Here is a 140758-nt window from a genome sequence, read left to right on the forward strand (position 1 = left end):
AATCCTGCCTGCTGCCTTTGGCTGGGTCTGCCTCTACAGCCGGAACAGTTTCTCAGTCACTAGGAGGGTGGGGCTGGCTGCTGGCACAGCCATCAGTCCTGGCAAGTGAAGCTGTCTCCAGGTGAGAGGTCCCTCAGGCAGGCTTGGGGTGAGGTGATCTGTGTTGGAGTTGGCCAGACCCATGTAGGGGCTGAGGGTGGGAGTTGCAGTGGTGAGGAGAGGTGGAAAGCTGGGGAATGAGCAGGAGTGAGTTGGTGGTGGTTGCTGGAGGGAAGAAGCCATGTTGATTGATCCTAAGCACCTGTGAACTAAGTGCCTGGGAGAGACTAGCGGCAGAACTTCCTTTCTAGGTGGGTGGCCTTGGGCCATGATCTCAATTTTGGGTCAGGTTGTCTCTAGCACCTATCTTTGACCGAGGCATGAGTCTTCCACCCACGGTTTCTTTTTTTCTTTTCTTTTCTTTTCTTTTTTTTTTTTTGAGACAGTCTGGCTTTGTCACCCAGGCTGGAGTGCAGTAGCATGATCGCTCTTGTTCTCCAGGCTGGAGTGCAGTGGCGCGATCTCAGCTCACTGCGACCTCCGCCTCCCAGGTTCAAGCGATTCTCCTGCCTCAGCCTCCCGAGTAGCTGGGATTACAGGCACGTGCCACCACGCCTGGCTAATTTTTTTGTATTTTTAGTAGAGACGGGGTTTCTCCATGTTGGTCAGGCTGGTCTTGAACTCCCGACCTCGGGTGATCTGCCTGCCTCGGCCTCCCAAAGTGCTGGGGTTACAGGTGTGAGCCACCGTGCCTGGCTATTTTTTGTATTTTTAATAGAGATGGGGTTTCACCATGTTGGCCAGGCTGGTCTCGAACCCCTGGGCTCAAGTGATCTGCCTGACCTCATGGCTCTGCCTTTTCTTGCCATCTCCCAACACCCCAGCCTCGGCCTCCCAAAGTGCTGGGAGCCCCACCCACGTCTAACCACTAGGTATTACCTTTACCCCAAGGCTTCCCAATCAGACTCTGTGTCTACCCAGGGGGAATTTGAGGGACCCTGGGCCAGTCTGACATTAGGGTCCAGCCCCATCAGCTTCACCCGGGGCCTGGCCTTCCTTGCCCCTTTCCCCTTTTCTACTTGAGGTATCTCTGTCTCCTAGGAGGAGAAAGCCACAACACTGTGCCTGAGGGAAACAGGTTTGTAACCAGAGCTTTTGTTCTCTCCCCTTTTGTTTCCCTGCTTCTCTGAGGCTCCCTCTTCCAAGAAGCACCCACTAGGGGCCAGGCCCCCCACGCCAGTTCTTCATAGCCATGGCAGTCAGCCTTATCCCCACACCACGCTTAGCCTTGCCACACCACACCTCGGGAGAGACTGTATTTGCCTGCTTGCTGCACTCCCACAGGCTGTGGCACAGATAAGATAGGCTGCAGCCTATGGGCAAATTCCCAGGGGATTAGATCCTTTATCTCTCATTCAGGAAGGCTTTGTGGAATGCTAGTGAGGGAGAGTGATGTCATTGCAGAGAAAACATTGAATTCGCTATTTATACTAAAACAACAAGCTATTTGCCACCTTCCCTGGTTTAACTATTTATAGCTATAAATTATTGGCCACAAGCCTCGCAACTCCGAGAAATACCATTTGTCACAGTGCCAGCACTGAGAACCACTGCCTTCTCCCAGAAGATTCTCACAAATCGCCCAGGAGGTGGGTATTACTGTAATGTGTTCCCCATTTTGTCTTTAGATGAGGATACTGGTCTCAGAAGGGCCAAGGAACGTGCCCAGGGCCACAAAGCAATTAAGGGAGAAGCAGGGATTTGCATCCAATCAACCTGGCTCTGAACCCGGCTGAGCCTGTGCAGTTCTAGGCTCAGCAAGAAGTGAAGCTGTCAAGGGACTAGGGGACAGAGGTGATGGTGGGTGGCAGGGCGATGCTCCTCATCTGTAAGCTGAAGATGATAATTCCTTCCTCATGAAGTTGCCGTGAGGATTAGATGAGCCCTGGAAAGCACTTTGCATGGGGAATGCTAGCACATAGTGCTCAGGAAATGGAAGTGTGGGGAATAAAAGGTAGAACATTTGTGTATGGACCCTGGGCTGAGAGGGAGCTAATGCCCAGCAGTTTCATGCCCTTCACCACTGTCCTGTTGAACACGGGCAAAGATGCTTTCAGTGGCCCTATCCCCACTACCTGGCATAGCTTATTTTCAAGGGAGACACCAGCTGTATTTGAGAAGTGCTCAGCCATTGGGCTCACCTTTCTTCTGGCTGCACCCACCACCACCCAAGCATTGTGAGGAATCTCAATGTCCCCTTAATCCATCTAACTGCAGACTCAGCTGCTTCCTTCTGGAGCTGGCCTCCACTGGCATCTCAACATTTTCCAGCTTTCTGTTTGTCTGCTTTTTAGCATTTTTTCTCACCTGAGGTTACAATTGCATCCTTAACTTGGCTTCTCTCATCTCTGACCCCACTTCAGGCCCTGGAGCCCAGACTAGGCACCAGCCTGTGTATGGTTCTGCCTTTTCTTGCCATCTCCCAACACCTTATTCTGTGTGGCTCTCTACAGTGGTGTCTCTCTCTTTTTTTTCCTTACATTTTTCTTTATTATTATTATTATACTTTAAGTTCTAGGGTGCATGTGCATAACGTGCAGGTTTGTTACATAGGTGTATATGGGCCATGTTGGTTTGCTGCACCCATCAGGTCGTCATTTACATTAGGTATTTCTCCTAACGCTATCTCTCCCCCAGCCTCCCAGCCCCACAACAGGCCCCCATATGTGATGTTTCCCTCCCTGTGTCCATGTGTTCTCATTGTTCAACTCTTTTTTTCTTTCTTTTTTTTTTTAACTTTAAGTTCTGGGATACAGGTGCTGAACATGCAGGTTTGTTGCGAAGGTATACGTGTGCCCTGGTGGTTTGCTCCACCTATCAACCCATCACCTAGGTTTTAAGCCCCGCATACATTAACTATTTGTCCTGATGCTCTCCCTCCCCTCGCCGCACCCCTTCCCCGACCACAGACCCTGGTGTGTGTTGTTCCCCTCTCTGTCTATGTGTTCTCATTGTTCAACTGGCTACAGAGGTGTCTCCTAACACTCTGCCCTTGCAGGGCTTCTCCTGCCGCCTGGAACAATCTCCTTCCAGGTCCCACCCTCGCTTGCTCCTTTATCTCCTTCAGGTTTTTGTTCAGACATCATCTTCCCTGATCACCTCGTTTAAAACTGCACACTTCACCCTGAGCCTGGACCCTATGCTCCATTCCTGCTTTCTTTTATCACCACCTGACACCTAATATATTTTACTTATTTATTTTCTGTCCCCACCCATAGAATGTACACTACACAAAGGCAGGCTTTTGTTGGTTTTGCCCACATAGAGTAGTGGTTGGTATGTTGTAGGTGCTGGATAAATATTTGTTGAATGAATGAGTGAGCATGACACCACCCTCATGCTCCTCAGCCTCCTGGCTTGGCAACACAGTGCCCAGCCAGCCCAAGGGCCTAGCAAACCAGCCTGTCATCAGATCTAAGATACAGCCCAGCTCATCTCTCCGCTTCCAATGCTTCCAGATTATTCATTTCCAAAAAATAAAAACCCAAGAAGCTGCATTTCCTATGGACAGAGGAGAGGAGGTTGGAGGGTGGATTGCATGCTCTGGAAAAATGGAAGGTGATTTGAGGATTTTGGGAAAAAAGAACAGGAGGAGGGCAGGAGGAAGAGGTAGGAGACCGCTTGGGTTCATTTGCTCCTTGCCTTCAGTCTGGAAGTGGAAAATCACTGTGGAGGCGGAGGGAAAGTAGGCTTGGCCCATTGTGGCCAATGGAAAGGAGAGTTGGGGAAGGGAGGCGGAGAGAAGGAGGAAGACGCGGGTGAAGGAAGAAGGTTTCAGATGCTCCACCCAGTTTGGCTCACCTGTGGGTAACAAGAGTAGCCCTCTGCAGCCTATTCATATGCTTGTGAGTGTGCATCCAGGTGTGTGAGAATTCTCAGGGCTAGGGCTGGGGGCGAGGGGGTGGGGTGTGGTGCAGGTGGGAGGAGATGAATCTGTGACTGTGTGTGGAGGCTGCCTATGAGTATGTGTTTACCAAGGATTGGGGATAATGGGTGCAGAGAGGTGTTTGTCCTACGTGCGTAGGCATCTGTGTGTTTGTACATGGCTCCGTGGAGAACAATATGTCCCATTCCTGCCTCCACAGCTGAAGGAAGCCTTTGAGAGCTTGGCAGAAGGCCCAACGAGCAGTGGAACGGGGAAAGTGCTGGATGATAGGACCCCAGAGAGGGAACAATAAAGGGCCTGGGATTAAATTTGTTGAAGAAAAGGCTAAAAGGGTGAATTAATAACTGTCTTCTTGCAAAGAAATGGATTTTAGTCCTAGTGGCCAGGGAGGTAGATTAGAAGAAAATGCACCAAAGTTGCATCTAGAGAAATTTAGATTAGACAAGGAAAAATGATCCTCTTGACTCTGGAGGTTATTAGCCTTTGGAATCTCTTAAGGGTCAGGAAGAATATCTTCAATAATAGGACAAAATGCATCTTCTTGCAGAGGAAAATGGGCAGTTCTGCCTGGGAATGGTCATATACACACTCATTTTTTTCATTCATATAACAATTATTGAGATCCTACTTTATGTCAGGCTTTATGGAGGATGTGGATGATTAATACATGATCTCTTTGCTCAAAGAGTGCATAGTTCTGTAGGGGAGATACAACACAGAAGCCATAATATTTATTTTTTGAGACAGAGTCTCTCTCTGTTGGCCAGGCTGGAGTACAGTGGTACGATCTCGGCTCACTGCAACCTCTGTCTCCCGGGCTCTAGCAATTCTTCTGCTTCAGCCTCCCCAGTGGCTGGGATTACAGGCGTGTGCCATCACGCCCGGCTAATTTTTGTATTTTTAGTAGAGAGAGATTTCACTGTGTTGGCCAGGCTAGTCTCAAACTCCTGACCTCAGGTGATCCGCCCAACTCGGCCTCTCAAAGTGCTGGGATTACAGGTGTGAGCCACCACACAGGCCAGAAGCCACAATAATTCAGGAAACTTGTGACATGTGCCTTTGGAGAAATGCAAATAGGGCTTTGTGGGAGGACTACTGCCTACCTCTCAGTGCTCTGGATAAATTCCTGGATGGTGACTGGTGGTGATGTCATGGGGAGCTGAGGCCACATACCTCAGGGATCATCTCCCCTGATCAACCCAGGGGAGTGGGAGAGCCAGCTGGGGGGACTGCTCTGGAAAAAGGAGCAGTCCCTGGCTTTGTGGTCAGAAGTCAAGTTTCAGTGTGGGGTGAGGGGCTATTTCTTTCCTGCCTGGTGGGGGGGTGGAAGACAAAAAGGCCTGAGTCAGGGTGAGAACCAGGGATCAGGTAAGGACAGATCAACATCACTGGAGCTGGGGGTAGGTCTGAAGTGGTTATATAAACACCTCCTCAGATACTGGGACTGTCAACTGTTTCACATCACTGTTGGCAGGACCTGAATTTTTTTTTCTTTTTCTTGAGACGGAGTCTTGCTCTGTTGCCCAGGCTGGAGTTCAGTGGTACGATCTCGGCTCACTGCAACCTCTGCCTCCCAGGTTCGAGCAATTATCCCTGCCTCAGCCTCCTGAGTAGCTGGGAGTATAGGTGCCTGCCACCACGCCTGGCTAATTTTTGTATTTTTAGTAGAGATGGGGTTTCACCATGTTGGCCAGGCTGGTCTCGAGCTCCTGACCTCAGGTGATCCACCCGCCTCAGCCTCCCAAAGTGCTGGGATTACAGGCATGAGCCACCACCCGTGGCCTCTCTCCCATTTTATAGATGAGGAAACTGAAGCTAAGAGAATAAAAGTAACTTGCTGAACCCAGGTAGTGGAAAAACAGATTTAAACTTCTGACCACTGAAGCCCAACCTATTGCTCACCCTGTCATGGGGCTCCCCTGTGAGGTGGCTGACCCTGGGGAAGGGTTCAGCCTGCAACGGACTTGAGCTGCGGTTTCTCTGTGAGTGGAGGCCCAGGGCCACAGTGGAGGAAGGAAGAGGTCAGGTTTGGGAAGAGGTGCAGGAAGTTCAGTTCTGCAGCTGCCACTCCTCTGAGGCAAGTGAGGATCTGGCAGCTTTAGATGGGAACTAATGGAGAGTACCTGAGATCCAGCCCCTGGATCCTACAACTTGAGGTTTCCGTCCCCAAGTCTCCCTGATCTCTCTGGACCCTCCTCTGACAGCCAACTTTTATCTCCAGCAATAAAAGCTATCACAACTCTCAGGACGATACCTGAGAGTCGCACTTCCAAGGCATTAGCATATCTGTTAATTCCAGAGAGGCTTGTCTCCTCCTGGTAGGGCTTTAGCAGTTTTGTACCCTTTAGAGAGAAGAGAAGAGCTAAGCCTAGAGACTGTAAGTGATTTGCCCAGGGTCCCAGTGTTCTTGGGAGTAGAAAGCATGCCTTATGTATCTTTGTGTGGCTCACAAGTCTCAGAACAGACAGTGTCAGGCCCAGAAGGAGCTCAGTCCAAGTTCATTGTATTGAATTGGTTCTGTATGCACTAGAATCCGGGTCTCTGGACTCCTGGTCACCCACGTGATGTTGAAAATACCCAAAATCAAGTGTACCCCTAGAGATGAGTTTGGCTGTAGACTACAGTGGACACAGGGTGGTGGGATACCCCAGTTCCTATCCCATATTTTCTCCTAACCCTGCTACAAGGAGTCTCAACTTCTTAAAACTTGTTCTGTTCTCTAAGTGAGTCCTCAGACTGACAGCATTGGACTCTCCTGGCGTGCTGGTTGGAAATGCAGATTCCATGATGTGGTCTGGTCATAGAGACACAAGGCCCAGTGGTCACTGAGGGATGTGGTCTCTGCATGGGCAAGACTGTGACTATCTTAATACCCTGCTGGGCCTCCCCATGCTGCCTGGTAGAGTAGGCTTTCCACAGATAAACGTGTTAAATGAATGGAAAAAGAAAAAAAAAAAAAGAAATGCAGATTCCAGTTAGACCTATGAGGCCTATGGACTGAGAATTTGTGGCAGAGGTAGTGGAGGTGGTATCTTGAATTTGCATTTAAACACACTTCCCCCATAATCCTTAGGCAGCCGTGACCTAGGAGATTCGGGGGAGAAGTTTCTCCTGCCAGCAAGAAAATTGAGGTCTGAGAGGCCCTGGCCTTGAGGCCTTGAACAAGAGTTGGCCCTACCCCCTACCCTGCACTGTTTGGTGACTGTGGCTGGGTTGCCAGGGGAACCAGGCTGTGTAACTTCCTGGCTTTGGCGGTTTCCCCCTCCTTGGCCTTATCTCAGCATCCGCCACCCAGTCCAGGGCCTGTGCTGGTCACGTAGGAGGGGAAGCCGGTGCCAGGCGTGCAGAGGCGTGTCTAGGATACCAGGGCAAGGCTGGCCCAAGGACCTGGGGCGGGCAAGAGGGTGGAGATGTGGTTTTCAAGAAGGCAGGGAGGCTGCAGATTTGTTAATGTCTTTCTCTTTGGTCTGGGAGATATCGCACTATGGGAATGTGGGGAAGGGGTTTGGTCAGAGCCTGGGGCTCTGTCTGTCATTACTCTGGTATTTCAACTCCTCATTCATGGCCTAATTCCCCCTCCCTGGGAGTAGGGGCACCAATAATACTGTGGCCTGGCCTGTGTCACCTTTTCTCCTCCTTCCTCCCTCTGCTCTCTAGACTTAGGGCCTCTAGCTGCAAGTGCCCCTCAGTACTCCTCACTACCACCCTCACCCTAACATCTCCGCCCCAGCTTTATTCACCCCTACTCATTCTCCTTGGTTCCACATTTCTTCCTGTTCTGCAGACTCTCTCCCCTCTCCGTGCCGCATGCACAGGTCTCTCAGAAGGTAGCAGGAAGCCCTGACAGTCTTTAAGAATGGAAAAGAGAAAAAGTTTTGAAGAAAGAGGGAAGGCAGGAAATAGTTGAATAAAATAATTCATGCATTTAAGTATTTGTTTATGTTCTAAGCCATACTTTGAAGCAGTTTTGAGAATTCAAGTGTTCCAGGAAGAAGGAGAATAATGAAAATAGTGAAATAGCCTCTCAGGCCTCTATGCAACTTGGAGGATTTATGATCTGATTCCTAATGGTGTTTATATTACATTAAGAACAAATGCCCCTCACCCACCCCCTGCCCCACCATATTTCCTTGCTCTGGGGGAAAGAAGTGCAAAGAAAACAGCCAGACACTGTGCAAATTGATTTTTCCAGCCTGGTCTTATCTTCATGGTATCTCTCTTTGGGGCTATTACCCTATCTCACAGATTAAGAAACAAGGCCCAGGTGGTTCAGCAAGTTACCCAAGTCTCTCAGCTCTAAGTGGCTGAGCCAGGGTTCAAAACCTGCTAATCTGTCTCCAAAATTAGTCACCACTTCTCTTCTTCACTTTGCTCCCCCAGGGAACACAAATCAGGGAGACTTCTTCTAGGATATCCTAGACGGAATTATTGACTAGGAACCAGGCCTAGAAGAAATGATGCTGTACTGAGCACCGAATGGGCATTGCAGAATTCCTTTATTGCTGGGGGTGGGCACCCCTAGTATGGGAGCAGAGGCTATATAGGGCAATGCGGACAGTTCCAAAGGAAGGGGGGACCCCTATCCTGGAGAATTCCCAGTAGTTAGCAAAGGAGTTTAGAGGAAACATGAGAGAAATAGACCAACATTAACACAAGTTATATGCACTTGCAAAGACTTTTCCACAGGAATGTGGAAACCCTATGTCTCATTCCAAATCTATGGTCCTGCTATCCCCATCCCAGTTTCCTCGCCTTCTTCTTTCACATCCAGCCTCAACATCTCTGATCCCTGCACTGAGAGGTGCAGTTTCCTAAATGCGGTTCAGAGAAAGGGGACAGGGAAGAGAGGAGGAGAAGGCAACGGACAGGAGGGGAGGGAAGGGGACGGGAAGGACAGAGCAAGAATCAGAGAACCAGTCGCCTTTCTCATTGTTCTTAGACAGGAGACATGCTGGAGTAACAGGCTAGACTTTTCATTGTAACTATACGGCTGTGCTGGACCTTGTCTCCCAGACTCCTCTCATTTAAATATGCTTATTCATCAGAGAGTCAAAATTCCTATCCCTCCCACCTCTGCTGTGCGGGGAGCATCTCAGGGCCAGTGGGGTGACCAGCACCCAGGTCCAGTGGCTGTGAGGTAGAGGTGCCAGGACCAAGTCCAGCCCAAGATTGCTGGGCTCTGCTCCTGGCTCCTCTGCACCCAGCTCCTCTCTTGGATCTGAGCTCCTGGCCCCTGGCTGACAATCAGGCTTTATTCTGAGACTTCTCTGGGAGTAGGAAGGGTCAGGGAGGCCAAGGAGGGGTTAGGGTTGGGCAGAGAATCTGGACCTGCTTTGTTTCTCAGGTATCTTTAGTCTAAGCATTCCCCCTTGTTCTCAGTCCTTGGCTTGCTGGGCAGTGAGAACGGGTTGAAAATGGGATCAAGAACAAGGAGGAGAGTGAAATGAGAGCTTGGGGGAAGGAAAGGGACTCTAAAGATGCACAAGTAGAAAAGGGGGAAAGAAAAGCTGGAAAACAACAGTGAGGAGAAGAGTAAGTGGAGCTTAGCCTAGGTTGGGAGGTGAGAGTGAGGACACCCGCGCTCCCCACCCCTAGCAGCACCAGATATGGCTGTAGTTTTGAGCCAAGTTTTGCTGAGAAGGGGAAGGTTGCCTCCCTACTTATCAGGGTGGACCTTGGTTTTGTGAGGTATGAAGCTTATACAATTTCGAAAGCTCCATTTGTGAAAAACAAGAAAAAATTATTAAGATTAATTACAGAAGTAAACATTTGTTTTAAATAATAAATTCACAACAAATTGCAAATTAAAAAAACCTGGCAAATACTATAAACATCATAAGATTTAGAAAAGTAACACAGGATTTGTGTGAATTAATTGCTTGAAGCAACTCTAAAATACAGTAGTTTTATCCTTACATTTTTGCCTGCATATTCTTTGTCTCTTCATATGACAACAATGTTATCATACTATTTTCTGCAGAGAGCATAGAAAGACAATTCAGTCTTTTCTCTGGCATTGTGTGAGAAAAACACTCAAAGTGCTTTTCCTTATTTTCTCACTCAACAAGAACAACCAAGGCAGACAGAAGACTTCTGTGATCAAATGTGGGGGTTTTCTCCCCACCAACAAACAAGCAGTTGATTCTGCAGCAGATACCAGCCCGAATGCAATTCATGCCATCTACCTGGAGATAGTGTGAGATCCCAAAGGTTGGGGACTCAGCCTCCAAAACTGCTCCTTGCTTCAGACAGCAGTCACAAGTCTGGGTATCCGGAACTTCTGACTGAATGGCTTCAAGTTGGAGTTCCCACAACCCCCTCTTTGGGTTCGATTCGTTTGCTGGAGCAGCTCAGAGAACTCAGGGTGACATTTACGTTCACTGGTTTATTATAAAGGATATTGTGAAGGATACAGATAAAGAGATGTGTAGGATGAGATATGGAGGAAGGAGTGTGGAGTTTCCATGCCCTCTCCACCCTTCTCCAATCAGGTGTTCAGCTATCTGGAAGCTCCTGAACCCTGTCCTCTTGGGCCTTTTATGGAGACTTCGTTGGATAGGTATGATTGAAGCATGGACATTGTGTAGAAATGTGATTGGAACAAAAGGGAATAATCTAATACTAACAGACTGGGGAAAACCTGGCAGGACCTGTCTGTTCAGATTTTTCTTGGCCTCTCTGTGCAGCATTCCTTCATTTAGGTATGGGGCAGGACTCTCTGGAATGAGGGTCTTGTGGCCCACAACCAGATTAGAGTCTTATCTTGGGCAGATGAAAGGAGAGCAGAAGATCAAACAGAGAGAGATTCTGTTTCCTGAGGCCTGTTTCTGAGGCCTAGAGCACCCCAACATTATAACAAAAGACTATCCCAGCTACTCGGAGAGGCTGAGGCAGGAGAATGGCGTGAACCCGGGAGGCGGAGCTTGCAGTGAGCCGAGATTGAGCCACCGCACTTCAGCCTGGGTGACAGAGCGAGACTCCGTCTCAAAAAAAAAAAAAAAAAAAAAGACTATCTATGGGAGTTATGAGCCAGGAATGGTGGATAAAAAAATTATATATATAGATCGTTGATTAGATAAACGATAGATAAATATCACAGGCATGGATTGATCAACACTTCTATTACAGATTAGAATGTTTCACTTCACAGTTCTTTGTAAATCATGTCAATTTTTTTGATAGCTGTCAATTTGGGAAAATCTGTATTAAATTTTTTATATGAGTTGTATGACTTCAGGCCATTGTTCAGTAATTAATCCTAAATGTTCTCTTTTTTTTTGAAATAGGGTCACACTTGGTCACCCAGGCTCGAGTGCAGTGGCGTGACCTCGGCTCACTGCAGCCCTGACCTCGTGGGTTCAAGGGATCCTCCTGCCTCAGCTCCCAAGTAGCTGGGTCTGTAGCCATGCGCCACCATGCCCGGCTCCTAAATGTTCTTTGAATTGATGGCACTCATTAACCAGTTCGTCATAGGCCCTCACTTTAGTGTGCTAATGTGAATTTTACACAATCTCCACCAACGTCAATGTTTTATGTCAAATCAACAAGACATTTAGTATTTTCCCAATGTATTCATGGAATTTCCTTCTTCTTATTAGATTACAAACAATCCAAATGCCTATGTGTTCTATTAAAAATTTGTCTATGCTTTCTTTTTTTTTTTTTTGAGACAGAGTCTTGCTCTGTTGTCTAGGCTGGAGTGCATTGGCGCCATCTTGGCTCACTGCAAGCTCCGCCTCCTGGGTTCACGCCATTCTCCTGCCTCAGCCTCCCATCCTCTATTTTTTCTTTTTTTAAATAGGGGTGGATAGGCTTCAATTTCATCTAATAATATAAAGAAAAAAAAGTAAAAGAAAAAATAGAGATGGAGTCTCGCTATGTTGCCCAGGCTGTTCTTGAGCCTCTGTGCTCAAGCCATTCCCCCACCTCAGCTTCCCAAAGTGCTGGGATTACAGGCGTGAGCCACTGTGCCTGGCCTGCCTACTCCTGTTATTGAATGATAGGCACATCTCATTTTATTGCACTGTGCTTTATTGCGCTTTACAGATATTGTGGTTTTTACAAAATAAAAGTTTGTGACAACACTGTTTGAGCAAGTCTATCGGCACCATTTTTCCAACAGCATGTGCTCACTTCATGTCTCTGTGTCACATTTTGGTAATTCTTGAAATATTCCAAATTTTTTCATTATTATTATATCTGTTACGGTGATCTATGATCAGTGATTTTTGATACTACTATTGTAATTGTCCTGGGGCACCACAAACAGCAACTGTATAAAATGCCAAACTGAATCAATAAATGTTGTGTGTATTCAACCCAACAAAATTGAAATTAGTCTAGTTAATAACCCTACAATGTCTTCTAAGCGTTTAAATGAAAGGAAGAGTTACAATCTCTCACTTTAAATCCAAGGCTGATCCAGGTGAGGAGGCATGCCTATAATACCAGCTCCTCGAGAGCTGAGGAAGGAGGATAGCTTGAGCCGAGGAGTTGGAGTCCAGCCTGGGCTATGCAGCAAGACTCTGTCTCTCTCTGAAAAAAGAAAAAAATCAAAAGCTGGAAATGATTAAGCTCAGCAAGGAAGGCACATCAAAAGCCAAGATAATCTGAAAGTTAGGCCTCTCGTGCCAGTCAGCCAAGTTGCAAATACAAAAGAAATGTTCTTGAAGGATATTAAAAGTGCTATTCCAGTGAACACATGAATGATAAGCAAAAGAAACAGCCTTATTTCTGATATGGAGAAAGTTTTAGTGTTCTGGATAGAAGACCACACCAGCCACAAAATTCCCTTAAGTCAACCTAGTTGGGCCGGCGGTGGCTCATGCCTGTAATCCCAGCACTTTGGGAGGCTGAGGCGGGCAGATCACGAGATCAGGAGATTGAGACCATCCTGGCTAACACGGTGAAACCCCGTCTCTACTAAAAATACAAAAAAATTAGCCAGTGTGGTGGCGGACGCCTGTAGTCCCCTGTACTTGGGGGGCTGAGGCAGGAGAATGGCATGAACCCAGGAGGCGGAGCTTGCAGTGAGCTGAGACTGCGCCACTGCACTCCAGCCTGGGTGACAGATGAGACTCCGACTCAAAAAAAAAAAAAAAAAAAGACAAAGTCCACCTGGTCAAGAGCAAGGCCCTAACTCTCTTCAGTTCTATGAAGGGTGAGAGAGGTGAGGAAGAAAAAAGTTTGAATTGAGCCGAGGTTGGTTCCGGAAAGAGGTTATCTCCATAACATAAAAGTACAAGGTGAAGCAGCAAGTGCTGATGCAGAACCTGAAGCAAGTTATCCAGAAGATCTAGCTAAGACAATTGATGAAGGTGGCTACACTAACAGATTTTGAATGTAGATGAAACAGCCTTCTACAGAAGAATATACCATCTAGGACTTTCATGGCTAGAGAGAAGTCAATGCTTCAAAACTTCAAAGGGATGGCTGACTTTCTTGTTAGGGGTTAACACAGCTGGTTCCTTTATTTTTTTATTTTTTATTTTTTTGAGATAGGGTCTCACTCTGTCACGCAGGCTGGAGTGCAGCGGCACAATCTCAGCTCACTGCAACTTCCACCTCCTGGGTTCAAGTGATTCTCGTGCCTCGAGTAGCTGGGATTACAGGCACATGTCACCACGCCCAGCTCATTTTTTTTGTATTTTTAGTAGAGACAGGGTTTCACCATGTTGGCCAGGCTGGTCTCAAGCTCCTGACTTCAAATGATCTGCCCGCCTAGGCCTCCCAAAGTGCTGGGATTACAGGCGTGAGTCACCGCACCCAGCCAGCTGGTTCCTTTAAGTTGAAAGCAATGCTTACTTATCATTCCAAAAATGCTAAGGCCCTTCATAATTATACTAAATTGGTTCTGCCTGTGCTCCATCAATGGACCAACAAAGCAGGGGTGACAGCACATTTGTTTACAGCATGGTTTACTGAATATTTTAAGCCCACTGTTGAGACCTACTGCCCAGAAGAAAAGATTCCTTTCAGAAATTACTGCTCATTGACAATGCATCTAGTCACCCAAGGACTCTGATGGAGATGTAGTAGAAGAGCAATATTGTTTTCATTTCTGCTAACACAATATCCATTTTGTAGCCCACGGATCAAGATGTAATTCCAATTTCAAGTCTTATTATTTAAGAAATACATTTTGTAAGGCTATAACTGCCATAGATAATGATTTTTCTGATGAATCTGGGCAAAGTAAATTGAAAACCTTCTGAAAAAGATTTGCTATTCCAGATGCCATTAAGAACATTCATGATTCATGAGAAAAGATCAAAACATTGAGATTAACAGGAGTCTGGAGGAAGGTGATTCCAACTCTCATGGATGACTTTTAGGGGTTCAGGACTTCAGTGCAAGAAGTAACTGCAGACATGGTGGAAATAGCAAGAGAGCTAGAATCAGAAATGGAACCTGAAGATGTGATCAAATTGCTGCAATCTCATGATAAAACTGGAATGGTGAGGAGTTGTTTCTTAGGGGGTAGAATCTACTCCTATTCCATTGACGATGGAGCCTTAAAACAACAAACAAACAAACAGAAAAGAGTTTACTCATGGTGAAGACACTGTAATCATTATTGAAATGACAAAAAAGAATTTAGAATATTCCATCAACTTAAGAGGATACAGTAGTGGCAGGGCTTGAGAGGACTGATGCCAAGTTTGAAAGAAGTTCTACTGTGGGTAAAATGCTATGAAACAGCATTACATCCTACAGAGAAATCTTTCATGAAAGAAAGAGTCAGCCGGGCGTGGTGGCTCACGCTTGTAATCCCAGCACTTTGGGAGGCGGAGGCGGGCAGATCACCTGAGGTGGGGAGTTTGAGACCAGCCTGACCAACATGGAGAAACCCCGTCTCTACTAAAAACACAAAATTAGCCGGGCGTGGTGCTGCATGCCTGTAATCCCAGCTACTTGGGAGGCTGAGGCAGGAGAATCACTTGAACCCGGGAGGCAGAGGCTGTAGTGAGCGGAGATCACGCCATTGCACCCCAGCCTGGGCAACAAGAGCAAAACTCCGTCTCAAAAACAAACAAACAAACAAATACAAAACTAACTCGGTGTGGTGGTGCACGTAATCCTAGCTACTCTGGAGGCTGAGGCAGAAGAATATCTTGAACCCGACAGGCAGAGTTTGCGGTAAGCCGAGATCACATCATTGCACTTCAGCTTGGGCAACAAGAGTGAAACTCCAACTGAAAAAAAAAAAAAAAAAAAAAGAAAGGAAGAGTCAACTGATGCGGCAAACTTCACTGTTGTCGTATTGTAAGAAACTGCTGCAGCCACCTCTGCCTTCAGCAAGTGCTGCCCTCATCAGTTAGCAGCCATTAACACTGAGGCAAGATGGCAGGATCCTCCACCAGCAAAAAGATGGTGACTCTCTCTGAAGACTCAGATGTTGGCACTTTTTAGCAATAAAGTATATTTAAATTAAGGGATGCACATTTTTTTAGACATAATGCTATTGCACACCTGATAGACTACAGTATAGTGCAAATGTAACTTTCATATGCACTGGGAAACCAAATAATTTGTGTTGCTCACACTGTATTGTGGTATTAGTTTTACTGCAGTGCTCTGAAGCCTAATCTGCAGTATCTCCAAGGTATGCCTGTAGACACATTGCCAAGGGTTCTTCTCTGAGCCTTGACATGTGCTTATGTAAATGAGAGGCCTGAAGCTTAAGCATTATTAGCTTTGAGATAAATTTTTTATTGTATTTTATTTATTTTATTTTTCAAGACAGGGTCTCACTCTGTCACCCAGGCTGGGTGCATTGGCACGATCATGGCTCAGAGCAGCCTCAACCTCCGAGGCTCAAGTGATCCTCCTAGTGCAGCCTCCCAAGTAGCTGGGACCACCAGCGTGTACCACTATGCCTGGCTAATTTTTGATTTTTTGTAGAGATGGGATCTCCCTGTGTTGCCCAGGCTGGTCTCTAACTCCTGGATGTAAGCAATCCTCCTGCCTTGGGCTCCCAAAGTATTGGGATTACAGGCATGTAATTGCCTGCTGGGAGGCAAGTCCCTTAGGCTGCACTCTGTCATTTCCTCCTTCCTGCCTCAACTTTTTTTTTTTTTTTTCTTGAGACAGAGTCTTGCATTGTTGCTTGGGTTGGAGTGATCTTGGTTCACTGCAATCTCCCTCTCCTGGCTTCAGGTGATTCTCCTGCCTGAGCCTCCTGAGTAGCTGGGATTACAGGTGCCTGCCACCACCCCCGGCTACTTTTTGTATTTTTAGTAGAGATGGGGTTTCACTATGTGGGCCAGGCTGGTCTCGAACTCCTGACCTCATGATCTGCCTGCCTCGGCCTCCCAAAGTGCTGGGATTACAGGGATGAGCCACCGCGCCCAGCCCTTTTGGCCTCAACTTTGCACCTTTTCTTCAGAGAGTCACCCTGGGCTGAGAAAAGAATAGATTTTCAATTTGGACAGTTATTTTTCTTGGCCTCAGTTTCCTCTTTGGTTACAGGGATAGTAACTACGTCATGCAGATGTGCCTGGGAGAATGGGGTGAATACAGGAAGCACCTTATCCACAGGTGGGCCGGTTACTTGTCTTCCCTTCTTTCTGAGCTGCAGGGAAGGGGGTTCTAATACCAAGGCTTAGTAAGGAAGGTTCCCAGGAACAGAACAGCCCCCTCTCTCAGTCCCAAGCCTCCCAAGGACTGTGCTCCTCCTCTTCAGGCCTTCCCTTCTCCCTCTGATTAAGCCTTCAACACTTGGTGGGACTCTGGGCAGGGGACACAATTTCGTACTCTCGATCCCAAAGGAGATAAAGGCTGGGAAATCTAGGGAAGGAATGTGAAGCCTGTTGGAGTAAGTCCTTTTAAAAGCAGCAAGAAGTGACCTTGTCTCCCTCCTTCCATTCCCCCGGGGCTTGTCAACAGCCTTCAGTGCCCAAGTTGGAGTAAGAGCTTCAGAAAGACTGGCTGTGAGGGTTTGGAGAGAGGTTTGAGAAAGCAGCTCAGAGACTCACAGAGTCACACCAAGAGCTTAGCTAATCAGCACCGGAAGAAGACAAATGTCCTTGGTCTGGTGGGACAGCTTCGTGAGGCTTGGAGCATGTAGCCTACCGAAGTGAGTTCAATGCCAGCCCTGCAAGTTGGGAGGTAGAGAGGCCAAACCAAATTGGAAAAAATGACAAAACCCCTATGTACTTTCTAGAACAGTACATACCAGCTAGGAAGTGTTAAAAGACAAGTTCCCCAAAGTCAGTTCCTTAGCTTTTGACTTATTCTAATGTAGGGCTTCCATTTTTAATAAACTCTCCCAGGTGATTCTTAGCTGCAGACTGGAGGCCCGCAATTTAAGAAACTGCTCTTGAGACTGCATAGACATCCTCAGGGCTGGAAGTTCTTTGTTGACCCGACCAGACTCTCTCCTGCTGTGAAACTGGTTTGTCCTGATCCTGCTGGCTTCTCTGCAGACTACACTCATCAGGGGTTGGCTTGGCGCCTCCTGGGCAGTGGGGCAAGAGTAATCATAGCAACCTAGGTGAAGTCCCAGGGGAAAACTGTGACCCTGGGCGAGGCTCTTGGGGCCGCTGACAGTTAAAACCCCCTCGGCCCATAGTAAGCTCTTTAGGTTCTGGTTCTGACCCAAAAGTTTGGCCAAAGCCAAAGTGGAGAGCAGGGCACGCCAGGGCGGGTCAATCTTTCAGAGCCGCGGTTGGGCTGGAGCGTGGAGCTGCAACTGTTGGAGCGACGGGCTCCGGGTCCTAAGCCACCAGCACAAGGCAACCACCCACTGGAGGTGGGAGGGGCGGGGCCGGGGGCGGGGTCTGAGCCGAAGAACGCGGGCTAGTGGTTGCCAAGGTAACGCGTCAACACCAGGGCCTTGGCGGCGCCGAGGCGGCGGCAGAGGTCCGAAGTCAGGGCGTGTGGCTGAGGAGATGGTGAGGGAGAACCTCAGATGGGCCTCTTGTGTCCTGAATTGGGTGGGGGCTCTGTGTGGGGAAAGTGGGGGCCTAGGGGAGGGCACGGTTGGGTCTAGGGGTCAGGAGGGCCCAGGAGTAAGGAGAACACCTCTAGAAGAAGCAAAGGAGATCCTGAGGTGGGTTCAGAAGAGGAATTAGGGATAGCATCGACAGTGATTGGAAATGTGGAGCGCGCTGAGCGGAGGAGTTGGGGAGAAAGGGATGCCCCAACCCTCTCCCCATTGCCATCAGAGCGGGGCCTCCGTGGACCAAAGATTGTGGATGTGGTGTGGGAAAAAACACTGGTGAGGAGGTCAGATAATGGGTCGTGGTACCTGTTTTGCCACTAACCAGCAAGGTGACTGTGGGTAAGTCACCTAATGTGCCCGAGCCTCCGGTTTTTCTTCTGTTAGCAGGGCTTCGTATCCCTCAGTAGATAGTCAATAAATATTTGGCAGTGAATGAATGAATGAATGAATGAATAAATAAATGAGTGAGTGAGTGAGGAGGGTCTCAGGTTTGCAAGGCCCGGGAGAGAGATTGGGACAGGCCTGGCAGCCTGGGGTTTTCTGGGATGGGGAGGACTGTCAGGGTCCTGAAGGTTGAGAAGGCCAGCAAGGCCTGGGAGGAACCACGAAGGGGATGCCTGGGCTTGAGTGTGTTGGTCCCAGAGGGGAGGGGAAGGGCAAAGGATAAGTGTTGGAGTCTTGGGTTATTGGAACTGACCTAGAATGTCTGGGCACAACAGGTGGCAAAGGTTGCTACTTGGATGTACTTGTGGACAAACTTCAGGCCCAGGTGCTGCATTGCTTTTCTGGGGCTCAGTGGACTTCAGAGGAGTTTTGTTAATTATTAAATAAGTCTCCAACAAAGAGCAGTTCCTGACTTTCGAGGACTCCCTGCAGTGTTGTAATTGAGGTGGGGGGAGGGGTGTCCCCTTTCACTTATGTATTCTATTTGATTCAGTGTCCCATCGTCTCTTAGCATCTTACAAACACAGTGGCGTATGTATGTATGTGAGCACCTACTGTCATGCCTGGTGTCTAAGGGCATATGATAAGTGTTAGTTCCCCTTTTGTCCTCTTTTAAAAATTTCCTATTTCCAAGCTCTCATAGGGCATAAGTTGCACCTGGGGAAGACCTGTGGGCTTCAGAGCACCCAGATCAGGGATTCCTCATCCAGGAGCCACTCAGGGCAGGGGTTTGACTCACTGACTGAGCCCCTCTGAAATTCCTGGGACAGGACTGGGCATATAGACACCTTTGAGAAGCAGTGGGTCTAAGTTAGTGATCTCTGGCAGGCCAGGTGTGTGTGTTTGTGTACGTATGGTGCTACTCACTAGGTTTGGAGAATATTTAAAGGCGTGAGAAGAGATAGTAGTGGTGGTGAGGCTCACAATTAGGCAGACTTCCAGAACTCTTACAAAAATAATGATTAAAATCCTCCAGAAGGAGAGATGGAGACCTCAGTACTGACTAGGATGTTATCTTCTGGTGCCATCCTACAGATGGCCAACTTGGTTCCATTTGAAGAAAGAGGATAATTGCGTGGATCACTCAGAGTAAAAGGCAAGGGGTTTGGTTCATGGGAATCTCCCTTTCTTGGTAACCAAAGTCTACAGAAAGGGAAGTAGAACCAGGCCAAGAGTTTGAAGCCTGAATTTGCCAGCCTGCGGTGACTGTGCAAAAGAAGAACTAGATCTCAGAATGGGTAAGACATCTAGGAAAAGACATATCTTTCCTGAACATGTCAACCCATTTAGTTGACAGGTGTTGGAGTTACATCAGGGAAACTTCACACTGACCTGTTCTAGCCCCATTCCAGCTTTGTCTTGCTGAATTTGAGTGAAACATCCGGGATCCCAGAATATATAATGCTATGGTGTTTTTGTTTGTTTGTTTGTTTGCTTTTTTTCTTTCTTAGGTCTGTATTCTCTTGCTTTCAGAGTTCGGGCACCAGGCCCATTGCTATGTTTTGTTTTCAAATAAAAATTATTTTATTGCTTTTTTTTTCTGGTCATAAAAATAGTTATCTACTCATTGCAGGAAATTATTCAATAAAGAAACATCTTAAGATGGTAAAGTTTACCTGACATACTGTTAAACATTTTTTTGAACATGCTTTCAGTAATACATTCTGGGCACATACCTGCCATACGAACATCTTTACAAGGGTACTTCTACATTTCTTTTTTGTTTTTGAGATAGAGTCTTGCTCTGTCGCCTAGGCTGGAGTGCAGTGGCACGATCTTGGCTCACTGCAACCTCCGCCTCCCGGGTTCAAGCGATTCTCCTGCCTCAGCCTCCTGAGTAGCTGGGACTACAGGCGTGTGCCACCATGCCTGGCTGATTTTTGTATTTTTGACGGGTTTCACCATGTTGGACAGGCTGGTCTCGAACTCCTGACCTCAGGTGATCCACTCACTTTGGCCTCCCAAAGTGCTGGGATTACAGGCATGAGCCACCATGCCTGGCCAAGAATACTTATGTATTTCTTTATTATTATTATTTTTTGAGACAGTGTCTTGCTCTGTCGCCCAGGCTGGAGTGCAGTGGCTCAACCTTGGCTCACTGCAACCTCTGCCTCCCAGGATCAAGCAATCCTTCTGCCTCAGCCTCCCAAGTAGCTGAGACTATAGGTGTATGCCACTGTGCCTGGCTAATTTTCATATTTTTTGTAGAGATGGGGTTTTGCCATGTTGTCCAGGCTGGTCTTGAACTCCTGAGTTCTATCGATCCACCCACCTTGGCCTCCCAAAGTGCTGAGATTACAGGCATGAGCTACTGCACCCAGCCTTATGTGTTTCTTACAGTCTGTTTTCTTTACAACTTAACACGTTATGGAGATCATCCTATATCAATGACTGTAAGTCAAAATTATCATTTGTTTGATCAGCAAATCTTTCTGCATCAGAGTCTCTCATAGAGCTCCTAGCTGTGGCTGAATTCTTGTGCTCCAGGAGTTGGATGGCTTATGAAGAGAGGGGGAGTCAGCTGAGTCACCAAGACGAAAATACCAAAGCAGGGCTGGCATCTTTATCTGTCCCCAGTCCTCATCTTCCCCAGACCCCCTGCCTTCTCAGCTGTCTTCCCTTCAAGAGTTATCTCCCTGCAAGCAGGACTGGATGTGCTTCTCCTTAGGCACTGTTCAGCTTCTTGGCAATATTTATTTGGTCATGCAAAGAAGAAAACCAGCCTGTCACCTCCTTAAAGAACTTCTTCGCTATTGCCTCTGGCCAAGAGGGATCCAGCTTTACATTTGTGCTTGGTTCTTCATTTTTTTCTAGTATGTTTACACAGTGACCTCTCTAATCCTTGTTACTCTTGGCAAAACTGTTTATTCTAACCCTGGTGTAAGGCTGCGGCTTCAAAGTCAGCATTTCCCAAATGAGGTTTTCTCAACCACCCAACCCTAGAGTTCAGAGCTTCCCTCTGTCCTGCTCAGTGGTCACTTTTCTGTGGTCATCTGTTTTTCTTCCTCTGTTCTGGCTCAGGCAGTCCTTGCTGTGACTTCCTCTTGACCTGGGTACCAAGGGCATAGGAAACAGAAGATGCAGGCTCAGCCCTGGAGGAACCTGCAGTCTGGCGGACACTTTAGCACAAGGGAAAACCTGTTGGAGTCATTGAAAACAGACAGGAAAACAAATGGAAAACAATAATACCTTCCATCTGTATTCCAGAGCCCTTTCACATATGTTATTATCCACAGTGGAGACCACATATATGATCTGGAAAACATGGAATGGTGGAGTGACTTGGAGTCACGCAGTTGTATTCTGGAAAAGTATCCATCTCAATCTGGTCTGCAGTCCTGTCCTTGAGAGGTCATCTTGTTCAGTTTTATTCATTCGTTCTTCATCAAATGCACTTTGCTATATTGTTCCTACTACATGTGCCAAGCACTGCACCTTTTCCCTTAATTACATACAAAACTCATGATCCAAAGCCATCCACCTTTTCCAGTTATTCCCAATGCTTAGCCTCAATCCCACCTACTGAAGTTTCTATTCATTTCCTCTTATTCTGTTTTTGGTGGAAAGGGGAGCCGTAGCTCACCACCTACCATGTAATAACCCTTCAGAGGCTGTTATTAGGCATCCTTGGGGCTGCTATATTTACCTTTTAATAAATCCAAGCTTTTCTGCTCTACAGTATTGGGGCTGGCTGAGGCTGTAGAGGGAGACTCCCTGTGTAAGCCTTTTGCTGGCTGTGCCAGGCAGTGAGGGAAATGCACGTATAGCAGTGTTCAATGTACAGCACAGAGACAGCTGGAAAATAATTGTCCAATCGAGTGTGAAAACCTGATACAGGTGTAACAGGCGCTGGGGTGTCTGGTTGGTAATGGCAGATCAGAGAGAGCTTTCAGAACACTGTCCAGGGCTTAGGGACCTGGAACGCATGGTATATTTCCCTGTCTACCCTGTTCCCTTATCAGCTGCTGATTCCCAGGCTTGGGGAGACCCAATGTGCCTGGCCCATTCCTTCAAGGTAGCCCAGTTTAGAGAGGTGTGGGGCATGTGGGTTCCTCCAAAGTGAGGTTTGAATCAGCTTTATCATAAGCCCGGAGTCATCCAGTAGTCCTTGTAGACACTGCCTTTTAGAGATAGACTTCTACTCTTGGGACTGAGCTGAAGCTGCCTGTCCTTTGGGAATGGAGGTTGTGTTAGTCAGATTCTCAGTTACAAGCAACAGAGCCAGAATTCGAATTTAAGTAAAAGAGAATGTGTTAAGAGGGTTTTGGAGAGCTCACAAATAGAAACAAAAGAAGGTTCTGCAGCTGGAACCAAGACCAAAATCAAAACCTAGACCTGGTCTGGCAAGGACCCTGATGCACTGTTGCACCCCCAAAACTGCCAACTCCTTACGTAGGGTGCCGCTGCTGGTATCGTTATCAGTGTTGCTCAGACACTGGGTCTGGCTGCCAGTTCTGTTTGGGTCATAAAGGTTTTCCTTGTTCTGCCTTTTGGTCCACTAGTTCCCTAGTCATTGTCAGTCCAGGGCCATCTCATTGGCTAAGCCTAGGTCCCTTGGCCAGGCTGAGGTGAATATTTGATGGTTTCGGCTTCTGTAGTTGGAGAAGAGCACTATCTCCCACAACTCATTAGATGGGGAATTTGCCAAAATAGGAAGTTAGTAGGGGGTTAAAAAATGACTAAGGCACACTAAAAGGGTCTTGGGAGAGAAACATCCAAATAGTGGGTATTATGAACTGGTTTGCTTGATTATAGCTAGTAATCATTTATCATTCACCCACTGCCTCAAGTTTATTGGGCATCAACCACATGCCAAGCAGTGGGTGAGGCACTTTTCCATCCTTTATATCCTGTGGTCCCACCATAACCTTGTAAAGATTGTGGAGACATGAAGGAGGTCAAACAGTAGTGTCATTTGTGAGAAAGACTTGAAGCACAAGCTGAAAACATTGGAGGCAAAGGGGACACTGTGCATGTCTGGGGGGGCAAGCCCAAATTGCCCCACGAGAGGTTGTCCTCTTGGGAAACTGGTACTAGGCAGATAATGAGAGACTGTTGCTTCTCTCCTCCTGCCATTCCTGCTTCCTTTATCCTTACTTCCATACTATGTGGCCGACTTGGCCTTCAGCTTCAGGGACTACAGAAATGCTCTTAAAAAAAACCCACAAAAACCAAAACAGTTTTGTTTTTAATTGACACATAATGATTGTACATATTTATGGGGTACAGTGTGATGTTTTGATACATGTATATACATTGTGTAATGGTCGAATCAGGGTAATTAGCATATCCATTACCTCAAACACTTGTTATTTCTTTGCAGTGAGAACACTCAAAATTCTCTCTTCTAGCTAGTTTGAAATATACAATATAAATTAATATACATTGTATACATGTATATTAATATATATTATTGTATACATGTATATTAATATACATTTATATGTAGTAATATACATTATTGTTAACTCTAGTCATTCTATTGCACTATCAAATACTAGATCTTGCCATCTAATTTAATCTTACAACATTTATATTTCTCAAAATCCTCTCTTCTAGATATTTTGTATCTCTTTTGAGATATACAGTACATTATTATTAACTATAGTGGCCTTTCTGTGCAATAGAGCACCAGAACTTATTCCTCCTATCTAACTGTAACTGCACTCTCATTGACCAACCTCTCCCCATGCCCCTCCCCTTCCTCTCTTCAGCCTCTGGTAACCACCATTCTACTCTCTACTTCTATGAGATCAACTGTTTTACAGAAATGCTCCTTTGTGCAGAGCTCTTTTTTTTGCAGAGACCCCCCTGCTCTGTGGGGATACCCTCCATCTGTTGCTGTTTGTCCCCTATGGTTCAAAGTTTACACAGCCGCTTTCCCTAACTGTTTCTTTTTCACATGCCCACCCACTCCCCCAGTATGGGCTGGTGAATTGCTGACTTCCCAGGGTCTGGATGCCACTCAGTATTGATGACCCAAACTTTCTGCCTCTTCCTGCAGCCACTAAGCACAGCTGGCACCCTGAGCTCCTCTTCTGCCGCTTCCAACAGGTCAAGGAATAAGGCTCGCTATCGGACCAAAGCCGTGAGCTCTGAGGTGGATGAGAGCCTCTTTGGAGATATCAAGGTAATCTTCAAAAAGTCCTTTCAAGTTGATGCCACCTGCAGGCAGAGGCCCAAAAATGGAGCTCAGGGCAAAGCTTCTGCTGAGTAACCTTGCTCTCATAGGTAACTCTCAGACCGAAGACAAAGGGGAATTCTGAGACCTGAGCTGCAGAGCTTTGGGCTCTAGCAGGGCCTATGTAAACAGGGACACCTAGCTTCTTCCACCCTAGAATCTCTCATGTCTTTACAGTGTTTAAAATCTGTTGTAATGTCAAAAGGGAGGCTCAGCTGCAGAGAGTGCAATAGTTGCTCAGTTGAGCTCCATGACGGAAACATTGCAGGGCTGATGGGCTAGGCTTGCAGACAAGAGCAACATCTTTCCTGCTCCATCCAAGGATGATAGTATCAGAGTACAACACAAAACCATCCTCCTTTCCCAGTTGCTCAACTAAAACTGTTACTTAGCTTTGGGAAACGAGCAGGTCTTTATTTGCAAGTGTTATCTAGACCAAGAGGTGGACAACTCCTTTAGTCTAGATAAAGAGAGCTAGATAATAGAGCTTTGACTGATTTTGGTACACATGGAGTTTAGTAGGTAAGAAGGAAGAGAGGGAAGGAGAAAAAGAGAATGAGACATGGAGAGAAGGGCAGTGAGAGATTAAGAGAAGGGGAAAAGAGAAAGAGAGACACCAGTAGTGACCTGAATCCCTCTGCCAGTGGGGAAGGTAGGGAGAGGAGAGTTGATGTCTGTCCCTGCTCTTCAACATCTTTCTTCATTGTGAATTGAAGAGGACTCGCCAGAGGGATCAAGATAGGCTTCTTAATCCATTTAGAAGACTCTCACTCTACAGCAGTTTTCCTGTTGGTAAGGGAAAGGATCAACAGATGCATTTATTTTTTATTATTTTTTTAAAGACAGGGTTTCACTCCTGTCACCCAGGCTGGAGCTGGAGTGCAATGGTACAATCTCGGCTCACTGCCACCTCCACTTCCCAGGCTCAAGTGATTTTCCTGCCTCAGCCTCCCAAGTAGCTGGGACTACAGGTGCACACCACCGCACCTGGCTAATTTTTGTATTTTTTGTAAAGACAGGGTTTCATCATGTTTCCCACGCTGGTCTTGAACTCCTAAGCTCAAGCAATCTGCCCACCTTGACCTCCCAAAGTGCTGGGATTACAGGCGTGAGTCACCTCACCTGGCCAAAATGCAATTTCACTTACAGACATTTGTGTTGTTGTTGTTGTTTTGGGTACATGTGGAGTTTTCTAGTCAAAGCAAAGAGAGATTTGGAACTGGCTGAGTTCTCCAGGAGTAGTCATGCTGGCTGGCAAAAGGGGGCTATCAGAAAAATGCTTGTCTCTTGTCCAGTTTCTTTGGTCTCATTGGTGGGTAAGAGTTCAGGAAGTCTGTCAATGGGCAGTAGAGGGCAGAAGTGGCCTGTGGCATGACTGAGTTGTGCCCACGTGAAAGCAGAGATGGGCACCAGGTGGCAGCAGCACACAGGGGACTGTGGGTGCAACGTGAGGTGGGACAAGCGGGGCCATCCCCTGCCTCTGGTCAGGATCACAGTGGCTGCATTAATGACACATCCTTTCCTGTGTTTAGACATTTTCTGAAACAGGTGATTTCATTTTCTTGTTATCTAACTCCTTCAGGGTTGGGGAATTTTGAAAAAAAGAAAAAAATCATACAGCTAGTCTGTGTTCTTGCTGAATTATAACTCACTGACCTCCTCACCACCAACTCAATGAGCTGGTAGAGAGCTACCCTTAGATCTTAAGGGTAGGCCTCTGCAGGTCATTTAGCGATTTCTAACTCCCTCAGTGTGGCTTTTTGCGGGGGTTAAAGTAATTTAATCGTAAGAAAGAATTTAAAATTACCAATATCAAAGATTGTAAGAGTCTGTAACAAATTATATTGCTTCAAACCCACTGTGTGGTCCTAGAGAGATAATTATTTCTTCTTTCATAAAGGAAAATCTTTCATGGAGAGAGGAAAACCTAGAGAACAGAAATTTACTTTCATTCCTGATGATTTTAGACTAAGTATAGATACACACTAGTGACCTCACTCCTTGCTATCCCTACCGTTCTGTGAGGAATACCTGTATAAGAACAAGAGACTTGTTCTCAGAAAAGCTGGTCAGGGCCGGGTATGGTGGCTCACGCCTGTAATCCCAGCACTTTGGGAGGCCCAGGCGGGCGGATCACCTGAGGTCAGGAGATTGAGACCAGCCTGGCCAACACGGAGAAACCCCGTCTCTACTAAAAATACAAAAATTAGCCAGGCATGGTGGTGGTTGCCTGTAATCCCAGCTACTCAGGAGGCTGAGGGAGGAGAATTGCTTGAACCTGGGAGGTGGCGGTTGTAGTGAGCCAAGATTGCGCCACTGCACTCCAGCCTGGGTGACAGAGCAAGACTCTGTCTCAAAAAAAAAAAAAAAAAAAGAAAAGCTGGTCAGTACTTATCCAGCTGTGCTCAGATACAGGGCATCACGCTGCTCTATCCTTGAAGTTAGGACTGACCAGCAGGAAGTGGGGGCGACAAGCTTCTAAGCTATTCTTTCTGAACTCATAGTCCCCAGCCCAGGGCCAGAGCGACAGCCCCATTGTGCTGCTCCGAGATAAGCATACCCTTCAAAAAACTCTCACTGCTTTGGGCTTGGATCGCAAGCCAGAGACCATCCAGCTCATCACCCGGGACATGGTCCGAGAACTCATGTGAGTACCCCGTCCCCTGCCCTTCTTTGTCCAGTCCTCATCCTTTTGCTAAGGATCTTTGCAGGGAGATGGGTAAACCCACCTGGTTTCACTCTGTCAGTCCAATCCCCACTTCTTTCCTATTCATTTTCCCCTTTTCGTTCGATAGTTCTTTCTTCTCCATCCTGGCCTCTCTAGTTTCTCCCATTGTTGTACCTATTATTGCCACTGTCCTTTATTCTCAGCTTCATTGTCCTTCCTTACTTCTGGCTGGCTGTGTGAGCTAAGGGACTGGTAGAGAGGAGGTGCTTAGTGAGTCCTCTCTAAGTCCCCATTAGTGCCCTCCCTAAAGGGAAGTGATCCAGATGAGTCACTTCCTTTCGGCTGCATTAAGAATCCGAAGCAAAGGGAAACTGACCAGATGCCTAATTAGCCCCCTGGCTTCCTCCCAGACTCTAAGGCCATAAGAGGAAATTCACAGGGGCTCCCTGGGTTCCTTTGGGATTAGCTCAACCCTACTTCCTGACTAGAGCTGCCCCCAGGCTTGAGGCCCTCCTGTGGGACTTAGGCCTAGCTCAACCATGTGCCCTGAGCCAACACTGTGCTCCGGTGGTTTAGCTCTTGTGTTAGTGCTTCACCCTCTACAACCGTTCTCCCTGGCCTGGCTCCACCCACTAAAAACCCTAATTCCCAGAAAATGCTACCTGTGTCACAAGCTGGAGAGGCACATCTGGGACACACCCTGGGAGCTGTGTTGGGCTGCGGCCCCTTACTGAGCATGTCTGGTCAGCCCTGGCATCAAGTAGCCAGATGTGGCTAGAGCCCTGCAGCCACTCCTGGAGCCGAAGGAAGGGAGGAAGCGTTCCTTCTTGGAGCCATCTAGTCCTGAAAACACGTTGGAGGACAAGTGGCTGTTTATTTTTCAGGGCTGCTGAAAGTAGTATGAACTGCTGTCTTAGATTCGGATCACTGCTGGTCACTCCAGATCCTAGGCTGTTTAGGGCCACGCTGCTTTGTGAAACACAAGATCTTGGCTAAGCTGCACATCTACTCACTCATTCTGTCCATCTCCTGGACCACCCACCCCCCACACACACACACACACACACACACACACTAGTTTTATTCGATGAGGTTGCACTTCCTGTCTCAGACATCTGTGTCTTATTGGCATGTACCTGCCTCACCCAGAAGCAGCTTTCTTCCCACCCCCCTAACTACTCCCTCCCCCATCTTTAATGTATGTCATTTGCTTGTAATCATTATAATTAGCGATTGGTTTGTTGAATGCGTTGGATAGCTAGAAAGGAGAGGTCTATAGACATGTCTCTGGCTATTGTTGATCATAGATTTTAATTAATATTTACGGTTCAAAGCTTCTCTCTAGGCTGGATGGGCAGGGAAGCTTAGGTTTATAACTAGCATCTATGTCAACCTTGTCTGGCGTCCCCTTGCCCTTTTTGTGTCATCCTTGAGGAATAATCTGTTTTTAAAATTTAATTCAACAGCTTTGTTTTGAATTCTCACTCTGTACCAAGCGCTATGCCAGAGACTAGGCTACCAATGTGGTTAAGACAGAGTTTGTGTCCTGAAGGAGCTCACAAAGGAAACAGAGCTGCACAATTGGCTGTGATACAGGCAGTAAGAACAGAGTGCAGTAGGGGCTCAGAGGAGGAGGTGATCTATTGGGCCTTGGTGGGGAGACAGAGTGGGCACATGTGGACATGATGGGGGGTCTCAGCTGTACAGAGAAGGTAACATATGAGCCAGACCTAATAGAAAAAGACTTAAAATGTCTCTTTTTAGCCTTCAATGCTACCTGACCCCCCGCTTGGAACCTCTACTCCCCAGTGGACCCATGGCACACTTGCCATCTCTTCTGCCATTGGGGGAGTCCACTGGCATGATGGGGAGAGGGGAAGAGAGCAGAGAAGCCTGAAGTGTGGTGCCGAGAGCTTTCCCTCTCCCCTCCCTAACTCTGTTCATTCTTGTGTCAGTGTTCCCACAGAGGATCCCTCCGGGGAGTCCCTAATCATCAGCCCTGAGGAGTTTGAGCGAATCAAATGGGCATCCCATGTCCTGACCAGAGAAGAACTTGAGGCCAGGGACCAGGCCTTCAAGAAGGAGAAGGAAGCCACCATGGTAGTTAACCTCCCTAAGCCTTCACCTCTGCAGATGGGTGGCAGAATCAAAATGCACTGGGGAACTCTCATTAGGGGACCCTGAAATGAGGCACAAATTATGTACTTAATGAAGAAATATTGCAGAAAGGAGACCAAAGAGCAATACCTGAGATGAGAGGTGGGAGCAACCGGGGCCAAGGGGAGGGCTGAGAATGAAGCCAGGCTATGGACCTTCTTGGTTCTGACATCATCACTGGCTGAGGCAAAATTGTACTGGGTCACCTGTGGTAGCCAGGCTAGCGCCCAGGGCACAGAGCGCATGAAATAATCTCCCACTGAGCCAGACTGATCTCCCTTAGGATGCGGTGATGACACGAAAGAAGATCATGAAACAGAAGGAGATGGTGTGGAACAACAACAAGAAGCTCAGTGACCTGGAGGAGGTGGCCAAGGAACGGGCCCAGAACCTCCTGCAGAGAGCCAACAAGCTGCGGATGGAGCAGGAGGAAGAGCTCAAGGACATGAGCAAGGTGGGCTCTTCGTCTCTCCCTTCCCTCTGAGCACTCACTGCCGTCCCTCCTCCCTCCCCTTATTCCCACAGTGGACAAGGCCAGGGACTGGTGGGGGTGTGGGCAGGGGCGGGGCGGGGGAGAGCTGCACCTGCTGTGGTAGTTGCAGTGATCACAGTGAGGACTGGCTCTGCCACCTGTTCGCTGTGTGACCTTGGGCAAGTCACTTGCCCTCCCTGAGCCTCACTTTCTTCATTTGCAACTTGAGGGTGGTAAAACTACTTTGTGGAATCATTGGCAGGATGAAATAAGGTAGTAGACGGGAGAGGCTTTGTGGGCTAGGATTGGTAAATTAAATGTGAAGTGTTACTTTTATTTTCATCCTGTTAGTTCAGTTCTGGCCACGTATGGTGGTGGAGGCAATTGGATGCTTTTGGAGCACCCAAAGCTTTTCCTTTGGCCGAGAGCCTAAAGACCAGAGGCTCATTTGAATTCTGTTGTAACTCATTTGCATGTGGTTCACTTCCTTACCAAATGAAAAGTGCTGATTCCCCAATCCCTGCACCTCTGACTTCTGTCTCTCAGGTAAATCTTCTCTATGTATGCCTCCTTTAATTTTCTAAAGGTTTTACTTTTGGGTTCTTATTGATGGGCCTGTGGTTTTTCATCCCTTTTGTGTCATGTTGGGCTCTTCCAGCTTAAAAAATCTTGTGGCCTGGCCTCTGCAAGAGTGTCATAGCTCCCCTGAGGAGAACAAGGGGTCCAACCTGGAGTTCATAGGTCTCTAAGTGGAACAATGGACCTCTGCAGTTTTATAGAAATTTTGTGTGTACATGTATAAGTGAATTTTATGGAGGAGAGGGCCTGTTGCTTTGATCATATTTCCAAAGGGTGACCCATTACCACCAAAACCCTAAGATGTAGCTCCCTGAAAGATGCTATTCCAGGCCCCTCCTTGCACAAACCCTGGCACCTAGCAGGAGGCCAGTAAATCTTTGAGCTAAACTATATTAAGGGGAAAGGTAAATATAAGAACATTCTTACTTCCCCGGACTCGTGAGCAGTCATGCACACCTCCAGCATGCTCAGCAGTATAGATAGCATTCTGTTTCCATTTCTTCCCCTTAAACTTACACATCCCTAGGCCTAGTGCTACAGTTTAATCTCCACTCTCCAGATTATCCTCAATGCTAAGTGTCATGCCATCCGGGATGCCCAAATCCTGGAGAAGCAGCAGATCCAAAAAGAACTGGACACAGAGGAGAAGCGGTTGGATCAGATGATGGAAGTGGAGCGGCAGAAATCCATTCAAAGGCAGGAGGAACTGGACAGGAAGAGGAGGGAGGAAAGAATTAGGTAAAGATGTGGTTTTGGCATCTCCCTCTCTAAGCTATTTCCATGTATCTTTAGGTCCATGTAGCCTAGAGATGAGAAATGGTCATTATTGTCATCTACTTATTATCTCAAAACTTTATGAAGTGATACATAGAATCACAGAACTTTTTTTTTTTTTAGAGGGAGTCTCACTCTGTCGCCCAGGCTCTGGAGTGCAGTGGCATAATCTCGGCTCACTGTAAACTCCACCTCCTGTGTTCAAGCGATTTGCCTGCTTCAGCCTCCCAAGTAGCTGGGATTACAGGCACGCACATCCACACCCGGCTAATTTTTGGATTTAGAAGAGATGGGGTTTCACCACGTTGGCCAGGCTGGTCTCAAACTCCTGACCTCAAGTGATCCCCCGGCCTCAGCCTCCCAAAGTGCTGGGATTACAGGCATGAGCCTGGCCAGAATCACAGAACTTTTAGAAGCTTATTTCCCAAATCCTAGGAGGCACTTCACAGTCTGGCTGCAATCAGTCTCGTTTCTCACCCCCACCTGCCATCTACTCTGTGCTTTTTCCCAGGCCCCCAACACGCCAGGCCTTGTGACAAGTTCTTAATTTTTTGTTGTTTTCTCTTTTTTTGAATACCCTTCTCTTTCCTTTTCCTCCTGGAAAATGCTGTCTCCTTCCCTTTATATATAGCTTTGCTGTCACCTCCCTCATGTCACCAGGCAGGCTTAGTGGCTCCCTTGTCTGCGCCCATCACTCTGTGTTTATACTCCAGCATCCCACTCTTGTGCTGTGGCTCTCTGACCCTCCTAGATGCTACGCTCATTGGGGACAGGTCCTTTCATATCCATTTCTGTAGCTTCTGAGCCTAGCAGAGTGTTTGGCCTGTAATTGGTGCTTAATTCATGTTAGGATGAATAAATTCAGTCTCCCCTTCATTTTGTGCGGAAAAGGACAAGTCCCAGAGCAAGTAAATTATAGAATAATAGTGTCCTAGATTTAGAATGCCAACCATACAATACATGAGTTACCTTTATAAATAATCTTTGTACCACACTGAATGGCAGTTTTATCTCCCCAACTGTATCCTGTTCTCTGGAACCATTCATCTCTGTGCTTTGTATACTATACCTGGTACATTCACCTCTGTACTTCTGGTAGGTACCTGGTATACTATAGTAGGTTCCCAGTGAAAGGTTACTGAGTGGCTAAGTGGCTGTCCATCTTCTGCACAAACAGCTCCAGCAAAGGAAAACTCTCTGTTTTATTAGGCAACTGTAATGATTTGAGCTGGTCCTTATATTGAGCCCAGACTTGTTTTCATGTAACCCTTTTACTCTTTACTCCTGTTTACTTCATCTGGAGTCATGAAGCCATTCGAGCACTCTGTCTGAATGTGGCTTTCATACTCTTTCCCCTTGATTCTTATCCTAATATGTGTCTTCTCCCATTCTTCCAGCCTTTACTCATACGTCATGGGGTCTATGCTTCCAAGTTTATTGACGTCCTACTAACACACAGGGAATCACTGGCAACATTGCTTGTAGACCCTGGGTTTTTTTTTTTTTTTTTGGCTTTTTACTATTCAGCTAGCTTCCTATGATTACTATTCAGCTAGATTCCTATGATTAAGAATTGGGAGGTGGTAGGATTTCAGAAACTCTTTATATCCTGGAAGGTAGAAGGTGTTTTATCAAGTGGGGTACCCCTCTTGGGCAAACAAATAAAGAAGGAGAATCTCAGGAAGAGTGAGCCCTGGAACCAGGAGCTCAGGAGAAAGGAGGCCAACCCTTGAGGTCCTTCCTGGGGGAAGGACTTTGGTCTGGGCTCATGAAGCATATCGATGTATAGGGGGCACTTGTCAAATTGTTTCGGTGACACCACCCATCTTGGGGGTTGTTTAGGTGGAGGTTGGACTCTGGGAGATGTGGACCCTGGGTTTCTAAGACACTGTGGCACTGTTCTCTTCAAGAGGAAGGAGGCAAATTGTGGAACAGATGGAAAAGAACCAGGAGGAGCGATCACTGCTTGCTGAGCAGCGGGAGCAGGAGAAGGAGCAGATGCTGGAATATATGGAACAGCTCCAAGAGGAAGATCTAAAGGTAACAGGCCAGACAGACAATGCCACATTTCACCACCAGCAGCATCAAAACCCTTCAAGACTCTGGGGTTTCAGGGTGTTGACTGATTTTCTGCCAGGCACATGCTCATTTCACAACATCATCACCATCAACTTTTTATTGCCATGTTAAATATTCATTTCACCGTGGTGTCACGCTGGGGGATGAGCAGTGATTTGGATAGATATTGTCCCTTCCTTCTAAGGACTTGAGGTCCAAGACTGACATATCACTGTGAATAGACACATAAAGGAAATATATGGCTGCATGCTTTGCACAAGTAAACATAGGGATGTTTTATAGTCTTCCCTCAATCACCTAGGGATATTATATACTTTGTAGACGAACAGTAGCAATATCTTAGTTCCAGACTCCCTGCTGTTACTTCATTCAAAGTACATAGCATCCCATTGTCATTAATTGTGTTGTGAAGCCAAACCTTTTCTTCCTGTTAGTCCAAATAAAATTAGTAGGCATATTTATTGCAAAAGAAATGATGACATACCTGCCCAAACTAAGAAGACTTAAAAAGTCATCTTCTGTGTGCCTTCTCTGGGCCGTAACAATGTATAAAACCCTCTAGCACAGTGAGGGACATGGCAGGCACTTGGATAATTTATTTTTTCCTCAATTTTTTATTTTGAAAAATTTTGCATAGAAAAGTTGAAAAAATTGTATCACACCCATAAACTCTTCACCTAGATTTAATGATTATTAATCATTTACGTTAGTTGCTTGTTTCTTTCTAGGTGTGTGTGTGTGTGTGTGTGTATATATATATATATATATATAATTGTCAAACTATTTGAAAGTAAGTTGCAGATATCCTGACACTCTGCCACTAAATGCTTCAGCCTGCAGCTCTGAAGAACACGGACACTCTCTTACATGTCAACAATACCATTATCACCTCCTCCACCAAAAACTTGAATTCAGTGATTCCATAATATCATCTAATAGTTAATCCACATTCACATTCCCCAATTGTTCCAAATATGTATTTCTGGCTTTCTTGTTTCCAAACTAGACGTTAATCAAGGTTTGCACATTGCATTCGGTTGAGTCTCTTTAGTTTGTTTTGATCTAGAAGAGTTCCCCCATTCATTCATTCATTCATTCATTTCTTCATTCATTTTTATAACACTGATATTTTGAAGCATCTAGGCCAGTTGCCTTTAAGAATATCTCACATTCTGAATTTGTGTGATTGCCTCCTCATGGTGCCATTTAACTTGTGGAACACATATTCTTTTACGATTCTCTCCCTCCCCTGTGTTTATGAATTGTCAAGTTGTCATCAGCTAGTGCATTTGATGGTGGTGAGTGACAGGGGGACGTGAAGAGTCCTGCAGGTGGGCAGACTTGTAATTATGAAGCCTTCTCACCACACCTGCAGTGTGAGGAGCTGCTAGAAAAGTGGAGTGAAGGTCACCTGGGTAGTTGGGGAAACTGAAAGGGCACACAGCCCTGTGAACTGCATGAGAAGGAGAATAGCAGGGTGAAGACAGTGAGAGACCTGGCCAAGTTACTCCATTTCCTGGCTCAGGGGAGAGAGAGTGGGAAAGGGCCAAGAAGGAAAGTTATGGGGCAAATATGCAGGGTAGTGGGTGAGAAGTGAGGGCGGGAAAATCCAACTAGATGTGGGGAGTGGGAATTGGTGGGCTCACTGAGGAAGTTCTAGGAGTCCATTAGTCAGCACCATTATGTTGATGTTGTGTCATTATCCTTTTAATGTCCTTCTAATAGGCACTCCCTGAGTCTCCAGGAAGTATTGGGCAATTTTAGCGAGGAAACCTGTGCCTTCCCAGCTTTAGACCTACTGTATCATCTCATGGTGGTACGAAGGGCAGCGTTTCCTACCTTGCTAGCAAAGGGGAAAAGAGTGAAGGGTGTTTATCTGGGGTTGCTTTGGAAGGGCTTCAAAAGAAATGGGGAAAGTCCTTTGGTGTCTTGGAAATGAAATGAACCAATAAAAACAATCCAAAAAGTAAATAAATAGGGAAAGAAGTAAATAAATACATGATTGCATGTATGTCATACATCAGAAATCAACAGCATCTTTAGCTTTGAGGGCCAGTGAGATTAAATGATGTCTGGGATACAAATGGAGGCCTAAAATCAGTGAGAAACAGGAAGGAAAGGAAGAAAGGGAGAAGGGGGAAAAGGAGTGTGAGAGTTGGAGGGGCAGAAAGGGAAAAGTGGAGTGAGCAAAGAAACTAGTATTGTGAGAGAGAGAGAATGTCTGTGACTCATGCACCACATGGACCTCAGAGGCAGACAGTTGCCGTACCGCTGTGGTTCAGAAGGCTTCCTGAAGGAAGAAGCCTTGAACCGGGCAGTGAGCCAAGCTGGCAGAGAGCCAGCACTAGAGGAAGACACACAGGGAGAGTTACCTTGGTTAGATGAATCAGGGCAGCAGCTGGGCTGAGGAAGAGCTGGAAGGCCAGGGAGGGATTTAGTCTTTGGAGAAATGGAGGGAGCTGGAAACAGTGTGGGAGGTGGGGTGAGTTAATCAATAGAAGAACTTAAGGAGTCTGAGATTGATTGGAGGTGCTTGGGGGGCCAGCTGTTCCCCTAATTCCCATGCCCCTCTGCACCTGAGAATGTGCTTGGCTCAGAAGTGGTCTGATCATTGAGAGCTGTTGAAGGCTTAGGTCTGGGAAAGGCAGGAGGATCCTTCCTTAAAAACGACCTTGTTCACATTGGTGCTCTGAACTCTGTCAAATGTTTCTCTGTGTCTAAGAACTTTTTTTCTTTCCTTTCTCACATGCCTTTCCCTTTGGTCCTACCTTCCCTGCCTCATTTAGCAATGGTTTATCGAATATTTGCTATTTTCCTTGCATTGGGCTACATGTTGTTGGGGAAGAGAGGATGTGTGACACAAGGTCCCTTGTCCTGTAACTGGGGTAGAGCGAACACATACGAAGTGAGTGGGGACCTGCAAGGCAGTGTATGATCACCTTGCAAGAGGTGTGGTACCACCTTAAGTGCAGAGAGAATTTAGAAATGGAGAGAGAACTGAAAGTTGAGGCAATCAAGCAAGATTTCCAGAGAAGGTTGATACTTTAATTTAGACAGAACAGGTTTCAAAATTTTAGCTCTGGAGATTATAAGCTGTGTGGCCAGTGGGGAATTCACTTCAATGCTGGGCCTCAGTTTATTGGAGCAAGAGAGATAACGAGGCCTACCTACCTTTTAGGATTTTTGGACATATTTAGATATTGGAGATAGTCTGTGTACAGTGCTCAAGAAACAGAAAGTACTCAGTTAAGGCAATATGTATTATTTCAGTCATCACTATTGACTGGAGAGTGAAAGTTGGGTTTAAATGGGAGAGGGACATTGAAGGGAGGAGAAGCACAATGAGCAAAGCCACAGGGGTAGGATTTAGCAAAACACGTGAGAGGCAATTGTGTGGAACTTTAAGAGCTTCTGCTTCCTGAAAATATAGAGATCAATAGCATCAGGGGCTGCCACAAAGTCAAGTTGGATGAAGACTGTAAAGAGGCCATTTGGTTGAAGAGGGCATTGATGACCCTTGAAAAAAAGGTTTAACAAAGGATAGTTGTGGACACTAGACTGCAGGCAATGCATTTGTCCCCCTCCTCTGTCTGCATCTCTCTATCCCTGGATGCCAGTGGCTTCTTGTCTTACCTCTTTGTACTCTGAGGCTCTCTTTCTTTTGCTGGCAGGACATGGAACGAAGGCAGCAGCAAAAACTGAAGATGCAAGCTGAGATTAAGCGCATCAATGATGAAAACCAGAAACAGAAAGCAGAGCTGCTGGCTCAGGAGAAGCTGGCAGACCAGATGGTGATGGAGTTTACCAAGAAGAAGATGGTAGGGACTTGGTTTCTTGGACCTTTGGCTAGGAATGGAATGTCTGTCATAGGGAGAGGAGGGCCTGAGAACTAAGGGAACTCTAGTGGAAGGCAGCTGCACCTTCATTCTAAGATGCACATCCTTAGTTCAAGGGCCTGGCTTCTTTGTCTCTTCATCTTAGCCAGTCCACTTGTTCATTAACAGAGACAGCCTAGAAGGGACACTCAAATTAGCTTTATCCTCATTAACACCTTTGATTAGAAGTTGGGATGAGGGCCATGTGCAGGCAGAAAAGAAAACTGAAACTATTGGTGAAAGTGAGTTTTTTTGTGGATTTGTCATGACTTGCTTAATTATAACCCTGGTAATCATGAGTCAGAGGTTACATAAATTTCTTGTGCAAATGCCTATATTGGGCATCCTGTATTGGTTTGATCTCTTTACCTCATGATCTGCCTGCCTCAGCCTCCCAAAGTGCTGGGATTACAGGCGTAAGCCACCATGCCTGGCGGGGAAGATTCTTTATAAATGTCACATTTCCCTCCAACCTGCACTCAGAAAATAGTCTTCCCCCATCTCCCACCAAAGAACCTATATGACAGAGCAAATGCACAGTGGAGGAGCGAGCCATACCTGCAGACAGTTGCAGATGGATGTAGCTCATGAATGTGTCAGCTCATTCTGGGGCAAAATTGAGTAATAAAATGATTGGGGTCTATGGGGATTGGAGAGTAGAAGAAGGCTTTTAAGACTGGTTTAGATAAAGTGAACATGGATTTATGCAAAAAGAGGAGGAAGTACTCAAGGTGGCAGGAAAGTTATTAAATTCTTCATGTGTTGGTCTTGTCTGCCCTGCCAGTTTTGAAATTCCATGATGACAGAAACACATTGTACTTCTCTATGCTCCTCTATAGTAGTTATTTTTAAAGAAGGCCAGGGGAGGGTGTGAGTATAATTTGAATGGCATGTTTGGTACACCTATATGTTCTGAATACAAACCACAGAAAATGAAGCTCAGCGAAGCTCACTTATTGGCTTTAGTATTCTTATTGGATGCGGGGGACACTCTATGCAAGCAATAGAGTGAGAATGCAGGTTTGGGGACATAGATCATTCCTACATAATAACAATCACATAACTATCATTTAGTGAGCACCTAGACTGTGCATAGGCTCTGTGCTAAGTGTTTTACATGTGTTATCTCTTTTAGTCTTTACAATAATCCTGTGAAATAGTCATTGATGATTCAAAATATACTGGATGCTTCAATATGTGTCCAGTCAGACTAGGCTGAAAATACCTAGAAAAATGCTGTACCATTGGAACTCAACCACTATTTTCCTAAGTGGATGAAGGTGGAGATAATGAGCTAATTCTGTGTAGGAGTTAGTGCACATATTTTCTGGCTGCAGCAGAGAGTTGGTAGTGGACATAATAAGAAATGAGGGTGGTGAGATGACAGACAGCTAAGAGCAGTTGTTGGGGTGTCTTGGACCTTGAGTGGAGCTGGAAGGGTGGAATGATAAGGAGTTGCCGTGAATTTCTAAGCAAGAGAGGAGTATATCTTGTCTTTATCATGGAAAGGACGTTGTCAAGGTATAGCTGGGAGAGGCTGGAGACTGGCCACGGAATCAGGCACTTGGGCATGTCCACAGTCCACTGTAAGTATCTACGTATATCACAAGCCCTTACCGACCTCACGGTGGTATCTATTCTTGCAGGCAGGGCTGCCCCTGCAGAGCTAAAAGCAGAAATTGGTTGTAGAAACACCCAGAGTTCCCTGTCCTGCTATCTAGGGCAGGGTGGACAGAGGAAGCAGCTTGACAACAGCCCTGTACAACTTACAGGGGCAACTCACTGGGTTTCACAGAACTCTGGGCAGGTAGAATGAGGGCAAGGAAGGTGTTGTTTTTTTTTTTTTTTTTTTTGATGTAGTCTTGTTCCGTCACTAGGCTGGAGTGCAGTGGCATGATCTCAGCTCACTGCAGCAACCTCTGCCTCTCGGGTTCAAGAGATTCTCCTGCCTCAGCCTCCCGAGTAGCTGGGACTACAGGCATGCGCCACCATGCTCAGCTAATTTTTGTATTTTTAGTAGAGACGCTGTTTCACCATGTTGGCCTGGATTGGTTTGATCTCTTTACCTCATGATCTGCCTGCCTCAGCCTCGCAAAGTGCTGGGATTACAGGCGTGAGCCACCATGCCTGGCTGGGAAGATTCTTTATAAATGTCACATTTCCCTCCAACCTGCACCATTCATCTTAGGATTGCTCAAGAATGGCAGTTGGGAAGCTGGGCTTGGGAAGCTTTTAAGGATATGCCTGTATTTTCAGAGAGGTGGAAAGGGAGCTAATTTTGATGGTTCATTCTTTAAGTATCTGGTAACCACTGTGGGACTGCCCAAAGCATGGTTGGCTCTTTGCCCAGGGCCTAATGAGATAACCTCCACCTGCTGTACTTTACAAGACAGGCAAAGAACCACAGTTGTTTCTTGGCCCAGTAGCCTTGCAACTTGAAAATAGTCTATGACATAGTGGAAGGAGTGTGAAAGCCAGGGTCAGAATACCTGTGTTCAAATCCTGTTAGGTAGTTTACTTCCTGTGCAATCTTGGGCAAGACCCTTGATCTTTCTGACCATCAGTTTCCTCATCTATAATATCTGTCTCAGGAAATGTTGTGAGGGCTCTCCAGGATAACACATAGGAAAGTGTTTTGTAAACAATAAAGCATTTTATAAATGCTAATTGTTTTTATGTTCATGCATTGCCAAATTCATTTTACCCTATTTGTTTATTTATTTTGAGACAAGGTCTTACTCTGTTGCCCAGGGGGATGCAGTAATGCAATCATGATTCATTGCATCCTCGACTTCCCAGGTTCAAGCAATCCTCCTACCTCAGCTTCCTGAGTAGCTGGGACTATAGGCACATGCCACCATGCCTGGCTAATTTTTAGATTTCTAGTAGAGACAGAGTCTTTCTCTGTGGCCTAGTCTGGTCAGGAACTCCTGGGCTCAAGCGGTCCTCCTGCCTCAGCCTCCAAAAGTGCTGGGATTATAGGCATAAGCCACGGCGCCTGGCCTCATTTTGTCCTATTTTAAAATGAGTCAGGAAGTGGTAGGGGAGATATTGGAAAGTCTGTTGTAGGGGTTTTGTTTCTGTCTGCAAGGCTGGGGCAATGGCAACTGTTCTACAAGGCCTTTCCTTCCGGCAGGCTCGAGAAGCAGAGTTTGAGGCTGAGCAGGAGAGAATCCGGAGGGAGAAAGAGAAGGAGATCGCCCGCCTGAGGGCCACGCAGGAGAAGGCCCAGGATTACCAGGCAGAACAGGTACCTGCTTAGTCTCGACTTCCCTCTACTTTTCCCACTTGCTTGCCTACCCATCCTTTTGACAGGCTGTAGAATGGCCTTGAGGGTGGAGATGTGGAGGAAAGGATGCAAGTTACCTAGACTTCAGTAGTCTGAGAAGGAAGGGGTGGCCTGCTCCCAGGGTCTGTGTCAGCAGGGATTGAGCAGTGCAGTGTGTGCTTAAGGTTCAAGAGAAAGTTTTTCGCTGCTCCATAAAGAACTTTCAACCTTAACCAACCAATGAAATGTGTCACCAGGGGAAACTGTGGTATCTCCACCATTAGCAGTTTTTAAAATTAGAAGCAGTTTCAAGACTGCCTGGAGATGTCTGAGGTACAGGGAAAGAACTGGGATGAGTGGGTTGGAAGGACAAGATGACCCCTCAGGTTATCTTCTAACCCAAAAGTTTGATGACAGGATTCCATTTATCCTTTCCTAGAATAACTAGCTGCCAGAGAAATTCATGGTGCTTTTCAAAGCAGACTGTCAGAGTCTGTAAGTAGGTGTCTTCTTAAAGGCACTTGGTCTGTACTTCCAGCTATTTTGTGCCCTCACTGGTCCCCTGCCAACTTTCCCAGGATGCCTTGCGGGCCAAGCGCAACCAGGAGGTTGCAGACAGAGAGTGGCGCAGAAAGGAAAAGGAAAATGCGCAGAAGAAGATGGAAACAGAGGCCGAGCTGCGAAAAAGTCGGCTCGAACAGGTGGCTTTCAAGGAGCACGCTCTGGCTGTTCAGGTGCAACGGGACCGGGATGAGTTCGAGAGGATTCTTCGGTAGGAGGGGCCTGGGAACCTTGGATTCCTTTCCTTGTACTGTAGCAGGGATGATCCGTATTGGATAGAGAGAAGCTTTCTGGCATGTTAACAGATGCTCATCCATCTTGTCTGGGTTGGTGGGATCATTATAACTAGATGGACGATTGAAACTTTTAAAAATCACTTGAGCCAAGAATTTTGTGATTAGAGAATTGGGAGATAGCACCTGGAATTGCTTAAGGAATTGGCAATGACTGGGATTATGTACCCTGGAGCAGTAAAAGTATAAATAAAGGTAAAAATCTGGTCCCTTCTGCTGCCCTCTGATCCATGTGCCCCTGCGAATTAGGGATGAAACTGCAAGAGGAGTGGTTTAGGAAAGACAGAGAGAAGAACTTCAGACACTAAGGGTTGTGAGTCATTGGAGCAGGACTTTAAGGGAGCTGTTTGCCATTCATTTGACAAATATATATTAAGCACAGAAATGCAGGGCTCTGCTCTGGATGCTATGGAGGACATTAGAAATTAACAAAACACTGCTCTTGCCTATTCCACAGGAAAGGTATTAGAGATTTGTGTTTGGATGGACCGCACCTACATCATTCCATCTTTCTTCCTTGATAGCTCTTTATCCTTTTACTTTTGTTTTCCCTTTTGGCTCAATGATAATTTCAACACATAAGTGGAAGCTAAATGTTCACATCTCTCACTGTTCTGCTCCCTCCCTCAAAGCAGTCAACAGTCACAGCTGCCATTGGTTTCCCTCTCTGCTCTATTTTCCACCAGTCAGATCTGCCACCCCCAGACCTGGTCCCTGGGGGTGTTCTCCTGGTCTAACTGGAAATGACTCTCTTTTTGCTCTGGTTCAGACCCTACAACATCAGAATTTTTCAAAAGGAAACAAGCCAAGCAAAAATTGAATTGAAGGGATACAAAATTATAGACATTATGCTCAGATAAGTAGAGATTAAACAATATAGCATCACTTTCTTGGTTCATATGCTCTAGGTCCTTCCTCTTGGCAATGGGTAGTTAGTTACATGCCAGACCAGGCTACCCAGACCCCTAGTTAGAGGCAAAGCAGGTCTTCAGGAGCCTCTGTCCTTACCAGAGCCAGATTTTTGGCCTTTTATTGGACTGCAGGCCCCAGCATGTCACCTCTGGTGTGATGCCCTTTGGCTCTGTAACTTTCTCTGCCCCCAGGGTTGTGCCATGGTCACTGGACACCTAGTGAAGAAAGTAGCTTCCTAAATGCCCCCCAAGATTCTGCCCTTGGGCTACAGACTGCCTTCCAGATGTCTCCTCTCTCCTCCCTGGCCTCTATGCCCTTGGACATATGTGTTGCTGTTAACAGGCACTAATAAATATTAATGAAATAAAATTTAAGTCCTACTTTTGCTGCCGACCCATTTGTCTTTCCTTTGCATCATTTGCCTGAAGCATATGCACTAGCCAGTTATTAAAGCTAGACCAGCCTTTGTGGAGAAGTTCAACTTCACCTGTTGTTGTAGGTTAGTGTCTAGGCCTAGTGTCTCCAGGGCCATGTGACTACCATGATGGGTATCTTTACTCAGAAGCATCTCTGCCACCGCCCAAATCCAACTTTCTCTGCTTCAAAAGCACAGCCTCCTGTATGGCCTATATGTGGACTTTTGTTTTCGAACAGAGGGATGTCCATACTTCTCAGCCTGTTGACTAAGCAGAGATAGCTGACTTTCCCTACCAAGTGGTTTTTAGAAATGTCTTGGAGCTTTTGAAAAATATGATGACAAGGCTTCACTTCCTGGATTGTGATTTAAATGGTCTGGGATTAGGCCCATGCGTGAGTATGTTTCAAAAGCTCCCAGGTGATTCTAAAATGTAGCTAGGCTCTGTGATCACTGCCCTAACCCGATGGAATGACCAGGTTCGTCCTCATTTGGATTTTCAACTGCCTGGCACCACCGGGACTCTCTAGTGACACATACAAGTCCCCCTTTTCCACACTTACCCCTTCACTCAGAAGGGGGTGAAACAATAGAAAACTGTTCTAAATACAGGAAAACAATGGCAAGGCAAAGAGGAGAGTCCTTCTGCTATCAGAGATGTGTCTGGGAAGTCAGGATTTGGTGTCTAAACACAGAAGGCTGAGGAAGCCAACAGTACTCTTCGGGTAAACTGGGAAGTCCCTGTAGAAGGCATAGAATTTTGGGATGTTTGCATGATGGAAAGAGTTTCTGGGAGTGGAGAGGATGCTGCATGTATGGTGGATCTTGGAAGAAAGCTAGAGGGAAATGAGGAAATGAAGCAGTGTTGTAGGTACCTTTTGTTGGGGTATCAGTGACTCTAGGGGAGGAGAACAGGTGAGAAATTCCTGCCTAAGATGATTTTACATTTCATTTTTTAAATTATGTTGAGAACAAAATTAGATGTTAGCTTAAGAAGGCCTATAAATGCATTTTTTTTCTGAGATGCGAATGCATTTCATTTGAGTGTTTCTGAGCCTTTCCTGTTGCCACTAGTGATTTTCTCCCTGATATCAGGGTCCATGAAGTATTTTTGTGGAAGAGGTTTCTAAGGGAAATTTGGAGAGATAGATCAGGAAGAGAACTGAGAGATATCAGGCTGAGCTCTTTCCTTCTTCCAGTAACCAGGGTGGAGCTAGCATGACACTTTACTGCATCCTTTACATTTCCAAGCATCGAGGGAGGGAGGGAAGGAGGCAGGAAAGGAAGGAAGGAAGCAAGGAAGAAGGAAGGAAGGGAGGGAGGGAGGAAGTAAGTAAGGAAGGAAGGCAGGAAGGAGAAGAAATCTCAGGATAAGCTGGAGAGGAGTTGTACATTGTTATCTGGGAGAAGTAGGAACAATAGTTCCCAGTGGGTGAAACCCTGGGTGTAAGACTGGCTACATAATTTTCAGGGCCCAGTGAAAATTGAGAATGTGTAGCTTGGGCAACATAATGAGACTTCATCTCTAAAAATAATAAACAAAAAATTAGCTGGGTGTGGTGGCACTGTCTTGTGGTCCCAGCTACTCGGGAGGCTGAGGTGGGAGAATCACTTGAGCCCAGGTGGTTGAGGCTGCGGTGAGCTATGATAGCACCACTGCATTCCAGCCTGGGTGACAGAGCAAGAGAGTGTGGACTCCCTTGTTCAAAAATTATTGAGAATTTCGAAACAGTGAAAGCAGAGCATCAGACCTACCTGGGGGCCCTTCTAAGCATGCCCATGACATACAGTCATGCGACCCTGGAGCTAGTCCTGGCTGGGTAGGAGAAGAGGGCATGCATGGGCAGCAGCTTTTGGGGCTGATCTTTGAGTTACAAAATGGGGCTGGAGCCCAGAGGGCTGTGGTCTCTGAGGCATGTCTACTGGAGGAGCCCATGCAGGAGGCTCCCCCACCACCTTTCCTGGCCTGGGCCAGCTCGGCTGAGTTCATTCCATTCCTGTTTCCCTCTCCCAGGGCTCAGAGAGAACAGATTGAGAAGGAGCGGCTGGAGGAGGAGAAAAAGGCCACAGGGCGCTTACAGCATGCCAATGAGCTCCGGCGCCAGGTGCGCGAGAACCAGCAGAAGGAAGTGCAGAACCGGATTGCCACCTTTGAGGAGGGCCGGCGCCTCAAAGAGGAGGCCCAGAAACGCCGTGAGCGCATAGATGACATCAAGAGGAAAAAGCTTGAAGAGCTGAGGTGCGCTGGAACCTCCTCCTTTCCCAAATCCTCTTCCCTCCCCTAAAGAGGTGGCACCACAGGCTGGAAAGCATGGGGATTTGGGGGTGAAGGGCCATGGCAGAGATGCTCAGGGAGAGGGCCTTCTCCCCACCCAGGGCTCATCCCTCCGAAGGGGGCTCCAGCAGAAAGTCCTGAGATGGGGTCTTCCTGGCTCTCTGGGAACTCTTTGGCAGGATGCTGGAGCCTTGGCATGAATGTGTGTTTGGGGGGTGGATTGTGAGAGCAGGGTTGGGGCGTGCAGGCCCCCAGGTTCTGTAAACCCCACCCAGAGCCTGCTTCCTCCCGCCTCCTGTCTGGGCCAGTACCTTTCCTTATACCTGCCTGTGTTTCCCCGGCAGAGCCACTGGCCTTCCCGAGAAGTACTGCATTGAAGCTGAGCGCAAAGCTAACATCCTGCCAGCTACCTCTGTGAACTGAGGGGAGCCTTCGTGGCCCTCAGGCTGCCTTCGAGGGACAGATTCTGCCCAGTCTCTGGGTGTCCATAATTGCTGCTAACCTAGACATTTCATAGTTACAGATTAAATCTACTTGACTTTAAGGAACAGCTTGGCTTTCTTGTGGGAATGTGGCTGCTACAGGGTACTGAAGGTGGAGTAAAATAGGTTGTGGGGGACCCGAGTGTGGGTGGTGTGGTGCTGAGGGTAAGGGAATGGGAAGATGCTCTTTTATGATGGTTTCTCCTAAGGCAGGAGGTCCGTTTGTCCTGGTGTCTCCTGGCCTTTTTGTGATTCCTTGGGATGTGAACCTTCAGCACAATCTTGTCTCTGCTCCACCCTGACGCCCAGTTCAGAAGCATTTCAAGGCATTGAGGCAGAGCTACAGATGACTCTCAGTGGGGGCTGGGGCAAGGCTTGGCCAGGCGGAGCTGATGAAGGAGGCACAGGACCAGGTGAGGCAAGGCTGTTACTGGGATCACACCCATGACTCAGATCACATCTGTGGAGGGAGTGAAGTTTGAACCTGGGGCTCACTCTGCCTGTCTCAGCTCTCTCCCGCCAGAACCCTTTCAATTCCAGGCAATGCTGCAACACAGACACTGGCCCATCCCCCACTAGGGCACACCAAGAGCCCTGCACTCTCCACCCTGCCAGTCCTGCACTCCCCACCCTGCCAGTCCAGTCCCCTCACCCAAGCTGTGCCCCTCCTGTGGCTGGGATCTCCTCAGTCCACCTCACTCCCATAGGTGGGGCTCCCAAGCCATTTTCATCTGTTTTTAACTTGTCTCACTTTGCCCCAAACTATACTTTAATCATTCATTCACTTATTCAGATACTGACTGAGTGCCTACCACATGCCAGGTACATTCCAGGCACTCACTGAGCACAACAGACCTTGCTGCCCCCTCAGAAGCCGCTCATTTATTCCGGTCTGCTCCTGTTTTCTCCCCTGAGCTGCTCTCACCAAATTTCTTGTACCTTTGGAATCATCTCTGCCTTTTTGGCCTCTCACCTGGTTGTCAGGTGCCCCTTTGGGGCTGGACTGCTAGCTTCTAGGGATGGAGCCATGTCCCCTGTTTTTGTATGCCTAGGGGAAAGGGCTTTCCTCCAGCTGCTGTGATAATGAGGTCCCTCTCTACCTCTGGGGATGGATTCGTCTCTCAAATCTAGAGCCCAGTCTTGCCTTCCTTGATGGGCCCTGCACTAGAGGAGGTGAGGAATCTGCTGGGTGCGTCCTGGATGTTTACAACTCCAGGTTACGAGGGCCTCAGGCAAGAGTCCTCTTTTCATAGGGCCCAGGGAGAGTCAGTAAGCTGTTTCCTGTGCTTCCTTTTCCTCAGGACAGCCACAGCTTCCCTAGGCGCCTTCTCCACCTTTCCCACCAGGAAAGATTGTTGCCCCGCCCAACCAACTGTTTGGGAAAGAGGCTTTCTCACCGCCCCTGCTTGGCACCCCTAACTGCAACCCTCCTTCCTAGGGAAGCTGATGCCTTCCTCCCTAGGGGTCTTGGGAAGATGTGGTACCCAGCCTCGGATGGGAGAGAAGACATGGCAATGCCGCTGAGGATTCTGGGACTCATCTGCAGTTGGGGCACTGGCAAAGGTTCTCTCTGAGTATCACCTGTTGCTTAGCTGATGCCTGCAGGGACCAGGGAACAAGGCTTTGCCTAGTTCAGGAGACACTCTTTCCCAGGAAAGCTAGAAAGAGCCTGAGTGCTTAAGAGTTTGCCTAGGCTCACACCTAAGTCATCCATCTCAGGGCTGGAAAAAATGGGCCACTGTGGAGAAAGGATTGAGGAGAAAGGGGGTTCCACACCCACTGCTAACTTCCGAGCCTACTTAGACAAAAATGGGCCAACACCACAGGTTGAAAGTAAAGCCAGCATTTGACCAGAGCTACTGCTGGTGAAAATGTAGGTCTTTGGGTCTGGGAAGATCCCAAAGCCTTATTAAAAGTGAGTGAGACTGCCTTGACTGGGCCTGGACACAGGGGCAGTTATAGGTTACATGAATAAAGGCCTGGCTTTGGAGAAGAGAGAATATAGTCACTTCTGAGCAAGTGAAGATGGTTTGGGAGAGAATCTCAGGGCTTTGCACCAGGGTTGACCCTTTCACTCTCATCAGGAGTTCTCCATCTTGGCATTGGCCCATGAAGTGGAAGAGAGGTTCAATTTCTTCTCTTGGGATTCCTAAGAAGTCACACTCAGCCTTTCATGGGCTCCAGAACTAGTCTGAACAAGTAAGAATCTAGTTCTAAGATGTGTGACATTCTTGAGAGCCAGGCAGGCAGTTGGGATCTGAGGCCAGTCAACTACATCTGGGCAATCTTTTATAAACCCTCTACCAATCTCACTCAGAAATGGCAGTGGGGATAATTATAGAGAAATCTCCCAGTGTTAAGTGGGGGCTGGTGGGGTTAGGCTGCATGATAGTAGTGGCAGACTCAGCAGGACACTGTGTGAGCTGAGCCTGCAGACTAAGCCTAGGGCCTGGAGACAAAGAGAAAATGGGCATTCTTTTGAGGACTCTAGTGGGTTCCTAGGCTCAGTCTTGCTTCTAGAGGTTGGACCTTCAGTGGAGGTGCTTTCTGCTGAGGAGGTTTAAGCTTTCCCCTTCTCATGCTCAAAGGCGGAGATGGTGAGCTCTGTGTACTCCTCTAAGCCACTGAATCAACACAGGGCTGTGTGAGAGGCTGTAAGAGATAAGTAGGAAGTGCAGTTTGCTGCATCATCTTTGTTAATATAAAGCCTTTTTTCTTAATTGCCAGCACTATTATTGACATTGTTATATGGGCATCTGATCTTTTCATATCCACTTTTTACACTATTTTACGTATAAAGGTACATATTAACTTCCCGTGGACTTCCCAGCCCCCTGTCTTCTGCCTTGTGGGGTCTTCCAGCCCTTATAATGTCAGACTGAACTAGTCCACTCTAGAGAATCCAGGGGTTGGGCTCCCTGCTGGGGCACTGAGTCAGATCTGCAGGCAGCTGCCTCCCAGGCATGTGCCTCCTGGCTCCTGGCTGGGCCCTGTGTCCTACCTGCCCACATGTGCCTGTTGTGGGTTGGAGGTGGTCTCAGTAATTTTGCATCTGCTGCAGAAGCAGCTCCAGCTGGATGTGACACAGCAGCTGCCCTGGTAGCTAAGCCATGCTGTCCCTGACTCAGTGGGGTGCTGGGATGTCCTTTACTACCCCTGAAAGCCTCAGCACCCCCACCTGTGACTTGAGTCACAGCTGGACATTACTTGGTCTCAGTAAAAGCATTTGGATTAGGCTCGGATGAAAGGGGCTGAGAGAGTTCAAAGACAGACAGGGCTTTCAGAGTGAGGACGAGTGGCCATGATTTAGGTGATTGTGGAAGGAGATGCTGGAACCTCAGACAAGAAGTCTGGATTTGTGGGCTGTGGAGACTCAGGGACAGTGAGCTCCTCACTCTATCTCTCACTCTCTCTCCTCCTAACTGCTGCTTCTGCAAAGAGTGGGAGCCTGGCGGAGAACTGTGGAAGAAGCAGATGGCTCACTGCAGACCACAGGTCTCTTCCCCTCCTGGGCTGCTGCCTATGGCAACCTGCCTCCTCTACCAGACTCTGAGATATGTCAGGGGAAATCATGCCCAGGTTACCTGGAAGGTCCTCATTTCCGACACTGCTGAGTTATTCTTGAGTTATTCTTGATTTGTCTGGCTTTAACTAGCTCAGACCTTCCCTCTGTCCTGGCCCCAAACCTCACATCCCTCCCAGTTGGGACATTCTCCTTGAGGTGCAAGCTCCGTGTTTCTTTTTGCATTCTCACCCATGTCCTCTTAAGAAAGGGGTAGTCATCATCTCAATACCTTTTGATGACTTTGAGGCTGGACAGGAGCAGCATTGAGATTTTAGAGGGCTTTCTCAGAAGACACCCAGAAAGAAGAGTCAGAAGGGGGTGAATGGAAGTGGGGAGGAGAAGGGCTGGGCCTGGAAGAACCTGTCCAGAGCCAATGAGTTTTCTGCATGGTCCCTGGGAAAGACTGTCCCTGGGTAGTGGGAATGGACACCAAATATTAGAATCTCAAAGCAGAAAGGGACCCCAAAGACCCTCTGATGCTCAAATATCCTTTGTAAACTCTAGTCAAATGGTTGGACAATCTGAGCTTGTACATCCTGAGAGACAGGGTGCTCACTACCTCAAAAGGCAACCCAAACCATCTCAGATTCGCCCTGATGCCCAGAAGTTTCTTAATATTGAGTCAATATGTCTTCCTGTGTATCCAATGTGTGGACCGAGTTCTGCTCTTTGGGACCACACAAGGCAGGGCCAGGCTCCTTTTACATGACATTTCTTCAGATATCTCCTACCCTGGCTGCTGTGCAGCCTGACTTTGAGGGGAAGTTCCTGTCATTCTAGAAACACAGGGCTCTTCTGAGCATTTCAGGGAGGGGAGGAAACTGGGAGAAGTGGGGAATCTTCAACTTTATCCCTTGGGCTGGGCCTGCTGCTCTCCTGCCAGGTAATACTTCCGCTGTCGCTGCAGCCCTAGCAGGGCTCTGTTGCCTCTGAGCCCCACCCCTGTGGCACCACCTTCCCCTTGACTCCTTCTATCCCAGTGTCCAGGCAACAGGAAACAAACACAGAGGGCAGAGCAAGGATTGGTCAGGATGGACTTAGCGAGAAAGGCTCTGAACGAGACACACACCAGCTGCAGCTTCGTACTGACGCCTGCCAGCTCCTACACACCTTCCTGCAACTGCCAGTGGGACAAAGCAGGCCTGGGGCCACCCTGCAGGTCGAGGGGGACCACAGTTCCGCTCTGTGGATACGTGTTTGGGGAATCCAGATGGCAAAATCAAAGGCAAGTTTTATTTCTACAAATTAAAAGGTCAAAGTCCCATTGGACCTGTGGATTAATTCATCACAAAGTTTCTCTCCCCATAAACAGACAGACTCATGGTTCAGGACGATCAATTTTAGTTGCTTAATCCACCCGATGGCCTGGCTCTGATCCCACCGAGGTGCTCTGGTGTTCTGGGTAGAAGGTCCCAAGAGGTTCCGTTCTCAAGGATCTTCCTTCCTCAGTTAAAAAATAATCACTGGCTGTCACTCCTGGCTTTGCTCTTCTCAGTCCATGTCTGGCAGGGACCTGGCTTACTTACCAAGCCCAGAAATATTCCCCTGGCCCCCTCTCTCCACCCGCTACTCTTTTCTCTGGCACGCCGTTGTTAGTTATCCTTCAGATCTCGGCTTAAACATCATTGCCACTAGCTCAGGGGCCTTGCGCGTATTACTGCAGCTTATCACATTGCGGGCCAGGAGCTATTTCCCTATCAGATGGGGTGCTCTGTAAGGATAGAGACTGAGTCTCCTTAATTGCCATTTCCCCAGGGCCTAGCATAAAGCCCGGCTGTTTGCTGAATGAATGAAGGTTCTGCAGGATGTGGTTGATCTTGGAGAGGTGAAGATACCTTTATCTTCAAAGTCTCTTCATTCTTCCTCAGATCTGTCATCAGGAAATCACATACCCTTTACAAGCGATTTCTTCTCGCCTCCACTCATTCTCTTGCTAACAGTTCAGTTGGTGGCATTCAATTGTCTCCCTTTGCTCTTGTGCTTTGTTGATGTAGTGACAACTCCAGCCACTCCTTTAATTGATGGGGACTATTTGTGTGCTGCTTGCTCTTCTGAGTCTGTCAGCTTCAGGACATTGCTTAATGGGAGAGATGTGGGCATATCCAGGCTCCTCCTAGAATCCCGCTTCTTCTGAAGTGTACCAGTCAGAACCACTGAGGTTTGGGAAACCTGAGCAGGGGCTTGGGGAGTCCCTATGTCACCTGTGTTCACGGCTCTTCCCTGCCAGCTTTGATTTGAGCCTTAGTCTCGAACCCAACCCACACCCTCAAACTTAACCCCACATGTCGATCTCATGCCTCTCTATAACGAGAACCCAATGTTGTCCCATCACCACCCATGCAACCTCTGAGCCCCCTGCCCTTCTCATGCAACCATGGCCTCACCTGGCAGACCTCCACCTCCAAATCGTCACTGAAAGCTGGGTGGACAGACAGCAGCTGCAAGGCTCCTTGGCTTCTCTGTGACTCTTTGCCTATCCATTGTCACAGCTTCTGCTCCCAGAGTCTTACCTCAGAGGTTTCCTCTGCAGGACAACTCCTCCCTGGGTGCTGCAGGGTGAGCCCTGGGCTACATGGGGACTTGGGAGAGAGAGCTGAGGAGCTTGCTGACTGTGGGGAGGAGTTTAGAAAGAGTCAAATTGCAGTGCCAGCCAAGGCAGGGGCTGTGGGGAGCTTGATTGAGCCTGAGCCCAGGAAGTCTGGCGGCCACTGAGAGGGGTTGGGGTGGGCAAGTCCAGGCAGGGGAGGGCAGGGCTTAGAGGAGTGGGGTGGAGTTGCCATGAAAGGGACTTTGGAGGAAGAATAGGCTTTGGAGGAAGAGTAGGCAGCCCAAGCCCTCTGCCTGTCCTTCCCAGAAAGGTTCTGGGGCTGGGCTGCACTTCATCCAGGAAGCAATCTGTGGCCTTCTCTGAGTTTTTGTCCAGCCTCTTCCTACCTCCTGTATCTCTCTGTTTACTCCTTTCTAGGCCTGTCTTTGATTTTCTGTTATTGTCTTAGAATAGAAGCAAATACCAGTCAAACCAGGGCCATTCTTCCCTGGAGAGTCATGGATTTCTTAGGAAAAAGCAAGGGGCCCTTTCAGAAATTTGTGTTGGTTCCCAGCTCGTGGCCTGGGCCCTCTGCCTCCTCTGTCTCCCTCTGAGTCTCTGGAGGGGCCATTTAGACCATGTGTCTTTCTGTCTGCCTCTGTCCCAATCTCTGTCTTTGCCCCTTAACTCATCACTATCTCTCCCAATCTCTTTCTTCTCTCTCTCTGAGGTCACAGGGGGAACCCCAGTAGTCTCCTTGACCAGACCTTTATAAAACCTGAAAAGGAAGTGGGTGGGGAAATGAGATGTCTGGGGTGGAGACTGGTTGGGGAAAAATGAGAGGGAGGAGTTGGGATAGGGGTCTTCCTAGGAGTGGGGCCCTCTTCCACCGCTGAGGATAAGGCCCAGAGACTTACACGGACTGTGAGCAGGTCCCAGAGGGAGGGGACTGTGGGACTGCGACATATGCTTTGGAAACTATGCTGACACCCCAGTGCCTTCACCCCATCCACAGCCTCTCCACCGCTGCCCTCACCGAAAACCCTGCAGGGCTCTGGGTATAGGGATGGAAGGCTCACAGCTTCTTTTATAGGACTCAAATTGCAAGGAGGTAGCAATTAAGCCTCAGAGGGTCAAGGGGGAACAACAATGGCACTCTGCCCTTTCAGGCTTTGAAAGACCCCCCCATGTGGTGCCCCATAAAGCGGCTGTTCTAGGAGCATGTAGGCCCTCAGTTTCTCCCAACTCCCATCTCCTAAGGACTCCAAATCCAGACCAGCCCTCTTCCCCACTCAGTAAGACTCCTTCTGATGGACCCCATCTTCTAGTTCGGTTTGGTGTCAGAGCCCCACTCATTGTCAGTAGCTTCCTGCGTCTCCTCCCCAGATGTTTTTCCTGGAGCTTGGCCAGGTGGTGAGCTTTAGTAGTGGAGCAGGACTTCAGAGGGTCCATTCTCTATGGGATTTAGTTGCCTCATACCCCTTAGATGGGCTCGTGTACATTTGGCTTCCTCCTCCAAGTCTTGGGACCCCAATCAAGATGTGCCACTAGTAGTCTCCCCACACTAAGGGTTGAAAATTCTAGCCAAACCTGGATTTAGCAGATGGAGGCTGAAGTCTTTCTATATTAGAAATAAAACCTCATCTTTGATCCCTATCAACTCCCGCTGCTTATGTGTCTTTAAACCATGTTCCAGACCTAACCACAGCTTATTTCAACGTGAACCTCAAACTTAGTTCTAACCCAATTATGACCCCAATACTAAATCAGTCTAAACCCAGCCTTTGATTTAGCCTTAACTGTATTCCCAGGCAGAGCTGTAAATGAAACTAAAACTCTATTCCTTATCGTAACACAAATCCCAGCCATAAACCCGAACCTCAATTCTAGCTGTATTTCTAACCCTAATCCCAACCTCAAATCTGACCTCAACCTCATTCATAATTGAACTAACTCCAAACTTAACCCCAGCTCTAACATTAGCCCACATCCAGAACCCAATTAAATCCCAAGCCTGCACTGTAGTTTAGTGGAACCACAACCTTACTGCTTTCTCCTCAATCTCTCTATTCGTGGTCTGACCTGTTTTCCCTCCCACTCACCCTGACCTTCCATGGTTCTTGTTCGTGAGTGGGTCTAGTAATCCACAGGATCACCAAGACCATTTTTTGGACCTCTCTGGACTGACACCCTGGGTACCTGGGTATCCCAGCTTAGGCACCAGCTGCATTGGCTGAATCCCCATGTTTCTCCAGGCCTCTGTTTCCCCATCTGTAAAATGGGGATAATGATCCCTGCTCTTCAAAGGGAGCAGGACAATCCCATAAACCGAAAAATAAATAAGGAAATAAAGATATTCATTGTGTACATCTGGTAGGTCTCAGAGCGCCCTGTTATTGTTGGGAGTTCGGGTGCAAGGGCTTGGAATGCAGAGACGCGTGGACTCCTTATGTTTCCTTAATGTTCTGTCTTATTTTTCCCCAGAGGGGTGGGCCCTGGCAGCATCCCTGAGCCCCATAACTCTCCCCAACACTCTTCCTCCTCTGCCCTTTCTGTGCCCCATGGTAGGGATGGGGGCAGTCCCTGACTCCTTTGAGGGAGTTGAGCTATTGAATGGGGTCACTCATGTCCTGACTCCCACCATGGAGTCCAGCGAGGCACATGCCTATTCTGTCCCCCTTAGACAAGCCAACAAGGGGGGCCCTTCACTTGCTCCCCATGCCTACCAGGACCCTCCCCACCCCAGCACCAACTTACCCAGAACTGTGCTGGTTTAGTCAGCCTGATGACCAGTCCAGGTTATGAGGGTCCTTGGTCTCAAGGACCCAGTTAATACTGGGACTGCATTAACCCTCAAGACCTGGCTACTCTTCCTGGGCAGAGAAGCCAGGACACCAAGCGATCCCTCAAGAAGTTCACTCAGAGGGGCTTAGCCATCCTCACAGAGACACCCTGACACAGACATCCTGCCTCCCTCCCACAGACATTGCTGAGGGGTGCACACGCTTACACAGGCACCCCCTTCCCTGGTCCTCTTGGCACTGTTCTCTCCAACACTCCCTCACTAGCCCATCAGTCACCTTACTCCTACCACACACCCTGGATCCCCCATAGCACCCCTGCTCCCAGGGGTCCCCTACGCTTGGGGATGGCCTTGAGTCAGGTATGGGTGTGGAGGACAGTTCCTGAGGGGACAGCCAGGAGGAGACTCTGTTCCTGCACACACCCCTTCTCTCCTCTTTCAGCTCAGGAGGCATGAGTCCCTTTGAAAGGCCTGAAGCCTGGGGAAAGGTGGGCTGGACACTCCTGGGGAGCCCTATGCCCTGGGATCAGGATTAACTCTTCAGGGCCTGGCCACTCTTTCTCCCAAGCCTGGCTTCTCCTTCCTCTTCCCCACTTCCCCCAGGGAAGGAGGCAGCAAATGAATGGTGAGGGGAGCCCTTGGAAGCTGTAAATGAGGTGACTGTTGTCACCCTGAGGATGTGGCCAGGAGGAAGTGAAGTTTAACAGGTGCCTAATTACAAGTCCCGCTGGCTGTCCTGTGCCACTCTTAAGACAGGGAAGAGCTTGGGTAAGGGCTGGGTAATGCCCGGGTAGGCTACCCTGTCACCCCGCTAATTAGGGTTCCTGGGACTCCTCCCCAAGGCGGGGACCAGGCCCCCTCCCTCCCATAGAAATAACTCCAGCTGCTCCCCAGCTGGGCACTCATTGCACCTTCCTGCCACCCCAGGCAGTGTCTGGGCCCTCAGCTCCCCCTCCCTCCACCCACCCCCTCACACCCACCACTACCACCCCACGGGATACCCAGCCCAGGCGGAGGAAACACCGAGCCTAGAGACATGGGAGTTGGAGGAGCATTCCACCTTCTACTCGTGTGCCTGAGCCCAGGTACGGGGCTGGGCAGGGGGCAGGGATAGCCAGCATGAGGCCAGGTGGGCAAGAAAGGGGCAGTGAGGGCCCACAGTGGAGCCTGGGGCTGCCTGAGTTGCCTGGCAGGGTGCTGCCCACCCTTGCCCTGCTGCAGCCGGGTGTGGGTATTGCCAGGGGACCTTTCCCCAGGAGACCCTGTGCCTGATGTTCAGGGTGTGTGTCTGTGGTGCGGAGGTCTTTGAGTGGATCTTTATGTGTCCCCTGTCGGGCTCACACATGTGTGCAGGTGCCCTGCAAGCTCGTGCTATGACTAGGAGGAGAGGGATTGATTGCTCTGCAGGAGCTGGAGATGGGGTAGGAGAGAGGTAAGCACGGGCATTGGGTGAGGGCTCAGGAGGAGCTTGGCAAGGATCAATTTTCATCAGACTGTGTGCTATTCGCAGCGCTACTCCTTCTCTCCCAAGGCCAGGGCCAAGGGGCAGGGAAGTCACTTGCCTTGAAAGGGCAAGAGACTAAGGCTGGTGTAAGTCTGAGTGGTTGCTTCCATCATGGCCAGTGAGAGCTCAGGCCTGAGACCTCAGCCCTGGGCCCCCTGTGCTATGACAGGGCAGTGCCCCACTCCAGGATGAGGCCTGAGGGAGGCAGGGATGGCAACTCCAGAGACTTCTCACCCCACCAGGACAGGTCCACAGGGCAGGGCTCAAGTTTGGACATTGTGGCTTCCTGCCCAGGTTGGGGCAAGTTCCACCAAGGGGCATTCTATGCTGACATCACTGGAAAGGGCTCCGAGTCCCTCTTGCAGTCTGGATTTGGGATGAAGGGGCATGAAGGAGGAATTTGGGAAGGTGGGGTGACACTGTCAGCCTTTGTGTGAGCCTGAATGTGTATGTGAGAGTGTGGGTGCGTGCGCCTGTGTGGGAATGATGACATTTCTGGCAGGATAGCTGCAGCCCCTCTCTGTCTGATGACAGCAGGGCTGGCAGAGTCCACTCGGGAGGCTCCAGCTGTGCTGTGGGGACCTGGACTTCCCCCTGTGTGGTGTGTCAACGGGTGTGTGAGGACAACTCAGCGCTGGCTGCATTAACACATCAATACCCTCAGCTGGAGCCGCCATTTCTCCCCTCCCTTACCTCCAGAGGGAAGGCCAGAAGTTCTGGAAGCACCTTGAAGATTCAGAAAGAATTTACAAGCAGAGAGTAGGCACCACTATTGAGATGAGACCCCGTAAAGCGTGGCCAGCTTCTGGTGCTTTTGGGGGGCAAAGAATCACCACTGTCCTCTTCCTTGGAGAGCCCATGTGATTCCTCCATTCCTGTCTCTCCTCAAGTCTCCCATCCAGCTCTCTCTTCCACTTTGCCTTTCTTCCCTCTCTCCAGCCTCTCCTCTCACGTTCCCTGTAGTACTTCCTTAGTGCTACAGCAAGAGGAACCAAGGCGAGACATTAGGGACAACTTTCCAAGGAGAGGGAGGGATGCGGAAAGGCTGGAACCCTTGGGAGGAGGTTGAGAAGACTTCTAAGGAGATAGAAAAGCTGGGTGAGGCTCCCTGGTCTGGGACAATTGAAGAAGCTCTCAGCCTGGTGCAGGGTGGAGGTGCTTTTCTTGCAGCCTGTGGCTCCTTCCCAAGCCCCTCTCCCTGAATGCTTACCCTTCTGCCTGGCAGGCTCCTATGGCATGGAGAGAGTCCTTCCTGTGTGGGTGCTTCCAGCGGTGCTTCTCCAGGGTGGAGCCTCTGCTCTCAGCCAAGTTCTGGCTCATCCCTGGCTTGCCTTGAGCAGCCTCAGGATCTGGCAGATGGCAGCAGGATCCTTATCTCAAGAATGAGCTGTCGTTCTCTTGGCCTGGAGCTGGAAGAGACATCGCTAGGTCCCGTTAGAGCCCCAGCAGTCAGCCTGCCTGCTCTGGGTCACCTTGGAGTCTAGCTGGGTTATGACAGAGCTGATGGCCCAGCCAGTGTTCCTAGGGGGGAAGTTCAGGGATCCCTGAGCTGTTGAGGGTGTTGAAAGGGCCCTTGCTGGCCTCTCTGGAGCCAGGCTAAGCCTTCCTGGCAGGGCTTCCATGGATATGTCTGGTCTTGAATGAACACATACAGGGACTATATGAACACACGGTGGGTGTGTCTTTTGAATTAATATGTTCTGTGTTTGTGTGCAGATTGTGTCTGTGTCTGAATGAATCTAATAGTGTCTGTGTGTGTAGGAAGGTGGGGCCACATAGGTATGTATCTGCATTTTGAAGCCTTGTAAGAGTGGGCCACGTGTCGATTTGTTTGCCTGTGATGGTGTAATTGTGTGTGTGCATGTGTGAGATCTCTATGTGTAAATGTGGTCCTGAGCCACAGAATGATTGAACAGAATGATTGCTGAGACCTGGGGCTGTGACTCCAGAAGACATATTGACTCAAAAAAGAACGCAGACGGAGAGTGTGTGAGGCCTGGTGCGGGGCCTGCAGAGGCAGGGTTGCTGGAGACTGGGAGGTGGAGGGCAGAGTGTCCAGGGTGGGGCCCTGGCTACGCCCCCCGGTCTTATCCCTCTCTAGGTCCAACCGGTTGGGGATAGGCCTGCCTGGGGCTTAAGGGTAGGGAGGGACAAGAGCTCAGTCCCGAGCTCCTGGGTCCTGGGATCCCAGCTCCTCACCCAGGATTGCCTGCCACTGACTCAGTGGCAGGAGGGGCCTCACTGGAAGCCAGCTTGTGGGGGCGGCTGCATGCAAGCCACACAATCACACAAGAGGAAACACACACAGTACACAATGCTCTGTAGTCAAGAAAGACTCACAATGTCCCACAGATACCTGTGGCCATAGTCCTAGGCACACACCATCACTCACTATCACACACAAACACAGCCAGGCTCCTGGTCACAGCTGTCCACTGTCATGCACAAGCACACACTGTCACTTTTAAGCACTTAGATAGCTCACATGGTCACACATCACTGTACAAAACCACACAGAGGCATACAGCCACAGACACACACTGTCATACACAGACACACATAGACACACTTAGTCTTCAGCTTCTCAGGCTGGAGAGGAGTCCCAGAAGCCATTGTAACCACCCTGCTGCCTCTGGACAGTAGGACTTCACTCAGCCCAGACAGAGCCCAGATAGGTGACATTTAATCAGCCAGGCTCTTCCATCAGAGCATTTAACAACTCTGTGTGTACCACATGCCTTCACACACACACACACACACACACACACACACACACACACACACACACAAACACATCCACATTATCATATAAATATATAAGCAGACACACTACATGGTCATGTACATGAATATCCTCACAGTACACATAAGCAGCCACAAATACTCATAAGCATACAATGTACATATGTGTACATATTCATGTGTGCATACACATAATCATATATACATACAAGCATACATAACAGCTACATATATAGCAGCTATATGTATACCTGTTATATGCCTATAACAATTCATGCACACACACATACACACCCACTAAGAGCAGCCCTACTTTTTATGAAAGCACTGCTGACCTCTGGGTGCCATGGACAGAGAATATGAAGGGAAAGGCTGACACTGACTCCTCCTGAAGCCCTGCTTCTGCTCCTACCACCCCATCTTCTCTGCCCTTCCCCTAGCACTGCTGTCTGCTGTGCGGATCAACGGGGATGGACAGGAGGTCCTGTACCTGGCAGAAGGTGATAATGTGAGGCTGGGCTGCCCCTACGTCCTGGACCCTGAGGACTATGGTCCCAATGGGCTGGACATCGAGTGGATGCAGGTCAACTCAGACCCCGCCCACCACCGAGAGAATGTGGTGAGTGCTGGGCACAGGGATCTCCTTCCTCTAGGCTTCATGATGTCTACCTGTTGGACAGCCAACATCCCAAAGAGAGAAGACTGACTTTGAACCTTCCCCAAGGCCTTTCAGGGAATGAGGCAATGGGGATGAGAGCTCTGCAATTGTGAATTAAGCTAGCCAGTCAGTCTACCTCCTCCCATCCCATTCTAAAGGGAAGATAAGGTGTAGTCTTTGCCTTCAAAAAGTTCCCAGTCTGACCATGTATTTTTCCAAGTGCTTGATCTCACCTCATCTCACCAGTTCTGTAAGAGGTCAGTGGCTCAGGCATCATTATTCTCATTTTTTCAGCTGAGAAGAGTCTCAGAGAAGTTCAGTGAATTGCCCAAAGCAGCCAACCCACATGGCCCTCCTTGGCTCTGCCTGTTTCACCACCTGTTTTCCTCTCCTCTTCACAGTTCCTTAGTTACCAGGACAAGAGGATCAACCATGGCAACCTTCCCCATCTGCAGCAGAGGGTCCGCTTTGCAGCCTCAGACCCAAGCCAGTATGATGCCTCCATCAACCTCATGAACCTGCAGGTATCTGATACAGCCACTTATGAGTGCCGGGTGAAGAAGACCACCATGGCCACCCGGAAGGTCATTGTCACTGTCCAAGGTATGGCCAGACTTCTCTGAGCTCCTCTCCCCTGGCTTAATAGCCAAGGGCAGCTTGGCCACTTTGAGCCTGGCTCTGTCTCATGGCTGGGCCCTGGCTTACAATTGTCTGCCTCCTTGCAGCACGACCTGCAGTGCCCATGTGCTGGACAGAGGGCCACATGACATATGGCAACGATGTGGTGCTGAAGTGCTATGCCAATGGGGGCTCCCAGCCCCTCTCCTACAAGTGGGCCAAGATCAGTGGGCACCATTACCCCTATCGAGCTGGGTCTTACACCTCCCAGCACAGCTACCACTCAGAGCTGTCCTACCAGGAGTCCTTCCACAGCTCCATAAACCAAGGTGAGAGGGCCCTGAGCGAGGGCAGTGGGGGGTGAGTGGAAGATCAGCGACTCTGGGACCTGTTGGGGTTTCCTTGGGTTATCAGTGCCATCAAATCAAACCTGGAACCCCTGTGGGAGACCCTCCCTCTGTGCCTGCCCCAGCAGCTGCTATTTTTTTTTTTTTGAGACAGAGTTTTGCTCTTGTTGCCCAAGCTGGAGGGCAATGGCATGATCTCGGCTCACTATAACCTCTGCCTCCCGGGTTCAAGCGATTCTCCTGCCTCAGCCTCCTGAGTAGCTGGGATTACAGGCATGCGCCACCACACCTGGCTAATTTTTTGTATTTTTAGTAGAAACAAGGTTTCACCATGTTAGCCAGGCTGGTCTCAAACTCCTGACCTTAGGCGATCCACCCGCCTTGGCCTCCCAAAGCGCTAGGATTACAGGCGTGAGCCACTGTGCCTGGCCCAGCAGCTGCTATTGAGAGCAGATGATAAGGCAAATGTGGAGAGTCAATCAAAAGTACTATGGTGAATTTGGAGGGAGCCTGGTCTCAGACAGAGCTGGGCTTGAATCCTGGCTGGGACACTGACTGGTTCCAAGTCTAAGGCAAGTGGCTTACCCTCCCTGTGCCTTAATTTCTTCATATATGGAAAGGGAATACTAATATATACCTTTCATGGGCATGCAAGGATTAAATAGGGGAGGTGTGTAAAGCTCCTAGTACATAAAGAAGCTGAAAATATTCAGTCAAACAAAGAATAACAGAGCTAGGAGGGACCTTAGAGTTCCTCTTCCCCTGGCTTCTCCTGTCCTCACTGTACAAAGGAGGAGACCAAGGCTCAGAGAGGGTACATATTTCCCTAAGGTCACAGAGTGAATTAATGGTGTCTCTGTCTTGCTGCTGGGAGAGAGGTCCTTTCTTGCATCTCTTTCACAGCAGGGGGAAGGTGACTCACCTGGAGAGTGGAGTGTGTGTGTGTGTGTGTGTGTGTGTGTACACACATGCATAAGCCTTCCCTTCTTCTGGAGTGGGTGTCCCATCCCCCACCCCACAGGGACTGAGGTTGGGGTGGGAGCTCTCAGAGACCAGGCCTCTCTCCACTTCACTTTCAGGCCTGAACAATGGGGACCTGGTGTTGAAGGATATCTCCAGAGCAGATGATGGGCTGTATCAGTGCACAGTGGCCAACAACGTGGGCTACAGTGTTTGTGTGGTGGAGGTGAAGGTCTCAGGTAGGTGCAGCAGTCTTGAGGCCTGGGTGGTTGGGAGGGTTGAACTGGAGGAGGCTGAGCTCTGGTTTGGAGCCTCAGCTGCTTCTGCCTTTCCACTGTCATCCAGTTGCCAGTGGGGGCTCCCAGCCCCTCTCCTATAAGTGGGCCAAGATCAGTGGGTACAATTACCCCTATTGAGCTTGGTGTTACCTCGCCCAGCACAGCTTCCACTCTGAGCTCTAGAGCCCAGAGCAGCTGGAAGCCCTGGGAGAAGCATGCTGACACAAGGGGTTAACTTGCATCTCCCCGTATCTTCCCCACCGGGTGTTCCAGGGCTAAGAGACCCCCTGGGTCCCTCTCCCTCTTTCCCACTAACCCATGACCTGGCACCTCCTGGTGCTGGTCCCTCAGGCACCTGCCAGGCTGTGAGAAAGCCTGACCTGCCTCCACTTCTCTCCACAGACTCCCGGCGTATAGGCATGATCATCGGCGCCGTCCTGGGCTCTCTGCTCGCGCTTGGCTGCCTGGCCGTAGGCATCTGGGGGCTCGTCTGCTGCTGCTGCGGGGGCTCCGGGGCTGGCGGCGCCCGCGGTGCCTTCGGCTACAGCAACGGCGGCGGGGTCGGCGGAGGGGCCTGCGGCGACTTGGCTAGTGAGATCAGGTAAAACCTGATGCATGCTGCATGCTGCTGTGCGGCAGGGAACCGGCGCCCTGCCCACCTCACTCCTGCCTGCCACCGGCCGGCTGGGCCCCCCACCCCAACCCTGCCCGCCATCGCCACGGAGTGCTGGGACTGCGGCATGTCGACCTGCCACCCAACGCATGGCTTTCCCCTCCCCTGCCACCCCAGTCTTCACCTCTGCTCCCTGCCTTCCATTTCCCTCCTGCCTACGCACCTGTCTGTCTTGTCTAGACTGTAAGCTCCTGGAGGGCAGGGCCTATGTTTTTTCACGTTTCCCGTGTACTGCGCCGGTGAGAACTCGGACATGATTGTTTAAGAAGAGCTAATAATAAGAATAGTGCTAATAACTTATATTAGAAGCAAACTAGAAATAAAAATAGAACAAGTCTAGTAGTGCTAATGATTGCAATGCCTCGGGGATGGAGGGAAAGATGGAGAAGACTGAGCGGCAGGAGGTGAGAAAGAGAGATTGCTCGTGCAAGGTCAGGGTTAGCTAAGGAAAGAAGAAGAGAAAAAGCAGCTCCTTCTGGATCTCTATTAGAGGCGGTCGGCCTGCGAAACATCAGAAAGGGATTGTAGGGGCCTGGAGGGGGCTGTCTGCGGGGCTGTCCAGATACGCGTGGACAAGCCCTGTGTGAAGGATGGGGATGCTGGCCCCGGGACCGCTGCAGGGTCGCCGGCCCAGGAAGGGTCACAAAGGAGAGTAGGTCGAGGCCGAGGGAGAGAGACGAGGGCAGGTGGAGGGAGGCGCGGGAGACAAGAGGTTGCCAAGAGCCCCTGGCTCTGCCCAGGCCGTGCCCACGCCGCGCCGCGGAGCAGCCCGCTCACCCGCCCGCCTGTTGTTTTCCACAGAGAGGACGCCGTGGCGCCCGGGTGCAAGGCCAGCGGGCGCGGCAGCCGCGTCACTCACCTCCTGGGGTACCCGACGCAGAACGTCAGCCGCTCCCTGCGCCGCAAGTACGCGCCTCCGCCCTGCGGTGGCCCCGAGGACTTGGCCCTGGCGCCCTGCACCGCCGCCGCCGCCTGCGAAGCGGGCCCCTCCCCGGTCTACGTCAAGGTCAAGAGCGCGGAGCCGGCAGACTGCGCCGAGGGGCCGGTGCAGTGCAAGAACGGCCTCTTGGTGTGAGCGCGCGCGCCGGGCCGGGCTGCGCCCCAGCCGGGAGGAGGGCGTGGGGCTCTCTGTCCGCAGCTGGGGACACGTCGGGGCTGGGGTCGACCTCGCTCTCCCCAGGCTGCCGGGCGGCTGGGGGTGAAGGCATTTCCCTAAGGAAATGCGTAGGGAGGCAGAGCCTCCTCCCCAAAAGTGGGAAGGGGCGGGCGAGGGCGGAGGAAGGCAATCCTGAACCTTCTCCGCACCCCCGGGACCGAAGGCTTGGGGGAGAGGGAGGGAGGAGGAGGCTGGTGTCCTAGAGCGGCTGAGGCCGGAGGCCTGGTGTCCCCAGCCTAAGCAGAGGGCCCCGGGGGCCGGGTGGGTGGGGGTCTGTCTGGACGAATTGTTCTGTGTGTGAGGTCTGAGCTCTGAGGCAGCAGTGTTAGCACAATAAAGAAACATTGAGACGTGAGTCCGAAATGGCTGTCTGCTTTCCACCGAGGTTGGGCACGGGGTGGCGAGCCCTGCCCAGGGCCGGGAGAGTTGCTTCTGTCGCTCGCCTCGACCCCGCCCCCTCTCCTCCCTCCTTCTGCTTAGATCCCTGGCAGTCAGAGCTGGAAGGGGCCATCCAGGGCTACTCCTTTGAACAACATACAAAGTGCAGATAAAAGGAAAACAAAGGCAAAAAGAATTAGCTCAGAATATCTATGACCGTAAAGTAAACTGAGGAACTGACAAAGTGCAATAAATACACTTGCCATTTCTAAATATTCAAAGTTTTCACATGTCAAGATTTTCTATTGAGAATAATGTGCTCTGAAGGTCTAGGGAGTCTTTGTATGTTGTTGAAAGCTAAAAGGAAACTAATCCTTGGAGCACAGAAGGCACAGGCACCCGGTGAGACAGAAACAAGGACATGTGAAAATAAGACTACCATCTCTTATATTAAAAAAACTAAGTGCCACTGTTCTAGGGTGCTGGGTGAAGTGCAGGAAGGAGGGGGAATAATATTTATATAGCATATATTATGGAACTCGGAGAGTATGGTAAATCCCTTCACCTAGATGCTGCTGGTGTTTTAGAACAATTATTTTTGTGGTTCTTTTTTTTTTTTTTCACTTGTCTGCAGTTGGTCAACTTGTGCAGAGCCCATTCTGCAGGAGATGTTTGAGAAATACCAAGTGAATGAATGCGGCAGCATTACTTTATGCTAGAAAAAAAGTTTTTAGATATTTTACAGTTACTGCCTTATGATGGAATATTCTGTGGTGACAATCTAGGCCTTTCTGAGATCCAGCTCCACGCTCTTATACCCTGAAGTAGTCAACCACTCCTAGATAGGGATTAATTGAGCTATTTAGTATTTACCAGCACTTGTTTTGTTAAACACCTTGTCATGATATTTACAATGTATTTTGGGGGATGTTTTAGTCATTTTTGGTTCAAAAGTGGAAATCAATAAGCACTATTTTTGTTAATAGGCGCGAGATGTCCTCTCTTGTTTAGTGAGATGGGGAGTGCTTAATTGAAGAGTAATGTTTGAGATAAAGTTCCAAGGATATATTTGCCAAGCAAACAGTAAGTAAAGTGGGCAGTGTTATAGATGTTCCTTTGTTGATAAAGGGACCATGTGGTCACACAGCAAGGAGGGGGATGCAGACAAGTAGACAAGCTCTACTAATCCTTCTTTGTTCGACATCATCTCTGTTGGGCATTGGAATCTACTTTGCTGATGCAATGCCCACTTGCCTATAATTTAAGAATTTCTAATATGGAATAGAAATGATTAATAGGAGAAGATTGGCTGGATCAATTTCCTGTGCTGAGCAAAATTAAGCTTAAAAAAAAAAAACCAGTTAGGTCCATCCTAAATGCCCAAGATTTAAGAAGGAACCTCATAGTTCAACTGGGTATTTGATGAATGTGAATGATTTTGTATTTGATGAGCTGATGGGGACAACATAGTGATGCAGAGAGGTAGGTGTTTGGACATCTGAATTGTTTGGGCTGTCTGTTTCTCATTTTATATGTAATTTATTTGTATTTAAAGAGTTCATTTTATGTTAGATTATTTGTGCTTTGGTAGCAAAAATATATTTGAAAGGGTAAGTTCCTGAAATCAGCAGTTTCATGTCTGCTAGGAGACATGTATCAGGAAAAGTAGTGTGGGTTCTATTATTTCCATGCTACAACTTGGATGGTGTTACCTTACCACTTTGGTCCCTTGTTTCAGGGATGTTAGAACTTAGCTTAGACCTTCCTCCGAATCCTTTTGGACTTTGTGTTTCATTTGTTTGGCCTGCCTTGATTTTATTTGGTCATCCTTCTTGATTCTTTCATACTATTTGTTTACACTTAACTCTGGAATATTTTGGTGGTTGTTTTCCATGTACTCTAGGTCTTTAAATTGGTTTATAATGAATTATTGAGGAGAATAGCAAGTTGTTGACATTATATCTGTCTGTAGTAACATTAGAATATTTCCATTTCAATTTGTTGGGCAATTTGCTTGTGGAAATATAAGATGTTATATTTAGTTCTACCAAAACCAGGATCTCAATATTATTCTTTTGGCAGGTTGCTGCGTGTGTGTGTGTGTGTGTGTCTGTCTGTCTGTCTCTCTGTCTTTGATTTTTTTTCCTTCATATTTTCCCCTTAATTCGGTGTCAGTCAATACTGTTGCTGTTTCACATCCATTGTCACATAAAACTAGTCATCTCATTCTCCCAGGCCCCCTGTCCTTGGGAAGGGATGTGCACTCTGCAGGTATTAGTGATTTTACATAGCTGCATGAGTTGCTGGGAAAGGCCTTGGCTGAATTTATAATGAGCTGTGTTTACTGAGCATTATGAAGTAAAGTTCAATATGATTACTCTGAAGTCTGACCTAAAAAAAATCCTACTCCTTCACTATACAGATAGGGAAACTGAGGCCCCTCAGGCTGGACTTTAAATCCCCAATCCTACTTTTCAATTTTATTCTAGAAGGTCAGATGAGAGGAAACATGGCTGTGTCATGGATGACCTCTAAATGATCCCTGACCATTCTTAGCATCCTTCTTTCTCTTCCCCTCATTGACCTAATCCTGACTTCTTTTATCTCTTTCAGATGTATGCCTTCTTTCTTAATAGCCAGGAAGTGTTGCAGAGTCATACTCTCTGGTGTAGAAAGACCTTCAAGGCCAACTAACCCAGCTCCCCCTTTTGGTGGGAAGGGGATTGGCATTTATTGAGCACCTATTAAGTGTTAGGTGCTTTTCGATTTTTTGTCTTATTTATTCCTTACTTTAGTCCTATGAGGTTGTATATTATCCCCATTATACAGATGAATAAACTGAGGCTCAGAGGGATTAGGTTTCTTGACCAAGACAACAAAGATAATAAAGATAATTCAGGATTTGATCTAGGCATGTTTGATTCCAGGACAGCAGGCTATTTCTCTGGTATTTGAATTCCTTCTATAGCATTCCTGACAAAGGGTATGCAACCTCTTCTTGACAACCTCCAATGGCAGCTCACTACCTTCCAAGGCAGGCCACTTGGCCTCTGACTGTCAATATTCAACAGAACATTTCTCTGGAACCCGGTTTTTGTCCCCATATAGCTTTTATCCCTTGATCCAAGTTCCACTCTTAGGGACCCCAGAGCATTGTATTTCTAATTCAGCTGCCTCTAGTGGACAAAGTGGTTGCACTCCATGCAGGATGGCTGCAACAGGGACACACTGGACACTTGTCTGGTCTAGTTGGTAGGAGGTGTTCAGAAGAGCACAGTACTTCAAGGTCACTTCGTTCTACTTTCCTTTCCCCAGCTGCCTGCTTGTTGAGAGCCCAGCCTCTTTCTTCTCTCTTTGACTCTTTTCTCTTGAGGAGAAGCTAGTCTTCCTCATTTTTCCTGCTCCTATTCTAGGGCCACAGGAGGTGTGGGGTGTGCATGGGCCTCAAAGTGTCTTTAGGAAGCCCCTAAACACTTCTTAGTAACACATAACTAGGAAACCCTCAAGATGCCTTGGGTATTTGCAAAGGGGGTGATGGCATTGCCAGCTCCGCTTTTATAGAGCTTGCTGGGAGATGTGAGAGATAGTAATGAGGCAAAAGGAACCAGAGACAACTGTCTTGGGGGTGGGAAGATAGGGATTTCTTGGGAATGGGAAGGGGTATAGGGAAAGGATGTTAAATAAGGAGGAGAGCAGAGAACTCCAGGAGCCATCCATCCCTTCATTTATTTGGTCATATTTATGAGCACCTGTAAGACGACTTGTCATAGATGAAGAGATCTTCGGCAGGGCACTGTGCCTGGCATACTTTTGCCCTAGGGCAGGGGATGGTATAGGACGACTTGGGGAGGGTGCTCCCAGTCTGAGGAGCCTCCAGCTTAGCTTCCTGAAAGGTGCTGAGGGACAGAGGCAGCCAGCTGGCTGTGCAGGTTGTTGAATGATATAATCTTCCCCATTCCAGGAGCAAGGGAGCCATGATCAGACTTGGCCTCCATTTGGGGGGTGGGACCAGTGAGGCACTGGCAAGAAAGGCTCACTAAAAAGCAGCAAGAGAGATTTTAGAGAGACTCTGAGAACAGCTTCCTGTTAAGGTGAGTCAACAGGGAAGGTAGAGAGTTCCTAAATCCAATGCTGAGAGATCACAGTCGTCACTGTACTTACCACCCCAGGAGAATGACGGAGGGAAGTTTCTGTTTGAACAGTTTTGCTTCAGGGACGCCTTGGTGTTTTTTGTTCATTTCTCCTGCATGAAACCTTGTTCAGTGCTGGAGGAGAACACTTGTGGTGACATTTGTTCAACAGTGGCTTTGGGAGTAGGGTGTAGGGTGGGGTAGGGACTGGGAAGCCCTGATTTGTAGCCTTTGTGATTTCTATGATGTCAATGCTTCCACTATGGCTGAATTCAAGCTACCAACATGATGTGACTGGCATGGAATTGGGAGAAATGTTTAGTAGCACATGATTGTATAGTATTTCCATGATACAGATACAATGGAGGAAGTAAATAACTTTAAGAGCTTAGGTAATAATGAACTGTAGTAAAGTCATCAGGAAGTGGTGAATTTTGAGTACTTATCACCTTTGTTTTAATATAATTTAATTATAAATGCATGTAATTTAATTTTTAATAATGGCTGCATTTAACAACTGGCTTGGGAAGGTTAGGTGGACCGTGTCACCACAGGCAAGCAGAATGCTGGGCACACAAGTGTTGCCTCAAGAATGGAAATCTCAAGTACATCTTGATTTTTCTCTATTTTTCTGGAGAGATGCAAACAGCACAAAGTTATGCTACTTCTATTAAATACTACATAAATTGTCTTCATCCTACTTCCTAGTTCCACCTTTTCCATCTCTCCCCTGCCTTGCTGGAGCTGAATTCTGGTTCCTCAGGTCACTGAAAAATTATTGAGAGAATTTATATCCCCTTGGTTCCAGGTTACCCTTTCGGTAGCCATCAGAAACCTGCGTTGGCATCCACAGAATTTGCATACATTTGTCTCCCAGGGCATCCAGCCATGGGAAATCTATTCAAGAGATGCCTGTGAGTCCTCATTGTCTCAGTTCCTTCTCTGACTCTCTCCCCAGGCTCTAGGAAGTCATCCTCTAGTCATCTTCTCTTAAGCCCCTAATTCCCAAGACCATGAGTCATATGGAGTCCCAAGGAATTTTCTTCTGTGTGCTCTCTTTTTTTTTTTTTTTGAGATGGAGTCTCGCTCTGTCGCCCAGGCTGGAGTGCAGTGGTGCAATCTTGGCTCTCTGCAAGCTCCGCCTCCCAGGTTCACGCCATTCTCCTGACTCAGCCTCCTGAGTAGCTGGGACTACAGGCGCCCGCCACCACGCCCGGCTAGTTTTTTGTATTTTTAGTAGAGACAGGGTTTCACCGTGTTAGCCAGGATGGTCTCGATCTCCTGACCTCGTGATCCGCCCGCCTCGGCCTCCTAAAGTGCTGGGATTACAGGCGTGAGCCACCGCGCCGGCCCATGTGCTCCTCTTTGAGTAACTATTACCATGGGTGCTGCTCAATTACATTTCAGCTACTCTAGGCCCAGTCAGACGGTGGTAACGCTGGGGAGGGGTTAATAATAATAATTATTATTTTGCCTCACTGGGGACAAGGAAGTTTTGGGAATTACCCAATCATGATCCTTCCAGGGTTACAAAAACAACTTCACTCCTATGGGTTTAGGTTGGGGCCTGCCTGGAGGCAGGGGACTGAATCTGTAGCCCTGTCCACTAAGCTGCCCAGGGAGTCTCCTCATGGCTCATTTCCCTGATTTGGTGGGAACCTGGGAAACCCCTGCTCTGGAGTTAACAGTTAACATTCTGGAGTTAACTCAATGTTTATTCAGCCCATCTGGAGTAACCATTTTATTTATTCCTGGTGTATGGAAACAAAACTGATTCCATTCAGTTCTTTGTAGTCAGGTTGGGAAGAATGCGCAGCAGAGGGGTGCGTGGAGGACATGGGAACTTGCAGACAAGGTGGGGATAGTGGCTGCTTTGGGGAATCTGGAGGAGCTGGGCATGGTCATTGTGCCTGCCGGTGGTGAGTGGACAAGATGGCCTTCTGCCACCCCTCTGTGGCCATTGCCCTCCCCAGTCTTCTTAGATGCATTTCAGCAGGATGGGCAGGATGGGACACTGAGCACCAAGGAGGAGACTGAAGCCTTGACAAAGGCAGGAAATTGAGCAGAAGAGGATGGGATGAAACTGCTGATCGCATTGTCACAGAGGCTGAGTTTGAGGTGATAGCAGACTCCTGTGTAGGTTTCTTGAGGAATTAAAGAAGGGAGGAGGAAGAAAACTTGTAATACATGTTTGTGAGTTAGCCATGTTCCCATCTGCAAAGAAAAAAAGCTTCAGTTTTGGAACCAGACAGATGTGGGTTTATAGTTATTTAATAAGCTTCCAAAGCTTCAGTTTCTTTGTCTGTAAAATGGAATAGTAATAGGGCTGTTTTGTGTGACAGGTATATTACAGAGCCTGGAACATACGGCTCAGCAAATGGTTGATCTTCAACCCTCCACATCCCTAGGGAGTAATTTCATCTCCCACAAGAGGACAGGCCTGGAGGCATGGATCTAACCACAGAGAGGTCAACGGCGGAGGCTGGGGGAGTGGGAGGTCCACAGGGAGGGGGACGGAGCACAAAGAATGAAGCCTTGGGATTGAATTTGGAGATGGCTCACCATCTGGGGGAAGAGGCAAGGAGTCCAGAAAGCCACCAGTAGAGAAGGAGGAGAACCACGACTTGCCTCTGAGTCCTGGAATCCACATGCAGGTGTGAATATTGACAAGAATCCTCATTAGTAATAATAATTCTAATGATAACAGGAAGCACCTGAAACACAAGCTCGGCAGGGTCCCAGAGTCAGTCTGGGGATAAGCTGCCAGAACCCTCAAGGTGGCCCCCCTGGGCCAGGGTGTGCCCTCCTGTGCCCTTACCCATCTGCCTGCCCTCAGTTCCCGGCACTCAGGCCCCTGACGGTCTCCCTCTGGGCCCAGGGCTCACTGTGGTGCCGTCTGTAGCCCTGACTTTGACAACCCCTCCCAGGTGGAGGGTCCCTCCTGAAAGGTTGCCACACAGCTTTCCCAGAGCTGAGGAGGGACCTTCCTGGCAGGTGTGTGGGTGGGAGGGCACATAGATTTTCTTCATCGTTTTTGGGAGAATTCATTCAGCCTTGGAAGTGAACTCCAGCCCAATCCAGGCCCCACTTCCAGCTTGACTCTGGCGTGGGAAGCCTCCTCCTGTCAGTCCCCTCAGATGCCCCCTGGTCTGCCCCCTTCTTCTGCCCAGATGCCATCTGCAGCCTTGTGGCTCTTCCCTGCAGTCACTCACCTGAACTGGCTCCTGTGCCTCCCCAAACGCTGGGGTTGTGGCTCCAAGTCCCTGTCCCAGCCCCATCCCCACCTCTCCTCAGCCCTTTGCCAAGGCTGGTCTGTGAAACTCCCCTACCTCTCTCTCCTTGTCCTCTTTCTTCAGAAAGGCAGACTGGCCTTACCCTGTCCTCTTATCCCAGTCTCTTGCCTGCTCCCAGCCAGTGTTTGTTATCCTCACCCTGTCTTGGGAGTATCCTGTTATCCTCCCATCTCCATCAGACTAGGCTTCCCCTGAGGGCAGAGGCTGTGTCTCTTCCTTTCTCAACATCTACTACTTTCTTGAGAACTCAGAATGCCTCTCTGCACTGACCTGTCTTGAAATTAATGTGGCAGACAGTTTGTATTAGAGACTGCTCCCTCAGCTTAGGGAGGAGTCTAATGACAATAGCTAATGCCTGTGGTTACCTCCAGGACATGAGGTGGAAAATGCCATGTGTATTCTCCCAGATCCTTCTCAGAGGTGCATGTGAATATTGCCCTCCCCAAGCGCGCTCATCACCTGGTGAGCAGAGTCAGCCAGGGCCTGGGGAACAGCCTCACAGGTGCTCTGGGCCTCCCAGGTGCAGGGCATGGGCCATGTCAGGCTCAGCTCTGCAGGACAGGTCACGATTTAACAGACTCTGCTGAAAGCTCTTTCCTGTCCCGCATGCAGGCTTCTCACTCACAGTTTACCAAGGACTTAAAGGTAGGCCATGTTCGTGATCACTGCCATGAACACATTGAGCAACAGATCCTCGGTCAGGAGCCTAACCTGCTATTACAACGTTGCTCTTGTGGGGAAATCTGCTTCTGTCTTTTCAATAAACATTAGCCCTCCTGAGACTGAAGCACACAGTCTGAGAAAGTGAGGAATGAGGATGGGAATAATCTCCCCAGCCCCCCACCACCTCTCTACCTATTCACCTAAGACCTGCATGCCAATAATACCCAAAATTTATACAGCCAGGCCAGCCCTCTCTCCTGCATTCCACACTCACATACCTGCTTAGATGTTTAACAGATGTCTCAAATGTAGCATGTCCCACATACTGCCTCTACCCCACCTATTGTCTTCCCTGTCTCAGCTGATGGAGACTCCGTCCTTGTTTAACTCCTTTTTCTCTCTCACCACTGCCCCACCGAATCCACTGGGTCACGAGGCTGAGCAATATATTGGGTTGAATCATATGATAATTGTCATTTTTTAAGTTTAAAAATAGTCAAATACAGGTAATTTCATACGATTCAATCTAATAATTTAAATGTAAGATGACTTGAGGAAGAAAAGTCATCTCTTCTGCTGCCCTGACTCCACCTCCTATAAGGACAACTGGGACATGCCTGTAACCTAGTAGATGCTGGCAGAGCTCCTTCAACATGAACCTGGGCGTGGAGGGACTGCAAGACAAGAGGGCCTCCCACAGCACTCTCATCCCACACTGGTCGGGGACCATGGTGTCCTGGTCAGCTTCTCTACCACCTGGACTGAATCCTGCCTGCCAAGCTCCAGAGAGTCCTGAAACATTCAGGAGCCAAGGTTCAGAATGGCAGGGAGTGATGGAACTGCTTCAGTAACCATGGAGAACTGTCCTTGACCCGAACCCCTCTGAATCCAACCCACCTCATGCCTAGTCCTGCAGCACTCAGAGCCCCATATAGATTGTGGAGGTGAGGCCCCTGATGCTGTCTGAGGAGCCTTTCCAAGCAACAGGGGCAGTGACTTGGCCAGGCAGGCATGGTCAGACACAGAAGGGCAGTGCACCAGTCATTCCAAAGTTGCTGGCTTCATAGATACCGTGATTGTCCCTATGCCCACCCCTGCTGGGGAGCATAGCAGCTGGAAGACTTCTTTCCCTCTCAGCCAACCTGGACCCTCAGAGGCCTTAAGATGGAGATGACTCAGCTATTGGCAGCCCCAACTCAGCACCCTCGATTCCAGACAGACTTGGCTCTTCTCTGTCCCTTGTGCCTGACATACTTATGTACTCTGCCCCTTTAACCAGGCTTTCCCCCCTGCCTCCCAGCTGAGAATATTCTTCTTTATCCATCTTGGTCTCCAGCCAACACTTCCAGGCTCAGCCCCAGGCACTCCTCCTCTCAGAAGCTTTTCCCTCAAGTGGTCTCATAGCATCAACTCTCTCAGCTTTGCATGAGCCTGAATCAACAGTTGTGTGCATTGTTCTTTAATTTTTCTAAACGAGATTAATCATCTCACTTGGAAGGCTCCATGTTCCTAGAAGGATCAGGTTTAACACACAGTCCTACTGGTGACACTCAGTAAGCACATCGCCAAAACACACTTTTTAACGAAGTGGTTAACTCAGAGGGTGGGGAACATGCAGCTAGACAAAATGGGCATTCTCCAGACATCCTCTCCACTGAGGAAGGCAAAACTCTCAGGCCAAGAGATTCCACGTCTGCATCTCCCCTTCCAGGCAGTATAATCAGTCGGCTGGGTTCAGACAAACTTCTGCACCTCTTAGGGACCTCTTAGCCACCCAGGAGGAGATAGGCAGCTCCTTACTAAAGTCTCACCTCCTGGAGATGGGGGTTAGCTCTTCCTGCTGCAGTTTGCCTGTCTCCTCCATCCCCTTTCTTTCTTGGAAACAATATTTATTGAGTGCGTGCCATATGCCTGGCACTTTTTAGGAGCTTAAGTACATTAGTGAATAAAGCAGACAAAGACCCTTGCCTTGTGCCCCTCCTTGTGGAGCTTGCAGTGTGGGGAAAGGTGAGGACAAGTCAATTAGCAATCATCGTAACAAATAAATGTTATAGCATGTTGGAAGAGGATAAGTGCTACAGATTACAGGGAAAAAAGCAGTGTAGGAGGGGGATAAGGGCGATGAGGAGCGCAGGCAGGAGGGTGCTGCAATCTTAAACGAGGTGGCCATGGTAGACCTCACTGAGAGGGAGAAAACTGAGCAAAGATTTGAAGGACGTGAGAATTAAGCCATTGGGAAATCCAGAGCGGAGCCATTCTGGGCAAAGAGAACATCCAGAACAAGGACCCTAAGGTGTTCAAGGAACAATGAAGTGCCAGTGATGCTCAGGGGAGACAGCCAGGAAGAAGAGTGATCAATTAGGTCAGAGAGGTGACATGGATGGCCTGGAGGACTAGTGTAAAGAACTTGATCTTGGGAAGCCATTTCACGGGCTTGAGCAGAAGAATGATTTAACTATCCCTCTGGCTTCTCTGCTGAAAATGAACTGAAGGTGGGAGGGAGGAAGCAGGGAAATCAGTCAGGACACTGCTGCTGTAACCCAGGCAAGAGAAGAGGGTGGCTGTGAGCTGGGAGGTAACAGGAGAGAAGGGTTTGCTTCTGGATTTGCACTCAAGACAAAGCCAATAGATACAATCACGGTATCTATGAAGCCAGCAACTTTGGAATGACTGATGCACTGCCCTTCTGTGTCTGACCATGCCTGCCTGGCCAAGTCACTGCCCCTGTTGGTTGGAAAGGCTCCTCAGACAGCATCAGGGGCCTCACCTCCACAATCTATATGGGGCTCTGAGTGCTGCAGGACTAGGCATGAGGTGGGTTGGATTCAGAGGGGTTCGGGTCAAGGACAGTTCTCCATGGTTACTGAGGCAGTTCCATCACTCCCTGCCATTCTGAACCTTGGCTCCTGAATGTTTCAGGACTTTCTGGAGCTGGGCAGGCAGGATTCAGTCCAGGTGGTAGAGAAGCTGACCAGGACACCATGGCCCCTGACCGTTTCAGGACTTTCTGGAGCTGGGCAGGCAGGATTCAGTCCAGGTGGTAGAGAAGCTGACCAGGACACCATGGCCCCTGACCAGTGTGGGCTGAGAGTGCTGTGGGAGGCCCTCTTGTCTTGCAGTCCCTCCATGCCCAGGTTCATGTTGAAGGAGCTCTGCCAGCATCTACTAGGTTACAGGCATGTCCCAGTTGTCCTTATAGGAGGTGGAGTCAGGGCAGCAGAAGAGATGACTTTTCTTCCTCAAGTCATCTTACATTTAAATTATTAGATTGAATCGTATGAAATTACCTGTATTTGACTATTTTTAAACTTAAAAAATGACAATTTTCATATGATTCAACCCGATATATTGCTCAGCCTCCAAGAATTTGTTCCTTTTAAAGCCCCTCTTCCCTGATAATTAAGGACCAATTAACTTCTGACTTCACCCTAAAACTATTTCTTTTTTTTTTTTTTGAGACGGAGTTTCACTCTTGTTGCCCAGGCTGGAGTGCAATGGCGTGATCTTGGCTCAACACAACCTCCACCTCCTGGGTTCAAGTGATTCTCATGCCTCAACCTCCCAAGTAGCTGGGATTACAGGCATGCGCCACCATGCCTGGATAATTTTGTATTTTCAGTAGAGATGGGGTTTCTCCAAGTTGGTCAGGCTGGTCTCGAACTCCTGACCTCAGGTTATCCACCTGCCTCGGCCTCCCAAAGTGCTGGGATTACAGGTGTAAGCCACCACGCCCAGCCAAAACTAATTCTTTCTGTATTTCCAGGTTTGGTAAGTGGTACCTCCATCTGCCTGGTTACTCATGTCAGAGACCTCAGTGTCGTCCTTGACCCCTCCCTCAACCAAGGATACTAAGTCTTGTCTATTCTATTCTAGCTCCTAAATATGCACTGAAGCCACCCACTTCTCTCCCTCTCTCTCCCCACCTTCATTCCAAGCTACGATGGTTTCTTCCTAGGATTCCTGCAATAACTTCATTTTCCTGCCTTTACTCTCGGCACCTTCAATCCATTCTCCACGCAGCTGCCAGCGTGATCTTTTAAAATGCGAGTCTGATCATGTCATTTCCTGTCTTAAAGCTCTTCAGCGGTCTGCTTTTACATTTATAATTAACTTTTAAATTTCTCCATGTCCTATCAGACCCTGCATGATCTGACATCTGTCGTCCTCTCCTCCCAGAGTCCCTCCTGCTCATTGCCCTCTGGCCCTGGGGACCTTCCCTCAGATGCTTACACGGGCAGAGATCTTTCTGGAAGGGTTTTCGTGGATGCTCATTCCCAGCATGGCAGCTCCTCCACTCTTTGCTTTGCTGACTCCTCCTCTCCCCACTGGCCTCAGCTTCACTCTCCTTCCTCAGGGAGGCCGTTCCCTCTGTACTCCCGCCAGCTATATTTTGATCCCTTGTTATTCTGGCTCTTGGTTTTCAGCTATTTTCTTCTATAGAGATTAGCACAGTTTTAATTAAACATTTGTGTACATTTGTACAGTGTCTGTCTCTGCCTGACTAGTCTGCAAGCTTCATGAATGCAGAGACTCGCCTGTCGTGCCCACAGCTCTAGTCCTAGTGTGTCTGGCATGGAGTGGGTACTTTCTAAAGACGTGCTGAGAGAATGAGTGCTGTGGACCCGCAAATCAGTCCTCCAGGAAATCAGAGTCCGCCGTCCCAAGAGTGACTCCAGATCCACACTGCTGTGCTCCTTCTGAGCTGCAGTGAGAGCTGGGGGTTTGCTCTTAGTCATGGGGGAGGTATCAGTTTCAGGGAGTGGGAGGGAATTATGATGGAAAAAGTCCAGGGGGAGGGGTCCCCATATTGAGGCCCACCCATAACATTTGTAATTATAAGTTGAACTAACACATTATTACGTAAAATATGTTCTAGTCTCCTAGCTTGACAAATATACCTTCACAATGACCTGGAAGGCCAGGTTTGGATTCAGAAATCTTGGACTCTTTGGGGTTTCATACCAGAACTCCCAGCATAGGAAGCACTGGCTCCCTTGCCCAGGCCTTAAATCAGATCCTTTCTCTTCTCACCTGCAGCTCCAGCCCACGCTGTGAAGAGCCTTGTGCCCACAGCTGTGCACATCCTGGGCTTCCTCCACACCTTGTCCATAAATTGCCCCTCAGCTACCTTCAGACCCAGGGTACACGTATGCGTTTTAATCCATCTTCAGAATTCCCATCTTTATTTCTGAAGTGTGATCTAAAAGGGGGAGAGGGAGCTACAGGTGAATGCACCGTTGTCTCCTTGCCTATGGAGGAGAGCCAGAGCTGCCTTTCTGTAGTACAGGCCAGGGCAGCAGCCTTCTTGCCTTGGTGTAGGCGTGATATTGTCTGTGCTCGTGGCTTCCTGGGGTAATTAGGTAGGGAATGGACCGACAGGCATACTGTTAGGCTTGTCCTTTCTAGACGCAGCCTCCAGAAGAATAAATGCTCCATTAACAGCTGGCTGGAGCTGGCTGAGGCTCTGGTTGGTGACTCTGGACTCTGGTGTAGGCTTCCCTCAGGTGAGTGCATGGATGAGAGCTCTACCTTCTCCTGACTGCCTAGGCCTCAGGACAACAGGTAAGCCAAGAGGCTCAGGCCTTCCCCTGCACTTCTCGTCCTTCTCCTGGGAGTGGCCAGGCCTGCGGTAAGTCCTTCTGCCATCTGCCTCTCTCGTGTCCTCATGCGGAGGCATCCCTACGTGTGGGGATCTGTGCTCAGTGCTCAGGAGGCATCCAGCACCCTGGGTGTGTGTGGATTGTTAGGGATTTTCTGGGACTGTTAGGCTGTCAGGTTGTTATCAATGAGGGGCGGGAGGGATCCCAGGGTATTTCTGAGCAGGGAAGAGAGAGGTCCAGGCTACCAGCTGGTTGTGTCTGCTTTGCTGAGGGGTGGGAGAGGGGGTAGTGGCTCCCTGGCCTGGGAGCAGGACTGCAGTGAGTACGCTGGAGCTCTGAGCTCCTGCAGTTAAGCCAACTGAAGGTGGGCGTATGGTTGAGTGGGTCAGCCAGCAGATAGAGCTCCGACCTCTTCATTTTCTCTCTGGTTAGACAGAGTTTAAACGGCTTTACATGACTTTGGAAGACTCCTGAGGAGTCTAAACAGGTCCAGCCAGTGGGTACAGGCTTGAAGACCAACAGGGTGGGCTGGCAGACAAGAAAGCATCAGCATCTCAGTCCAGGCGTCCCAGCCAGGACCACCCCAACCACCACCAGGAGGATGGAACCAGCCCCTAGCCCTTGTGAGCGGCTCTCCATTTTCTGCACCATCTCAAGGGAAATCTGAAGACAAGCTACCAGCGTGAGATGTCCTGGTGTTCAGGGAACACAGTTAAACAAAAGTGTGGTGCTGCTGTGGGAAGGCCTGCCCCAGGACACCACCATATCATGCTGTCTTCAGTTCCTGTCAGCTGAAGTTTTATTCCCAGGCAATGCTTTCTCCTTTTACCATTTCCTGTGGGGACCTGACTGGCTCTCTTTGGGGACCGAGGTCTTACAGGCCAGGAGATGCCTTTGAGCTCGTGCTAGGGGCTGTGTGTCTGTGAACACTGGAATCCTTTGTTGACACATTGCTTTCTTACCAGTCTGTGAGCTCTTTGAGGGCGGGGCTTGTGATGCTACTATTTAGTAATTCCTGTATCCCAGTTGGTGCTGACACATAGTAGGTGCATAGTAAGTGCTTACTGAATGAACGGATGGGTGCATTTCCTGTTCTACAGATACCTGTTCAAACTTTGTTTTGTACTTTATTTTGTTAACCCAGTTAATGCTTCTGAGAAGATGTCCTACAGCTCCTCCCCACCCCATCAAAGAGGAGGGCCCTTGGCCTCAAATAGGCCAATCAGGCTCTGTTGGTGGGAAGTTGAATCTTCAGTGAGCAGCTGGAGAAGAGAAAACAGAACAGAACTATTTTCGGAGGCCCTGAGGCCTGCATCCTCAAGGCTACCTGGCTTTGTCTTTTCTGAGGCTCGGTCAACATTTTCCTTGGTTCTCTGAGTTACTCACATCTTTCTAATACATTTCCTCTTTTACTTTAGTTAAAACCAGAGTTGGTTTCTGTTGCTTGCCTCCAAAGAACCCTGACTGATGTAAGTGTTTTCCTATTATTTTTAAATCTTCTAAAGTATTGCTCTGAGATGGTTTCTGCTTAAGCAGATTCATTGAAACAGTTTACTTCATATTTGGATTTTTCCATTTGTCAGAACATTCTTCCTTGGTAGTGTGGTGCAGTAGAAGGGACTGGACTGATTTAGATAATCTAAAGGTAATTCGGACTGTGCCACTAACTGTGTAATTTCAGAGGAGTAACATTCTCTTTGGATTTCAGTTTCCACATGAGAAATAAAAAAACTTGAACTGAGTAACCACAGATTTCCTTCCAGCTTTAAGATCCTATTATTCATATGAGTCAATATCTACCTTTTAGTGACATGTTCCATTGGCCCCAGTTACACGGTCTGGGCTTATGTGATAACACTTCAAATATTTGAGAACCTATGCTCCTGCGAGTGTTTTGTTCTAGGCTCAACATAACCAGTTTCTGTAATCATTTCTCATATGGTAAGGTTTTTAGACTTTTCACCATTCTGGTCATTCTCTTCGAGACACTCCAGTTTTTCAGTGTCTGCCTGGAAGTGTGGCTTCAAGACTTGGACCCGGACTAGTCATGCTGTGGGAGTCTCCCCACTACTTACCCGTGTGCTCAGCCTGCCCCTCCTGGCAGATAATGTTGACCAAGGCACAGCCCAAGGGGAGGCAGCCACTGCAACTTTCCTAGATCTAGGGATAGTTATTTTTTGTCATTTTAGAGACCCTTCCTTCAGGCTGTATGCAGAACAGATGCAGGTAGCCATGGAGCCAAATCTGGAAGGAGATGGTGCTTCCTCTGAAGACCAGTAAGTAACCAAGAGTGATTAACTGAACAGGTGCTAGTTCTTAATACACATGGAAGAAAGATTTGATACAGGTGTCATTAATGTTTGCAGCAGTTTTTTTTTTTTTTTTAAATTGAGACGGAGTCTCGCTCTGTTGCCCGGGCTGAAGTGCAGTGGCACAATCTCAGCTCACGCAGCAGTTTTTTAAAAAATGAGGCACTGAATGTTCATGTCTCCATTGATGAGAAAAATGTCCTCTCTAACCCTTTTCTTTTGCTATGCCCCTTTCCCATTCTCTCTGATATCATGTCTCATGAGCCCTTTGCCCTAGCAGCTCTTGTATTTGTCTTTTGTACAGGAGAACAGACGCAAAAACTATTGCTCAAGGAAAATAAAATGAAAACAAGAAAAAGCAAAAGAAGATCTGGAGAGGGCTCTGACCTGACCACAAGCATCCTGGAGCAATGAGGTTGAGGGTGTTCTGGGAGGAGTCTGATATCTGGACTCTTGAGGGGTTCTTTCTGTCATTGTAACTCCAACAAAGGGGCATTCCGATGAAGTCCCATATGATGCGGCCCCAGGCCATCTCTCTGGACTCTTGCCCTTCCCCTCTCTATCCCTTGTTTGGATCCAGCCCCTCCGGCCTCCACGCTCTTCTTTGCAAACACCAACCATGCTGCCACTTTAGGGCCTTTGCATTTTCTGGTCTCTTTGTCTGGAACACTCTGCCACTGCACGCTCACTCCTCCACTTCACTGGGCCTCTGTTCAAATGTCACCCCATTGAGGGTGTCATCTGATTGCTTTATCTAAGACAGACCCTGTCTCCCCAACACATTGTTCTCTAGCCCTTTACTCTGCCTTATCTTTAACAGAAACTAACAACATCTGACATATGCTTACTTGTTTATTTATATTATCCAGACCATAAACTCTCAAAGGCGAGGGTTTTTCTTCACTACTGATTCCCAAGTGCCAAGAAATGTACCCAGCACATGCAGTGCCCTCAATCAATATTTGTTGTGGTGTGACTTATAAAGCATCAGTCTCAACTCTTATTAGCACAAAATTGGTCTCATGGAAGCACTTTGTGTTGTTTTGGTGGAGGGTTAATTAGTCCACTAGTTGACAAGTGAGTCATTGAGGATGGGAACTTTATTAGAGCAGTGTGGATCTGTTCAACAAGGCCCTGGTGCACCACACTACAAACCACTGTCAAAATGAGGTTGCTAAGAGTCACCTTGTGGAGGGACAGCTGCAGGTCCCATCTCATCCAGAGCTGCTTTGATCTGAGGTGGGGCCCTGGAGATGAACAGAAGAAAGATGGGGAGTGCTGTCTATTTTTTCCCACAAACCCACCAGGGCTCATTGTCAGATCCTGGGCTTTCCTTTCCACATCATTTTTAGGGACTGAGGCCAGTTTTGCATGATTCAGTGACCAGGCATGTGGCCTGACTGTAGGTGGCAGGTGGGGACGGTGCAAGCTGACAGGTTGAGTGGCCATGGACCCAGTTCAGGTAATCTTGGGGGAAGGTGATAGGAGAGAAGTGGGTGTGGGAAAGGGATGAGAATTTGATAAAGCCAGGTTACCAACAGGGAACCTCTGAGCAGGCCAGGCAGGGAGGATCTGGGAACAATCGAGTGGAGGAGTGGTGATGTGGATCTGGAGGCCAGCTGTGCTGATCCTTTGTCCAAGGTGAAGTGATTGCCCAGGAACTGGGGAGAAGAGGGAAGGTCCTTGGACAGGGCTGACATCCTAGGTGGGGAGATTGAAGCCACCCAGGGAAAATAGTACTTCAAACCCACCTCTGTTTCTTCAATACCTCCTTCCTCGCTGTTATCAAGACTGGAGTGAGGCCCCAGAAAAAATCCAGTTACACCTGGGTGAGAGAAACTGTGAACCTTATCAGCTAGTAATCCCCGAAGGTAAGTTTAGCTCCTTAAGTGTTTTTCCAGTAGTGATCAATACTCCAGAGCTTTTCTAGACAGAATCACTCAGGGGCAGAATGTATTTTCCTAAGATGGCCACAATAAAAAAGTTCGATGGAGTCAGTGACCTCTACAGTCCTCCTGTTGGGCGGTGGGATCTTTGTCCCCTCCCCTTGAACTAAGGTAGGTCTTCTGCATTTGCATTTGAAAATGAATGTGGCAGATTCTAGAGTGCCTCAGTATCCTTTCTCTCCATAATGTTCCTTCTGCATAGCGTTTTATGGCTCTTCACTCTCTCAGTTTCAGGCAGGAAGACTCATCCTGAGCTGAGCTGCTTTTCTTGAAGTTGTGCAAGAACGTCCTGTTGGCTGGGGCAAATTCAGTATTTCTTTTCCTGGTCACTGTGCTGGAGTGTGAGGAAAGACTCTCCACCCTGACTCCCAGATCCTGCAGGAGGTGTGAGAGCGGATGGAGATGGGGAGGATGTCTATTAATATGGTGTTTCCTGCAAAACGGTGCCCATCTCAACCATGGGTTGTCAACCATCCTCGGTGTCTACAACTGCAATTTACCTTTGAGGGGCCATGAACTCTGATTACCTGTAAGTCCTTAGGCCAGAAAGAGAAACCCCTGTCCCCCACCTCTCACTTTCACCTGTTTCTAGACCTTTTCTTATAGCAATGCCTTGGCCCTCAGGAAGCATCAGATCTCAGACTGCAGGGTCTGGAGCTGAAGCTGATGCTGGCATGGGTGACTCAGAGTTCCTCTATTAGTTCAAATATGTAATATCTTTTATTTTATTTTATTTTATTTTATTATTTTTTTTTGAGACGGAGTCTTTCTCTGTCCCCCAGGCTGGAGTGCAGTGGCGCGATCTCGGCTCACTGCAACCTCCACCTCCTGGGTTCATGCCATTCTCCTGCCTCAGCCTCCCGAGTAGCTGGGAATACAGGCGCCCGCCAACACGCCCGGCTAATTTTTTGTGTTTTTAGTAGAGACGGGGTTTCACCGTGTTAGCCAGGATGGTCTCGATCTCCTGACCTCGTGATCCGCCCGCCTCAGCCTCCCAAAGTGCTGGGATTACAGGCTTGAGCCACCGCGCCCGGCAAATATGTAATATCTTTTAGAGCCTAGGTCTCAGGCTGGAGGCAATTCTTTGGTGCCAGTTGGTTAATACTTTATGAGTAGTGGTGGGGGAGGGAATACCTTGGACTATTAATGTCCCCGTGGATCTGGATCCTGGAGAACTTCCAGTGTCCTGGAGGGAATGTTCAGCTTGGCTCCTCTTGCCCAGAGAAGAGCCAGGATATGAGAAGATGGGAGAGAGAAGGGGGAGGTGTGAAACGTGCTGGTGCTTCCTGTCCTCGTGATGTGATGGCTGCCCGGGCTGCTCCTTCGAGGCAGGACAGGATTCCCATGGGAGGTATGAGGACCATGGTGATTTCAGGCACCAGTTATGTCCCACAGCATCGTGTGCCTGTGCAGTGGGGTTACTGATAGTCCAGGCATCAGTTCATATTGTCCTTTATGGCAGATCCTGCACAAGGGGGTTCTCTGTCTCTGGACCCACTCTGTCAGCACGGACATCCTTTTTCTTTTTCCCTGATAAGGACATCAGAAAGAAAGTTACCCCTCCAGTGTTTGGAGTCCTGGCATCCTTGGCCTGCCCGCAGGCCTCTGAATCCTCAGTGTGTTAGCCCAAGGTCACCTTAGGGAAAAGAACATTTCTCCTGGTCTTCCAACACCCTGGAAAGGGAGGCTGTTCAAGAATAGGAAATTCTTCCTAGTGTCTAACCTTGGCCTGCAACTATGTCATACATTTAATTGTAGAAGGTATGGAAAGTTAAGGCTATGGTGGACCCAGTTAAATCACTGGACAGAAGCCATGAGGCAGAGCCAGAACCAGCTGCTGGACTCCCTGCGTGGAGCTTCCTACTATCCCAAGTTGTTGGGTCCCTTCTCAATGGCCAAAGATGCTATTTTATGAGCCTTGAGGACATGACACTAAGTGAAAAAAGTCTGCCAAAGGGCCACATAGTGTATAGTTCTATTTATATGAAATGTCCAGGAAAGACAAAAGCATAGAGGCAGAAAGTAGACTAGTGCTGTGGGAGGAATGGGGGAATTGGGAGGTGATGGCTAAGGGGTTATGGGGTTTTGGGGGAGGTAATGGAAATGTTTTAAAATTGGTTGTGGAGATGGATGCACAACTCTGTGAATACACTAAAAGGCATTGAATTGTATATTTTAAATAGGTGAATTGTATGCTATGTGAATTTTATCTCAATAAAGCTATTTTTTTCCCTGCTCTTTTCCTGGCTTCCACTTTCTTATCACAAATCCTGGGGACCCTTGGGGCAAGGGCCAGGGCCATACCCTCCCACAGCAGATGGGGACTTCAGGTGGAGTGCAGCCTCAGCTGATCCCTCTTGCCCTCCTCTCTGCTGGAGAGAATGAACAGGAATCAGCACTGCCTGTCCCCATGCTTAGAGGCTGGACCCAGACCCTGCCTTCTGGGACACAACCACCATAATGAGGGCTTAGTGCCTCCTCCTTGCTGACTCCCTTTCTCCACCTTGGGACAAGCCAGCTCTGACAGCCTGGCATGGAAATGATCACGGAGCCCTGGTCAGTCGGGTAGTTCTTTCAGGGGCAGGGCATCTTGTGGCAGAGGAAGGGACTGAGCTGGATGTAGAGCTTAGAACCTGGTCTGATCTCGGAGTTTCCCCTGCCTTCCTCTTCTCAAGAAGGCAGCCCTATCAGCCACTGCCCAGGGAGTAGCTTATCTTAGGGAGCCATTTTGTAGAAATCTCAGGCAAGAAGGCGTTGGGAGTCATCTAGACTCCCACTCAGCAATGTTTGTCGATACCAGCTATGTTTCAGGAACAGTTGTGTTCTGGGAACCACTGACATGCCCAGTGGTGACCCAGCATCCTCCTTTTAAGGGCTCAGAATTCAGTGGGGAAGTAAATATAAGTAGTTCTCTGATTGGGGTAAGCAATGGAGATTGAAGAAAGGATGTTAATCAGCCTGAGTGTTGGGGCGATCAGGGAAGGCTTTCTGGAGCAAGCACACCTTGAAGACTGAGTATGAGATAGCCACATGAAGGGGGGAGGCTGGGTGGGAAATCATGGAAAGTATGTTCCAGGCAGAGGGAATACAATGTACAAAGGTCTGCAGATGGATGTGAGAGAACAGTTCATTTGGAGAACCACATAAGAAACTTCAAGTAGTTGAGTCTGGTTGTAAACCAAGATACGAGCTAGAGAAGGCCAAGAGATGAGGTGGGAGAGGTAAGAAGGGGCAGAAGAAGCCTAAATAGGAGGAGGTCCAAGACCCCCTCCTCCCCAGGAACTCCACCTCCTCCACCTATCTCCTGCACCTGCAGGACTCCTACCTGAGCAGGGGCCGCAGTGCCAGGCAGAGAAGAGAGTAACCAGCATCAGGAGCAGCGAGACAGGCACCACCACCAGCAGCACATCTTTGTAGGAGGCCTTCCCTGGTGCTGAACATGGAGGGGTGGGGTTAGAGGTGGACTTGATGCTTCATAAGCCCTCAACCATTGACTGCTGGCCCTTAGCATACCTGCCTTATAATGACAGCTGTCCCAGGGCGTGACTGTGGCCAAGTCCCAGCTGACAGGGTTGGAGACAATGCAGGAATAGGCCACATCTCTGTCTCCTGGTCCCAGGGAAACGCTCAGCACCTGTCCATCTGTGAAGAGGCTGTGTGGTTCCATACCAAAGTCCATGGTTGTCTCTCGTCGCCAGCTATAGGTTATTTCGCTGATGTTGGGGGCCCAACAGGACAAGAAAACCTGGCAGGTCTTGGAGGGCTGAGCATCCCCTCCTACAGCAATGAACACTTGTACCACGGGCCTGGGCACTGCATCTGGGAAAGAAAAGTACAGTCAGTATGGGTCTCAGGGATGCTGGGCAGGGCCCACATCTCTGGCTCTGGGATCTACCCAGGGTTAGATGCCACCTCTGACTAGGCCTCTCGTTCCAAAATCTTGTCTGGCTTTCCACGGCCCACAGGACAAAAGCTGAATTCCTTAGCTTGATATTCAAAACCTTTCAGGAAATGATTCATGCCCATCTCTCCAGCTGTACCTCCTGCTGCTTCTGCCTGCTCATCCTAATTAATTTGCAGTTTTCCCAAACATGTCATGCTCTTGAATATCTTTCATGCTTTCACACAGTTCATCTGTGCACACAGTTGCCTTTCCCTTCTTGTCCTCCTGGAAAACTTCTACCCATCCTTCAAGGCCCAGCTTGAACACATTGCTTAATGCCTTGACTGTGAAGCCTTCCCAGGCATGGCTCTGAGCTCTCCAAGCACTCTATCTCTTTTTGTAGTATTTCTCTCACAATATGTCAGTCAACAAGAGATGACAAGCATTTATTAAGTCAGGCAAGAAAACAAACACATTCCTAGCCTTCTGGAGCTTACAGTTTGGTGAGAAAGACAAATACTGACAAATGATTATGAATAATTAAGTAACTATGAGGGTGCAAAATGCTGTGAAGGAGGGGCCCAGAGGTGGGGGCTCTGTCTTGTTAGCTCAGTAACCTTAGCTCTCTAGTGCTGGCAAATAGTGGGTGCTTGATACCTGGTCACTGAACAAACTGATATCCTGGTGTCCTGGGCTACGGATTCCCCTTTCTATACAGGTTGATGAGTAAATCCTGAGTCTCAGTGGAAATGAGGCCAGTGGGAGAGCATTCTGGTGACAACGGGAGGGATCGGTCTCTGACAGCATTCCAAAGTCAAGCAGAGAAAAACCTCGTTAATGCCAGTTCAGTCTGGTGGGATTTGTGATATGAAAGAGAAATGATTTGCTGGGCACACTAATAGTATAAACAAAGATTACAGGGGGGATATTTACATCACTTAAGAGGACAAGCTGCTTCCAAACACGATCAAGCACAGTAGAAAACACCCATTGACATTTCTAGTAACTGATCTGCTAATTCAAATCATTCTTATCTATTGTCAAAGCAGAACTCCTAAGGACTGCTGCTTGGCAGCTTCGTGCAATTAGTTCTAATCACGCTATGTATTTGGAAGCAATAAAACAGCAATTTCCTTAAAATCTGTAATTCAGCTGCTGAGAACAAGGCATTTTAGAGCTTAGTGGTGTGGGTGCTGCATGTATTATCACATTCAATGTCCTCATTTCACATGTGCAGCAGCTGAGACTCAGATCAGAGGAGGGGCTTCAGGGCTGCCTGTATGGTGGGGTAGGTTATTCACTGCACAAGGACATTGGGCTAAGGGGGTCACAGGGTAACAGGTGGCAGGGGGTGGGGGGTGCTGAAATCCAGCCAGCACTCTGCTTGCCAAGACGAAGCTCAGGGCTGTGTGCATCCAGAAAGGCACCTTGCAATTGCATCGGCACCTGTGTGGCTCGCCCAAGGACAGCCAGTTAGCTGTCTCGGGGGGATTCAAGACATCTCCCCAATTTGCTTACAACCTTTATCTCCCTCATGGCTACCCTCTTCCCAGCTGCTACCTCTGCTTTCCATTCTTAAATCTAGACTCCCCGCCTCTTCCACTCTATGTAAATTTCTAAGGTTTTATTGAAACAGTGATTTAGGGTCACCCATGCCTCTTTTCTAACCCATTAGGTAGATAAATGAGAGCTGAAAGCCACTCTTTCTTGACCAGAAGACAAATGATGAAGGTGGTGGAGGTGGCTGCAGTGGAGGTGGAGGTGGAGTTGTTGGGAAACAAAGCCCACACAGCCCCCAGTCCATGCAGCCAACTGAGGTGCTGAATGTAGCTGCGTGAATGGCTCTGCAGACCCATGTGAAGCAGAAGTTGCACCCAGCTGGGCCTGCCAACCCACGGAATTATGAGAAGTAAACATCGTTGTTGTTTTCAGTCAGTAAGTTTTGGGATGGTTTGTTTTGCAATGATGAATGACTGAGAGAACCCATGAATCATATATAGTTAAAATCTCTCTAAGAAGCCCTTTTAAGAAATGTGTAAATTCTATACTTTTAATTATAGTTTCATTATAATTTGATTTTTAAATAAACCCATTACGTCATAGTTTAGTATGGTACATCTTTTTTTTCCTTTATCGTGGCACATAGACTAGTGGCACATCTTATAGTCTATGATGATCCTTTAGAACTGAGGAAGCACAGGCCAGGCTCTGTCCTGGATGCCACTGCAAATGCCACTGCATTTCATCCTGTGGGTCCTCTATATGGTAATATTACAATGCCCATTTACAAAGGAGAAAGGTGAAGGCCAGGGAGGTTAAGCATTTTGTCCAAGGCCACTGAGCCAAGAAAAGACTGAGCTAGAGTTCAGGCAAGCACTGTGAAACGGCAAAGCCTGACTGCTGCAGCCAGGAGGAATTTTCTTAGACGTGACTGCCAGGAAGCAGCTGTTCCCTGAGTCAGCAACAGGGTCAGAGACCAGAGCTTTCTGGAACCCAGCTCTCCCTGACTGCTATGACTCAGGATGCTCGTCTGGTGCTTTGTGGGAGAAGAGAGCCAGGCAGCCAGTGTCAGACACACTCACCGTACACCTTGAGCTGGAGGGTCTGGGTCCAGGGGTGGCCCCTTGTGTCCACCATCAACACGGAGAAGTTGCCGCTGTCTCCAGACTCCAGTGGCCCGAGCTCCAGGCTGAGGTTGCTGTGTAGCTGGGCTCGGCCCAGGAAGCGGGAGTGGTACAGAGTCTCCAGGGAGCCTCGGAAAAACGTGGCCAGGAGTTCTTCCGAAGGCCAGAGAGATCGCCAGATAGCCTCACGGACTTGGAAGCCAGTGGGACATGCTGCCACCAGCAGCACTGAGCCCCCGACTTTGCTCAGCACTTGGGCACCATTAACTGCAATGGGAAGTAGGGCTGAAAGAACAGAGCCGCTGGTCACTCTGCCTGCCCCACACTCCTCATCCTTCTTTTGCATGCATCCGAGCTGCTATGGGGTGAATTGGGTCCCCTCCACTGACATTCCCTCCACTCAAGTTGAGGGTGCACTGTGCTAGGTACCGGGGATAAAATATATGGAAGATAACCCCAGTCTCTGCATTCATGGAGCTTACAGAGGAAGCCAGACATTCAAGAAATCAATAAAAATGAATTCTGTTAAATACCATGAAGGGAAAAATGAGGTGCCCTGCGAGAACACAGGTAGGGTGACAGGGGACCTCACCCAGCTTTGATGGGCTCAGAAAACAAATTGTTAAGCTGAGCCTTGAAGAGGAATGGGAATCAGCCAGGCCAAGCCGAGGGCGGCCTGAAGCAGGATAGGGAAGTGTCACCGGCAGAGGGCACAGTACTGACAAAGGCCTGGAGGGGGAGAGTTGGTGCCCAGGGGAACTGAGAGTAGTGCTCTGTGTGAGGAGTAGGAAATTACACCGCAGAGTCAGTGGGAGTCAGATCATGCAGGGCCCTGAAAGCAATACTGGAGTTTGGGCTTCATCTGTAAAGCAATGGGGGGTCTCAGGTAGGTTTTAAGCAGGAGCTTAACAGGATTAGATGGATGGTTAGAAGGATCACTCCAGCAGAGATGTGGAGAATGCACTGGAGGTCGGCGGGACTGAGGCTGTTCACATTAGTCCAACGGAGAAGTGATGGCAACTTGAATTGAGGAAGGGAGCGACCAGGATGGGAAGAAGTGGGAGGAATTGAGAAACATGAAGATGGTGTAGTCAGTAGGATTTGGTAATAGATTAGCTCTGGGGAGGGAAGAAGAAAAAGGAGTCGAGGGTGGCTCCCAGTTCCTTGGGATCCACTGGATGTTATTCTCTGTGATCCAGAACAGGAGGAGAAACAGACAGGGGGCGAGAAAGCAAGATGCTGTTTTGGGGGACTATATTTGAGTCAGAGGTGTATGGGAGACACTTCTCCTTGAAGTGCCCCCCTGACTCCTTTGCTAATTTCTGCCCACTGTTGTAGCATCACTGCCTCCTCCGACCTCCCCTATCCCTCATAGGTAATGTAACCAAGAGAGGTTACATATTTTCTCTTGTGTTCTCACAGTGGCCTGGGGTCACCATGCTGACTACCCTTATCTCTCTATTATTATTGCCTGTTTATGAGTCAGCATCTCCCACTAGACTGTGAGCTCTTTCTCCTCATCGTTTGCTTCCAGTGCCCACCACTGTTTAAGAACAGACTGCGGGAGAAGCCTAGTAAATGGTATTGAATAAATGACCTACCCTGCTGAGGACTGACCCTATGCCTGTCACTGGCACAGGGTGTAGGGAAGAATAAGAGGTGATGAAGTTTTGGTCAATGAGACACGTTCTGGATGGTTGCTCAGTCGGCCATGATAATTCCAGTCCCTCCTCCACCTCACTGTCCTCCAGGCCCAAAACCCTCCTCTCACACCGGAGATGACTTCAGTGTTAATGCAGAGTAGGAATGTAACACACAAAGAGAATTGCACTGGATGTCAACCAAGACCTAGCTTCTACCTGCTCCTCCTGGTGCTGCCACAGATCAGCTGTGTGCCCTTCCACACATCACCCCTACCCCAGGCTTCAGTACCACTGAAAAATAAGGGGTCTGTACCAGGTCAGTCACACAGATCTTTTATCATTAAAGGCCATTTGAAAAATTATTTTTGGGCTGGGTGTGGTGGCTCACGCCTGCAATTCCAGCACTTTGGAAGGCTGAGGACGGCTGATCACTTGAGGTCAAGAGTTTGAGACCAGCCTGGTCAACATGATGAAACCCTGTCTCTACTAAAAATACAAACATTAGCCGGGTTTAGTGACAGGGACCTGTAATCCCAGCTACTCGGGAGGCTGAGACAGGAGAATTGCTTGAACCCAGGAGGCAGAGGTTACAGTGAGCTGAGATGTGCCATTGCATTCCAGCCTGGGTGACAGAGCAAGACTCCGTCTCAAAAATAAAATAAATAAAATAAAATAAAATAAAATAAAAAAGGCAAATTATTTTTGCCTCACCAAACAGACCAGGGCCTTTTTTGAGGTTAAGGTGTGATTTCCTGCACATATTTAGAAATGTTGAAGAAATCTGCAGGCTTTGGAGCTCTCAGGGCCAGGAACCCAGGCAAGGAGATGAGACAAAGCAACCCAAAGTCCCTATGAGCCTCTGATATAAACAATGGCATCTACATCTTTGCTGCACCCCATAAACCCTCATCCATGGCCCGGCAGTGCTGACCAATGTCATGTTGGCTGCTTGTTGACCAAGGAAGGGAACTCAGGCATCAGATGGATAGAGGGATTGCCCAGTGGGGAGAAGACCCCATGTATCAGCCATCCCAACATCACACCACCATCGGCCACCCCCAAGTCCACGTGGGCTGTATTTAGCCTCTCTCATCCCTACTTAGTACTTGCCTCCCCTTATAAAGGCCTGTAGGGAGGGACCTCAGCTCCCCCGCAGGCTGCTGAAAACACACTCTGCTGATTGTGGGGAACCCTGCTCTGGCGTGCCCTCTGCTTCTCTCCTCAAACTCCGTAGAATTTCTGCATGCTAACACTGCCGGGTCCTCACCATTCTCACAGCCGACTTTCTCTCCAAACCGGCAGTATCACCCGCTGGCTCCGTTTTTTCTGCCCTGGGCCACAAAACTGCTCATGTCTCACAAATAAGAATACCCCTCAAGCTGCCATCTCCTCCCTCCCAGGACCTTGCATCTCTTTGTATCTGCCTAGCTTAAAATGTTGCCCAAGAGCTTGTTCTAGTCTTTCCTACCCACCCTCAGCTTCTGGGTTGTCATCGGATTGAGGCAGCCCTGCCCAGACGTCTGGCGTAGGCAGCTGGGGAGGGGCCTTCAGCTCTCCAAGGACAGGCTATCTGCCTGCCCCACTTACCTTCCCAGAGAAGCAGACACCACAGGGGCCTCAAGACCATCCTTCTCTGGAGAGGCAGGCAAACTCCCTCGACAACCAAAATCCAGAACCTCCCAGGCCGAGTGGATGCACAGGAGGAGCTGTGGTCCTTCTGGAAAGTCCCATGTTCAGAAGGAGGAATCTTGACTCAGAACAGGATGCCCCAAAAGTGAAAACATCCAGAATAAAGTGGAAGTTGTCCCTGGGCCTCTCTGGGCTTTCAGGAGCAGATTCCTGTAAGTCAGCCTCTTTCACATGCACATGGTTGGCTAACACATGGCGACAACAGCCCCCACACAAGCCACATCCTCCTTGCTGGATCTCGCTGGCCTTCTTGCATCTCAGCCTGCCTCACTGCTATCTGTCCTCCTCATTCTAGCTTAAAATCCTTCTGTGGCCTCCCGTGGACCTGAGGATGAGGACTAACTCTCTGCTCTGCATGCAGGCCCTCCTGAGTCAGACCTTCTTCTCCAGGCTGGTTGCCTACAGGCATTCTGCCCTCCAGCCATCCCAAGCCAGAAGGCCTCCTTCTCAGAACTACTGATTTCACACTTCCCTGTGTTGTACTTTCCCCCGCCACTCCGACTAGGCTTGCTGCTCCCTTTATCCTTGCAAACAGAGCATGGCTGTGCAGTCGGCGAGGATGTCCTTCCAGGCTTCCTGACCACAGGCAGGTGAGAGGCCCTCTCCTTGTGCCCTGTGCATGCCCACACCTCCCTCTTTACTCTTGGTGTGTTGTTGATGACAGTTTTCTGGTCTTCACAGACTGTTTAGCCAGCACAGTCCTTTGTTCCTTTCTGTGTCACCCTCAGTGCTTGGCACATTACAGATGTTTCATGAGTATTTGTTAAGTGAGTGAGTACATTCTAAACATGGCTCCACATCTGGCTTTATGTAAGCCTTGCACCTCTCCTCTGAGAGGATCATCTTGTTACCTGGTTAGAAATGGGAAAATGTGAAAACCAGAGTGAGGTTAGGCCCCTTGCGGAGGTCACAGAGAGGCAGAGCTGGAACTTGAACCTCAACGCTTGAAGTGTGGTCTAATTTTGCCACAGTTACCCCCTCCTCATCCTGTTTCTCTTCTCACTTCAAGTTTCATGGTTTCTTGTCAGTGAAGGTTTTTAGAGGACGTGTTGCCCCTGAGGAAAATTCCTGCTAGTCTGGAGTGTGGCTCATTGTATCTGGTCCTGCACAGCCTCTCGCCTGTCAATCAAACTGGACACTGAGCTTTGGATTCAGCCAGGAACTAGGCATATAGGATGGGGTGGGGGTGGGTGGTGAGCAGGAGGATTTTGGGATAAGGTTTTTGCCCTCCAGGTACTCACAACCAAAATTTAGAGATAGGTACACCAGGGAAAGTGAAGGCTTATCTGCAGACAGACACCACTTTGTGCAAACGGGTAGTCAGCCCTTAGAAGTGGGTGGGAAAGAGGGCTTCGCGGGTCTGGGCAGGGGATGCTTCTTGAGAAGGTGGAATTTGAGCTGTGCCTTGAAGATGGGCATGGTTTAGATAGGATGAGTAAAGGAGAGAACCAGAGGTTGGGGGTGGGCTCTGGACAGGAGGGGAGAGCAGAGCATGCAGGGATGTGGCTGTGGGAAAATACCAAATAGGCTCCACAGAGGACAAGGGACAGCAGACAGGAGTCCTTTAGGGCTGGGTGGGAAGAATGGAAAAGGAGGTTGGGGGCAGATTGTGGAGGCCTTGAAAACTGGGTTAAGTTCCTCTGGAGACTAGTAGCTCTCAACTGCGTTCAGCACTTGGATTCTCAGAGATGCCATCAGGGTGAGCTAGGGCCCAGGAATCTGTGGTTGTAACAAGCACCCCACTCAGCGTGAGTCTGTGGCTCGTGGACTGGGGGACCGCACTGGAAGCACTGCTTGAAGAGAGGGGCTGCTGCATGTTTTAAGTATGAGTTGGAGGACAGCAGGCAGGGCAGGTTGGAGAGAACAAAGGGGTCAGGGAACATGAACAACAGCTGTTGTCTGTTACGATGGTCCTGTGAGAAGGAGAAGGGCCTGCATATGAGGGAAATGTCTAGATTACCGAGAAAAGGGCAGAACTGGGAAGCTGCCTGGCATGGGGGTGGAGAGGGCAAGGGAGGGAACTCATTTACGACTCCATTGCCAATTTCGTCATTCATTCATCAGGCATTTATTGAGCATCTACTTAGGTGCCAGGACCTACGGACACAGAGATGAAAGGCTTAGCCCCTGACCTTAAGGAGTTCACAGAAGATGGGATATATAAGCCAATAATTATAACCAGTGTAGCAAGAGCAATGTCAGATGTGTGCCCTGGAGGCTGTGAGAGCTGGAGAATAGCTTTGACCCTGCCAGGGCAGGTGGGGGTCTGGGGAGAGCTCTGTGGAGGGGGTGGTGTTTGAGGTGAGACTTAAGAATACAATCAGATGAGGGTAGGAGTTCAGAACTCAAGCATGATTCAGACTTCTTGAGTTCAAATCTTGGCTGTGAAACCTTGAGCAAAGTAACTTCCCTGTGCTTCAGTATCCTCATCTGTGAAATGGGGATCAATAACAATGCCTACCTCTTAGTATTGCCAATGAACACATGTGAAGGTTTAAATTGGGGTCGGGTGCAGTTAGCACTCAAATACTAACTATTGCTACTAAATGGCCAGGGAGAGGAAAGCGAGGAAACCTGGGTAAATCAGATAAAGGTATGTTTCAGGCTGGGCAGTCCCCTGTTCTGACTCTCTGCTCCCAGACTGGGAGCTCCATGAGGGGAGGGATCTCCTTCATTTCTGCACCCTGTATATTGCCAAGGACAGGCTTTCGATGAAGCAAAGCCCTCCATGCATCTGTTGGATTGAATTGAATGATTCTAAAATGTCAAAGCCTAGGACTGGGAGGGCTGTGGGATGCAGGTATGGGGTCAACGTGGAGCCAGATCCTGAATTCCTTTGGAGAAGACAGTGGGCAGTTATATTCCCATTCAGCAGAGTTGGTCACCCATAGTGGTCCATCCAAGCAAAGGAATGAATTGCAGCCCTTCCCCCACCTGAAGCCCTTTTCCTTCAGGGGAGTTTTGGGGAAGCTGAGAAAGGGGGTAGGAGGAGGTTGAGTGAAGACTGAAAAATATCCCACCTCCCCAAAGGGAAAAACTCTCTGCCCATGTGACCACTGGAGAAAGAGGAAATAAGAAGGCAGCGATTCTTCCCAGATGCAGGGAAGGGTTAAGTCTGCGGCAGGCAGGTTCTCTCTACTTGCTAATCACTGGTTCACACCATATTAATTACCCAGCCACAGAGGGGAGTGCACAGGAGTAAATTAGCTGGTGAGTTCAAAGGGGCCACTCCCCACATTCCTTAATTAAGAGAGCAGCTGGCAGCCGGTGCTGCGACTCCACTCCCTGGGGCCTTTCTCGGCTGCATCTGCTGCGTTGGTCGCTGAGGCAGGCATAGTAGCTCCATCTGCCATGTGGAAGAGCCTGCACCCATCATTAGCCCACCTTCACTTCGGGCTGGGGGTGAGGGAGCAGGTGTTGACCAAGGCCACATAAGCTTCCTGAACTCGACCATTAACCCTGAGCCACTTGGTGTGGAGATCCAGGGTGGGGTGGAATTTGGGTGAAGCTTTGTGCCTGGGGGCAGAATGGGGCCACACTTCTCCCAGGAGGAGAGATGGAGAAGGGAAAGAAAGGTGGGGTGCCTGAGGAGCTGGGAGAGAAGGGGAGCCAGGCAGGAAAGGAGGCAGAGGCAAAGCAGCCGGCAGGAAGGGGCAGGCATTCAGCAGGCTTTTTGGGAGCCAAAGGTGGGAGCCAAAGAGGAAGGGTGTTACTAGGGAGTGGGGAGGCCTCTGGGCACTGCTTTGAGGGGTGTGGGATGGGGACTGAAAGGGGAAGGTAGGACCCCACCTAAGCCCTGTCTTTGTGTCTGCTTTCATTTAATCTGTCAGCAGGCACCATGCCACGAGGAGCCACAGACCAAGAGGCTGCCTGGGGCAGGGGAGCCGGTGTGCACCCCTCCCTGGCTAGCCAGCTTAGGCAGCAGTGCCATGACATGGCAGGAAGACTGGCCTAGAGGGAGGAGACCCTGGAAGGAGCCTGTCTCTGTCACTTCCTAGAAATGCCCACTGTTGCTGAGCCTGTGCAGATGGGAAATGGATGTGAAATGGCCTTACTTCTCATGAGATGGCACTGGCACCGCTGTGAGCCTGAGTGCTTCCTTAACTTTTGTGCCTGAGGTGCCTCTCTAGTCTCACCCTGGTCCTGGCCCTGCTGGGGATAAGTAGAGGGAGTGGAGTCTCAGATGAACTAGAGGCATGGTGCACACAGCTGGAGAGGGAGAAACCGAGGAGAGAAAAGAGAAGAGAAAGGGAGTGGGATGGAACAGTCTGCAGGAGTCTGGATGGAAGGGGTCTTTGGTTTAGGTCGGTCTGCTTTTGAGGCAAAGACACACATTCCCAGAGATTTGAAGGAAGCCTGCATAAAACAGAGACAAAACCACACTGCGCCCTCCTGAGGTAGAGAGGGGGATACTGGAAGCTCATGCAGGCATTCACTCCACTCACTCATCGAACACCTGGTTCCCATCTTGTGCACACTAATGCATCCAACAAACACTAAAGAGCATCGAGCATGTGTAAGCCTCACGGGGTCAAGAACTCAAGCTGATGGTCCCAGTAATCATGATACTCCTGAGAGGTTCAGTCACAATATGAATCTGTGCCCCATGTGGGAAAGAATTCCAGAACAAGTACAACCTGGGTTCTTCTTCCAAAGAACCTGAGAGAAGGGCCCCTCTGAGCAAAGGCACAGCAAGTGATGAATGCTGAAGGAGCAGACGTGCTGTCGGCTGCAGGTCCTGCCAACTGTAGCCTGTTCAGCAGTGCAGAGGGAGATGTGAACAGGTGGCCGGACACAAAAGATCCCAGTACTGGAGGGAAAAGCCTGGGTCTTTCTCATCTTGTACACTCTGTCAGTAGTCACTGTTATCACGGTCGATATGAAGATGACGGACACAGAGCTCTTTGGTGGATGGATGCTTATTTAAATAAAGCCTTACTTCTTAGCCAAATCTAAAAGAACAAACCTGGAATTGAAAGAAATCCCCATGTGTTCAACCTTCCAGGTTTAGAGAAGGGCCACGTTTCAATGTTATTGCTTGTATTTAGATTGTGTATTCACGTACAAAACAAGGACCGGTGTCTAATCATACCTTACACTGAAGTTGTCCAGTGAATGGGTCAGATCACAGTCTAAGCGAGCGCAAGACCTCAAATACCTGAGAGTGCCACCAGAGGCAGCCACAAGGCTCCCTCCCAGATGGAGACTTCTTTCCTGCTCTCTCCCTTAAGGAGCAGCTCCAGGTTGCCTCTCCGCCTTCAACCGAGCTAGAGTTCTTTTCTCTCTCTTTACCCTGTAGGTAATGTGACCCCATAGAACCCAGGTCCCTCAGAGGAGGCACAGACAAGTCACTGTGGCTGAATAAGTGTTTGCATTTAGCTTTGACTTGAAGCGAGAAGCAATGTTTCACAGGGCAGAGCCTTGAGACTGCGAGGAGGCTACTGGCAGGGAGTCCTGTGGCTAGCGTGGCCAGTGCCTATGGCTAGCGTGGCCAGTGCCTGTGGCAGGCCAGGAGGGCCATGGAAAAGGGGAAGTAGGGAAGCAGCTCTCTGGTGTCCCCAGGGAACCCCTCCTCAGTGTCTGCAGGGTCTGTCTCTAGAGAACGGTGGAAGTCCCCATTCTTTCTTGGAGATGGCCCCAGCCCACCAGTGTCCTGCAGAGCAGAAGCAGGTTCCTGCTGTGACAACTGAGGACTGGAAATGGGGCTTTGGGACTCCGTGGGCTGACATCAGGGAAACCAGTGAATCTGGGCTGAAGGGCAGGGCCTCCTTTGAAATCTCTACTTTATGTTGTTTTTTGAGATTTTATTTTTCTTCAATTTTCTTAGAAATTGGTCATTTGGAAAAATCCCGGCTCATTCTTTTCTAAACGAAGGGAAAAGGATGTTTTCAGCCATGCAAATAGAGCTGGGTGGAGAGAAGAGGTGTTCTAGGCAGAGAGAAAAGTGCCTGAGAGGCCAGGCCAATAGTGTGTGTGTGTGTGTGTGTGTGTGTGTGTGTGTGTGTGTATCTGTGTGTAGGATAGGACTTCTCATGTATCTGTCTTGAAGGACCTGTTTTTCTTTTTAATTTCCAATTCATTGCAGGCCTATACTTTTGTAGAGACAATAGAATAAAACTACTAGAAAAATGAAATTAAGAAGACATACAAAATACAAGCCCTGATTTTTATGATTATATTAAACAAACATAAAATTACTTTGTCAGATTGCTCTAAAAGTTTCTAAATTCTTGCTTCAATTTTTCTACTTAACTTGTCATGGACTAGTAAAAATCAATTCACAGGCTGGCACGAAGCTGTGGACCACGCATTGAGTATCACTGGTGTGGGGCAGGGAGGGGGAAAGACAGGAAAACTCAAGAAGGAGGTGGACTATGGGGACATCTGGAAGGGCTGGTTCCTCCCAAGTCTCCATCATCAGTTTTCCTTCATGATCTGTCTTGTCTGTGTTTTCACTTTTTACAAGGGGGCATTATTTTATAGAGGGAGTGGCAAGGCCTTGTGTTCTGCTGGTACACCCTGAGTGACCAGTGAGAATGTTGAGCTTCTAGATTACCTGGCTTGTGCTTCTCAGTCCTCCCAGGAGGGTCTCTGATTATTGACAAATGGGAGGGGCCCTGGGGTATTCTGCACATGGACCGGACATCTATGAGAGAGATGAAGAGGAGGATGAGTAAGAGAAAGATGAGGGTGGGGAGGGGTTGGATGTACTCCGACGAAGTTTGTATCTTATAGGTAGACCACTGCTTTTTAAACTTTAAACTTTAATGGGTATACACATTGCCTGGAGATGCAGGTTCTGATTCAGCAGGTCTGGAGTTGAGTTTGAGCGTCTGCATTTCTAACAAGCTCCAAGGTGATGTCAACACAGCTGGTCCAGGGGAGATGCTAGATGCCTGCAGCTCCATGGTGCCAGGAGATCCCTGATAACACTAATGTCTCCTTCGTCAGCCAGGTGGGTGGGGTCTGATGCACTCCAGCATCTGTAAGCTGAACCTTACTTTCTCTGCTTCCAGAGCAGGGACCTATGAAGTTGGAGCCAGGGCCTCATAGGAACAAGTATAACCAATCCTTTATTGACCACCCTTAGTCAGCAAAGAGTATGGACTCCTTGAACAAACCAAATCAAACGATCAGGTACTGCAAATCGTTGATATTGATGAACAATATGAAACTAATTGATAGACCTCTATTAACTAAAAACTAGATGCTACAATCATATAACTGTTTAAACAAGGAAGGGGTAACTGAGTTTTCTGATGTACTCCACAAACCAGGGCTTTGGCAAGCCTCAGTTCTGTCTTTGGTAAACTGGAAGAAATTTGAACAGGAATGGGGCTGTGTGGAAAGGCAGAGCTCTCAGTGCCTGTGGGGCTCTGGCTCTGGTGTCAAGGATTCTACGACATTGTATAGGCCAGGCGCTTTTCTGGCTGACCTTGGTCTTGCTGAACCTCTGAGAGGCTCCTCAGCCCTGTGGTCACTCATGGGCTCAGCAGCAGCTTGGAAGCTGGAAATGCATTCAGAGCTGCCCTGGGCTTAGCCCTCTGGGGTGTGGAGTGATGCTCTTTCTTTTCTTCTTTTAGTTTGAGAGGTGGGGCATATCCAGTATATAAAACCCTTAATTAAAAAAAAATTTTTACTGTGGTATAATTTTTTCCTAAGAAGAACAAATTATTCATTTAGTATTTCAAACACATGTAAGAAGGAAATGACAGGTTTCTTCCACCCACATGGGGGCTTTCGCTGATAAGCTCACAGACAGTCCTGGCAGTACCATGGGCTGTTATTGTCATTGGACCATACTGTATTTAGCACTCACTAGAAATAGCATGCAGGAGATAGTATCAACAACTATAGCACTACAGGTAAATGTGAAAAAATGTATATATATATATTTTATATATATATATATAAAAACAAAAACAACCTATAAATCTAGGTTCACCTGGACTGTAATCTTTGTGATTTCACAGGAAAGGACAACACACAAAAACCAGACCTCTAGGTTTTTAAAAAATCAAAGATCTGCAAGCCAGGATCAATATCCATGCCATTTGAAACACCACCATACACTTAACACCTTCAATCACTGGAATTGTGTCTTATGTAACCAACTAGCACACGGCATTGCAATTTTACAATGATCATGTGGACAGTGAACAGTGGTCAATGTCGTCTTAAAAAAACACCCCCCCAAAGACCACACAATCCTGAAAATCTCCCCACAGCACCTCTCAGACAGTAGTGGTCAATATCCCAAGAACCAACCTTTAAGAACAAAATAGAGAGAGATTCGAAATGTTTTCCTATTCCTCTGAGAGAACAATGTTTCGGGGTAAACCTGGTTCCTACTGGCATAACCACTCAACAACAGTGACCCTTTCATTCATTTCTTTTCCCTCGCCACCAATTGGCGTTTGGACCGAGAAAGGGGCCAGCAATGAGAAATAACAGACAGTAAGGCAAAATTACAATGTGAGAAAATGTACTTGGCTTTTTTTTCTTTCTTTTTTTTTTTTTTTTTTTTTTTTTTTTGAGACAGAGTCTTGCTCTGTCGCCCAGGCTGGAGTGCAGTGGTGTGATCTCGGCTCACTGAAAGCTCCGCCTCCTGGGTTCACGCCATTCTCCTGCCTCAGCCTCTGAGTAGCTGGGTCTACAGGTGCCTGTCACCACGCCGGGCTAATTTTTGTATTTTTAGTAGAGACGGGGTTTCACCGTGTTAGCCAGGATGGTCTCGATCTCCTGACCTTGTGATCCGCCCTCCTCGGCCTCCCAAAGTGCTGGGATTACAGGCGCGCCTGGCCTTTTTTTTTTTTCTTTTTAAAATAAGTGCATGCAAATACATCTGGAAGCATTTTTGACTTGCCAAGTGCTCTGAAAGGGCAGCAGATGCTCTTTCTTTTCAGGGTCAAGGTAAGCATATTCAAAGGGACTGAGGACCATAATAGAAGCACACGTGCACACACACACATACAAAGTCACGCATGAGTCACTTAATGACAGGGACGCATTCTGAGAAATGCGTTGTCAGGAAATTTCATCACTGTACAAACATCATAGTGTGTACTTACACGAAGCCAGATGGTATAGCCTATTACACACCTAGGTTACATGGTATAGCCTATTCTTTTCTTTTCTTTTTGTTTTTTTCATTTTCTTTTTTGGTATAGCCTATCGCTCCTAGGCTACAAACCTGAATATAGTAGGCAGCTATGACACAATGGTATTTTTGTAGTTAACATATCTAAATGCAGAAAAGGTAAAACGCAGTAAAAAACAATATAAAGATGAAAAAATTATACTTGTACCGGACATTTACTATGAATGGAGCTTGCAGGACTGGGGTTGCTCTGGGTGAGTCAGTGAGTGAGTGGTGAGTGAACGTGAAGGCCTAGGACATTACTGTACACTACTGCAGGCTTTATCAACACTGTATGCTTAGACTACACTAAATTCATGAAAGTATTTTCTTCAGGTCGGGCGCAGTGGCTCATGGCTGTAATCCTAGTACTGTGGGAGGCTGAGGCGGGCGGATTACTTGAGGTCAGGGGTTCGAGACCAGCCTGGCCAACATGGCGAAACCCCGTCTCTACTAAATATACAAAAATTAGCCAGGCGTGGTGGTGCATGCCTGTAATCCCAGCTACTTGGGAGGCTGAGGCAGGAGAATCGCTTGAACCCAGGAGGCAAAGGTTGCAGTGACCTGAGATCGTACCATTGCACTTCAGCCTGGGTGACAGAGTGAGACTCTGTCTCAAAAAAAAAAAAAAAAAAAAAAATTTCTTCAGTGATAAATGAACCTTAGCTCAGTGTAACATTTTTACTTTATACACTTTTTAGGTTTTTAAAACTTTTTGACTTCTGTAATAAACCTTAGCTTGAAACAAACACATTGTACAACTATACAAAATATTTTTATGTAAGCTTTTTTCTATTTTTAAAATTATTATTTTTTTACTTTTTAAACGTTTTTGTTAAAAACTAAGACATAAATAAACACACACATTAGGTCTACACAGGGTCAGGATCGTCAATATCACTGTCTTCCACCACCTCATCTTGTCCCACTGGAAAGTCTTCAGGGGCAATAACACACACGGAGCTGTCATCTCCTATCATAACAAGGCCTCCTTCTGGATACTTCCTGAAGGAACTGCTTGAGGCTGTTTTATAGTTAACTTAAAAAAAAATAAGTAGAAGGAATATACTCCAAAATAACAAAAAAAAGTTATAGTAAATACAGGGCTGGATGCGGTAGCTTACACCTGTAATCCCAGCACTTTGGGAGGCGAGGAGGGTGGATCACTTGAGGTCAGGAGTTTGAGACCAGTCTGGCCAACATGGTGAAACCCCATCTCTACTAATAAATACAAAAATTAGCCGGGCGTGGTGGTGCACGCCTGTAGTCCCAGCTACTCAGGACGCTGAAGCAAGAGAATCACTTGAACTCGGGAGGCAGAGGTTACAGTGAGCTGAGATTGTGCCATTGCATCCAGACTGGGCAACAGAGCAAAACTCTGTCTCAAAAAGAAAAAGTTATAGTAAATACATAAACCAGTAACATAGTTGTTTATTATCATTATCAAGTATAGTATACTGTACATAATTGTATGTGCTGTATTTTTATATGACTAGCAGCGCTGTAGCTTGTTTGTACCAGCATCACCACAAACGCGTGAGAGATGTGTTATGATGTTAAAGCAGCTATGATATCACTAGCAGTAGGAATTTTTAAACTCCATTACAGTCTTATGGGACCACTGTTGTATATGGAGTCTATCGCTGACTGAAATGTTGTTATGCGGCACATGACTATTTCATATATATATATGTTGGGGGAACTAACATGCTTGTATGGAAAGAAAACATCTGTGGCTTATGTGTCCAGTGTCACTGATTGAACCTAAGTGTGTGTGTTGGTGGGAACATCTCCCTTCCCATTCCATTGGTTGGTCTTCTGCTAAGAAGAGAACTCAGGGTTCAGGTGCTTCTGACCAGGACAAGGGCTCAGGGTCTCCGTGATGCTGGGCTTGGGAACTGAAGGACCCACAGAAAGAGCTGAGGAGCGCACTGTCCTCCTGAGGAGCACTGGAGACTGCGGGTGGGTGTGTGTTGATAGGAGAACACCATCACTAGCAGAGAACCTCCTCACAGTCGCCAAGGGGTTCTTGGGGAGTCCTGCTTCTTATATTCACCTCCTCGGATGAAACCTCACTGGGCTGCAGGCGTCTCACCTCTGCATAGATGATAGAACTGTCCTGTGGAAGAGTTGGCTCAGGATGAGGAAGCAAATGTAAGACAGAGGGTGAGAAAAGAGCAGGGATCCCAGCTCACCTTTCTCCCCGCGGTGAACTCAGCAGGCCTGGCTGTGGGGGAAGAATGAGCTCAGGTCAGGTCTCTGTGCTCCACAGCAAGTACATCCCCTTCCCACCCCTCCTGGCTGGCTGTCTTCCTCTAGAGAGCCAGGGAAGCCAGCGGGGGGAGATTCCTTTCACTCCTCCTCAATCTGAAATTGGGAGACCTGGGTTCTAGTTCCAGTTGGACTACACACTAGCTGTGTGACCTCAAGTCCTGGGGGAACTGCCCTTCAATTAAGAGACTTCTTGATTCATTTCCCCTACTGCCATTTATGGGAAGGAGCAGCAACCCTACGCCAATTCAAACCCATTTTTGCAGGTTAGGAAGTGAACTAGCAGGGCAAGTAAGACATTAAAACGACAGCAACAACAAAACTCCCTGTTTTGAACATCTATTACATGTAGACAATTTTTAAGGTTTGTTTCTAGAACCTAGGTTCCATTCCTAACAACTTATAGTAGTCCTGCAAAGCAGGCATTGTCTCCCCTTTATAGATTAGGCCCAGAGAGGACACTTGACGTGCCAAGTCCACAGTGAGTAAGCACAGAGTCAGGTTTCGAACTCAGTTCTGAGACTCAGAACTCAGAAGCCCATCAGGGGCTCCGTTATGGTGACAAGTGGCAATGAGGGTTGGTCACTAATGCGGGGATAGCCATCATGGCAAGAGGAGTCAGGCCTCCTTAGCATTTTTTTTTTTGCAGCTTCCTAGCCCTGACACTGCTTAAACCAGAGGTTGACAAACTTTTTCTGTAAAAAAGGTAGTACATATTTTTGGCTTTGTGAGCTGTATAATCTCTGTCACAACTATTCAACTCTGTAATATGAAAGCTCTCAAACAAAATAAACAAATGAGCATGTCTGTGTTACAGTAAAACTTTATCTACAAAAACAGGCAGTGTGCTGGGTTTGGCTCATGGGCCATAAGTTTGCCAACCCTTGATCCAAACCTTCCCTGCCCCATCTCCTGCAGCCCTGGCTCCCTTCCCACCTCCTTCTCCAACCACCAGCTCCACAGCACTCCCTCTTCATGCCCTTTCTAGAAGCTGTTTGTTTTCCTTCCCCAGATGACTCCAATTCCTGAGACACAGGGCTCAGGAGAGCTCCCCTCTTACTTCCCTTAAGAACCTCTTTTTGGCCCACATGGGCAGACCACCGTCCTGCTGGAAGTCCTTACCATTGGCATATAGTGGGCACTGCTCTCCTCCTGGAGCTGTGGGTGGTGTCTGGGATGGAAGGGGCCCTAGGAGATACAAAGGCATGATTCACTGGGTGTCCCTTAGAGGGCAGGTGGAACAGAGGACAGGAAAGCTGTGAGCAAGAATGACAAGGAGGCCGCTGGAGGTTTGAGGCTGGTTTGGTTAGGAGGGCTAATTCACAGGTCTGGGCATGGTTGATTTTTATGGGATGTCTCCTTTGAAAAATACCCTAGATGGCTCCATGGGAATCACAAACTAGGAGGAAGTAAGGTCAGCAAGAATGGATCACATTTTTGCATGGAGAGGGCCTAGGCTTACCAGTCAAGTCGCTTTTCAGAAGGAAGAAAAGCTAATAACTTTGACCATACACTATATGCCAGACACTGGGCCAGGCAATCCAAATAAAATATAGTCTTCCTAGTAAAGCACCTAACCAGTGACCAGCACACAGTTGGATTTCAAAAACACCTCTCTTCCTAATTCTTTGGTGTCTAATGTTTTTCACAACCATCTTGCAAAGGTTGATACTTTTATCTCCATTTCATAGATGAGGTGACTGGAGCTGGGAGAGGCGACTTCTATAAGGTCACAGTAAGTGGTGGAGACAGAATCTTAATCCAGGTTTGCATGCCTTTTCTCCACTAGCACACTGCCTCTGGAACAGCAGGTGCTTCCAGAACTTTAAAGGTAACTCTTGGGATAGGAATTGGGTCACATGTAGATTTTAGAACACTTGGTTCATGCCTGGTGCCCAAGAAATACTCATTACTCTAACAGCTAGAAAGCATCAGAATCACCGGGTAGGATATGTGGAAATGGCTCCTCCTGTAAAATCAGGAGGGGATTTATGGAGGCTTAGACAGATCCCCAGTGATTAAGCATTCTCCAATGCTCATTCGTCAGGGCTGAGAAATGAGCCTCAGTTTCTGAGTCTCCATTCAATGAAGAGTTCCATGAGTTCGACAGAACTTTGTTTTGTGGGATGTATGACAACTGGTAGTAAAAAGAACACTTTTAAACAAGCACAGCAGAACCTGTACATGCAGGTGAGTGCTGCTTTGAAGTGGACCCCTTGCATGACCATATCCTTGTTCCAGTAACACCATCATCAGTCAAATGTTCTAAAAATTGACTTTGGACATTACATCTGTTGACTGTCTTTGGTGGTGGCATATTTCTGTTTACTGAAGAACAGCTATGCTATTTGGAAGTGGTTGTGAGTCTCCCAGAGCTGGGTGTGGAGAATAAGGCTATTGATCTGGCTGTTTTTCCTGCGTAGCTAAGGAATTGGTCCTGAAAGTGACTTTCTGAGCAATATTCTAAAGAATATTTTGTGCGTCTGAGATTCTGAGATCTTAAGATCACCACCAGCAGTCCTGATTGCATGAGATACAGGTTCCTTAGTAAAATGAAGCCCACCTGCTCCAAGGTTGGCAGTGGGTGTGGTGGTGATGGTTTATAATCTCTACATTAAGAGGATGCTCTTTTGTTCCCTGTGAAAGGTATCTTGTTCTTGAGGATCTTTCTTTTTCTTTTTTTTTTTTTTGAGACGGAGTCTCGCTCTGTCGCCCAGGCTGGAGTGCAGTGGCGCAATCTCGGCTCACGGCAAGCTCCGCCTCCCGGGTTCACGCCATTCTCCTGCTTCAGCCTCTCCGAGTAGCTGGGACTACAGGCGACCGCCACCACGCCCGGCTAATTTTTTTTTTGTATTTTTAGTAGAGACGGGGTTTCACCGTGGTCTTGATCTCCTGACCTCGTGATCCGCCCACCTCGGCCTCCCAAAGTGCTGGGATTACAAGCGTGAGCCACTGCGCCTGGCCGAGGATCTTTCACTAGTGACCACTCTTTCACCATCTTGTCTGGGGCTGGGGAGGGAGGCAGTTGTGCTACATTACTCTGCCATTACACTGCCTTTAATGCTTTGACTCAGAGGTGAGTGGACTGAAACAGAAACACCTGTATTACCGAGGCCAGGCTAGGCCCTTTGGAGGAGGCTTTATTAGACACAATGACAGCATAACTCACAGATCTTTGGTTTGTGGTTCCCTACTCCAGCTGCCTCCCCAATAGCTCTGGGCCTCCTCTCCTTTTCCCCCACTATGAAGGGATACCTTAAAGCAAGGCTAGCCTGTATTGAATCCAGACTCAAGACTAGTGAGAAGGGTGGGGATGGGAAGTTGTATGGACAAAGACTACAAATTCAATAGGGGAGAGGAAGTTGAAGTCTGGTCCAAGTCCTAACTAGGCACATGGTGAGGCAGGGTGTTGGGACTAGGGCTGGGGAGAGATCTTTTCAGGTACCCTGGTGGATGCAGGAAGGAATGCTTTGAACATATGACTGGGTGGTCTTCCTTAATTATCAGGCTGGCCCAGCTCCTGGAAAACTCATCCCAAATTTCTCAACAGAGGGAGCTGCGAACTTAAATAAGTACATCTAGCTTTGGAGGTCGATGAGAGCAATCAGTTTTGTCCTAGACAAGCAGAAAATAAAAACATTGCCCCTGCAGAGGTGGAAGAAGTGGGGTTGATTTGAACCTCTGTAGGTGTATTCGAAGCCCTAGGAATCATAGCTTTGGCACTGGTAGCCATTCCTTACATGTGGCCTGAGGCGGGCAAAGGTTAGAGTTGGAATAAATGCGTGGCCCCCCAAACTAATTGCTTTGAGAGCCAACATTCATTCTTAATTATCACGACTGAGAAAGGGAGAAGAAGAGAGTCTGGAATATCAAGATAAATAGATAACCTGAAATGTCATTTATCTACATCAGAATTTTAACCAACCTTTTTATTTTCAGTGACTTTGATTAGAAGCATTAGAGAATGCACAGAGGAGAAAGGGCAGCCTGGGAACCTGCTGGGGTGATCTGCTCAGATTAGAATGAGAATTTACTGAGCACCCACTATGTGCCAGTCTAATACATGAGGTATTAGATAAATGTTATCTCATTAACTTAAACCCTTACAACATCCCTGGAAAGGAAGCTGATTTAGTGAGTCTTACAGTGAATCGGCTCAAGGCTATGGAACTAATGGTAGCGTTGGGGACAGGCCATTGCTAAGTCCTGTCTATCATATTTCTTTTCTGATAGTTAATATCCTTTGCACACTCTGCTACAGTAAAGTACTGTACAAGATGAGTGTGTGTGAGTGAGCCTGTGCATACCCACTGTAGTTCTGTCTTCTTTCTCCGCTGCTAAGCAGATCAGAGCTCTGCTGAGCTCAATGAGAGAGAGAGGTGGAGGCCTTTTTTTTTTTTTTTTTTTTTTTTGTCATATTCCTAGCCACAGATTGTCTTCCAAATGTAAAGGATACTGACATACATCACGTTCGACTTGTAATAATTCCTTGGTTTATGTTCTATTCATGCCTGAGTATGCGGTTGTGTGTTTGTGTGCATCTCTGGATGACTGTGAGCATGTGAGCAAGTGCATGTGTGTATATGTTTCGGAAGCATTAACTGTCCTTCCATGTGCCCCTTTGTGTGACACAGGAAGAGAAGTCCCCCCTGCCTCCCCACACCCAGGAGAAGAGAGTGGCTGGTCCTGTCAGACTCTGGCTTTCCAAAGGCTGGGCAGGGCCTGGCACAGGGATTCAGCAGCTAAGAAGGCCAAGAAGAGTTACTGACCAGCTTTTCTCCAGGGTCTCAAATAAACCAGAAGTGTAGCAGCAATGACCATCAGGCCAAGCAGGCTCGCAGGCAGCCAAGGAACCAGCCAGTTGCTGCTGGTGGGAGTGGACAAGACTTGAGAACCTGGGAGCAGGGAGAAGAAGGTGGCCATGAGCACTGACGATAAAATTCAGAAATGCATTCCAGCCTGGCACGGAGCAGGCAGAATGACTGATATTAGGGGAATCATCTGGCATGGGGGAGCTTCTTAGATGGGCATGAAGGATGGCTCAGGGGATGGCAGCAAGGACGATGGTGACACCATGAGTGACCACATGACTGCTCCCCCCATGATGCTCCCCACTCTCCATGGACTTCAATATTTCTCTGCCAGGCTTTTGGACCAATTAGGGTCCATGCTTGGTCATGCAGTGGCTGCCATGGGTCCAGCACTATGCCAGGTGTGATGGGAGGTACACAGAGGGTGAGATCTGACCCCTGTCAGCTTGCTGGGGCTCAAAGCTCTGTTGGAGGACAAAACACACCATTCAGAGACAGCTTCTTGGGCTCACTCCTCTCTCTGGAGACACTGTTCTCAGCCTCGCAGGAGTAGTTCCCAGCATCCTGCTCTGACTTCACTGGGAAGAGGAGGGAGGCGGTTCCACCATAGGGAGCTGAGTGGTTCCCCACAATCTTCTCATCAAGGTAGAAGGAATACAGGATCGGAGGGGAGCCCCTCTGTGCCTCACAGAGGAGCTGCACCATGTCCCCCACAGCAGGGTCAGCGGGCCCGTGGTGCAGAGTGAGCACAGGACGGGACACAGGAGCTGGGACACACATGGGGTGGGAGGCTCAGCCTGACCACCCAGGACCCTGGCTCCCTCCTCTCCTGGGGACCCTTCCCCCAAATCCTTTACCCCCAGGGGATCCCACTACCTGATGCCCAGGGCCCTGGGGGCATCTTCACTCTCTCGCGCACTTACCCTGCACTCTGACCTCCAGCTGGGGGCTCTGCTTCCGGACCTGGCCACCCTCGGGGGCCGCCTCACACCAGTAAAGCCCAGAGTCTCCCTCCTTGACTCCTGGGATGCAGAGTTCTGGGTGAGGGCCCCTGTCCTGCAAGGTGTGGCCATCCTTGTGGAAGGAGAAAAGGAGCCTCGAGGCTGACCTCAGGGGGTGTAGCTTTGTCTGACATCTCGGGATCACCAGGCTACCCTCTCGGGGCTCAGGAGAGGGGATGGCACTCAGCACAGGAGATGGGAACAGCTCTGGGGAGATTCAGGTCCAGGACTCAGGAGGGGAGTCCTGGATGATGAAGCCCCAGGAGGCTGAGGCCTGAGCTTCTACTCATCCCAGGCTGCAGCCTGGGGACCCCGATGGGAGGCAGTTTCGTCCCCAGGACCTGTCCTCTTACCCTCACCCACAAACTCTGAAATGACTCCCACATAGCCAGGCCCTTCTGGAATCTTGGAAGTCAGAGGCAGAGGGGGCCTTCGAAGTCCTCTAGTCCACAGAGGGGAAGGGTGAGCCTGGACTGGTCCAGGTTCTTCCCAGTGCCCCCCTCCCAAGAATCTCCCCACTCCTTCCCCTGGCTCCAGATGTGCCCCATGGTGGGGAGAGGGGGGTATTGAGACAACATCTTGGGAAACTTCCGGGCCCCACACATTGGCCCAGCATGAGGGGCAGCCAGAGACAGGGGTCCTGCCCAGAGAGCTACTGGCTTCTAGAGACGGGACCCTTAAGCAGCACCTCCTGCCCCACAAACTCCCAAGCTGGTGACTCACCTTGGACTTGAACCATGACTGTCTCTGAAGTTTGTGTGGGTGTCTGTGGAATATACATCACCTGCCCAGAGCAGCTGTACTGGCCACGGCTCTGTACTGTTGCTGCTCCCATGGACAGAGTCTGGTTTTCCTTAGATAAATGAAGGAATTTTCCATCTCTGTAGAACCTCACCTGAGACAGTGATGTATTCTTCCGTCCCTGACATCGCAGAGTCAGGGCATCTCCTTCAAACACAGGGTTTGGCCAGGCTTGGAGGTACAGCCAGGCTGCGAGACAGAGGAACAGGGCAGCCCTGGAGCTGCAGGTCCCATCAGTCACTTCTCTCCCTCTGTCCCCCAGCCTAAGGCCTCCTGCTGGGGATGGAGGCCCTTGGGTGGCACTGGTACGGTGTCACTGTCTCCAGTCCTTCATGCCGACCAGAGAAGGGCAGGACCTGGACTTCCTTTACTCCTCCTTCCTTTCCTTCTTCTCTCCTTCCTCTTCCCTCTTTCTCTTTATTCTTTTCCTTCCCCTCCCCTTCTCTCCTCTCCCTGTGTCTTCTCTCTGGCTTTCCTCCCACCCACCCTCCTTGTCTTCTTTTATATTGCACTTTCCTGTCTGCCTTGCCAAGCTTGGCTTAATTGCATTCATTCTGTTCATTGTCTTGCCTCATTCCTCCTGACTCAATTCCCTCCAGCCTAGATTGGCTTCTCCTCCTGTGGCTACCTAATGTGACACTTTCTGCAGCCTTCACTTCTGATAATAGCAGCATCTGTGTCCACCAGAAAGCAGCTGGTGGGGCGTGTTGGAGGTGCCACAGCCTGAGTTCTCTCCCTCCTGCCTTCCTCATTGGGCTTCCTCAGGCCCAGCCTCCATCTCTACCCTCAGCAAGGCATTTCATCTTCCACCACTCTCATGGAGGGGATCTGTTCTCTCTGTCTCTATTCCCAAAATGTATTCTGTGCACTGATGTGAGCAGGAGAAGAGCTCCCAAGGATCCACCATCACCTGCAGGGCAGGCTGAGCCTGTCCCCAGTCTGTGTCTGTCCCCAGGCTGTATAATCTCTTTGATAAGCCAGACACCCCCATTCCCAGACAGCCTTCAGAGCAGGCCTGATGGCCTGAGACTAATGAGGAGTAACAGTTAGGGAGCCCCAGCACATCCTGCTCTTGCCTGGATCTTCTGGATCCTTGGGACCCACTCTCCTCACCCTGGAAGTAATGATGCTCACCGCATTATTTAACGGCAAGCCTTGCTTCCACTACTGCTGTTTCTAACAGCACTAAGTATTGGTTTGAATTATCTCCCCCTGGAATCACAGAATATGTCCTTGGAGGTCAAGATTTCATAGATCAGAATTTTTTCCTGTTTGACAGAAAGCTCCATGAAGGTCAGTGTCACAGAATGGGCTGGAAGGAAGGGGATCTGAGGAAGGAAGGAAGACTGATCAGCAGAAAAAGGTGCCTGCTTCTCTGAACATACAAGGAAGGAAGGGAGTCCCAGTCTTGTTGAGTTGAGAATATAAGAGCTCCAGAACCACATGGAGAGAAGACAGAGGCCACAGACACTTTTAAGGGTATAGGATAGAGGTCTAGAGTCCCACTGCTGAGGCTTGTGTCACCCTAGGACTACCCTTGGCCTTAGACTAGTGGAGTTCCAAGTTCCTCCTTTTCCTGGGAACTGGCCAAGACTCCTGAGGAAGGGGCCTAGTCTGGTGCTGCTCTGCAGATGTTTCTGGGGGACCCTATGGCACTGTCCTGTTCCCATCCTGTAAGTTTTGGCCCATAGACATACTTTGAATTAGAAGAGACATGGACACAACTTACCAGTTTTCCCAACACAGGGGACACAACTTACCAGTTTTCCCAACACAGGGAACTGCAATAGAACAAAGTAACACAATTAGGTTAAGTAGCAAAAAGAGCTTTCTGACAAGGAGGCCTGTCACTTCAGCAATGGAGACTTATACCCATTCAACCAACCACCCAGCCACCAAACCTCCTAGCCACCCATCCACACAACCATCCAACCATCCAACCACATAGCCACTCAACGACCAAACAACCCAGCCATCAGCCATCCACCCACCCAACCATCCAACCATCCAACCAGCCAACCACCCAGCCACTTGACCACTCAATGTTTGTGCTGGACCTACTCCCTAGAACTCTTTGCCCTATCACAGTTCAAATGTTGCCTTCTCAAACAGGTCTTCCCTGGGACTCCAATCAAAAGAATTTTCCCCAATCACTAAAACAATGCCCCATTGTATTATCATCAAAGCACTTATCACTATTTGAATTTATCTTATTCATTAAATTGCCTACATGTTATCACCTGTCTCTCTGTCTAGAATGTAAGCTCCATAGTAGCAGGGACTCTGCTTATTTTACTCATTGCTATATTTTCTATGCCTAGGACCTGTGCCCGGAACATAGTCTGTGTTCAGTAAGCATCTGCTGAATAAATGCATGAATGCTTTCCTTTGCATCCCATTGTATGAGGTGGGAAACCAAAAGTAGAAAACACAGGACTAGACTGTTGCACGAATGTGCCTTAGGGTCCTACCTCCAACATCTACAGGAGAACCCATAAAGCAAGGGCAGGACCTGATTCTTGTGGTCCCATCTCTCCACAGAGCTCTGGTGAAAAGGGTATGGAAGTGATCAGACTGAGGAGGCCAAGTCCCCTGAAAGAGTAATCATTAAAGGATGTGAGACATTGTCAGGCAGCACGGATGAATGAGAGAACTACAAACAAACTGGATGCATCCCACATCATGCTTGCATCTTGGATGTGCTGCATTCCTGTTTTTAAATGAGTGAATGTGTGAGAACAGGTGACCTGGGAAGACAGGCCAACTCACAAAATGATGACAGATATGGTTAGATAGGTTTGAATAGCCCAAACAATGGAAGACCCGAAATCGAAGGTCATAGCTGGATATGAAGCAGTGAAGAATCTTCTGGACTTTGGGGCAAGGTGTGAAACAATGAATGAATGTAGGGCTGAGTGCAGTCAGTCCAGCCAATCCTCATACATTTACTTGTGTCCTTCATTGCTGGCATGTCCTAGGTATTTTGCATAACACCAAAAAAAAATGCAAGAATGGCCTTGGGAAGGGTGGGTGAAAACGCTCTAAGAGCAGGTGTTTGGCTCTGTCACATGGTATCATCTTTGCTTTCTACACTACTTTGGACACAGATGGGATCTTTCAGCTCAATTCTCTATTCAGCTCAGGGTCAACTCAGTCATAAGCTCTCAAAAGTGTGCAGAACAATGAGTCTCTTCCTTATCATCCCTCCATCTCCACCCCTAACCCCCATCTATGAGCTCGGTGTAGTGGAAAGCATGTAGGATTTGGAATCAGATGACCTGGACTTGAGTCATGAATTTGCCTCTTTCTGTATGACCTTGAACAAGTTGTCTAAGTTCCAAGAGCCTTCAATATCTCGTTCTGTCATATCACATAATAGAAATGATAATAGTCATTTTTTTCTTACAATGTAGCTGTGAACGTTACATTGACCCACTGCCTGGGAAAGTGGTTACTACATTAACTGAAAGCAGAAAGAAGGCCTGACTTCAGAGTGACAGAGACCTTACTCTGTAGTTATGTCTTCCTTCCCTTCCCCTCCTCACTGGAAAACAATTTTGCAGCTACAAAGTGCTAAACAAACAGGGTTGAGACTACTGAAGCCAAAAACAAGAGAGAAGGCACTCAGGAAGCATAGATGCACTTAAAATGAGCTCCTGTCCCCAAATCCCAATGACTTTGTCCCCATGGTACTGCAAGATCTTGGAGGCGGGATTACAAAATTGCTTTCTGCAATCAAAACAGCAGCCAACTAGGAACATACACGGTGGGTGACACCTGCTTACAGCAGTTCCTGCAATGAGGGCCCAGGCACCTCCATTAGCTATAGGCCAAAGATGAGGTGACAGTGTCATGAAGTGGCCAAGAGCTACTGTCAAACCAAGTTGCATAATAGAGTTCCGAAAAATGAAGGTAGGAGCCCCTGCCAACTCTAGGAGTAGGATAATTTTCTCTTAAAGTTTCTGAGGGATCGGGAGATATTTATCTGGGAAAGATGCAACAGAGGAGAGACACAAAATACTTGGTGGGCTAAGCTTAAAAGAAGGGGAGACTTATTCTGCATTACTTTATAGGACATAAATGTAAACTAGAGGGATCATGGAGGCAGATTTTGGCTCAACATGAAGAACTCTCTCACCACTGAACTCTAGCACTGTGGAACAGGCTGCAGTGCCAAGTTGCAGCAGTCATATTGCTGGGAGGGCTGTATGGGACCCCATGACACCTCCTATGGACGCTGTGTGAATATGCGGGGAGCAGGCTCCAGTGGTAGGAGGGAAGTTCGCTAATGTTCAGCTCAGAAGAAAATTAAGCCTAATTTCCCAAACTTTAAATACATATTTCACATTCAGCCAGGTCACAGCATGCTCAATGTCAGGGTTCCTTTCCTCCTGGAGCCCTGACAGCCAATAATAGTAATAGCCACCAATTTATTATGACCACACCCTGCTCTTGAGAGAGGAAATAGCAGCTCTACACTTATGGTAAGATGAATGTTCCTACACACCCAGCCCCAGTGCCTGTGTTTTAGGCTGTTTTTCCGGGGTCCATGAGCATCAAGTGGGACCAAATTTGCTGGTGGTGGGTTCTCCATTACACTGTGCACCAGTCAGCCGGTCACTGATTCCCTTCCTCTCCTCATTTGCTGTCTGTCATCCTCGCCCTGGGTTCCAAGCTGGAACACTCTCAGACTGTATCTAGATAAGTCCAAGAGCTGTTCCTTTTACAAGGTAGTGCCGGTAGTACCATTTGCCCCTGGGAGTCTTTTGCCTGGAGTATATCCAGGCATTAGGCTATCCTGTCCCCACCTCAGTGTGAGCATTAGACCTTTTCATTTGTCCAAACGGCCATTCATAGAACACACGAGTAGCATGCTATGCTGGAGAAGGAACATTGAGTGGAAGAGGCATTTTCCTCACAGGGTCAAATTCTCACAAACTCTGTCCAGGAAGAGGTTATATTTAGGAACAGTTTTGCTTTTCTAGTTCAATGAATACAAATAGCAAACAAGCTATTTGGACCAAGAATTAAACAAAAAGTAAGTCTACTTGGAAACTGTAAAGTGAAACAAAATATATGCCAAATTATTTCTTTTAGATATAAGGGGGGTGACACTGGCTGAGACTGAGCTTGGTCTGGGGGAGCCCAGTGACCCTCCCCGTACAGTCCTCTACCCTTAGACCAGCTCTCTCAGTTACAGGTAACCCGCATGAGGAGAAATGGAGAGAAGAGAGAGAGAGACATGGATCAGATAATGGAGTTGATTCTTCAAATCAGCCCCATGGATCTGAAACAGCCCCCAACAGAGAGAAAATGTAGGCGGAAGAGAAACAGTCAATTTGAAAAGGGCTTTGGTTACTCAGAGCACAGGCCTTTCAACCAGGTGAGAGGTCTGGCCATTATTAACTGGTTCTAAGAAAATGCTGAAGCTCCATAAAAATATGTCACCCTGTAAAATTCCACCTCCCATTGCTGAGCAAAATGCCTGGGACTGTTTCCCCTCATTTCCCTGACTCCTTCCCTGTTGCCCCCAGGAGCCTCCTTCCCTTCTGTAACCTCAATTTCCTTTTGAGACAGCTCTGATTAGCATTTTAACCTGATGTCACAAGGTAGAAATGTCATTGGGAAGTTAGGGGACCTTGCAATGTGATTTTCTGCCTCCCTAATTTATCTCTGACATATCAAAGGGCTGCCCTGCCAAGGACCCAGGACAATGGGGTAGGAAACACTGAGGAGTTTCTCCTACCCCAGTGCCCATCTCTCCCAAGCATGCCCAGGTGCATGCACCTGTCTTGAGCTCCAGCCACAAACCCACTGGAAGTGGGAAAGGTAAGATGAGGAACTTGGTGTCTCAGGGATGACTTATGGTCCTTAGTGCTCCAAGAGGGGATGCCCATGCTCGTTGACTTACCAAAGAGCAGCACAGCCGTCCAGAGCAGCATGGGGCCTGTCCTGGCACAGCGGAGGGAACACAGGTCAGAAACAGGCCAGGACAAAGCTGGCAGAGAGCAACCAGGCCTCCGGACTGAAGGTGGGTGTGTGGCCTGAGCTGGGTGGTGCTATAGCTTGATAGTCGAAATAGGAAGTGGGAAAGAAACTTATAAAGCTCTAATTGGTATTTCCTCTTTGGTTGAAGAAGTATTACATGAATAAATTTTCCTGAACACTAAGCATGAAGGAGTCGGTAAATCACTAGTAAATCCCTGACATTTTCTGCGACTTCAACAAGCCTATGCCAGGGAACTAGGATGGAACATGGTTATGGGACACCTCCATTAGAAAGATCCAGAGACTGCCCGAATTTGCTTGGCCTCAGCGTCATTCAGCCTGGGAGACAGCGCAGCACTGGAAAACTAAAATCATCTACCCCTTGACCACCGAGTGACCTCCCAGCTTCCAAGGAGCTCCTGTCTCCAGAGGTAAATGTGTGTGGCTGCTGCAATGCGATGGAGAAGTGGAGCCCTGAGGATGGTTCACAGGATCCCCAGTTCAGGAGGGAATCAGACATCGATGAGTCTGGAGTAGAACACAGATGGAGCTTCGGAATCTGAGGCTTTTAAGACTGTCAGGTATTGTTTTGAGAACTATTCCTTAAAAGACACCATTAAGAGAGGGAATAGGCGAGCTGTGGTGTGATGAGATAGTTTAAATACATGTGGCTGACAAAGGGCCCACATAAGAAATACAAGAATTTCTGCAAGTCAGTAAGAAAAAGACAGACAACATACTAGAAAAATGGGCAAAAATAATTGGATAGGTACTTCACAGAAGCAGATATCCAGGTGTCAAATCAACATAGCAAAAGGAGCTGGACATCATAAATCACTGTGGAAATGCAAATTTAAACCATAATAAGATACCATACACCTTCCATAAGAATAAGGGAGTGATACCAGCTGAGACTGAGTGGGTCTGGGGGAGCCCAGTGACCCTCCCCATGCAATCCTCTACAGAGTATTGGTGGGGATGCGAAGAAACTAGAACTCTTGTACACCACTAGTGGGAATATAAACTGGTACAGTCACTAGAAAATGGCCTGGCAGAATCTACCAAAACTAAACACAGGGATCCCTGATGCCTCAGCATTTTCACTCCTGGGTAAATGTCAAACAGAAATGTATACATATAAGCCTGAAAAAACATATACAAGAGTGCTCATAGCAGCATCATTTGTAATAGATAAAAACTGGAAATTATTCAATGTTCCCTCAACAGAAAAAGAGGTCACACATTCCCATCTCCTCTGTGGACAGAACATGAGAGTTTACGGTGACACGCAGAGTCAGGCAAAATACTAGGAAGCATTTTCATTTTCTTTTTTCTTTTCTTTCTTTTTTTCTTTTTTTATCGAGAAGGAGTCTCGCTCTGTTGCCCAGGCTGGAGTGTAATCTTGGCTCACTGCAACCTCCGCCTCCCAGGTTCAAGTGATTTTCCTGCCTCAGCCTCCCAAGTAGCTGGGATTACAGGCATGCGCCACCACGCCCAGCTAAGCATTTTCTGACAGTAAAGTTCTTCCTGGAAATCTTTAAGTGAGAAGTTCTACATAGTCTGATGGAATTTGATGTGCTTATTGCTGAGGCCAGGAATGGACAGAGAGAATTTTCAAAGTTTTCTTGCCCTAGGTTCTGACTCAGTGGAAGTGGGAAACTAATTTGACACTGCCAGGTATTTTTTTTTGTGACTCAGTTGTTTAGGAAAGAGGTAAAAGTAGTGAGGAAGTAAAGTAGGAAGTACACATCTTGTCCACTCACCTAAAGATGGCAACATTCATACATTTTCCTCTATCATTCTCTTTCCAACAGATCTCCTGAGTTGTGTCCAGCTTCATTCAGCTGCAGGTCCTGTGGGTGGGTGGAGGCCCTGCAGAGCAGCAGCTGGGGCAGGAGAGAGAGGGGATAACTGCAAGTGGTCTAGCTTGCAAACATTTGTGGTTTGCACACAGAATGGATGAAGCCTCTGCCCCGGCAACTTCTACTTTCCCCCGGTTCTAGCGGCATGAGAATGTGAACTGCATCTGACTTTTCACACTTCCCCTGCAGAGTGAGATGCTGTTGCACCTTCAAAGGTGTTGGTGGAACCAGCTCTCTGAGCCGAGCTGAGCTGGCTGCATGTTGTTCCCTTGGGGATGAAGGTGACCCTCAGGGAACAGCAACAGGGCTGCTGCCCAGGTTTGGAATCTTCCAGGACTCAGGCTGACCTTGAACTGAGAATGGGATGGGTTAGCGGAGATATTAAAACCCATGATACTAACACTAATACTCTAAGGGAATTCAGGGGCTAAAAGGAGGTGGGATGAAAATAGAGTGTGGATCCTCATCCAGAAGAGGCTCCAGGCCCACGTGCTCTCATTACTCAGAGTCAGTTGTCAGGGCGGCAGTAGTCAGGGACAATGGCCGTTGGGGAATGGGATAAGTCATTCCAGTTCCGGAGGCGAGAGGGGAGAGCAGGAGAGCTTGGGGTAGGGGACAGCTCTGCATGGTAGGCCCTAGAGCCAAATATCTGAGCTTTAATCCTCACTCTGGATATGAATCTGGTGAGAGACCTTGGGTAAGTTTTTTAACCAGTCTGTGTCTCAGGGTCCTTATCTCTAAAGTGGATAAATAATTATACCTGCATCATAGGGTTGCTATGAAAGTTAAACAAGATTAAAAACATAAGATGCCCTCAGACAGCAAGATCTAATAGAACTTTCAGTGACGATGAAATGTTTTCTGGGCTGTCCAGTTCAGTGGCCACAGAGAGCTATTAAGCACTTGAAACTGACTCATGAGATGGAGAAACTGAAGTTTTAATTGTTTTTACTTTAGTTGAAATTAAAAAAATTTAAGCAGCTACATGTGACAAGTGTCTGCCTTCTTGGATATTGCAGGCTTAGACCAATGCCTAGCAAGTAGGAAGAGCTCAGTGAAGGTGAGCAATTGTAAGAAGTGTGGGTCAGGAAGACTTAACGACCAGACCCTTCCTCCCAACCTTAGTGTTTTTGGTGAGTCCCAGAAAGATGAAGTAATTTGTACAAAGGCACTCAGCCAGAAAGCCTGTTGGGGTTGGAGTCTCATCCATAGCTGGAACTACAAGCCTAACGAGAAACCTAAGACCATTTCTGAGTTACATCTGAAAGACAGAACACATTGGAGAAACATATCAAAAGCCTAGAACTTAGGACAGGAGTGGAAATGACCAGGAGTAGGGTGAAGATGAAGCCAGCCTGGGCATGAAGCTCTGGGTCCGGCCTACAGAGGGCAGAAAACGCTATGGAGCATCTGGTCACCACCCTCATTCCCTCTCTCCATTCTAACCCCTTCCTTCCGGAAAGCTACTGGAGAGAGCATGGCAGCACCAATGGAAAAAAGCTTCATTTGTGTCAGGTCTGCAGCGACCTCTTGTGGCCACATGAACTACAGTTGCCCTAAGGAGGGAATCTTTATTCATACTGAACTCTTTATTCTCTGTCTACCCACCCATCCATCCATCCAGGTATTTGTATTTCTTTTTAGCCCTTGCTGTATGTCCAGTCCACCCCTGCCTCCATGAGTTCAGGAATTGACGGGCATATACTTGGGTATAGTCTTCGTGGTTCCTAAAGCATTTTCCCCCATGTCTCCATTATTCTATTTATAACACTGTGTTATATTTATTTTAGTGTCTCTCTACACTTTTAGCATATGACCTCTTCAAAGGCATCATCTTTGGGTCTCCAGGCCTAGCACCTAAGTATAATTGTTAGGCGTTTTGGAGTCAGAAAAATATAGGTTATAGTCCTGGCTATGCAGCTTACTAGGCAAGGAACCTGGGGCAGTGACTTAATCTCACTAAGTTTCAGGTTTTAAATTTGTAACACAGTAATAATGACATCCAATTTCCAGTATTGTGGAGAGAATTATACTTTTGCACACACAGTATCTTGTACATTTGACCCTCCACCTGAAATTGGATTCTTTTCTATCTTCTGAGGAGCCTTATACCACCAATGCTATACTACCCTTTTCTCTCTCATGAATTCAGTCCTCCCATCTCAACTGGATTTTTTCCATAGATGCTTCTGAAAGATGCTAAGGTCTTCAAAACTCTTCTAACCAAACCAAACCAAGCCAGCAAGCTCACCTTGATTCCACACCCCCTGGGAGCCCCAATTCACAGCCACTCTAGTTGAGAAAGTGGTCTATGGCAGACCTTACCAGTTGGTATTCCGAGACACATTGGTGTATCTCAAATGGCTATAGGTGTTATAAAATATTGATTTCCTTAGCCCTCAGATCATCTGTGTGGGGCCACACTTCCAGTTGGGAGCAGCTACGTGCACATACATCCCCGTCTGAGGATTTAGCACTTTCCCCTGGCACTGTAATTGCCTGTTGTGTGCATTGCCCCAAGAGACTGCAAGCTTTCTGAGGGCAAGGGCCTTTTCTGTCTTGCTCTTTGCTGTACTCTCAGTGCCTGGAAGCAAGTGTTCGACACACATGTGTGGGATGGAGACTGCAATAAGGCAGAGGCCCCCTTCTCCCTGATCCTGCTCATGTACAGCGACAGTCAGTGTGTTGGCTGCTAACTGCCTTCTCACCTGCCCTCCTTCAGGTCCTCTTACCCTCTCTTATTCATGAATAAGTAGATTTTAGGGTAAGGTTACTTTACTAAAGGTGATTGGTTGACTCTGAATTAGCTTAGTATCCAAATAACTCAGCACCTATTACTTTCCTTCGTGGCAGTAGGAGAATGTCAATTTCTTTGGAGGGACATCAATTTAATCCACACTATTCCTTTGCATCAGGACTCCACACTCCCCTCTATTTCCTTACTTTTAATTTCATACATACCCACTGCATTCCTCCTCCTCGTATGTGCCATCATAGACAGCATGTTAAGTTTTCAGTGTGCTTCAGATAAAACATCCTTGAGTGGAAATCTGTGGTTACCAAAAACAGCTTTAGAAATTAGGGAATGGCTCCACAGAAGGAACTGAAAATGGCTGGAGGCTCATTCTTGGCTGGAGATTGAGGAAGAAATGCATATATAATTAAAGTGATAAATTGGATTTTTTTTTGGTTCTCTGTTTACCACTGTCAAACATGATCTATTTCATGCATTTATATAGAATGCATAAAATAGGTCAGATTTAATTTTCTTCAGTTTGCTTGTTTTCTCCTCCAGTTCCTTGGGTAGAGGCGGAACCCAGATGGAAATGGGAAGACTATAAAACTTGTGTCTTTAGAGGAGATAGTGGTAAAGGATTTAGTGCACTGGACCCTGGGAGTTGGACACTCATGGGTGAGTGAAAGAGGCACCTAGGAATGAGCATCGTGTGTGTCAGACAGGCTTGAGTTAGAATCCTGACTTTGCTGAATGAGGCTGCATGGCTTGGATTCCCTACTCATTCCTCTTCTCAAAGTATTCCTTCCTGCACTCATTCCCTCCATTCTTTCCCACCATCAATTTCTCTCTCCACTGGATTTTTTCATCTGTATATGGACATGCACAATAACATCCAAAGCAAACCAAACCTCTCCTTTGCCTCACTCTTCTTTTTCAGCTTCCTCCCCATCTTTCTCCTCCTTTCCGTTTGGGCCAGAAGACTCACCCACACTCACTCTTTCCTCTTCTGCAATCCCTACTCACTCCCTAATAGTGGGTGATCTGGCCTTAGCTCTCACCACTTCACTGAACTGCTTTTGCTAAAGACACAAAGGCTCCTGTGTTGCTGGCTCCAACAGGGGATTCTCTGCCCTCTGCTGACTTGGCCACTCTGCATTTGAACTGTTGACATTTCACCTTCCACTCTGAAATGCTTTTCTGTCTTGGCATGCATCACATCCCCCTCTCCTAATTCTCCTGCCTCACTGGCCACTCCTTAGTCTGTTTGCTGGATCATCCTCTTTCTCCTGACACTAAATGCAGGGATGCTCAGAGTTTGCTATTTACACTGTCTCCCTATTCTCATGGCTTGAAATCATATGCTGGTGACACCCAGATTTATATCTCCTGATCTGGCTCAACCTCTCCCGAGGATCTTGGACCTGAATATGCAATTGCTTAGCTCTACTCTTCCACTTAGGTGGGTCACAATCATCTCGAACTTGACATGTCCAAAATAAAACTCTGTCCCTCTCCTCCTTGCTGGGAACGAATGAACAGATGCACAAACAATTCTGGTCATGGTTCCTGCTCTTATCCCCACCAGTCTTCTCAGGCAGTAAACAGCACCACCAGTTACTCAAATCCAAACCTCAGAGTCATACTTCACATCTAACCTATTCCCAAGTTCTATTGATTCCTCTTCAAAATATATCTCAAATTCACCTTATTCTCTCCATCTTTTCTGCCACCATTACAATGGAGTTCCCCAATGTCCTTTGCCTACGTTACTGTAAATGCCTGTTAATTCTTTTCCTGGCCTCTGCTCCTACCCTCCTTTTTTCCGTCTTGCACAGAGCAGACACAAGTAACCCAATCAGTGTAAACAGATCAATATAAGTACTCCTCTGGCTAAAGCCCTCCCTCCCCATATCTCTCCATTCCACTAAGAGTAAACCATCCCCTCTTTTATAGCGCCCTGCATGCCCAGCCCTGTCTCTCTGGCTTGCCCTGAGTCTATGCCCCCTCTTACTATGCTCTGGCTGATGTTTCAGCTCTGCCAACATAGGGAGCACCTTTCTTTCTTGGGTGCTCTTCTGTCATTCTCATTCTCTCTCTCCCTTTTTTTTTTTAAGACGGAGTCTCGCTATGTTGCCCAGGCTGGAGTGCAGTGGCGTGATCTGGACTCACCGCAACTTCCTCTTCCTGGGTTCAAGCTCCTTCCTCAACCTCCCGAGTAGTTGGGATTACAGGCGCCTGCCACCATGCCCAGCTGATTTTTGTATCTTTTGTAGAGACAGGGTTTCACCATGTTGGCCAAGTTGGTCTTGAACTCCTGACCTCAAGTGATCCACCCACCTTGGCCCCCCAAAGCGCTGGGATTACAGGAGTGACCCACTGCACCTGACCCTCTCTTCTCTTTGTGTCAGAGGCTCTTCCCCTACCCACCACCTCTCTTCCTGCCCTTTCTAAATAAATCAACAAATAATAAATAAATAAATATTATTAAATATTCAAAAGCGAAAGGCATATGAAAGGAACATAAGAAATGTTCGGGTACTCATCACCCAGCAGTTTTTAATTTGAAAATGTTGCCATATTTGCTTCAAGTTTTTGTTTTTCTTAAAGAAATAAAATAGCGCAGTATCAGCTGAAGTCCCATATATACTCCTCCCCAGTTCTATTCTTTCTCCCTTCACATAAGTAACCCCTGAACCTGGTATTCATCCCTCCCAAGTGTGTTTTCATACTTTCACGACATACACTTGCACTGATCAACAATATATGGCACTGTTTGGAACAGTTACAATTTTATGTAAATGGTATTTCACTGTGGAGGACTCTGCAACTCACCCTTTTCCTCAGGCTTGTTCGTGAGATGGATTCACACTGACATGTGTGGCTCTCATCATCTCCATGGTGGAATAGTATTCCATTGAATATACATGTCTGATTTTATCTATTCTTCTAATGATGGATAATGGTGCCATTTTCGATTTTTGGCCATTATAAACAACGCTGCAAAGAATATTTGCACACGTCTCCTTGGGCACATGTTTGAGAGTTTCTCTAGGATAAAATGTTAAAAACAGTTTCTGAATAATAGAGCATGTGTCTCTTCAACTTTACTAGATAGTGCCAGATTGCTCTTCAAAGTGGTTGAGTAAATTTCCACTCCCACGGCAGTGTGGGTAAATTTACGGAGCTCCACAATCTCACTGACTTAGCTGGTGGTGGGGAGGGGACAGAGCAGGCACCCAGCAGCTTGCTGAGATCCAGGGCAGCAGCAGCAGGAGGGGGACTCTGCTCTTCTCTCTCCCAGTTGTCCTGTCCAATGGTCAGATGGTTGGAGGTCAGGATCCCAGAGGCACATTTAGAGCAGGCTCTGGCACCCAAGTCACTGGGAGATGGGATCTTAATCCTCCTCTCCCCTAATTCTTTTCTAAAATTTTAAAGCAATACAAAACAAAAGCTTCCCTATCTTGAACTAAAATGAAAAAGGACCCAACGTGCTGCAACAAACGTCTATATGCTTAACATCCTAAATATACACGGCTAACATTTTCACATATACATTTGCTTCAGATGTTTTCTTTTTAGGAAATAAAGCACATTTCAGCTAAACTTGAAGTTCTCCTTCCTGGTCTTTTCTCTCCTTTCTCAGAGGCAGCTAAGATTCTGAGTTTGGTAGGTGTCCAGACCATTTATTTGTGAAACATGTATGTATCAACACACAATTTATAGTATTGTTTTTATTCATACAAATAGTATTTTGTATCTGCAAGTTTCTTTCCTACCCACCCAACATTGTATCCAAAATACATCTGTGTTGATACTGGTATCTCTAGTTGAGTGTTTGTCCATTTTCCTAGCAATATATTTTCAGGTTGTTTTCAGTTTTTGGCTATTTCAACAAAGCTGTATATACACTCCATGGAGGCAGACATTTTGCTTTTTGTTAACACTCAATTTTTAGACCCTAGAATTGTGCCTGGCATATAGTAGGTGCTCAATACAACATGCATTGCATTAGTGAATAAGTGAGGAGCCTCATACATGTCGCTAACTTACTCAAATGTAGAATTTGTCTGCAAATATATATATATGTATAGTGAAGTGGCTGGATTTTGGGGTGAACTAATCAACATATCACTCTCCAAGGTTACTACACTGATTTACATATCCTCAGCAGTTCAGGAGTTCCCGTTTCCCCTTAGCCTTGCTAACTTTAGTATTTTGTGATTTGGTGTGTGTGAATGTGTCTGTGTGTGTGGATGTGTGTGTGTGTGTGGGAGGAGGGTGGGTGTATGTGTGTCCAATCCTGCTGTACATAAAATCATATCTTATTGTTGTTATTCTTATTTTAATCTGTAGTGTCCTGGTTTCTTTCTGATTTGCCTCACCTGGGGATCCCATTGACTTCCCTTGTGGCCTCCAGGTTATTAAAGGAGCAGAGATGGGTTGGGGTGGGTTGAGGGTCCTCTCAAGAGTGTGGCCTGACTCCTGCATGGGCCTGGAACCCTCCATGTCTTCCCAGCCTTCCTTTGTCCCTGGAGGAATTTGAGCACTGGTGCCAGGGCAGATCTGGGACCACAGGATTGCAGAACAGAATGTGGAGACCCAGGCTTGTCCCCTCTGCCTAGTCCATCTTGGGCTCTGCAGTCCCCTGTGAGGGACAGGAGAGGACTCCCTGGTGCCTGTGCTGGTCTGTGATTTTCTAGGTCTTCAGGTGAATGGTGCTGACCAGGAGATGCCTGAGTCGCCAGACTCAGCTGCCTTGATTTTTCCAGGACCTGGGGTGTTCCTCTGTGGGGAGCTGTCTTTGCAGTCCCCAGCCCTCCCCTCCTCAGCACACATCATGCCCTCTGTTTACAGAAAAAACATACCACCTGATCTGTGTGGCTTTTTAGTACATGACAAATTGATCACTATTTGGAGAAGAGAAGACAGGTTTGAGGGTAAGCGGACAGACGTAGTGACATAGAAGGGGAGGGAGTAGGGATGTAACTGAGGCAAAAATTTTGAAGGCTCAGGACACCCCCTGACCTGGGACAATAGGGAGAAATGCTGGACTGAGTTGCAGCACCTGGGGCCGCTGCCTCTGTGGACCTGTGAATTGGGTCAACTGAGATATGGCAACATTCCAATATTTAAAATGTGAATGCAGTGAATCAGGCAGAGCAGTGGGTGTGCAGGAAGCTGTGCCAGCTGCCGTCTGAAAGACATATATTTCTAGCAGGCGGGGATGACACTCACTTGAGATCCTTTCCCATTTGAAAAGCATTAAAAAATCATAACCTGCAGGCCCAGAGGGTGAGCACTCTGACTTAACAACACTTTTACTTTCTTTTGCAAAGCATTAAAGTCATTAACTTCCAGCAAGCAGGAAAAGCAGGTTCTTACTTAACTCTTATCTTCTGAAAAGCCTTAAAAATCAGCAGCCATGAGACCCTGTCTCTCTTTGGCAGTGTTAAATCATAATGCACCGTATTGTGGCTAAGTAACGGAGCCATTCTGTCCGAGTGTAATTTAAGGAAAATTGGACCTAGTGACATGTCCTCTACTCAGAAAACTGTGGTGACTCCACACTGTTGATCAGATATGATCCAAACCTTTTGGCATGAGTTTTTGCTGCCCTTTCACTATCTTCACCTGACCATACATTTCCTGCTACCCACTGGATGAGGTTTGTACTTCATCTATGCCAATTGACTCCCCGTATTTTTCTCTCCCCTCACTGATACCTATTTGTCCTATTCATCCCTCTGTCTAAGGCTCCCCATATGGACTCTGCACCCAACACATAACATTGGTATTTTTAATAACATCCAGCATTTGTATATCCCTTTAGGCTATCCAACCTGACTCTCCACATCTCTTTGAAGGTTCAACTTTTTGAATTTCACTCCTCTTATCTCTTTAATCACTATCCCATTGCTTAAATATTTATGCATTGCATATTGGCTAATTGTATCCAACTTTGCATTTACACTTAGGAGGGTACATATGTCATGTATTCCTCCACTAGATTATCCATTCCCTAGATTTATTATTTTCTTCCCATTTATTCACCTATGTGCAGATACCCAGGTAAGTCACAGCACATCAGTTAGTCAGTCATCATCTGTTTATTGAGTATTGATGTGCCAGGCATTGTACTGTGCTAGAGGTATGCACATGGTCCTTAGACTGTAGCAGCATACAGAGAAACATTAAATGACTAAATGAATTATTATTGGCGAGCAAAGGGCCTCAAAGTAGGACAGATACTTTGGGAATACATGAGGGCCTGTTGGAAACCTTTTCCTGAAAAAGTGATGTTTAAACTATGACCAGTAGGGGTCAGTAGGAGTTGGGAGCTAGGCAAAGAGCTGGAGAGCAAAGCATCCCACCTGCCCAGACTGTCACGTGGAGAGGGCACAAAGAGTGTGCAGGAAAAGTAGTGTGGAGTAGTGTGCAGTAAAAGATCAACTCAGCAGACCTGGATTGCCCAAACCCTGCACATTCCAAGGGTCGTTGAGATTGCCCTTGATTAGCTTCTGAGACCTCTGAACTCTTGAAATATCCTGCATGGTAAGAGTGTCTTTGTATACCTGACACCATGAGCCAGGCCAGATCATTTCTGCTAACAATGTGATTTATGGTGAGCACCTGTTTTTATATGCCTAGGCTGCTTTGGGCCATGTTGTTTCAGTCTGACCTGTGTTGGGGCTGGAGACTGAGTTATGTGAATGCTGCATGCCTACGTGACTGACCCCCCACTACCCCCACAAAACAAAACAAAACAAAACTAAACTAAACTAAACTATAAACTAAACTAAACTAAACTAAAAACAAAATGCTGGACATCAAGGCTCAGGTGAACATCCTTGGTTGGCCATATTTTGTATGTGCTGTCATACATTGTTGCTGGAAGAATTAAGCACTGTCCATGTGACTTTACTGGGAAAGGAAAACTGGAAGCTTGTGCCTAGTTTCTTCTGAACTCTGCCGTATGTACCTTTCTTTCTTTCTTCTTCTTTTTTTTTTTTTGAGACGGAGTCTCGCTCTGTTGCCCAGGCAGGAGGGCAGTAATGCAGTGGTGTGATCTTGGCTCACTGCAACCTCTGCCTCAGGGGTTCAAGAGATTCTCCTGCCTCAGCCTCCCGAGTAGCTGGGACTATAGGCACGTGCCACCATCCTGGCTAATTTTTTGTATTTTTAGTAGAGATGGGGTTTCACTGTGTTAGCCAGGATGGTCTCAATCTCCTGACCTCATGATCCACCTGCCTCAGCCTCCCAAAGTGCTTGGATTACAGGGGTGAGCCACACTGTACCCGGCCCATACCTTTCTTTTTTTTTGTTGATTTTAACTCATTTCCTTTCATTGTAATATACTATAATCGAGAGTATATAAAGACAGGGTAATATTTTGAGAGGAAAGAAAAGAGTATAACAGCTTTTCTGAGTTCTGTGAGTCCTTCTAGCAAAACATCCAACCTGAGAGTGGTTCTGTGGACCCCCAACACAGGCAGAGAGAAGAGAACAAAGCCTGTGGGAGAGAGGAATATATAAGGTGAGGAAGGAGATGAAGAAAATGATTGGATTCCTTAGGTCCTTACAGGTGGTGGTCAAGAATGGCATGGTTCTGCCTGTAGGCTTGATCCCAGTGTGGCTACTTTAATTCTATTCCATGGCTCTAGGCTGCACCTAGCCACAGCTAGATCTCAGGAAGTGTACCTACGGAAAACATGAAAATCAGTGAATTTCACTGGCGTGGGGGAGCCCAAGGGCACACAAAATCTAGTGAAGAAGATAAGTGGTGTCACCTGTGGGATGGTGCATGGATTAATATTTCCCATGGGGTCCCTTTGAGTTTGGAGTAGAGTCACTAATGCTCAATGTATATTATTAAAGAAGATACAGTGGTGTGTTTACTGTAAAAGTGAGGACTGGCCAGGTGCGGTGGTTCACGCCTGTAATCCCAGCACTTTGGGAGGCCGAGGCAGGCAGATCACGAGGTCAGGAGATCGAGACCATCCTGGCTAACACGGTGAAACCCCATCTCTACTAAAAATACAAAAAATTAGCCGGGCGTGGTGGTGGGTGGCTGTAGTCCCAGCTACTCGGAAGGCTGAGGCAGGAGAATCACTTGAACCCAGGAGGCGGAGGTTGCAGTGAGCCAAGATTGTGCCACTGCACTCCAGCCTGGGTGACAGGGTGAGACTTCATCTCAAAAAAGAAAAATAAAACCAATAATAATTTAAAAAGTGAGGACTGAGCTCTGATTTTTTTTTATCTTGCCCAAATTCCTATCTAAGGCGTCTGGGGAGTCATGACCTTCAAACCACAAATTCTCATCAGATGGGTTATATTTAACCCTATATATTGTGACTTACTTTCCAATGTGACTCTGGCATAACATTACGTGACAAAGAAGAAGGTCAAACTACTTTACCCCAAAATCTTTGCCATATTTTGAAATGGTCTTGCAAAGCTGTCTTTTGTGGGGGGACGTGTGCATCTGTAAAGAATCTCTATTAACATAGCTAGAGCTTTTTCTTCCAGGCCCCCCAATCCTGAAGAGATTAAGTAAGAATCTAGTACCTTTTAAAGGCCTGAATAGGAAACATTCATCATCTATTATCTCTAAGAGCAGCCACTATAAGATTTCAAAAGAACCTTAGTATCCACAATCTTTTATCTCTCTCTTCTTTTTTTTTTTCTCAGACGGAGTCTCACCCTGTTGCCCAGGCTGGAGTGCAATGGCGCCATCTCTGCTCACTGCAACCTCCGCCTCCCAGGTTCAAACAATTCTCCTGCCTCAGCCTCCCGAGTAGCTGGAATAACAGGTGCATGCCACCACGCCCAGCTAATTTTTGTATTTTTAGTAGAGATGGGGTTTGGCCATGTTGGCCAGGCTGGTCTTCAACTCCTGACCTCGTGATCCGCCCACCTTGGCCTCCCAAAGTGCTGGGATTACAGGCGTGAGCCACTGTGCCCGGTCCACAATCTTTTATCTTAACCTGAACATTTCCTTTCCATTGATCCCAGGTCTTTAGACAAACTCAACCAATTGTCAATCAGAAAATGTTTAAATTTACCTGTAGCCTGGAAGCCCCCTCCCCACCTGCTTTGAGTTGTCCCACCTTTCTGAACCAAATCAATGTATTTCTTAAATGCATCTGATTGATGATTGATGTCTTGTGCCTCCCTAAAACGTATAAAACCAAGCTGTACCTCGATCACCTTGGGCACATGTTCTCAGGATCTCCTGAGGGCTGTGTCACAGGCCATGGTCACTCATATTTGACTCAGAGTAAACCTCTTAAAATATTTTAGAGTTTGACTCTTTTTGTTGATAAAAGCTAGCGGAGAAATAATCCCAGAACTGTTTGCCATACTGAATGCCATACATTGAAAACATCACTAATTTGTTTCATGATTATATATCTATGGTGACAGAGTAAGTCAGTGGAAAAATAGGGTAAAAGAGTTGTCAAAGCAATTTAAGCAATTTATTGGCACAAGAAACTCTGTTATCAAGGTTGCAAATAAGTCATCAATTTCAGGCATGGACATGCACCAAAGTGTTTCTTAAATTTCTGCTTGCTTGGACAAGCATGCTGACTTCTCAAGAGCATGCCTCAAATCCATAATAGCCAAAGAAAAATTTTAAAGTAATGGAAGAAGTGCTTATGTAATTCACTTCTAAGTCAACAGGGGATTATATTTTTGATGGTGTTGGAGGCTTGAGGCAGAAGCCTGTTAGAGATGATGACTGTGCTGGCAGCCTGCGCACTCCCAAGTCAGAGTTATGCCACTGAACATTGAGCAGCAGTGCTGGGGAAGCCGTGTGATTGGAGAGCTCAACCGATGGCCCTGTGAGTCCAGATGACTCCATTCTGGGGAATACGAGATGCTGTTATATATTTTCTAATTACAACAAAGTCTATTCTCTCTGCTCCCAAGAGGGAAGGCAACCGGCGGTTTACAGCTAGACAGCCCGAAGTTTGAATCCTGCTCAACTCGGTGACTGTGGGCAGATCACCTAAACTCTCTGGGTCAGTTTATCCATCTGTGCACTGGTTATTGTAATACTTTGTTCACAGGGTATTTTTTGTTTTGTTTTGTTTTTTCTTTTCTTTCTTTTTTTTGAGGCTGGAATGAGATAATGTCTGTAAAGCATTTGGCACAGTGCCTGGCATGCATTAAGGGCTCAAGCAACAAGAAAACAGAAAGGGTATTAGGGTTTTCAGTAAATCATCAGACATAAAAAGACATTTTTGAAGCCTTGATACCAGACACACATGCCTTAAGACTGTCATGCCAGATAAGGATATCTGTTTGCTTTGAATTAGATAATAGTGGATGTGAGAGAACCACCCTGATAAATCAGTGTCACTATTTTGCTCTTAAATACTCGGGCCACATTTTTAATTTATTTTTATTTTTTATCATCCAGCCCAAAATGTCACTGGGCCACATTTTAAGGAGAAGCACATAATTCAGGTACTATTGACATGAGTGTCAGATGCAGCGTTGTTCTTTGGCTTCCTAAGAGAATAAAAAGGATGGTCATTGGAAGCCATGTTGATGAGATGGTCCATGAGGCCAGCCTCTAATCATGAAGGCAGATGCCTTTGTGGGCTGAAACCAGGAAAAGTCTTGGCAAGTGGGATGCCTGGCCAAAGAAACATGAGCTCTGAAGTTACAACTTGAGTTTGTATCTCAGCTCCATCAACAGTGTGTGGCTTTGGGCATGTTATTTATCTCTCTAAATCTCAGTCCCTTCATCTATAAAAAGGGGGAAATACATGACTTGCAGAGTTGTAAGGATAAAATAATATAACACAATGTATGTAAAACACCTGCTACATGGTAAGCACTTTGTAAATGATGGCAATTATGATCCTATAAGAAAAGTACGGTCATGACAAAATGCAAAATGCATTTGTGGTAATTGACATTGTTTTGTGACAAAGCAATCCTGTGAGACCAAATTCTCAGAAAGAATGGCAGGATACAGACAGCAGAACATTTGATTTGAAGCTTGGCACACGGGTGCAGTTCTTTCTGGGAAATGGTTTATGGTTTGGATCAAATCTCTGCCCCAGGTAATGTGTTCACCATTGCCCCGGGAAGACTAGATCTTGGGGATAATGGGGGGGCAGGTGGGACCTCGTCAGCCAGAGGAAGAGCAGTGATGAGCCTCCTGTGGACAGGAGCCCCACGTGTTATGAATGGATCAGGATGTAAGGGTGATGACCAAGTATAGCTCCAAGGGAGGTGTGTGCCAGTCTCAGTGTATGCCAGTCTCAGTGTATGCAGTGTGTGGCCTATTTCCCCACTCCAGTCCTCTCTGCAGCAGGACACCTATGTTGGGATACATGGCTTGTGAGGCAGTCATGGAATCCAGAACCCAGAGAGCAAAAGGGCCCCAGTCAGGGAAGGATGAGGAGGAATCTTCTCAAAGAAGGTGCTTGTTAAGGTTAAGGTTTAAGGCTGGTGCTCCTTCTGACCTGCTTCCAGTTGTTTCTGCAACTGGATAATTTTCTGAAAGGAGAACCCAAGAGGTGACTGCTGCAGAGCCCAAATGATATGAAGGGATGTTTTCCAGATAGAGAAGCCTCCGTTCAGCAGAGAACTCTGATCACGTACCAGAGAATAAACATGAATTAAACGTAAAAAAACATGGGGGTGGGAGTAGATGTTACTGCAGCTGTGCCCATCAGCAGCTCATTGAGAATCAAAGTCTCCTGAATATGGAAAGTTAATGGTGTCTATCACTGTCTTGGGAAACCAGCCAGGAAAAAGGCTGAGGGACCAGGGATGGCTACCAGACATTGCTTGAAAAGGTAGGAGGTTTGAGTTGGTCCTTTCTGTCCTATTAAGATGTGTGCATCCACAGGAGACATTACCAAGTATGTTCCCACCTCCACTCCCAGAGGAAATGAAAGCCAATGACTGCATCCGGTGCTTGTTGGTCTGATGCAGTTCTCAGTTGAGGCCGATTTTGCTCCCCCAGGGGACATTTGGCAATGTATAGAGACATTTTTGTTGTCACAACTGGGGGGAGCAGGGGCATCCTACTGGCATCTAGTGAATAGAGGCTGGGCAAGCTGCTAAAGATCCAACAATGCACAGACAGCCCCAACAACAAAGAATCACCCACTTTCAAATATCAATAGTTGAGATATCCTGGTTTAAGGCGAATGTTCTTTTTAGATGGTGGCACGGATCATCTATCTCAGCGTAGAAAGGGGACATGGCTAGTCTGTTACCCCTTATTGGTAGCCATAGACATAAGAGGGCTTGGTGAGAAGACAAAAACAACTGGGAGTGGAAATGAGCCCAAAGGAAGCCACAGGCTAACCCTCAGGTAGATGGATAAGGGCAGAGTTTTTCATTTCAAGCGAACTCTTACTTATTTAAAAAGCAGTTTCCTTAAGCACTTAATTATATGTGTATTTCCCTAAGGAACTCTTGAGGCAGAGGAGACTTGCTTAAATTATGGGGATGGAGGCAGTACACAGGGCTTTAATGGGGTTAGAAAAATTTTGTTTCCTTTGCGGGAGCCTTAGGAGGAAGGGAAGGGCATATTCCTCTTCCACAGTGCAGAGATATGGGGAGGATGGAGTGACACAGGAACAAAGAGGCAGAAAGGGCAACGATTGGTTGTATGGCCTAGCAGGTGAGGATCAGAGTAGAGACATGAACTCAGGGAAGCTTCATGCCTCACACCTCTCTCTCTCTCTCTCCATCCTGGTAAGCCCTCAGACTGGAGGGGAGGGGTTCAGGAAGTGGCCCATTCACACCCTTCATGCCCTACTCCCTTCACATGAAAATACACAAACACCCCTTTGGAAGATGTTCTGGTTTGCATCAGAAACAGAATGGGGCCATACTGTTGGGGGAGGGGTGGATGGGGGAGAGCAGGGTAGACAGAACTTTTGGTGACAGGAGGGTAAGGGTGTCAGTACATCCTCTATTTGCATTCTCATTCCTCTGTTGCAGCTAGAATGCCTGGAATGTGTGGGTTTCTTCTCTTTGGGAGACATCCTCACCTGAGTAGGCTAGGTGGGGACTCAGCTTGAAGAACTGATCACTCAGATTTGACAAATGAAGGAAAACTGGGGAGAGGGCATCTTATGGCCTTAGATTGGCAAGACTTCAGCTGTATCTCGTTTAAGGTTGAGTTGGACAGGGATGAACTGGGTGGTTAGTAGTGGAAGGGGGAAAGCAGCAGAAAGGAGCACCAGTTGGCTAGGCCTGTCTCTGGTCTAGGATACAAAAGATGAGATCTACAGGGAAGCCCTTGACTCCCCCCTCTTCTATGTCTCCACTGGAAGTGGAATGCATGTCTACAATAGCATCCATTGTCTGTGGTGGACTCTGTGCCCATCTTCTCCGGCAGGCTGAGCTCCCGAGAGCAGGAATCGTGTCTCATCCCACTGTGTGGCCTCCAGATCTAACAGAACTCATACAGGTACGTACAGGAACTCACACATTTTATGGTGAATTTCTATTTTATTCAGCCTGCTATTGCAGAAAAGAGCACAGGCAGACCTAGAGCAAAGAGTCCATTGGGCGGATATATGCCATTCTTCCCATCTCTAAGTCAAAAGTATAGTGGTGCTGGCAAAACGGGGCCCAACAGGGGGGCAGAATGGGGTCCAATAGGGGATAACTGGAGATAACATCTGAGAAACATGGCCAAGATTTAGACCCCTGGACTCTTCATTTAATTGTTAAATATCTGCTCTGCGTAACTGCCTAGATTGGCTCTGTTCTCACGTCCTTTGGCCTGAGGTTGTGGGGCAGCAGAACGGGCCAGAGAGCCCAGATGAGCTGAGCAGCACCTGAGGTTGGTGAGAGACGCCCAGCCCTGGGGAGGTGGAGATGGTGGTTATCTGTGAGTGCGACATCCAGGCTGTCTCTACCCCCAGATAAACAAGGGTGACAAGTGTGCAGCAGGTGGGCCTACACGGAGGGGCCTCCTGGCCTGTGAGCATCAGAGACCTGGGAATGCCAGAAGGCCAGGCCACTCTGGACCTGAATCCTTTTCATTGACTAGCTCCCCCAGAAAACACATCAAATATTGTCAGGGAGCAGATACATAGCATTTCAGCATCTTCAAGGGATTGAAGACGTGTGTTGCTGTTCCGGCCCATCCTTCCACTTTCTACAAGTGTGAAGATGGGCCTCTCTGAGCTTTGCCCACCTCATCCAAAGAACAGAGATGGCCCATCTGTGTTTCCTGTATCACAGGGCTACAGTGAGGCTGAAATTAGTTGATGTGTGGGAATGCTTTATAAAGTACCATGCAACGTGCCCCGGTTCGTACAACTCATTTATTCAACAAAGCAGTACAAGCCTCCCCTTCAATCAGGACCTGCCTGCAGGGGTGGACTACTTCAGTGTCTTGAGCCAATGGGAGCTAGAGGGTTTAATACTTTAGTCCACTTCCCTTCATCTCTAGCCCCAACGACAACATGGGGCAGGGGAGTAAGGGCCTGGTAGAAGGGTACTGAGGCCCCTTATTTCGTTCGCTGGTAGAACTGGAAGACTGCTTTCTCCTGCTCATAGGTCTCGATGGAGCCGGGTCGTAGTCGTCGGATTTCAGCAATGGCATCTCCTGCAGCCAAGCCCCGCTCCTTCACCAGGTAACAGGCCAGCATGGTGCCAGTGCGGCCAAAGCCCAGAGCACAGTGCACTCCCACAGCCTACGAAGAGGGGGCTCGATGGGTGCCACTCAACTCCCCCCCCCCCATAACTGTTTCCTGCCCCTCACTTGGTTCTCTCCACAGCTCCTTCTTCTGTGCCAGGTCCAGGGCTCTGCAGCAAAGTCAGGGAGGGCTGTCCCTGCACTAGCTGGCTAGGAGGTCTCTGCAGTGGCTGGTTCAAGAGCTGTCCACCTCCGCACAGCCCTCCACCTGCGGTGTTCAATACAGAAGCCAGTAGCCACGGCTACTGTGGCTACTGTGTACTTGAAATGTGGCTAGTCCAAATTGAGATATAGTGTGAAAAACGCCAACAGAGTATGAAGAGGTAGTAGAAAAAAGAATGAAAATATCTCATTAAGATCACCAAAGTTAATTTTATCTGCTTCCCCGCTTTTTAAGAATGCGGTTGCTAGAAAAACTAACATTGCATGGAGCCACTTAGGTTCCATTATATTTGGACAGCTTTACTCTAGAAAATGGTAAACAGCCTCCACCTGACTTCAACCCCCACCTCTCCCAGGTGTCTGTCCATACCCTGCTCCTTCTCAACTCACAGTATTAGCTGGTTTTCACTGCCCCTCCTCAAGCCCCGTTCGCACTGCTTCGCCCTCTCTTTAGTTCCTTCCGTTTAGCGCTTCCCTCCCCCGCAATGGCTTCCCCGTCTCCCGGCCCTACTGTTTGCCTCCCCGAGCCCAGTTAAGTTATTCCAGGCCCGGTCTCCCCAGCTCCGCCCGTGTCCCCCGCTGACCTTCCAGGCCCCTCCCTCCCTGCGCTGACCCCGCCCGCTGACCTCTCCCCGTGCGTTGGCCTCGTCCACGATCTGCACGAAGCGGTCGATCTGGTCGGGGGCCGGCGGGCAAAAGTCGGGGATGCGCAGGCGGTGCAGGGTGAGGCTGGGGCAGCTGTCGCTGTGAGGGGGCCCGCGCTCCGTCAGGGACACCAGGTGCCGCACGCCCAGGTCCAACAGGAACTGGTAGTGGGCGGGGAGCCGCGGCAGCGCCAGCCCCGCCAGCCGGCCCGGAAGCACCCAGGAGAAGTTGGGGGGCTGCACGCCCATCGCTGGGAGAGGGCACAGGACAGCGGGTCATGGGGGACCAGGCTGGCCAGCCCCGCTCCGCCCACGCGTCCCCTCGCCCGCTCCGGGCCAAGTAACCCACCACCTACTTGGCCTCGGCGCCTTCCGGGCCACGTGGTTTGCGGGGCACCGCCCTCGGGGACGCTCTGCCCCGCCGCGGGGATTGGCCCAGAGCCTGGGGCGGGGCTGGAACGCGGAACCCAGCTCTGAGCGACCGAGGGAAGCGCCGCGATCCCGCCCCGTCCGAGCAGGTCACGCGGTGATTGGCTGGATCATCATAATGGGCTGGGTTACTTCCGCGGGGTTCAACCCACTCAGCTAAGAAGGAAGACCTGGAGCGAGTTAGGAATTGTTTGCTGCGGATGGAACAACCCGGGGTCGGACTCTGCTGCACCCTGGCGGCATGTTGCAGTCATTGAGTCACTGGCGCCTGCCCCTGCCTCCCCGCGGGCCGGCCTAGTTCTACTTCCTTCACTCTAGATGCCCTGGGGTTTAAGAGATGACAAATCGGCTTTCTCCCAGGACGAGGAGTCTCCTCTCTAATGACTGACTGGTCGTTATCAGCGACTTTTTGAACTGTTCCAGTAAGAGGGAATTACTGCTGCACAGGAGGCTGTTCTCATTTTTTCATTGCTGGAACTATTAAAAACTTACTCAGGGTAATAATTATAGTAATAATAATAACCAGCACCAACAGTCAACCCCCACTTCTCCTGTCAATCCAGTTGCTCCTCAGGACTTATTGAGGATTTATTATGTGCTAGTCTTCTAAGCACTTAACACATACTGACTCATTTAATTGCCACAGTAATCTTATAAGATAGGTGATCTAATGAATCCCATTTTATGGATGAAAAAACAGAGACACTGGAGAGGTTAATAAACTTGACCAAAGGATGATGACTAATGCCTCCAAAATCTTTAATAACACCGCCATTTCCTAAAGTTAAATGCAACATTGTTTTCTATTCACATAACCCCCTCATGTCCCCAAATATTATCTGGGTTAAACGCTTGTGGGTTTTCTTAATTTTTATTAGTATTTCATATTTCTTCATTTTTCAAGGTTTTTTAGTTCTCTGGGTCACTGTCCCCTGGGCAGGCTAGAGTTGATTAGTGTTGTTCTTACTAGGTGGGGGCCCCTAGATCTGAACACCGTTTCCACTGCCATCTGACCAGTCCATATCCGCATTTGAATAATGTGCTTCTAGCAATGCAGACTAACTGTAATTATGAATATAGTTAACCCTTATTGAATTTGTTTATGTACCAGGCCCTGTGCCAAGCGCTTTCTGGAAGAACCGCATGTGAAAGGTATTTTTGTATCTTTTTTTGTACATGAATCATTGGAAGCTTAAAGAAGTTGGTTAACTTGGCCAAGGACACAGTGATCCAAGCCCAGGGCACTTGGCCATGAGGATGTATTATATTTCCTTCCCTTTGCACCTACCTATGACACACGTTTGACCATTTAATTTGGCTTCAGCAAGATGGAAAGCAATTTGTCTTCTCCTAAAGATCAAAGCCTGCTCTGACCCTGTGGGAAATACACTTACCATTTACCCAGACAATTACTTTCCCCAGGTTCCAGGAGCTGCCAAATCTCCCCTTTTTCTCCTTCCAGACAATCACAGCCCTAATTAAGCCCTTCTTGTTTGCACTCTCATTTCCTACATAAATTCCTAGCAATGTTACTGGCCCTCCCCAGTTTATTCCTTTCTTTCTTTCCTAGCCACGGCCTCTCAGCCACCAGTCACCTCTTCCCCCCACCCCCTGACCTCCCACTTCTCTTTTCAATCCAACTGCTCTTCAGGATTTCTGGTTGCACTACCTCTGGAGACAAGACTCTAGCACTTGTTCTTGTAAGTTAATCTTTTCTTAGTCCCTTTGCCTTGTTCTCCTTTCTTTGCTTCCCCTACTCATAAGGGAACGTTCCACTTCATTCCCTACCCTCCTATGTGCCCCGTCTTTGCCTCCATGATATCCAGCTCGAAGCCCATATTCTCCAGAAGGAGAAAATTTTTTTGGGAGACCGAGATCTTCCTCTTCCCTGAGTCCCCTAACAGTCATTCTCTCCCTCTTGTGGGTTTCTGCAGGGCTAGCAGTGCATCCATCAAACCATTAGGGCCTCCGTGTGGAGAGGCCAGTTGGCTCTCTTTCTAGGAAGCTCTGCCCTTCCCTTCCAGCAGACCCAGAGTGGAAAGGGCCCAGGGTCCCTGCCTTAAGCTTTGTCAAGGGTGCCATATGTCAAGGGTGCCATATGATGTTTTGTCTTGGGCCCAAGGGGCCTCAAACTGTAAGGAAAAACCCTCTCTGATGGTTTCCTGGCTCAGACTTCTGCAATTAACAGGACTTCTGCAACTAACCACCTCCTTGTCTGCCCACATACATGATACTGACCTTCTTTTATTCTTTCCTCTGTACAGAGTTACCTAACCCTCAAGAAGATTTAGGCTTTTTTTTTTTTTTCTCCCATCTCACCTTGTATAAATATGTCTTCCCAGTATAGTAATTTCATTGGATTGAGGATACTTGTTTGCACAGGAGGCAAGAATGCATTGTTCCGTTTTTGAATTCCACACATCTAATATGGAGCCTGACCCATAGGGCTCAAAATGTTAAATAAACAAATGAACGGGAAATTAATAAGTAGAATGCATTGGTAAGACTGCGAAGGTACATTTCTAGGAGTGAATGTGAGTCTGTTGGACCATGTGGCAATGTGTATTTGTAATTCTTTTTAAATGCACAAGTTTGAGGACTGTGTTGAGTATTGGGTATACACTTCTCTTTGAAGTGTATTTTTTACTTGACTATGCTTTTAAATAAAGAATGGCTGTGTCAGTATGATCTTGGCTATGTCTAACTACTGTTTTTGTGAAATGGGACAAATAAGGCTTGTTCTTTATAGAGCACTGCTCTTGTAATGTGCATGTGTGTGATGGCATGTGTATTTGAGTGTGTTGGAGGGGCCATGTTCCTGGAGAACAATCTATTGACACTGATGGTGGGCTGAGTAATAAGCTTAAGAAATTTCCCTGACTTCAAGGAATTTACAACATCCTTGGGGGGGATTTAGACTCTGATGTAATTATTCTCAGGACATATAATAAAGTACTAAATTGCTCATCAAAGACAATCAGATAATACATATTAAAAAGCTAATTGTGCAGTAAAAACAAGTGCAAAAGAAGTCAGTGGGGGGAACATAAGCTTGAGTTGGAACTACCAGAAATGTCTTATGAAGAGAGGGATTTTTCTTTCCATTTTGTCTACTGTCCAGTGAAAAGCTCAGCAGACCCAGCAATCCCATTGCTGGATATATACCTAAAGGAATACAAATCATTATTTTATAAAGATACATGCACCGTATGCTTATTGCAGCATATTCACAATAGCAAAGACATGGAATCAACCTAAATGCCCGTCAGTGATAAAGAAAATGTGGTACATATACACTATGGAATATCACACAGCCATAAAAAGCAATGAGATCATTCTTTTGCGGGACATGGATGGGACTGGAAGCCATTATCCTCAGCAAACTAACACAGGAACAGAAAACCAAACACTGCATGTTCTTACTTATAAGTGGGAGCTGAATGATAAGAACACATGGACACATGGGGATGGGGAACAACAAATTCTGGGGCCTGTCTGGGGTGGAGATTGGAGGAGGGAGAACATCAGGAAGAATAGCTAATGGATGCTGGGCTTAAAACCTAGGTGATGGGATAATCTGTGCAGCAAACCACCATGGCACACTTTTACGTATGTAACAAACCTGCACATTCTTCACATGTATCCCTGAACTTAAAAGTAAAAAATAAGGCTCAACAGAACATTTTTTAGGGCATCCCACCTTCCCTTTTTCCAGCTGATAAGAATGTTTTGACTTAGTTCTTGTTCATATTGAAGCCCCAGTCCCCTGATTGGCTTGATGCTAGTGGCAATGAGGGGTGCAATTGGAGTCAGAGAATTTCTTCCTCCAGGTAGGTCCCTGTGTTCCACCAATGCGAAGGATTGCTTGGGTTCAGATTCCTGTGGCCCTTGGACTACAGTCAGAATTCTCAGTGTCCTCACTGTTCTGATTTTTTAATGTCTAAACACACTTCACACCTAAGATTTGATGATCTGGAAATTGAACCTAAGAAGAAATGGTATGGCAGCTAGCTTCCAAGATGGTACCCAATGAGCCATTTCATGCCTGTGTAGTACTTTTCCACATTGATAGGGCTGATTTTTGCAACCAGTAAGATATTGTGTAAATGGTGGTGTGTGATGTCCTAGGCTGCATCATAAAATACTTAATTTTGCCTTGTTCTCTCTTGGAAAGAAGGCCTGCCATGGGAAGCTTTGGGAAGAAGCCAGCTGCCATGTTGTGAGAACTCTCAAGCAGCTGTGTGGAGAGATCCATGTGGTGAGGAACCGAAGCCTCCTACCAACCATCACATCAGTGGCTCACTATTGTTGCAGTGAATTCTCCAGCCCATGAAGACTTTAGATGATTTACCCAACATCTTGATTATAGCCTCATGGATTCCCTGAGCCAGGACAACCCAGCTAAGCCTCTCCTGAATTCCTTACCTACAGAAACTGTGAGATAATAAATATTTATTCTTTTAAGCCATCAAATGTTGGGTAATTTATTATGCAGTAATATGTAACTAATATAGATAAAAATGTTCAGTTTGAAGGAAAGAAGAAAAATAACTTACAATAAACTCAAGAAGTAAAATAAAATTAAAACAAGGTTAATTCAAAAAGAAAGAATTATACTGTAAGCAGTTGTGGTCTAAGTGTGTGTATGCAGGAATGTTGTGATAGGTCAATGCAAATTTTCCATATTTGGAGAACCATGCTGTCTGTGGGGGAACCAACCAGAGTAGTCTGGGCATGAGTTTTGTGTGTGTATGGTGTTGGAGGTATAGGTTGCTGTGGTATTTGTACAGTTAGAGATGATATACAAATTATTTAAAGATTGGTCATGGCACAAGAAACAAGCAATTAGAATGGAGCCTCTACCAGAACCATT

The 140758-nt window shown here is 47.9% G+C and overlaps 5 protein-coding genes and 1 non-coding gene across 9 annotated transcripts; 3 read left to right on the top strand and 3 right to left on the bottom strand.

The window, feature by feature from the left end:
• Positions 1–17804: 17804 nt before the first annotated feature.
• On the top strand, positions 17805–45427 carry CFAP45 (cilia and flagella associated protein 45). 3 transcript variants are annotated; one of them, XM_058439137.1, is made up of 12 exons: positions 17805–17880; positions 24379–24504; positions 27060–27202; positions 29179–29323; positions 29664–29834; positions 30991–31169; positions 33116–33245; positions 36956–37102; positions 40296–40409; positions 41006–41199; positions 44623–44847; positions 45228–45427. In XM_058439137.1, the coding sequence occupies exons 1-12, from the start codon at positions 17878–17880 to the stop codon at positions 45304–45306; spliced, it is 1656 nt and encodes a 551-aa protein (XP_058295120.1). In that variant the 5' UTR covers positions 17805–17877; the 3' UTR covers positions 45307–45427. The 3 variants fall into 3 exon arrangements, with proteins under 3 accessions (XP_058295120.1, XP_058295121.1, XP_032009921.2); XM_058439138.1 differs by lacking the exon at positions 24379–24504 and having other exon boundaries at positions 17830–17880; XM_032154030.2 differs by lacking the exon at positions 17805–17880 and having other exon boundaries at positions 23588–24504.
• A 4534-nt stretch (positions 45428–49961) lies between these two features.
• VSIG8 (V-set and immunoglobulin domain containing 8) lies at positions 49962–63600 on the top strand. Its single transcript, XM_032151530.2, has 8 exons — positions 49962–50155; positions 53942–54021; positions 58947–59125; positions 59566–59767; positions 59890–60111; positions 61209–61328; positions 61770–61968; positions 62842–63600. Exons 1-8 carry the CDS (start codon positions 49962–49964, stop codon positions 63113–63115), a joined length of 1470 nt encoding a protein of 489 aa, XP_032007421.1. The 3' UTR covers positions 63116–63600.
• Positions 63601–65895: 2295 nt separating this feature from the next.
• Positions 65896–65962, top strand: LOC116470079 (small nucleolar RNA SNORD64). Its single transcript, XR_004248509.1, has one exon. It is a non-coding gene; the product is annotated as a small nucleolar RNA SNORD64 (small nucleolar RNA).
• A 16833-nt stretch (positions 65963–82795) lies between these two features.
• On the bottom strand, positions 82796–91292 carry SLAMF8 (SLAM family member 8). 2 transcript variants are annotated; one of them, XM_032154031.2, is made up of 5 exons: positions 91253–91292; positions 87981–88307; positions 85029–85334; positions 84841–84948; positions 82796–83045 (listed from the first exon to the last, which is right to left on the bottom strand). In XM_032154031.2, exons 1-5 carry the CDS (start codon positions 91290–91292, stop codon positions 82969–82971), a joined length of 858 nt encoding a protein of 285 aa, XP_032009922.1. In that variant the 3' UTR covers positions 82796–82968. The 2 variants fall into 2 exon arrangements, with proteins under 2 accessions (XP_032009922.1, XP_058295122.1); XM_058439139.1 differs by lacking the exon at positions 87981–88307.
• Positions 91293–102565: 11273 nt separating this feature from the next.
• On the bottom strand, positions 102566–117144 carry LOC116469225 (Fc receptor-like protein 6). Its single transcript, XM_058439795.1, has 10 exons — positions 117129–117144; positions 115289–115324; positions 111138–111158; positions 109300–109566; positions 108499–108783; positions 108061–108342; positions 107534–107659; positions 103887–103952; positions 102689–102720; positions 102566–102607 (listed from the first exon to the last, which is right to left on the bottom strand). Exons 1-10 carry the CDS (start codon positions 117142–117144, stop codon positions 102566–102568), a joined length of 1173 nt encoding a protein of 390 aa, XP_058295778.1.
• Positions 117145–133475: 16331 nt separating this feature from the next.
• On the bottom strand, positions 133476–135895 carry DUSP23 (dual specificity phosphatase 23). The gene is made up of 3 exons (XM_032154034.2): positions 135813–135895; positions 135439–135707; positions 133476–134648 (listed from the first exon to the last, which is right to left on the bottom strand). The coding sequence occupies exons 2-3, from the start codon at positions 135703–135705 to the stop codon at positions 134463–134465; spliced, it is 453 nt and encodes a 150-aa protein (XP_032009925.1). The 5' UTR covers positions 135706–135707; positions 135813–135895; the 3' UTR covers positions 133476–134462.
• Between the last annotated feature and the right edge of the window lie 4863 nt (positions 135896–140758).

This window comes from Hylobates moloch, unplaced genomic scaffold (genome assembly GCF_009828535.3).
Source record: "Hylobates moloch isolate HMO894 unplaced genomic scaffold, HMol_V3 SCAFFOLD_5, whole genome shotgun sequence".
In the NCBI taxonomy this organism is placed as follows: Eukaryota; Metazoa; Chordata; class Mammalia; order Primates; family Hylobatidae; genus Hylobates; species Hylobates moloch.

What these genes read in the sequence shown, in the direction of transcription:
- CFAP45 (XM_032154030.2), top strand. Translation starts at nt 24,349, where the DNA reads ATGACCCAAACTTTCTGCCTCTTCCTGCAGCCACTAAGCACAGCTGGC. An exon ending in GCCTCTTTGGAGATATCAAG is followed by an intron (nt 24,505 to 27,059) that starts GTAATCTTCAAA and finishes CTGAACTCATAG; the next exon opens with TCCCCAGCCCAGGGCCAGAG. An exon ending in GAGTTCGAGAGGATTCTTCG is followed by an intron (nt 41,200 to 44,622) that starts GTAGGAGGGGCC and finishes TCCCTCTCCCAG; the next exon opens with GGCTCAGAGAGAACAGATTG.
- VSIG8 (XM_032151530.2), top strand. Translation starts at nt 49,962, where the DNA reads ATGGACTTAGCGAGAAAGGCTCTGAACGAGACACACACCAGCTGCAGC. An exon ending in GGTCATTGTCACTGTCCAAG is followed by an intron (nt 59,768 to 59,889) that starts GTATGGCCAGAC and finishes GCCTCCTTGCAG; the next exon opens with CACGACCTGCAGTGCCCATG. An exon ending in GACTTGGCTAGTGAGATCAG is followed by an intron (nt 61,969 to 62,841) that starts GTAAAACCTGAT and finishes TGTTTTCCACAG; the next exon opens with AGAGGACGCCGTGGCGCCCG.
- SLAMF8 (XM_032154031.2), bottom strand. Translation starts at nt 91,292, where the DNA reads ATGGTCTTGAGGCCCCTGTGGTGTCTGCTTCTCTGGGAAG. An exon ending in CCTCCAGCTCAAGGTGTACG is followed by an intron (nt 85,335 to 87,980) that starts GTGAGTGTGTCT and finishes TTTCTTTCCCAG; the next exon opens with ATGCAGTGCCCAGGCCCGTG. An exon ending in CAGCTGTCATTATAAGGCAG is followed by an intron (nt 84,949 to 85,028) that starts GTATGCTAAGGG and finishes CTCCATGTTCAG; the next exon opens with CACCAGGGAAGGCCTCCTAC.
- LOC116469225 (XM_058439795.1), bottom strand. An exon ending in GACGGCTGTGCTGCTCTTTG is followed by an intron (nt 111,159 to 115,288) that starts GTAAGTCAACGA and finishes GTTCTATTGCAG; the next exon opens with TTCCCTGTGTTGGGAAAACT. An exon ending in AGTCATGGTTCAAGTCCAAG is followed by an intron (nt 108,784 to 109,299) that starts GTGAGTCACCAG and finishes GAATCTCCCCAG; the next exon opens with AGCTGTTCCCATCTCCTGTG.
- DUSP23 (XM_032154034.2), bottom strand. Translation starts at nt 135,705, where the DNA reads ATGGGCGTGCAGCCCCCCAACTTCTCCTGGGTGCTTCCGGGCCGGCTG. An exon ending in AGGCCAACGCACGGGGAGAG is followed by an intron (nt 134,649 to 135,438) that starts GTCAGCGGGCGG and finishes CCCTCTTCGTAG; the next exon opens with GCTGTGGGAGTGCACTGTGC.